General features: G+C 39.4%; 3 protein-coding genes across 5 annotated transcripts in view; 2 read left to right on the top strand and 1 right to left on the bottom strand.

Annotated features, from left to right (window-relative positions):
* Positions 1-41,717: 41,717 nt before the first annotated feature.
* Positions 41,718-92,010, bottom strand: LOC127074813 (sodium/hydrogen exchanger 2). Its single transcript, XM_051016192.1, has 2 exons — positions 91,900-92,010; positions 41,718-42,385 (listed from the first exon to the last, which is right to left on the bottom strand). The coding sequence occupies exons 1-2, from the start codon at positions 91,915-91,917 to the stop codon at positions 41,795-41,797; spliced, it is 609 nt and encodes a 202-aa protein (XP_050872149.1). The 5' UTR covers positions 91,918-92,010; the 3' UTR covers positions 41,718-41,794.
* Positions 92,011-128,069: 36,059 nt separating this feature from the next.
* LOC127074812 (probable apyrase 7) lies at positions 128,070-133,627 on the top strand. Of its 2 annotated transcripts, XM_051016191.1 has the most exons (3): positions 128,070-130,395; positions 132,326-132,657; positions 132,980-133,627. In XM_051016191.1, exons 1-2 carry the CDS (start codon positions 128,532-128,534, stop codon positions 132,634-132,636), a joined length of 2,175 nt encoding a protein of 724 aa, XP_050872148.1. In that variant the 5' UTR covers positions 128,070-128,531; the 3' UTR covers positions 132,637-132,657; positions 132,980-133,627. The 2 variants fall into 2 exon arrangements, with proteins under 2 accessions (XP_050872148.1, XP_050872147.1); XM_051016190.1 differs by lacking the exon at positions 132,980-133,627 and having other exon boundaries at positions 132,326-132,901.
* Positions 133,628-142,948: 9,321 nt separating this feature from the next.
* Positions 142,949-144,179, top strand: part of LOC127074811 (N-acylphosphatidylethanolamine synthase) — a 6,336-nt gene continuing 5,105 nt past the window's right edge. The window contains exons 1-2 of one of the 2 annotated variants that reach the window (XM_051016187.1): positions 142,949-143,238; positions 143,327-143,454. In XM_051016187.1, coding sequence (XP_050872144.1) covers positions 143,042-143,238; positions 143,327-143,454 — 325 coding nt within the window. In that variant the 5' untranslated portion in view covers positions 142,949-143,041. The remainder of the gene's footprint in view (positions 143,239-143,326; positions 143,455-144,179) is intronic. The other variant, XM_051016189.1, reaches the window with a different exon arrangement.

Raw genomic sequence — 144,179 nt, 5'->3', positions numbered from 1 at the left:
TGATGATTATGAACACGATGAATTTGGATGAACATGTTAGGGTTTAGTTTTCCAGAAACGTTTTGATCTGCCTGGCCGTGTTTTGCATGCTTTTGGTTGTTTGTCTCCCATGTACCAATCACAGCGCGCCACCTCACTTAATGAAACGGAGCGTTTCATTAAGTGAGCGCTCAATTCAAATTGCTCGCCGGTTCGAGCCTGGACCAAAGCACTCTCACATTTTGCTTTTGCATCTTTTCAATTATGCTTTACATGTTCATGTCCATTTCATTCATCATTTTTATTTTTTTTATCCACATTAAAAAAATCATAACTCTACAAATAATTGTCCAACTCACATGAGATTTTTTGTGCAATGTTCCTTGTAATGTCTACTTTTTAATGGATATTTTTCCAAGATGTGTGCTCGGTTGGATTTTTAAATTGCCTAGGGTTTGTTCATGCTTATACATTCATGCACCTTGCTTTCCATTTCTTTTATGAAATCATGATGCTTGATCCAATGAAGCTGAAAGTTTACATGCTTAATCTAGACACTTTGAGGAGCATTTTGGCTTTGAGTTGGATTTTTTTGCATTTCTGGTTTGTGAGATATGATATGATCATTGGAGGTGTGACAATGTGTGTCACATCATTTCTTGTCCAATTTTCTGATTTTATTTACCATGCCATATGAACTTCAATTAATCTGATTTTTTGCATGTTGATTCTTTTGGATGTTAAGTTTGATCATGAATTTTTATAGAATTTTTAGGTTCATTTCCAATTTGTTTGAGATTTTCTTTGCTGGTTGGTCATAATTGGACTTTTGTTGAGTGTTGAACTTAGATGATTTGTGAAATTCTTATGCCTTATCATATGAGCTTGAAATTTTACACATGTATTCTAGACACATTGAAGTTCATTTTGGCTTTGGTTTGGTTCATTTATCTTATGTCATTTCTGTTTTAGGATTTCCTTAAGTTGATGCACCATTTGTGGTCTTGTTTGAGCTTGTTTATGCTTACCTTGACTTAGTGAATTTAATTGACATGCTTATGCTTATCCAAATGCATTGATTTTTGGCGTGATGATCCTTTGATGTGTGCTGTTTAGCCATGATTTGTATTGGAGTTTATTGAGCCATTTTTGATTTGATTTGGATTGGTTCATTCTGTTTGCTTCATTGAGCTTTCAACTTGCATGCCTTGACATGATTTGTTTATGAAATGAAATTGTTTGATGCTTTTGATATGGGACCACTTGGATATTGTTCTTGATTGATAAATCTTGATTCTTGTCAATTTTCATGTTCTGTTTTGGAATATTTCTCCTTCTTTGACCCTAGGCCTTGTCCTAGTGGTTTGCTTCTCATGTTTGAGTTTGTTTTCAGGTTAAGAAGCATATGGCTTTAAGGAGATTAATTCACATGGCTTGAGTTGGTTTGATTGATTGTTATGGACTAACTTTGACTTATTTTATAGGTTACTCTTAGCTCATTTGAGTTGAGCTTGTGCCTTGCACAATGTAGCCTTGACTGTTGATTGTGTATTATCTGTTGACTGTTGGATTATCTGTTTGACTCTTTAGAATTGCATACTGATTATGTTGGATTGTTTTCAGGTACCTTAGTTGCTATAGTTCATTGTGAACTTGCTTTTGCTTTGCTTGATAGCTTAAGCATTGAGGTATAATTTCTCTTCTTCATGTAGTCTGGAAGACCTGGCTTGTTACTTGGCCAGGCACCTGTCTGAAGTCCTCCTTAAGAGGCAATGCTTGTGATTGTTTATCTTTGTCCCCAAGCAGGAAAAGTCCTTTTGATAAGGCAATTGGTAGATAAAAGAGATGTGTAGTCCATCTCCTACTATTCTGTGTGGCTTCCCTTTGCTCACATTACATGTTGTAGCATTGTGGATCTTAACCCAAGATCTATAGAGTCATTAACTTGTGGAGAGAGTTCCAACTTTCTGAACTCCCACACCTTCTGATATTCAATGCTCTCCCTGACCAGGGATAAGAGCAATGAGGCACACCCCTCATATCCTTTCATCTGCTTCACCTTAACTCTCAATGTTAAGGTTAAGAGCACCACTTACCCCATTCCAGTTGACTTTAAAGTCTAACCCTTGCTTGAGCCTAATTGCTTGTATATAGAGTGTGCTAAATGACCTTGTTTGATTGATTGCTTGATCCAGCTGTACATGCTTGCTTGTTTGCCTTTGTGCATTTATCATCATTAATTATTCATTATTGCATGATCATCATTTCATATCTTTGTGACTTGTTTGAGTTTGCCCATTGAGGAATCAACCGTAAGTCCATTCATTGGCCATTGTTCCTATGATTTGGAAGGGATTAAGTGTAAGACCATTTCATTGGCCACTTATGTCCTCTTTGCTTAGTGCTTCTGTTTGTTTGTTGTATGTGAGGATGCAATTGTAAGTCCATGTTGTTGGCATTTGTATTCCTATGATCATCCTGTGGAGATTGGAATAAGTCCAGATAGATTGGCATCTGACATCCATGTTTTGTTTTGTGTGTGAGATTGGAATAAGTCCATTTATTGGCATCTGGTATCATTGTTTTGTTTTAGGAGATTGGTGTAAACCCATTGACTGGTATCCGATATCCGTTTTTGTTTTGTGAGATTGGTATAAGTCCATTTATTGGCATCCGGTATCATTGTTTTATTTTAGGAGATTGGTGTAAATCCATTGATTGGTATCCGGTATCCGCTTTTGTTTGTGAGATTGGTATAAGTCCATTGATTGGCATCAGGTATCACCTGGCTTTTTATTTGCTTACTTGCATTATTGCCTCATTGTAGCGGTGTATTCGTCGCTATATGATTTATTGATTAAACCATAAGCAAAGCATACAATGAATCGAGTCGCCACCGCACTTTTATTTATCCTAAGGACTGGTTAAAAAGCGAACAAAAACCTAAGAAGTTTTACACGTAGAAAACCAATAAAAAGATCAGAGAATCTGGGTAAGGGGTAAATTACACAATGGGAAGGTGTTAGGCACCCATCACGTCCTAGGTACTCCTAGGGAACCCTTTTCACACTTGTTGTATAAAAAATGTTTATTTGTTTTTTGACATATTGTGCAAACATGAATGGGATGAGGAGAAAAGAATGTACAAGTTAGTTATTTTTGTGTTCGAACGGATGAACCCGTTGCCTACGTACCTTCCATCAAAGGTAAGGATCAAAACGCCGTAGTTCGGCTAAAAGATTTCCAAAAATTAGTGAGTTCATTTTAAAACACAAGCACTAAGGCTTTTCATTACCAACGGGAGAAAACTCAACCCGAATCAACAATCCACCATGCGAGGACAACTTCAACATACTAGTGAGGGGTTAACCCTATGATAAGTATGGAAGACTTACAATCAACTCACTAAGGATAAGGTAAGATTTACATCAACCACTATGGTAATTAAAACCTAAGGCTAATGCACGAAAACATATTAACAATGGACAAAGCCAAAACAATTGAATGGGTGAAGTTAATTGATTATGATTATTCACAAAGTATGGTCAAGGTAAGATTAAGATTGATTCAAAGAAGTGTTATGAAAAGTGAAGTTTGAAAAATCAAGGACTTATGGTCCAGGTTTCTAATTTGAAAAGACATGAAGATGTTTGCACAACAAGTCAAAGTTTTTGAAAGCAAAGTGTGAAAAGGTTTAGGACAAAGAGGGTATGGATGATGGAATGTAAAACTTCTTAGAAAGGTTCACCTCTTGAAATCATATAGAAGATGATTCAAGTGTGTCCTTAGGAATAGGCAACAAAGCAATCAAATAGAAGCAAGGTGATACCGGATGCCATCAATGGTCTTATACCAATCTCATAAAGCAAAAGCGGATATCGGATACCAATAAATGGATTTACACCAATCTCCTAAGGGAAAACAAAACTTGGATGTCAGACGCCAATCTATCTGGACTTATACCAACCTCCAAATGATGATCATAGGAATACAAATGCCAACAACATGGACTTATAATTTCATCCTCACATACAACAAACAAATAATGCACTAAGCAATGGACATGAGTGACCAAGTGAAATGGTCTTACACTCTGCCCCTTCCAAATCCTAGGAACAATGGCCAAAGAACATGGTCTTACAATTGTCCTCAATGGGTAAACTCAAACATGGATCACAAAGATATGCAATGATGATCATGCAATAATGAACAATCAATGATGATAAGTGCACAAAGGCAAGCAAGCATGTACAAATGCAACAAGCAATCAAACAAACTAAGTCATTTAGCACCCACTATAACCAAACAATTAGGCTCAATCAAAGGGTTAGACTTAAAAATCAACTGGAATATGGTCAATGGTTCTCTTAACCTTGACATTGAGAGCCAAGGTGAAGCAGATGAAAGGATATGAGGGGTGTGCCTCATCACTCTTATCCCTGGTCAGGGAGAGCATTGAATATCAGAAGGTGTGGGAGTTCAGAAAGATGGAACTCTCTCCACAAGTTAGACTCGATAGATCTTGGGTTTTTACTCACTATGCATCAACACATGTGGTGTGAGCAAGGTGAGTGACTCACAGAATAGTAGGAGATAGGCTACATATCTCTTTTGTCTACCAATTGCCTCATATGAGGTCTTTACCTGCTTGGGGACAAAGTTAAACAATCACAAACATTGCCTCTTAAGGAGGACTTCAGACAGTTGCCTGGCTAAATAACAAGCCAGGTCTTCCAGACTACATGGAGACAAGAGAGTCTACCTCAATGCTTAAGCAAAGCAAAGCAATAGCAAGTTCTCAAAGGAACTAAAGCGACTATGGTACCTGAAATCAATCAAATATAATCAGTATTCAAATCACAAAGTCAAAACAGACAAGTTATGAACCAACAGACAACACAATCAATCACATGTGCAAAGCACAAACTCAAACCAAATGAGTTAGCATCCTACAAAACAAACCAAGTTAGTTCATCACAATCAAATAAACCAAACTCAATCAACTTGAATTAAACTCCTTAAAGCAATTGCTTCTTTAACCTGAAAAAACAACTCAAATGTGAGAAGTAAGACCACTAGGACAAGCCTAGGGTCAAAAGGAGGTGAAAAATTCAAAACAGCAAGTAAAAATTGATCAAAATCAGGGTTTATCAAACAAGAACAAAGTCTAATTGGTCTCATGTCAAAACTATGTACCAAATCCAATTCATAAGCTAAACATGTCAAACTATGCATTTTGAGAACTCAATGGTGTAAACAGAATGATCACAATCAAACCAATACCAAAATAGCTCAATAAATTCCAGAAAAATTCCAGCTTAAACAGAACATATTCAATGAGCCACATATCAAATTTCATGCTATTTGGACCAGAGGAAGTATAGAAATTAAAATCAACAAGTCAAAGAATATAGAAACAAGCTCATACATGGTATCAAATTGAGCATCAACTTCAATCAAGTGTAAAACAGTGGAAACAAATGATAAATTAATGGGACCAAGGCCAAAATGAAGTTGAACATGTTAAGAACCACTCCCCCAAATTTCATCATATGATAAGGAATGAGAATTTTACAAGTCATGTAAGTTGATCACTCAAGAAAAGTTCACAAAATGGTAAACAGCAAACAAAAATACCAATCAAATAGGAAATTGATCAACAAATCCTACAAAAAGATCATGGTTAAACTAGACATATAGATGTAATCACATGCAAAAATCCAGAGCAAATGGCATTCAATAAGCATGGAAACAAAATTCAAGAAGTTGACATAACATAGTGTGACACACATTGTCACACTCAACTTGATCAAATCATATCTCTCTAACCAGAAACTCAAAAAAAGCAAACTATACATCAAAATCACCAGGAAAGAGTCTAGATCATGCATATAAAATTTCAAGCATTCTGGATAAGGCATCATTATTTTATGAATGAAATGGCAAAACATATACACAAAACATACATGATCAAAGTCTCTAGGCAAAATTAAAAATCAATCAGGCACAACTTGAGTTATCGTACCTAAAAAAAACTAGAGAGAAATTGGAGATGAATGCAAAAATCCTCACTCAATTTGGATCAAAAATGAATTAATTATGAATTTTGGAGATTTGATGCAAAAATGAAATAATTATTTCACAATTAAAATGAATTAACATGGCGCAATGGCATTTTTGTAAATCAGCGAAGCCAGGGGCAAAACGCCCCGTTTTATTAAATGAAGTGGCATCGCGTGAGTGGCTCGTGACCGCGGGAAACACGAATTCGAACTCAAAGCATGGCAAATAAGATCTACGCGTGTTCTGGGAAAGGAATTGAACATGTTCATCATGTTCTTGAACAGAAATCTTCACCATGACCAAATCTCCATGGAAACGTACAAACTATATATGGTTGGAATCAGCGTGCAACGTACATCAACAATATCAACTCAATTTTATCCAGAACTCAACACAAAAAAAAGATTCGATCAAGAAATGTTTTGACATCCAAACTTTAGATCCAGATTTCTCCATGAATATTCAATGAAAACGCACGATTCAAATTGCATTCTACTCTATGTTGCACGCTCTACCTAAGCCACATGTTGATTTCATGAATTAGAGGAGTTGAATTTTTACCTCTTGATGAAGTTGCTGTTGAATCCGTGTGTTTCAGGTCCTAATTGTGCGAAACAGATAGCCTATAGTGATTATGAAGATGAAAGGAAGGTGCAACTCAGCTCAGAAATGATTGGATGATGAGGAATTCTCAAACTGCCATTGATGAGCAAGGTTGCAACAGTGCCAATTCTGCACGATTTCTTCCACCAATTGCCACAAACAGTTCTTCTCTTGTATCTGCAAATGAAGATCAAAGCAACCGATAACACAAAAGATGAAGGATTCTTGATGAATGAGTGAAAAAAGTGTGAAGAAAAATTGAGAAAAATGAGAGAATTTGTGAATTTTGGAGTTTGATCTGAAATTGTGATTGTTGATCCTGAACTTTCTGTTATGATTAGGCTTAAATACCACCTCTTAATCCAAAGCCTTAATCATGTTTAGCATATTTGGAATGGATTAGTGAATGAAGCTTATTATGCATTTTGGCCAAATTGACCTTTTGAACTTAGAACCAATGGAACAGTGATTTTCTGCTTGCAGCATATCACAAATCATGTTTAGAAGTGAATAGCATTGGCTTGGAGTGAAACTCCCTTGTATTTTTGAATTTGACCTTTTTTCCCACCAAATATTAAATGGTTCACTTGAAAAATGACCTTTTCATGTGAAGGTTTTTGATGAAATGTGATGATGGATTTGGATAGTACACATCAAATGTGGTTTGCTCAAAAAAGAATCAACCAATTTGGCCTTTCCATTCAAAAGTTATGGCACTTTGAATTTCAACTTTTTCTGAAAATGATTTGATCATAACTTGCCAACCATAAATGGGAAATGAGTGTTCTTGGACTTTTTGGAAAGGCAAGAGCAAGATCTTCAACTTTCATGTTGGACAAATTTTGATTTGAAGCTTGCTTGGACATGTAATTTTGAGGAGAATGACTTTCCATTTTTGGCAGGTGAAAATTACAGGTCCTTACTATTTTGGGAAACTTTTTGTCTGACCTCAAATCCTTCACTGTGGATGTTTGAAATGTTATATGAGGCTTATATGGACATGAATGAGACCTTTCCAACCATCTCACACCTTCAAATCCCTGATCAAATGTATAGTTGACCACAATTGACTTTGCTAGGGTTTTGGTTGACTGAGCCATGCTTTGATGAATTTCAAGCCTTTTCTCTTGAGATCTTGATACCAAATGATGTCACAACTCATATGAACCTATTATGAATGATCATGGTGCCCAAATTCTTCAAGAATGGCCACCATCCATTGCTCAACGAATGACTTGACTGTTTTGACCTAGTTTGCTTCATCTGCAAGAAACAAGGTTAGATGACAATATTTTTGTACTTTTGGGTTAGTAAACAAATGAAAAGCAATGATATACAAATGCTAAACATGCTTGGTGATCAGGAATCACACTCAAAAGATAGCCCACCCACTAGGAGGCAAACAAAGGTGCACAATGATCCTTGAGGCAAATGGATGATGTGACATGATGCCATTAGGGATCTTAGGGACAAAATTGGGGTCTTACAGATGCCCCTATTTAAGGTCATTCTAGCCGGCGAAGTGAAGTTTAGAAATCTTCATCTCGACGCGGTAGAATGGGCTTAAATAACAGTAATGAGACAAATTTTAGTCCCTAAGAGACCTCATGATGCAGATGTATGCGTGCAAAAAGACACAAACTCTGTGGGGATATGATTCACACAAAAGAAAATACGATCCGTCAGAGTAATACACTCACCAGGAACAGAGACTCTAACAGGACTCTCATGGGAATTCTTATTGGGGGATAGTAAAGAAAAAGAATGCGTGAGCAGGACACGACTCCGAGTTGGGGAAAACAAAACTGACATAACATGTGCAAGACACGACTCTGATTAGGGGATACCAGAAATCAGACTAGAGACCTCACTGGGGAAGTAAAGGACTCAAACTGGGGATAAGAATCGATTCCAAAGGGAACACATCCATTGGAATGACAACAAGCTGACTCGCAAAAGGCATGTACTGGGGCGAACGCCAATACAGCAACACAAACAGAAACACAACTCCGCTGGGGAAATCTAGAAAAGACTTTCCAGGGGAAGCCAAGGATGAGATGTTACCGGTATAAGGGCAACAAACTCAGGAAGAATGAATATCTAAGACCGGTATAAGGGTGAGAGATATCACTCAATCCAAACATCTGAGAAAGACCTGAAAAAGGTACCTCAACTCAGGCAAATCTGACTCCACAGGGGACCAAGGTCATAATAGGGAGCAGAAAGGAAGGAACACCAGGGATACCAAGGTATATAATAGGTGACCGACCGAAACGTGAATTGGTATATATGCCAAGACACTCATCATCCTGAAGAAAAGCTAGAAAAGCAGACTTGTTTATAGGACGGATATTCAATTCCACAAGGAATATGAATCTTACTCTGCGGAGAAAACAATCAAAAGACTGACCCAAGAGTGCATGAGACATATTATTCATTACCGGCAAACCGTGAATAATATACTCGAAAAGGAAGAGACACCAGAGATACCGAAGTATATAATAGGTGACTTACCAAAACGTGAATTGGTATATATGCCAAGACACTCATCATCCGGAAGGAGGGCTTGAAAAAGCAAATCGACTTACAGGATGGACGTTCGAATCCACAACAGGAAAACGAATCTTACTCAACTTGGGACACAAACCCAAAGAGTGCATGAGATATAATATACATTACCGTCAGAACGTGGATAGAATACTCGCATGAGATATATTATCTATTACCGTCAGAACGTAGATAATACACTCGCATGGTAAGAAACACCAGGGATACCGAAGTATATAATAGGTGATCTACCGAAAACGTGGATTGGTATATCTGCCAAAACACTCATCATCCAAAACACAAACCGGTTAAAGGATGGATATTCGATTCTTCAAAGAATACGAATCTTGCTCAGCTGGGGAAGATCAACAAAGGATTCCAACCAAAGAGCGCAGGAGACATATTATTCATTACCGGCAGACCGTGAATAATATACTCAAAAGGAAAAGACACCAGAGATACCGAAGTATATAATAGGTGACTAACCAAAAAAGAGAGACAATCGATACCAAGCATCTGGGTAAACGAAAGACAACTCAAAGGGGATAAATTGCAAGCATCCGACAATTATCCGACAAAGAAAATATTCAACTCCACAAAGGGAAACAACGAATCTTACTCGACCAGGGAAACACAAAAGGCTTCGACTGAAGAGTGCATGAGATATATTATCCATTACCGTCAGAACATGGATAACATACTCGCATGGAAGATTATCCACAACCGGTTACTGGGTTAACAAAGGATAAATCGACCGAAAAGAAAGGCATCGGGATACCAAAACTAGGTATATAATGATGACCAATCAAAGGGAGCAACAATCATTACCAAGCAAACGGGTAAATGAAAGGCGATCCGCTGGGAATGAATTGCAAGCATCAGGCAATTATTCACAGGGACTGGCTGGGGGATACATTGATAAACAAATCAATGACCCGGGGAATAAATCACTAGCAAACGGTGAAAAGACCCATTGGCAACTTCAAAAGGGATAACATTGTGAGCATACGGCAATGATCCAGAAGACAACTTGCTGGGGATAAACTGCTAGCATCCGGCAATTATCCACAAGATAAAGGAGTACCAACATCGAATATTGAATGAAGATAACCACGAAGAGTAACCATCATCGGTTAGGATGAACAACAAGGTTAACTCTGCAAGAGGAGAGAAATTAGGGTTTACAACTACCAAACACGGGGTAGAATACCAAAAATCTGGCTGAGGAAACAAGAGGTTAACACTACCGACTACTGGGCAGAAACCAACAACTCAGCTGGGATAAAATTGCAAGCAACCGGCAATTATCCACTCGTACCATAAGGCACAAACTCCGATGGGGAGAACAAAACAACATGGGATTTATAACTACCGAATACGGGGTAGAAGACCACAAACTCCACTGGGGATAGGGTGAATGAAGGCCAAATACTGAGCACTTATTCAACTTATACCACAGGGAAACGCAAACTCTGTGTGGGGATAAAAACCACAACAACAGAAAATCCGCCATCAACCAGAACGAACGACAAAGGTTACCTCTGCTAGGGGAAAAAAGATAGGACTTACAACTACCGAATACGGGGTAGTAGCCATACTCTGGTGGGAGAACCACAAATTAGGGTTTACATCTACCGAATACTGGGTAGAAAACCGACAACTCCGTGTGGGGATAAGAAACAATCACAAATCCGCACGGGAAACAAAAATAGGGTTTATAACAAACCACAAACTGCTGGAGAGCAGGCAAATAGGATTTACGACTACCGACTACTGGGTAGAAAACCAACAACTCTTGCTTGGGGGATAAAAGGTACATAACCACAAATTCCGCAAAGAAGCAAGGAACATAGGACTTACAACTACCGGTTAATGGGTAGAGGCCCAACAAAACTCCGCTGGGGATAAATGAATTGATGCCGGTTACTGGGCAAATCATTCATTTCTTCCACAGGGAAGCACAAGAAACAGCTGACACAATGCCGATTCGGGATTGATCCGAAAAGACAGACTGAATCAAAACACGTCCTATGAGGATATAGCTCATTAGGAAAATCCATCCCAATATATTTGTTGGGAGGAAACGGAAGAAACCGTCGTCCACGAGGAGATATCTCAGTGGGGAACTGCAGAAGGAAAATACAGACACTTTCTGCTTGTGGGCTGACTCTATATGGAGAGATTTAAACACCCGACATCTGCTTGGGAAGATCTATAGAGAGATCTATATTACCCAAAGCAGGAGACAACAAACAAAAGATATATGGCAAACAATGCAACATGAATATCCGAATGTTTATGAATATGCATGAATATGCGTGATTTATGTTTGATGACTGCTGACAAAACAGACATATCTAACACAACCAGGCACTACGCCAAATAAGGGAAAAGAGGGCGCTTATTTTGGCCTATAACAGCGCTTTTAAGCGCCCTCTAAAGTGGCACTGGCATAGGTAAAGACAGCGCTTTATTTTCCTGGAGAAAGCGCTGTCTAAAGTGGCCACATTATAGTGCGCTTTCAGAAAAAAGCGCCCTCTGGAGTGGTCCATAAAGGGACACCTTAGAGGGCGCTTTCTGGAATAAGCGCCCTCTAAAGTTGTCAATGTAAAGTGTTTAGAGGGCGCTTTCAGGAAAAAGCGCCCTCTAAAGTTGTCAATGTAAAGTGTTTAGAGGGCGCTTTCAGGAAAAAGCGCCCTCTAAAGTTGTCAATGTAAAGTGTTTAGAGGGCGCTTTCAGGAAGAAGCGCCCTCTAAAGTTGTCAATGTAAAGTGTTTAGAGGGCGCTTTCTGGACAAAGCGCCCTCTAAAGTGTTAGTTATTTTAAAAAAATTTGTTTGAAAAACAGTGGATATTTAATTGGTAACCTGTTCGCATGCTGCAAAAGTGTAAAATTCATATTGATTTCATCCTTTAATCCAATGTTATACACCATTAATCCATTGATATATACAACATGAATCCATTTATATACAACATTAATCCTCCATATATACAACATTAATATATGATTCTTTGATCAACAATATACAACAACATATTCATGATTTAGTAAAAGTACAACAACAATATACAACAACAACATACAACAACAACATTCCATACATATATGTACAACAATATACAACCTAGCTATATGATTCTTTGATCAACAATGAATTGACACAATTCATCCTTCATTTCATCCAAATGAGCTCTTGAGTAAGATTTGTATTCCTCAAAGTACTACAATTAAGAGAATAAAACATATTCATGATTTAGTAACAAATTAGATGAAATATCTGACAGACATAATTAAATATACAAATACACACGAATATTTAGGGGAATTTCACTTACGCGTCAACCGTCTTCTTCATACTCGGATATTTACTCCAATCACCCGATAACGAATCGAGATAATACACTATTAGTCTCGAAAGATCCATAGCAACCAACACCCAGTGACCACTGTATCCAAAAGCTGTCTAGTAGTTCTAACCAATACTAAACAAAATAACGCCCATCCACCCATGGTGAATAATAGCAAGTGTGCATAATAGGCAGGAGGAACTGCATACAAGATAACATTTTTGTTAAACTAAAGTTTTGTATAGCCTAAAACAAAAACAAGCAAAGGGAATCGAGTAACAAACCTATTGAGACAGATCGAGTACACCTCGCATAACTGAATGGAAAAAAATAGTATCAGAAGGCTTCTAAAATTAAATGAAAATAGTACAAGTTTAGAAAACATTAATTAAGATTAAAAAAGCAAATCATATCATTACGTGTAGCACAAGTTATTGGTCAAACTCTGTAGCTGGTCTGCAGTGAATTTATTTTCATCATACAGCACATGATAATGCGTTGGTCGACTAGTCCCCTGCAAAAAGAACACGTCCAAATGCAAATAACACAGAACCTCTTTTGGACCACTACAAAAGTAACTTTAGGTAGATACCCATCCTCTATTGAGACACAAGCCTGATGAAAAAAAATTAGTTGGTCTTCAGCACTCCAATGTACTTCAAATTTTACACCCTTGTCTCTTGCACGAATGATTGACTTCATAATAGCCATTTTACCTGTAATAAAGAAAACAATTAAAATCAGATGACAAATGTAAAAACAATTAAAATCATAAAAGTCATTTTACCTGTAATAAAGAAAACAATTAAAATCATTTGACATGTACCTTTTTCACTAAGTTCTCTTTCTTTTCTTGGTTGGAATATGTTCTACATGTCTCTTAACAACACGGACGGTTGGATTGATCCAAATACCCTCATTATGATCATTTCTAATATATGAATCATTTGATATAATATTCTCATCTTGATCATTTCTGGTAAACGATTCAATCTCAACATCAATATCACCTTGATCTCCAGTGTTTTCATCAATTACTTTGTTGGAAAAAAGAACTATAGACCATTTCGTACTTTTCGGATCATTGACATAGAACACTTGTCTAGCTTGAGAGGCTAGAATAAAAGACTCATCTTTGTATCCCACCCTATTAAGATCCACTTGCAAAAATCCTGACTTATCCATTCGAATGCCGTTATTATTTTCAACCCACTTGCAACCAAATATAGGAATCTGAAACTTCTCATAATCAAACACCCAAATGCGCTCGATAACACCAAAATACGACAGATTTGCAAATTTGGGGTTTAAGTCCTTCACACTTGATATGTGCATTGCTTCAGCTACCACGGTGACACCACTATTCTGCATAGTACTTTTATCATCTTGTTCTTTGGTATAAAATGTGTATCCATTAATCGCGTATGCGCTATAAGAAAAAACATGGAAACTTGGACCATATGCTAAGCATCTCAACCTTTCTGTTATTGAAGCGGGATCTGAATAATACTTTGAATAAATATGATCCTTAAACCAAGGTATAAAACATCGATTGTGCTTTCGTACTATCCAATTTTCATTTCTATTGGGATTTAAACCTCGGAGAACATCCTTGTGAATTTCAACATACGGCTCAACCTCATTCTCATTGTGCAGAACATACAAATGCACTTGATCCCGTTCGACCCTTGATACTGCCACGATTTTATTTCCAATTAGATTTTTTCCTTCTTTCTTTTCGACAAGCTGAGACTTGGGGAGTCCGATTGACTGAACATTAGACAAATATTCAGTACAAAACTCAATCGCTTCTTCAACAATGTATCTTTCAACCATACAACCTTTTGGTCGACTTCGGTTCTTCACGTACCCTTTTAATATTTTCATATAACGTTCAACAGGGTACATCCATCTCATATAAGATGGTCCACACAATTGTGTCTCTTTCACAAGATGAACAACTAGATGTACCATTATGTCAAAAAATGATGGAGGAAAAAACATTTCAAGCTCACACAAAGTAATAACGATTTCTTTTTGCAACATTGGTAAGATCGCAGGATTGATCACCTTACTTCAAATTGACTTGAAGAAAGAACACAACTTAGTTATAGAGCTTCTTACTTTTTCTGGAAGAATAGAACGTATACCTATTGGGAGAAAATGTTCCATTATAACATGGCAATCATGAGTCTTTAAACTCTTTAACTTGAGGTCTTTCATAGACACAAGTCTTCTAATATCTGAAGAGTACCCTTCTGGAACTTTAACTTCACTTAGAAACTTACACAATGTTTTTTCTCCTTTCTAGATAGAGTATAAGCAGCAGGAGGTAGATATGTTCGTTTTCCTTTCTTCAAGGGTCCTAATTCAGTTCTTATTCCCATCGCTATCAAGTCCTTTCTTGCCTTAAGGCCATCCTTAGACTTTCCTTGTATATTGAGTAACGTGCCAATAACACTTTCAAATACATTTTTTTCAATATGCATAACATCAAGAAAATGTCTCACATACAAGGACTTCCAATACGGCAATTCAAAAAAAACTGACCTCTTCTTCCACCCACTTTTGACAAGTGTGTGGGCAAAAGGCTTGCCAAACTGAGTATCCAAATCTTTCACCTTTTCAAAAGTTTGATCACCCGTCAATATAGGTGGAGCTCTGCCTTATTCTGTCTCTCCATTGAACGCCTTTCTCCATCCACGGTAGTGATGATTTGAATTTAAGAATCTCTGATGACCGAGAAAGACATTCTTCTGACCAAACTCCAAGCGCTTCCAATCTGTTTTATCTTCACAAATAGGACACGCACATTGACCTTTTATGCTATACCCTGATAGATTTCCGTATGCTGGAAAATCATTAATTGTGCCAAACAACATCGCCCTCAAGTTGAAACTTTCTTTCCTATATCCATCATAAACCTCCACACCGGTCTCCCACAAAATCTTTAAATCTTCGATTAAGGGCTTCAAGTACACGTCTATGTCATTCCCTGGTTGTTTAGGTCCAGAAATCAACATAGACAACATCATGTACTTACGCTTCATACATAGCCATGGAGGTAGGTTATAAATCATAATAATCACAGGCCATGTACTGTGTGAGATACTCTGGATACCGTGTGGGTTCATTCCATCAGTAGATAATGCCAAGCGAAGGTTTCTTGATTCTTCTCCAAATTCAGGATAATCATTATCAATTTTCAACCACTGTGGTGAATCTGCCGGATGTCGATACTTTCCATCTATAATTCTTTCATCTGCATGCCAGGCCAAGTGTCTTGAATCGGTTTCACTACGAAACATGCGTCTAAATCTCGGAATAACAGGAAAATACCACAAGACTTTTGCTGGAGACAACTTGTTCTTATATCGCGAGACACCGCATTTAGGACACTCATTTAACGATGCATACTCATTTCGAAACAAAACGCAATCGTTTGGACATGCATGTATCTTATCATAGCTCATGCCAATAGAGCACAACATCTTTTTGGTCTCATATGTTCGATTGGGAAGAACATTATCCTCAGGAAGCATATCTTTCAAAAGGGCTAATAACTCTGTGAAACTTTTATCCGACCATCCATTGCCCGCCTTTAAGTTGTACAACTTTAATACCGCAGACAATCTTGTGAATTTAGTGCAACCATCATACAAAGGTTTCTCTGCATCACTTACCAACCTCTCAAACATTTCGGGACAATCCTTAAGATCTCCTTCAAGTGCTTCTGCAATCTCTTCAACTCGATCACAATCGTATGTATCTGCGCCACTATAGTTTGAGGCATAGGTCGTACTATCCCCCGGTTCAACATTCTCGTTACTTTTCTCACCATGCAAATTCCAACATGTATAACTTCGATCAATTCCATGCCTCATTAGATGCGATGTCAACTGAACTGCGTCAACCCGTTTCCCATAACAACAACCCAAGCAAGGACATATCATTCTACTGGGGTCTTCGGCGTGCGCAACGGCAAACTTAACGAATTCTGATACCCCATTCTCGTACTCTCTCGACAATCGATTGGAAGACATCCATGTATTATCCATTACTATTTAGAATAAACAAAAAACAATTTCAGAAGAGTTCAAACACATTCGGACCTAGGTTTCTAATGATACTGGTATTGACACAAAATCATATGTTCATAGGTCGTATAACCCTAACTACTGGGTAATGTAGTCCCATTGCATGCGCTATCATGGTCACTAAAAACCAACCGTCAATTTCCTATTGCATGCGCTATCATGGTCGAAACAAACGTAGAAGGAGGAAACGCGCAGTAATAATGTAAAACAGAAATTGGGCAAAGCGTAAAACAAAGCAATAACATAAAACAGAAATTGGGAAAAGCGTGTACCTTTGATTGGTAGAAGGAGGAAACGCGCAGTAATAATGTAGATCTAACAGAGGTGGAAGGAAAACGCCTTAGAACCCTAACGTGAAAAAGAACGAAAATAACAAAACGCGCAGTATGTTATAATTTTAATGTTTACTAAAGGGGACATTAGAGGGCGCTTGTGGAAAAAAGCGCCCTCTAAAGGGGGCCTAAGAGGGCGCTTTTGAAAGCGCTCTCTAAGGCTTTCCAGAAGCGCTTTATAAGCTGGAAATGCACATGGACTTATAACAGCGCTTTATTAAAAGCGCCCTCTAAGGGTAACCTTAGAGGGCGCTTTCTAAAAAGCGCCATGTATTGTTGTCCCTCTATCTCCTCCTTATTTTTTCGTTTCACCTTAGAGGGCGCTTGTGGAAACAAAGCGCCCTCTAAAGGGGGCCTAAGAGGGCGCTTATGAAAGCGCTCTCTAAGGCTTTCCAGAAGCGCTTTATAAGCTGGAAATGCACATGGACTTATAACAGCGCTTTATTAAAAGCGCCCTCTAAGGGTAACCTTAGAGGGCGCTTTCTAAAAAGCGCCATGTATTGTTGTCCCTCTATCTCCTCCTTATTTTTTCTCTTCACCTTAGAGGGCGCTTTGTTACAAAAGCGCCCTCTAAAGTGCGCTGTCTATTGCTCCTTATTTTTCGCTTCACTTTAGAGAGCGCTTTTGTAATAAAGCGCCCTCTAAGGTGCGCTGTCTATTCCAGTTTTTGGCGTAGTGAGGCCCAGGAATCAAACGCCCGGTACTATACTTCCAGGGGAACAACCAACTGGAAAGCCAATCTGCTAGAGATCCACATGCTGTAAAGCAAAGATCTGCGGGTACTACAAGGGATCAGGAGAATCCTGAGGATATCTGCAAGGGATCCCAGCATCCACTGAGAAACAAGAGTTCATGGCTCAACCAAGAACTGCTGCAAAAACAACTCCAAACAACTCCGGGGAACAACCCACTGCAGGAGAATCATCCGAGTAGAATCTAACTGCACAAGCAACTCTACTGGGAAACACTATCAGCTACTCTCTTGGGGAACAACCCACCGAGGGAGAAAGCACCACACAAGTAGATTCTGCAACAAGCCACTCTACTCGGGGAGAACATACATCTGACGGATCACACAAGTAGATTCTACAATAAGCCACTATACTGAGGATCAAAAGTAATCAGGAAATCAATCCAACCCTTGGGATGCTAGAGCCATCAACCGACCTTACTGGGGATTGAGATAGCTTTCAACAGGCTGAAACTGCCACAACAACCATTCTGCAGACTAAGCTGGAAAAACGTAAAGCAACCAGGATGAGGAGAGACGCAACAACTCCGTTGGCGACTGCACTGGGGAGAGATTACTGCTGGAGAAGAACGTGAAGTCTTCAACAACACCTCTGCTTGCGACTATATTGGGGAACAACCCCACCAACAGCTCTGCTTGCGACAATGTTGGGGAAAGCGGTAAAGTACTGGGATATCAATCCACCAACCACTGAATCTACCACAATGAGAACAACCATACTGAGGAGATTACTGCTGGAGAAGAAACTGAGTCTTCAACAACCACCTCTGCTTGGGTAACAACCCCAACAACAACGCTGCTTATGGAACAAACCCCAACAGCAAAGCGGGAGAAAGAGGATACAATCAAAATCCAGGAATATGAACAACTGTCTTACCTGTTGGGAATCATACCACCCTCGGGAGAGCACTGAGACATTCCTGAGTATCCTTTCATCATTGACATTTCATCAATGACATTTCATTTGTTTAAAACAATGACATTTCATCAATTAAAACATGCAAAACATTTGTTGAATTGAAACAAATAAGAATGCAAACAATTGGATAAAGCTCAAATTTATTTAATGGAATGGTAGCCTGCAAATGGCAAGACTCCATAGATCCGTACAAATTTGAAATCAGTGATATATATTGGAAGAGGGCTACATTGAACATAATGATCCTTTCTCTACCAATTTGAATCTCGATGTATGCGAAGCTTCAGTTGACGATGAATCGAGAGTCTCTGACGAAAAGACGGCTGCGGAGCAGAAAGTCTTGTCAGGATGCAGTTACTTGCCAAATCCCTAATTTTTGCCTAGATTGCCCCAAGGTGAGGTACTCAATCTAGCGGGATGCAAATATACTTTTTTCAAGTCTCTAATTTTTGCCTGGATTACCCTTGCGGGTTCTCCACCGAGATGCTCATTTTTGCCTAAGCCGCCCTTTCGGGTTTTCAACTTAGCGAGCTATTCTGTTTTTCATTTGCATATACTTTTTTTTAGGCAAAGTATTTCTTGACTGCATCTGAATTCACAGGACGAGTGAAATCCTCCCTATCCATTGTTGTAAGCATCAAAGCACCGCCTGAAAAGGCTCTCTTAACAACATACGGACCCTCGTAGTTTGGAGTCCACTTGCCCCTGGAATCGGGCACGAAAGACAAGACTTTCTTGAGCACGAGGTCACCTTCTCGGAACACACGAGGCTTGACCTTCTTATCGAATGCTTTCTTCATTCTCTGCTGATATAATTGACCATGGCACATGGCAGTCAATCGCTTCTCTTCAATCAGATTCAACTGGTCATAACAACTCTGAATCCATTCAGCATCAGTCAACTTGGCTTTCATCAAGACTCTCATTGATGGGATCTCCACCTCTACTGGGAGCACAGCTTCCATGCCGTAAACAAGAGAAAAAGGGGTGGCCCCTGTTGAAGTGCGTACAAATGTACGATATCCATGCAAAGCAAATGGCAGCATCTCATGCCAATCTTTATACGTGACAGTCATCTTCTGGATGATCTTCTTGATATTCTTATTAGCAGCTTCAACAGCCCCATTCATCTTGGGTCTATAAGGAGAGGAATTATGGTGTGCAATCTTGAATTCAGCGCACAACTCATCCATCATCTTATTATTCAGATTAGATCCATTATCAGTAATGATCTTATCTGGCACACCATAACGGCAAATCAGCTGGTTCTTGATAAACTTCACAACCACCTGCCTGGTCACATTCGCGTACGAAGCGGCCTCAACCCATTTGGTGAAGTAGTCAATTGCTACGAGAATAAACCTGTGTCCGTTGGACGCTTTCGGCTCAATCATGCCGATCATGTCGATTCCCCACATAGAGAAAGGCCATGGTGATGAAATCACATTCAGAAGTGTCGGAGGAATATGAATCTTATCCGCATAAATTTGACACTTGTGGCATTTCTTCACATATTTGCAGCAGTCAGACTCCATTGTCAGCCAATAGTAGCCTGCTCTCAGCATCTTTCTAGCCATGGCATGTCCATTGGAATGAGTACCAAATGAACCCTCATGGACCTCAGTCATCAACAGGTTTGCTTCGTGTCTATCCACGCATCTGAGCAAAACCATGTCAAAATTTCTTTTATACAGCACTTCACCACTGAGGTAGAAACTGCCTGACAACCTTCTCAAAGTTTTCCTATCTTTCACAGATGCCCCAGGCGGGTAGACCTGGTTCTGAAGGAAATTCTTGATATCAAAATACCAAGGCTTGTCATCTTTCACTTCTTCAATTGCAAATATGTGAGGTGGTCTATCCAAGCGCATCACGGCAATATTAGGGACTTCGTTCCAATACTTGACAACAATCATGGAAGCAAGCGTAGCAAGAGCGTCTGCCATCCGATTATCCTCTCGAGGGATATGATGAAAGTCAACTTCTGTGAAGAACGTTGAAATCCTTCTTGCATAATCTCTGTACGGAATGAGACTTGGTTGATTCGTCTCTCATTCACCCTTGATCTGATTGACAACCAGGGCCGAATCACCATACACATCAAGATGTTTGATCCTCAAATCAATACATTCTTCAAGTCCCATAATACAGGCCTCATACTCAGCCATATTATTCGTGCATTTGAAAGTTAGCCTTGCTGTAAGCGGAATATGTGTGCCATGAGGAGTAACAATTACTGCCCCAATTCCATTTCCGTACTGATTTACAGCGCCATCAAACACCATCGTCCATCTGGAACCAGGTTCCGGACCTTCATCAAGTGTAGGCTCATCACAATCTTTCATTTTCAAATACAGAATCTCCTCATCAGGGAAGTCATACTGAACTGACTGATGATCTTCAATCGGCTGGTGCGCTAGATGGTCGGCCAAGATACTACCTTTGATAGCTTTCTGAGCTCGATACTCGATATCATACTCAGACAACAACATCTGCCAACGGGCAATCCTCCCAGTTAACGTAGGCTTCTCGAAAATATACTTGATCGGATCCATTCTGGATATCAACCAAGTGGTATGATTTATCATGTACTGGCGCAAACGCTTAGCGGCCCAAGCCAAAGCACAACACGTCTTCTCAAGCATAGAGTACCGAGACTCACAATCAGTAAACTTCTTACTGAGGTAGTATATAGCAGATTCTTTCTTCCCTGATTCATCTTGTTGACCGAGGACACAACCCATCGAGTCTTCAAGTACAGTCAAATACATGATCAAAGGTCTTCCTTCTACAGGAGGAGACAAAATCGGAGGTTCGGACAGATATTCCTTGATACTGTCGAAAGCTTTCTGGAAATCCTCGGTCCAATCATGAGACTGATCTTTCCGAAGGAGCTTGAATATCGGCGCACATGTGGCAGTCATGTGGGATATAAATCTGGAAATGTAATTCAAGCGGCCAAGAAAACCTCGGACTTGCTTCTCAGTTTTGGGTGCAGGCATCTCTTGTATTGCTTTGACCTTTGCAGGATCAACTTCAATACCTCTCTCGCTGACTATAAAACCCAACAACTTGCCGGAACGGACTCCAAATGTACATTTGTTCGGATTCAGACGAAGTCTAAACTTCCTCAGACGCTGAAAAAGCTTCAACAAATGCTCAACATGTTCAACTTCCGTTCGGGACTTAGCAATCATATCATCAACGTAGACCTCTATCTCCTTGTGCATCATATCATGGAACAAGGTAGTCATAGCTCGTTGATACGTGGCTCCGGCGTTCTTCAGACCGAAGGGCATCACTCGATAACAGAATGTTCCCCAAGGTGTGATGAATGTTGTCTTCTCCATATCTTCGGGTGCCATTTTGATTTGATTATATCCGGAAAATCCGTCCATAAACGAAAAGACTTTGAATTTAGCTGTATTGTCTACCAACATATCAATGTGTGGTAGAGGAAAATCATCTTTCGGATTAGCCTTATTCAAATCTCTGTAATCAACGCACATACAGAATTTTCCGTCCTTCTTAGGAACAGGCACTATATTGGTCACCCATTGAGGATATGTAGAAGTCACCAGAAACCCCGCATCAATTTGCTTCTGAACTTCCTCTTTGATCTTTACTGCCATATCTGGATGAGTTCTTCTGAGCTTCTGCTTCACTGGCACGCACTCAGGCTTCAAAGGCAGGAAATGTTGCACAATATCTGTATCTAAACCCGACATGTCTTCATATGACCAAGCGAAGATATCGGAATATTCTCGTAGCAATTCAATCAGATCCTTCTTGACAGACTCTTCAAGAAGTGCCCCAATCTTCACCAGACGAACACAATCTTCAGACCCCAAGTTGACTGTTTCCACATCCTCAAGGTGCGGCTGAATGATCTTCTTCTCGTGCTCAAGGAGACGGGAAATCTCATCAGGAATTCCTTCAACATCATCTTCCTCTGCCTCGAATATAAGGGATTCAAAATTGGGAGATGGTGTTGGATCATTATGTTCAATGGGTTTTAGGATCAACCTGCATAATGATTTTGGTTAATGAAAAACTTTAGAATTTAAACAAGCAAATCATTATGCAGATGAAAAATGTTTGCTTTTATTCTTGTTTTTATTTATGGGTTTTCTGTGATCACTGATTTCATGCAAAAAAGCAAAAAGTGAAAACCAATGGAAAGACAAATGTTTAACAATGCATTAATTGAATGAAAACATCATTGTATATATGCTGCCAACAATGTCATCACTTCTCCTTTTGGCATGGGAGAAGGGTTTTAAACAAAGTGAACAATTACTCTGATCTATGGATGACCGTAGGAACGTCTACAGCGACCCAATTGTGGCAGACACCACCAGGTATGATGAAATTGTTCAAGTCTTCTGCATCCTCTTCCAAGATAGCAGCAGCTTCTTCCTCAGGTTAATCGTCGTGGATGAATCCTCCACTTGTGAACAGACCTTGCTCATTATATGCCCCAGACGAATAGCCAATGCCAGCCCGGGATCTGTTGTCTTCCAGCTTAATCACCTTCCCTAAACCAGCAACTGCACCACATTCAATGGCCAGCTTTGCATCACGGTAGGAAGCAAATGATGGAGACTTCTTCTCAATCGGTTCATCAATAGATAAAGCTTGGAACGGAGTTCCAACTTCATCCTCTGCGTCAATGTATGAGAAAGAAGACAAGTGGCTAACCAGGAGAGCCTTTTCTCCCCCTACCACGACCAGTTTCTTGCTCTTGACAAATTTCAGCTTCTGGTGTAGGGTGGATGTTACGGCGCCAGCCTCGTGAATCCATGGTCTGCCTAAGAGACAACTATATGATGGGTGGATATCCATTACCTGGAAGGTAACTTGGAAATCACTTGGTCCGATCTTGATTGGGAGATCAACTTCCCCAATCACAGTTTTGCGCGACCCATCGAATGCCTTCACAACAACACCACTCTGCCTCATAGGAGGACCCAGATATGACAATCTAGAGAGTGTGGATTTTGGCAATACATTTAGGGATGACCCAGTGTCCACCAGCACGTTGGACATAACGTCAGATTTGCAATTTAGAGATATGTGTAAAGCCATGTTGTGGTCTCTTCCCTCCTAAGGGAGATCAGCGTCACTAAAACTCAAAGTGTTGCAAGCAGTAATGTTTGCAACAATACCATCAAATTTCTCAATCGTGACGTCGTGATCAATATACGCCAGATCCAAGACTTTTTGCAGAGCCTCCCTATGGGGTTCTGAATGCAACAACAAGGATAGTATGGAGATTTTGGATGGCGTTTGTAGAAGCTGGTCTACAACGTTATACTCGCTCTTTTTGATGAGCCTCAGCATCTCATCAGATTCTTCATTCATAATGCCGCTAGGGCCAACTGAAGAAGTAGGAGTCTTTTGTATGGAGGAGGGTCTGGCAACATCAAGTGCCGGATTCTGAATATTAACAGCGGTCCCAACAGGACGCTCAGCGGTATCAGAAGCAACAGGAGCCTTGGCAGGTGCAGAGAAAACACGACCACTCCGGGTCAGCCCGCTTACATCAGCGATGTTGGTTACAGCAGTTGAGGGCAAAGGCACTTCCTTCCCATCTTGCACAACAACAGGGTTATATATGAACGGCACAGCTCGGTCAGACGAATAGGGCGCGGGGCCTGCAGGCTTAATGACCAAGGAGGGAGAAGCCTTCGGCTTGCTGCTATCATAGCGAATAATAACAGGCTCGGGTAACTTGAACACGGGGGATATAACATTAACCTCCGGTTCGTCCTCATCGACATTGCGATTCTGCAGAATCTCAATGGTCCCTTCGTCTAATAACTCTTGCAATTCCCTGCGGACCTGGTTGCAACCCAAGCGGTTCACCGAACAGATGCGGCACTTGTCGTGGTCATGCTCCATGTGGCTGTATTGACACAGCAAACGATGTAATTCCACCAACGACTGTCGAATATGACTTACATATTTGACCTTGTATTTTCCAGGGCATCCCTGGACCATATTCACAGATTTCCCGTGCGAAGGCAATGGGTTCTTAGTGACATTTGGGCCTGAATCTTCAAAGCTCAAAATTCCACACCTCATAAGGTCTTGAACCTTAGTCTTGAGTGGATAACAATTTTCAATATTATGGCCCGGAGCTCCGGAGTGATACACACAATGCTGATCTGGTTTATACCACCATTGTGGATTTGCAGGAATAGCAGGAGGATCCTTGGGAGTAACCAATTTCCTTTCGAATAAGGAAGGATAAAGCTCTGCATATGTCATCGGAATCGGATCGAAGCTGATCTTCTTCCTATCATAGTTCAAGTTGGCTTGATTGGTTGTGCTCCCACGAGGCTGGTAAGCCTGTTGCTGTGGGCGTTGCTGTTGCTGATATTGAGGCTGTTGATATTGTTGCTGATGTTGAGCCTGCTGATTATCTCTGAATACAGGTGCTATATGAGCCACCTGGTGCTGATGACCGGCACGGCGTGCGGGTTTCCTCTGAACAGGAGGTTTCCTTGGTTTGCCATGGGATTACACAACATGTGCTTCCCCATCCTTCTTCTTAGCAAATGCTCCATACTGCTTGCTAGAAGAGCCTTCATCTTTCGCCAAACGTCCTTCACGGACACCTTCTTCCAACCTCATCCCCATATTCACCATCTCGGTGAAATCAGAGGGAGCACTAGCGACCATCCACTCATAATAAAAAGAACTAAGAGTCTTCAAGAAGATCTTAGTCATCTCTTTCTCTTCCAGCGGAGGAGTAATCTGAGCAGCCAGCTCTCGCCACCTCTGGGCGTACTCCTTGAAGGTTTCCTTGTCCTTCTGCGACATGGACCTGAGTTGATCTCGGTCAGGCGCCATATCGACGTTATATTTGTATTGTTTGACGAAGGCTTCGCCAAGGTCGTTGAAGGATCTGATATTAGCACTGTCCAAGCTCATGTACCATCTGAGCGCAGCGCCAGACAGACTGTCTTGAAAATAATGAATCAACAGCTGATCATTATCGGTCTGGGTTGACATCTTCCTGGCGTACATGACCAGGTGAGCTAGTGGACAAGTGTTTCCCTTGTATTTTTCAAAGTCAGGTACTTTGAATTTAATCGGTATTTTGACCCCGGGAACTAAGCACAACTCGGCAGCAGACTTGCCGAACAAATCTTTACCTCGAAGAGTCTTCAATTCCTTCCTCAGCTCAAGGAATTGGTCATTCATAGCGTCCATCTTTTCATTAACATCCGGGCCCTCAGACGGCTCGGAATGATAGATGGTGTCGTCTACCCTGGTCATGGTATGCACGACAGGAGGAGCAGCAACAGGGACCGGGCTAGATGCCGGCATGTGAGCAAAGGTTGGAGCAGGGATATCCGGCATGAAACCCGGAGGCATACCCCAAGGGAACCCGGCTGGCATGGCGTGAGACGCAAAATGAGCACTGGCGGCTGGCACGGCCGGAGCTACAATCTCAGATATAACCGTCCTCTGAACAGGAGTTGCAGGCGGTTGAGCAGGTTGATTCTGAGCAGCAAGAAGTTGCTCCATCAAAGCGCCAAGTCTGGCGACCTCTTCCTTCAGTTCTCTGTTCTCTTGCTCTAGCTGATCCATAACTCTGGCAGAATTTGCTCGAGTATAGTACCGGTGAGTCAGCTTGTCTTCAAAATAAATGAAGAACACAGAGTCAGCACAAGAAGACCAGAAACAAGGTACCTGCTTATGCAAAATGATGCATGAAGTGCTTGTGCATATGCTTTATTTTATTTTCAAGGAACCCTTAGGGTATTATTTGCAATTTTTGAATTTTTAAGCATTTATTATCATTATGGAAAATATCTCATTCAATATATCGAGACAAAGAAGTACAACATTTTTGATTCAATTACAAGGAGAAAAGGAAAATAACATCCTATGGATCCCTATTAGCTCGGGATGCTGGAAGACGAGAAGTACACAGCTTCTTGATCTCTCTCTCATAGGCTGCTTCCATATCTGCTTTCTCCTTAGCAAGCTGATCATACCTCCTCTTCCAGAACTTGGAAGACTGAGGAAGCAAAGAAGTCCAAGTGTCGTTCGGATCGTCGATCACTCGATGCTCGAGAAACTCAATCAGAGCATCCTTCTCCTTAAGTTGCTGAAGCAATTCCTCTCTTTCACGGATCCAAGCACGTGAAAGGTCTTCTTCTCTTAACTCCTTTACACGTTGGATAGGGAGGGTTGAAGGCCCAACCACATCCAACGGTGTAGGTCTCGGATGATCGTATGGCATCAAGTAAGTGGCAGCTCTCTGTCTGACCCAGGAGGTATAAGGTTCCAAAGCAATGCAATTCTTCGGACCCAATTCATTCCTACTCTTCTTGCAGATCTTGCGCCAAGCGCGGACAAATCTGGCTTTCAGGCCTTGGGGATCTTTACCCTCCTGAAAGAATACACCTTCTAACAGAATGTTATGAGGTTTATCCTTCAGGGGGAACCCAAGCTGACGTCGTGCTAGAATGGGATTGTAGCTGATCCCACCACATGTACCAAGAAGAGGCACATTAGGGAATTCACCACAATAGTCAATGATCTGGACGGTATCATACACGCGATCATACCAGGAGATATCATCATTGGTGAGAGACATAAGTCTCTGAGACCACCGTAGACATCCCTTGTTCTCCTTGAAGGCAAGAGTCTGCGGCAAGTGCGAAATAAACCACTTGTATAGCAAAGGTAGACAGCATACGATAACTCCTCCACCCTTTGCATTCCTCAGATGCAAAGAGACATATGCATCACCCAACAAAGTCGGAACGGGATTAAGAACTGAGAAGATCCTAATGGCGTTCATGTCCACAAATTTGTCGAAGTTGGGGAATAAGACCAATCCATAGATGAGCAGCACAAATAAAGCCTCAAAGGCATCCTCACTCATGGCCTTCCCATATATGGTAGCTTGAGCGACGAGGAACTCGGACGGAAGACCCTGAATTCCACCTTTGGTAGTCAGATTAGCTTTAATCAACGCTTCATCTATGTGCAACAAATCCGCAATCTCTCGAGCGGTCGGAATACTCTCTAAGCCACTGAACGGCACCTGATCCAGAATCGGGATCCCAATAAGGTGATAATACTCCTCCAAAGTAGGCAACAGCTGGAAGTCTGGGAATGAGAAGCAGTGATACAGAGGATCATAAAACTGAGCTAGCGTACTCATCAACCCTTCGTCAACCTGAGTAGTCAACAGAGGCAGAAGCTTCCCATAGCGAGCTTTGAAACCCAAGGGATCTAATACATAAGATGTCAGATTCCTTAACTCCTTCACATCAAGCTGTCTAAAGCTGTACTTCTTTGTATGCCTTTTTGGTCTTTCCATGTCTGAAAATTTTGCAAATAAACCCTTTTAAGTTCCTTGAAAATTTTCTCTTTTTTTCTGATGACATGAGATGCGGATGAATGTATGAATGCATGAATGCAACAATCACACTCAAGGATCAAGCAAGTCACACCAAACAAAGGTCGTGGGAAAGCTCATTGCATCCCTAATATCAATCATCCATTTTGGTGGATTTAGGTTTTCACCTTATCGACACCCAAGTTCCATTGATATTAACGATACATGAACCGGCTCTAACATCCTTAATATCAATCATCCATTTTGGCGGATTATGGTTTGCACCTTATCAACGCCCAAGTTGCATTGCTATTAACGATATTTGAACGACTCAACCACGAATCACGGGTTTGCTGAGAGTCACGAGCATGGAGTCTCGGTTAAGAACCACCCAAAGGGAGTGTACTAGGGTTTAAACCTGCCAAACATGTTCTACCAGAGGTTCCCATAATCATCGTCCCATATCTCGGATATTATCGGAGGAACGAATACTCGTATTCCAAAAATATTCTCAAGAGAGACTCTTATGAGTGTAGTATCGCGTAACAATCGCATCAGATCTTACATCTGAACGACCTCCGCACTACGTCCTAAAAATAGGCCGAGATGGGTTTGGTAAACTAAGGTCCTTGGCTTCTAAGGCACATGATTGAACGAATAATGCCTAACCACAAATGACTTGTGTGACATTATTAATCCAACATGACCTCCACCAAGTGAATGGACTCGCAAGTCAACTCGCTAAGGAATACTCCACACCAGTCAACAAGGCTATGTCATTCTCCTATCCTAGAGTGCACTCGAGTTCGGGTATAGAACTCATCTCACAGAGATCACCCAAGCAAACAGCAATTGTATATCAAGCAATTCAAACATTACAATCAATACAGTTATCCCAAATTGTACAAAAATATGTCAAATAACACATAAACAGATATCATACAACAAGGGTGAAAAGTAGGCAATACCACCAGGGAAGGTCTAATTCTATCCCCAGCAGAGTCGCCACTTTTCTGTAGCGGTGTATTCGTCGCTATATGATTTATTGATTAAACCATAAGCAAAGCATACAATGAATCGAGTCGCCACCGCACTTTTATTTATCCTAAGGACTGGTTAAAAAGCGAACAAAAACCTAAGAAGTTTTACACGTAGAAAACCAATAAAAAGATCAGAGAATCTGGGTAAGGGGTAAATTACGCAATGGGAAGGTGTTAGGCACCCATCACGTCCTAGGTACTCTTAGGGAACCCTTTTCACACTTGTTGTATAAAAAATGTTTATTTGTTTTTTGACATATTGTGCAAACATGAATGGGATGAGGAGAAAAGAATGTACAAGTTAGTTATTTTTGTGTTCGAACGGATGAACTCGTTGCCTACGTACCTTCCATCAAAGGTAAGGATCAAAACACCGTAGTTCGGCTAAAAGATTTCCAAAAATTAGTGAGTTCATTTTAAAACACAAGCACTAAGGCTTTTCATTACCAACGGGAGAAAACTCAACCCGAATCAACAATCCACCATGCGACAACAGCTTCAACATACTAGTGAGGGGTTAACCCTATAATAAGTATGGAAGACTTACAATCAACTCACTAAGGATAAGGTAAGATTTACATCAACCACTATGGTAATTAAAACCTAAGGCTAATGCACGAAAACATATTAACAATGGACAAAGCCAAAACAATTGAATGGGTGAAGTTAATTGATTATGATTATTCACAAAGTATGGTCAAGGTAAGATTAAGATTGATTCAAAGAAGTGTTATGAAAAGTGAAGTTTGAAAAATCAAGGACTTATGGTCCAGGTTTCTAATTTGAAAAGACATGAAGATGTTTGCACAACAAGTCAAAGTTTTTGAAAGCAAAGTGTGAAAAGGTTTAGGACAAAGAGGGTATGGATGATGGAATGTAAAACTTCTTAGAAAGGTTCACCTCTTGAAATCATATAGAAGATGATTCAAGTGTGTCCTTAGGAATAGGAAACAAAGCAATCAAATAGAAGCAAGGTGATACCGGATGCCATCAATGGTCTTATACCAATCTCATAAAGCAAAAGCGGATATCGGATACCAATAAATGGATTTACACCAATCTCCTAAGGGAAAACAAAACTTGGATGTCGGACGCCAATCTATCTGGACTTATACCAACCTCCAAAGGATGATCATAGGAATACAAATGCCAACAACATGGACTTATAATTGCATCCTCACATACAACAAACAAATAATGCACTAAGCAATGGACATGAGTGACCAAGTGAAATGGTCTTACACTCTGTCCCTTCCAAATCCTAGGAACAATGGCCAAAGAACATGGTCTTACAATTGTCCTCAATGGGTAAACTCAAACATGCATCACAAAGATATGCAATGATGATCATGCAATAATGAACAATCAATGATGATAAGTGCACAAAGGCAAGCAAGCATGTACAAATGCAACAAGCAATCAAACAAACTAAGTCATTTAGCACCCACTATAACCAAACAATTAGGCTCAATCAAAGGGTTAGACTTAAAATCAACTGGAATATGGTCAATGGTGCTCTTAACCTTGACATTGAGAGCCAAGGTGAAGCAGATGAAAGGATATGAGGGGTGTGCCTCATCACTCTTATCCCTGGTCAGGGAGAGCATTGAATATCAGAAGGTGTGGGAGTTCAGAAAGATGGAACTCTCTCCACAAGTTAGACTCGATAGATCTTGGGTTTTTACTCACTATGCATCAACACATGTGGTGTGAGCAAGGTGAGTGACTCACAGAATAGTAGGAGATAGGCTACATATCTCTTTTGTCTACCAATTGCCTCATATGAGGTCTTTACCTGCTTGGGGACAAAGTTAAACAATCACAAACATTGCCTCTTAAGGAGGACTTCAGACAGTTGCCTGGCTAAATAACAAGCCAGGTCTTCCAGACTACATGGAGACAAGAGAGTCTACCTCAATGCTTAAGCAAATCAAAGCAATAGCAAGTTCTCAAAGGAACTAAAGCGACTATGGTACCTGAAATCAATCAAATATAATCAGTATTCAAATCACAAAGTCAAAACAGACAAGTTATGAACCAACAGACAACACAATCAATCACATGTGCAAAGCACAAACTCAAACCAAATGAGTTAGAATCCTACAAAACAAACCAAGTTAGTTCATCACAATCAAATAAACCAAACTCAATCAACTTGAATTAAACTCCTTAAAGCAATTGCTTCTTTAACCTGAAAAAACAACTCAAATGTGAGAAGTAAGACCACTAGGACAAGCCTAGGGTCAAAAGGAGGTGAAAAATTCAAAACAGCAAGTAAAAATTGATCAAAATCAGGGTTTATCAAACAAGAACAAAGTCTAATTGGTCTCATGTCAAAACTATGTACCAAATCCAATTCATAAGCTAAACATGTCAAACTATGCATTTTGAGAACTCAATGGTGTAAACAGAATGATCACAATCAAACCAATACCAAAAGAGCTCAATAAATTCCAGAAAAATTCCAGCTTAAACAGAACACATTCAATGTGCCACATATCAAATTTCATGCTATTTGGACCAGAGGAAGTATAGAAATTAAAATCAACAAGTCAAAGCATATAGAAACAAGCTCATACATGGTATCAAATTGAGCATCAACTTCAATCAAGTGTAAAACAGTGGAAACAAATGATAAATGAATGGGACCAAGGCCAAAATGAAGTTGAACATGTTAAGAACCACTCCCTCAAATTTCATCTTCATATGATAAGGAATGAGAATTTTACAAGTCATGTAAGTTGATCACTCAAGAAAAGTTCACAAAATGGTAAACAGCAAACAAAAATACCAATCAAATAGGAAATTGATCAACAAATCCTACAAAAATATCATGGTTAAACTAGACATATAGATGTAATCACATGTAAAAATCCAGAGCAAATGGCATTCAATAAGCATGGAAACAAAATTCAAGAAGTTGACATAACATAGTGTGACACACATTGTCACACTCAACTTGATCACATCATATCTCTCTAACCAGAAACTCAAAAAAAGCAAACTATACATCAAAATCACCAGGAAAGAGTCTAGATCATGCATATAAAATTTCAAGCATTCTGGATAAGGCATCATTATTTTATGAATGAAATGGCAAAACATATACACAAAACATACATGATCAAAGTCTCTAGGAAAAATTAAAAATCAATCAGGCACAACTTGAGTTATCATACCTAAAAAAATCTAGAGAGAAATTGGAGATGAATGCAAAAATCCTCACTCAATTTGGATCAAAAATGAATTAATTATGAATTTTGGAGATTTGATGCAAAAATGAAATAATTATTTCACAATTAAAATGAATTAACATGGCGCAATGGCATTTTTGTAAATCAGCGAAGCCAGGGGCAAAACGCCCCGTTTTATTAAATGAAGTGGCATCGCGTGAGTGGCTCGTGACCGCGGGAAACACGAATTCGAACTCAAAGCATGGCAAATAAGATCTACGCGTGTTCTGGGAAAGGAATTGAACATGTTCATCATGTTCTTGAACAGAAATCTTCACCATGACCAAATCTCCATGGAAACGTACAAACTATATATGGTTGGAATCAGCGTGCAACGTACATCAACAATATCAACTCAATTTTATCCAGAACTCAACACAAAAAAAAGATTCGATCAAGAAATGTTTTGACATCCAAACTTTAGATCCAGATTTCTCCATGAATATTCAATGAAAACGCACGATTCAAATTGCATTCTACTCTATGTTGCACGCTCTACCTAAGCCACATGTTGATTTCATGAATTAGAGGAGTTGAATTTTTACCTCTTGATGAAGTTGATGTTGAATCCGTGTGTTTCAGGTCCTAATTGTGCGAAACAGATAGCCTATAGTGATTATGGAGATGAAAGGAAGGTGCAGCTCAGCTCAGAAATGATTGGATGATGAGGAATTCTCAAACTGCCATTGATGAGCAAGGTTGCAACAGTGCCAATTCTGCACGATTTCTTCCACCAATTGCCACAAACAGTTCTTCTCTTGTATCTGCAAATGAAGATCAAAGCAACCGATAACACAAAAGATGAAGGATTCTTGATGAATGAGTGAAAAAAGTGTGAAGAAAAATTGAGAAAAATGAGAGAATTTGTGAATTTTGGAGTTTGATCTGAAATTGTGATTGTTGATCCTGAACTTTCTGTTATGATTAGGCTTAAATACCACCTCTTAATCTAAAGCCTTAATCATGTTTAGCATATTTGGAATGGATTAGTGAATGAAGCTTATTATGCATTTTGGCCAAATTTCCCTTTTGAACTTAGAACCAATGGAACAGTGAATTTCTGCTTGCAGCACATCACAAATCATGTTTAGAAGTGAATAGCATTGGCTTGGAGTGAAACTCCCTTGTATTTTTGAATTTGACCTTTTTTCCCACCAAATATTAAATGGTTCACTTGAAAAATGACCTTGTTATGTGAAGGTTTTTGATGAAATGTGATGATGGATTTGGATAGTACACATCAAATGTGGTTTGCTCAAAAAAGAATCAACCAATTTGGCCTTTCCATTCAAAAGTTATGGCACTTTGAATTTCAACTTTTTCTGAAAATGATTTGATCATAACTTGCCAAAGGACAAAATTGGGGTCTTACACTCATTCCAAAGGACACACTTGAATCATATTCTATATGATTTCAAGAGGTGAACTTCTAGGAAGTTTTACACTCCTTCATCCACACCCTTTTTGTTTCAAAACCCTTTTCACTTGTTAACTTTTGAAACTTGTAAATACATAGTGTGCAAACATTCTCATGTCTTTTCAAATTAGAAACCTGGACCTTAAGTCCTTGACTTTTCAAACTACATTTTGATGACACTTCTTTGAATTAAATCTTAATCATACCTTGACCATCCTTTTGTAAATACTCATAATCAATTAACTTCACCCACTCAATTATTTTGTGGCTTTGTCTATTGTTGATATGTTCCCATACATTAGCCATAGATTTCAATTCTCATAGTGGTTGATGTAAATCTCACCACATCCTTAGTGAGTTGATTGTAAGTCTTCCATACTTATTATAGGGTTAACCCCTCACTAGTATGTTGAAGCTATCCTCGCATGGTGGATTGTTGGTATTGGTTGAGTTTTCTCCCGTTGAGAATGAAAAGCCTTAGTGCTCTTGTTTTAAAATGAACCCACTGATATTTTGGAAATCTTTTAGCCGAACTACGGGGTTTTGATCCTTTACCTTTTTATGGAAAGGTACGTAGGCAACGGGTTCATCCGTTCAAACACAAAAATAATAAATTGTACATTCTTTTCTCATCTTCCCAATCATGTTTGCACAATATGTCATAAACAAATAAACTTTTTTATACAACAAGTGTGAAAAGGGCTCCCTAGGAGTACCTAGGACGTTTTGGGTGCCTAACACCTTCCCATTGCGTAATTTACCCCTTACCCAGATTCTCTGATCTTTTCATTAGTTTTCTATGTGTAAAACTTCTTAGGCTTTTGTTCGCTTTTTAGCCAATCCTTTGGATAAATAAAAGTGCGGTGGCGACTCGATTTCTTTGTATGCTTTGCTTATGGTTTAATCAATAAATCATATAGCGACGAATACACCGCTACAGTTGTCTACCATACAACTTACAATAATACAAGGGAATGGAGGAGACAAAATTAATGCACAGGTAATCATGTTTGACCAAATATTGAGACATATTACCTGACATTATGCATTCTATTTACTGAATATGAGTAATTCACCTTTCATTTAAATTTGATGGTTCACTAGTATGTATAACCTATTCCATGTCTTTGAAGGTCACAACATTGCTTGCTTGATTAGATTCACCTTCTTCATCATTAGTGACATTATAGATTCTTCTTTGTTTCCTTGGAAAACTTGAGCATTCAACTTGAAGATGTCATAAATATTTGCATTTAAGACATTGGATCCAGTTGAGATCTTTAACTTTCACCATCTCTTCTTTTATGCTGAAAATTACACCTCTTGGAATTTTGTTGCTGGTTGTCTTAAACATTAGAAGAAACATTATTCCCTGATCTCATATATAGTTTTCTCATGATTTTACTAAGATCTTAACAAGCCTGAGATTTCCTTCAGAATCACATTCTACTTGGTCTTCACAATCTTCATAATTGCCATTGGCTATATTCGTTGGAGGATTTTTAATACCATAAATAATCCTTGGTCTATAAACTTCTCCTCCTTCTTTGAAATTTTCCATCTTGAACAGAATAAGAACACCCAAACAGAACAGGGTTCCTGCTCTAATACCAATTGAAATTTTGTTTTTAGGAGGACAAATATTAGACCAGATGCCTGGGATAACATGTACTACTGGTTTTTGACATATGACAGATTCTTGGGACAGATGTCAGACACAATGTCTAAGACATTGTATAATAGAAAAACAAGTTTATACTACCAAGTTATAACGGTTTAGCTTCTACAAAATGATGGTGCAGCAAAATAAAGAACACAATAATTGTTAACCCATTTCAGTGCAAACAACACCTACATATGGGGAGCACTCTACCCAAGAAAGGAAATTCATTGTCTTTAATTAGTACAATTAGTCTTATATGAACAACAAGCCGATGTTGTCCAATGCCTCTTCCTAATCCTAGTGAGTTTCTATTTAGGACTCCATATAGAACTATTTCACTCTCAATAGTCAAAAGGACAAATGAGCGTACTTAAAACTCTCCTAGTTCAAGGTCATTTTCCTAATACTATTCGTGAAGCTTCGTTCTACACCCCCCCTAAATATGAGAACCCTCTCACTTTCACTCAAACACTCTCCCAAGTGTTTAGAAAATTACAATATGATGAAACAATCGCACCACACAACTACTATGTTCTTAAACTTAAAGAATTAGTATCTAGGAACAAAGTATTAGAAGTCAGATAGAAAACCAAACTCTATGCCTTAATATATGAATGAAGAAATAAAGTGATGCACAATAAATACTCAAACAACAACTCAATAATAGAAATCCTAACATAAAGAGTCTTCAATACATGCACACCTCAAACTTGATGTTTGAGTCTCCTTAAATAGCAATGCTTCTTTTGGGCTTTTTCCGATGGGCATTAGCAGCTTTTGATCTCGTCCAGAAATATAGAACCTTGTATTTTGATTTCTTTCTTAATAGTATTCAAAATATATGATTTGTTTTGATTCAAATTCAAATTTAAATCTCCATTTAAATTGAATTGATTTCATCAAATCTTTAACAAACAAACTCACATAAATATATTTCTAAAATATAGCAATAAATCTGATTGAAATCAATCAGAAATTCTGCACCTAACAACATCCATCATTGCCCTGTTGACAAGGGTCGGATTTTATATTGTGGAACATTGTGTTTCGCATGTTGCACCAAAACATCCAAATTATCTCTCTTATGGAATATGAAACTTTTCTGTAGAGTAAATCTTTGATAAAATAAGTCTGAAACCAAATCCTCCTTCAAAGCAAATCCAATCAAGTATTCTTTGATTAAATCAAATCCAAGTCTTTTAATTAAATCATATCATCCATACTCATTATTTAATAATGTCTTATATAAATTGATTTTGATTAACAAACTTCTTCCAAAAACAACCTTCTACGTCTTCTAAAGAAGCTAACACCAAAATAAATATGAAGGACCTCTAAAGATAATCAGAACCCAATCCTTATGCAGGATGTGACATAACATATGTTGAATATCTTGCTCAACAAGTTGCTTACAGCCAAATATTTCTGTCAAACACTTTAGCAGAAATTTGAACAGAACAAATCTTCTTAGAAATAAACACAATCACGCTCAGATTTCTTCATGAAATCTAGCTAACAGACCGAGGCCAGATGCTGGAATACATTGTTCCATATGTTGCCTCTACACCAAAATATGTCTTGTACATATGTTATTTTACTTAATGCAACCAATCAATAGAACAAAAATATGGTCTTTTTTAAGTTAAGGGACCAAAATAAACACTAAGTACAAGATACAAAATGAAAAAAGGTATTAAACCAATTATTTATATGGATGTGTTCAAATGAGTATATGAGAAAGAGAAGCGTAGCCCTTTGCTCCTCTATCTTTTTCCATCTTCGCGTCTCTTATTATCCTCATTCTTCCTTAAATTCGTTGTTTTATTTTCTAAATTTCTTTTGTTAGTAGATTTTCTTCATAGTTGATTTGTGGTTGAGTCCAAACGAGTAGTTTGCTCATGATCTACGACTATTTTAGGCCAAGTTTCTCCTGAACATAAAATCCATCCTCAAGCCTAAGCCTTTCTTGAAGATCCAACATTTTAACTTGTCCAACACGTTAAGTTGTATGGTTTCTCCAATGAACATGTTGATGTACTCCTTTAAAGTCTCCTTATTTTTTAAAGAATGACACTGGGCACAACCATTATCTTTTATTCATGCTTTTAGAAGGTGAAATGGAAAGTGAAATTTTCTAAAATTGTTCTTCAAAAGGTGATGAAGTTGTCCTCCAGACCTTTTAACCAAGTCATGGTGGCCGATTTCAGTGTGAGGGCAAATAGTTTGCATTTGACCACGTCTCTAACTTGGTGGTAATCTAAATCAGTATCCACGTGTTTGATGTGATTTTTAGGGTCCCTGATGCTATCGTATATCCCTAGCATTGAGAGATTCTCCAAATACTTAGGGATGATGCAATTTATACCTTTTTGGTCAACAGGTTCCGGTGACGGTGGGTGACCACCTATTCAATAGGACTTTACTTGTGTCTTCTTTATGGAAAACATGGAGAAAAATACCTTATTTACTAATAGTTAGTGAGTGACAAGTGGCTGCTACATCCACCATCAAAGCCATGTAGTAGAGAAGAATTGCAGCGGCACAAAGATTGAGGGCTCATTGGTTGTTCTTAAGGCTTGACATTTAGGTAGAGGTGGCAATTGGATCCATTAAGACAAAATCCATCCAATCCATCCATCAAAAAATTCATCCACTACATAAAAATTAAGTTAATGCATTGATCCAATCCATCCATTTATAAGCATGGATCGATCCAATCCATCCAACACATTTTAATGATCCAATGGATTTTTTTATCTAATTTTAAAAAAATAATTTTTTTCAAATATTAAATTTTTTTTTTTGAAAAATAAAAAATATTTTTTTTTGAAAATACAAAAAATCGATTTTTTCCAAAAATTTAAAAATCATTTTTTTTGAAAAATATCAAAATTTGATTTTATTTTCGAAAAAATTATTTTTTTACGAATATAAAAAAATTAATCTTTTTCGAAAAAAAAAACGATTTTTAAATTATTTTTTTCAAAAATGCAAAAATAATTTTTTTTTTGAAAAAAAAATGATTTTTCTCGAAGAAAAAAAACTGATATTGTTTTATTAAAAATAAAATAAAAAACTTTTTGAAAAAAATAAATTTTTCAAAAAAATAAGTGATTTTTTTCAAAGAAAAAAAAATGGATGGATGGATATCCATCCACTAAAAATATGATAATGGATGGATTGGATGGATTTTATTCTGAGTGGATGGATTGGATTGGATATTTTTAAAAAACTTTTAGTGGATTGTTAATGGACTAATGGATTGTTTTGATCCATCCATTAACGATCCAATCCATATCCATCCAATCCATCCATTTTGCCACCCCTACATTTAGGAATTAATGTCGTTAGGTGTATTCTCTGAAACTACTCTGGGTCGTATGCATTGCAAGACTTCAATATGTGTGATATTTTCTACAAGGGTATTTTCCTGGATTCTTCTACGCAAATAATCCGAGATATTGATTGTTATAGTAAATAGAAGATATTGAGAAAAGGATATCGTTTGTGTCGAGAGGATAGAATGGGGTCTGAGAGTGTTGGAAAAAATTTCTTATAGGGGGAATTGAAACCTGAAGTGGATGAGATGAGGCACGTGGCAGAGGGAACTAAACATGTGGTCAAGGAAGCTATGTTTGCCCTTAGTTGAAGCTGAACTTATGATGGAGAAAGGTGAGTTTCTTGGAAGTAGTGATTATTAGCAACAATTCTAGTATGGACCGAAGGTTGAGGAATTGGTGAATAGTGCAAATAATTTTCTGCCGGAGATTGTGTATCTTGTTGGATAGGAAAACCATTACTCACTCGATAAATAACTATTGCAATGTTATCTTGGACAATTTGAACTAACGATTGGAGAATGCTAGTATTAATAACTTTTTAGCCACAAATTAAATTTGAACTGACCATTGGTTAAATAGCATAAAGCAATTACAATTTCTTGAAGTTGTAAAGGAACACGGTTGCGGTGGTGAAATAGAGGAAATTCGACAGAATCAAAAGAAAATTCTCACAAACGACACAAATATTTCATACTAGAACAGAGAATGGTTTATACATTAATGGAGACCACTGTGAGGATGTGTGGGTGTCGCACCTCGAAAAATGGGGATACGACTTTAAGTGAAGCGCAATCGCATGCTCGCAATGATGGACTGAACAGAGTCACCACCGAACTTTATTTATTCCTAAAAAGGAAAGGGAAAATATCGATAAAACCCAAGATAAAACGACAATGATTATGGTCGTCACAACCAATATCAGGGTTCGGGAGTCGGTTACGCAAGGGGAAGGCATTAGCACCCCTCACGTCCGTTGTATTCAACGGGAACCGTTTAGTTAGTTTCGTTTTGAATGTTAGCTTATGTTAGTCTTCTCAAGTTATAACGAGGGAGAGAAAGAAAAGAAGAGAGAAGAAATGTTTTTGGATTTTTGACGAAGGACTAAACCTAAGTTTTTTATTAGTGGGCCTGACAAGATTTACAAATCCTGCTCCTACGTATCTCAAAAGAGAAATCAAGGCTTACGTAGTTCTGGATAGAAAATGTTTGTTTGTTGGTCGATTTTAGCGAAAGCTATATTGTGTTAATCGACGAGAACATTGTTTTACCCAAAATAGATGAGGAGTGGACGTACACCACACATCGAACGGATTTATAAATCTATATTCGGAAAAACGTCACTTATCTCGACTCAACAATCGTGGCCGAAACATTGTTTGCATCACCTTAAGACAATATGTATTTCGTTTATGAAAAAGGTTTTTTAATTAATCGCACGACGGCGAGAAAAGAGTTTGATTGGTTGGATGTATGGCGAGAACTTGGATGAGCGAGATATTCATCTCGAATCCTAGTCTCAGGAGTGCACGGTATACACCATGTTCCATTTCCATCTTTATTGAAAAAGTGTTAAGGTAGGAATTAAGTATATATTTTTTGGGTTTGGAAAGACGGATATTTAAGAACAAGACATAAGCCTTGAGATCGATAGTTCAGGGTTCCACCGGAATGCTAGATTCCAATGGTCCTTTTTCAATCGAATCATTTAAGAAAATTAATTAATAGACAACGAACACTTGATGAGAATCAAATATTCAAAGGGGTACGCCAGAATGCTTGATCCCAACGGCCTTTTTCTTTCGAGTTTATTTAAAAAAAAGTTTGGATATTGTATTTGATTTTAAGAAATATCTCTCAATATGTGATCGAGGATGGATTCACATAAATGATCTGAGACAGTTTGACTTGGTTACAAAAATTATTTGAAGTCGAAATTGAAATGGTTTAGTGGAAAATGAAAACTCAATAAGAACAAGACATGTGCTTTGGACTTAATTGTTCAAGGGTTACACTGGAATGCTAGATTCCAACGGTCCTTTTCTTTCGAGTTTGTTTAAGAAAAGATTTTTAACATCGTTAATTGGAAAAATATAACTAGATGTTGATAGAGGGTTTACACATTAGTAAAAATTATTTGTGAAATAGTTTAATTTGATTCAATATTATTTTTAATGAGATGCTTGATCCAAATTATATATCATAAATATCATGTGCTAATTAAGTATGGAATCTCTTACTTTAAGGCTTTATATTATCACTTTGATTATATCTTTTACTTCTCTAAAATTAATCATAAAAGATGAAAATAAAAGAAATAATCAAATACAAATTTTGACATAAAACTAACTTTTAATTACTAAACAAATCATATGAGCTTATGATATCAATCTAAATCTAAATACTTTGTTGGTAAAAAAAGGAAATTAGAAACTCAAGACCAAATAGCAACACGTAACCCGTAAAGGTAAGATATGAATTTAACACCTATCATATTTTAACACTTATTAATTATCAACACTTAAAAAAGATTTATAATGAACAAACCACATATATTAATAATAATAAAAAATACAATAGCAATACTTTGGAAATTAACTGAATGTACTTCCCTCTTCCTTCTTCTACTGCCGAGAAAGAAAAGAGAAACCAGAGTGTTTTATTAGGAGTGAGTTGGTGTTCCATGGAATCACTTTATGAGTTTGTTGTGCGGATGCATAGAAGCAAGCTTGTTGGGTTGTCTGTGTCGGATTGCGCCACCGACATCAAACAGTGTATAAACTTCACCACTTTTCTTGTTTTCTCCTATTTCTCTGTTTTAAAGCCAACAAAACTCAAAACAAAAGCTTCAAACTCATTAGATCAACATACAACGGAAAAAAATTAAGAAGAAGATGGAGTTACCGAATCGGAAAGTTGACGATGTGTTGTTGTTACGGTAGTTCGAAGCCCACGCATGAACGTCGGTGTTGCTGCTACACGGTTATGGTTAGTGGTGAGTTTTCGACGGTTTGAATTTCATGGCCTTCAAGATCAGCTTCAGAATCTCGGGAGTTTCCTAGAAGTGGGACAATGAATGATTTTGGAGTAGATGTTTATGTGGTTGTCATGCTGGTTGTGACTTTAGAATGAGGTAGTAGAAGTCTTATGAGTGGCTTCGTCAACAGACCAAACACCACTATGCTGAAAAGGACGACCGTGATCGTGCTGGTAATCATGATTGCATTACTGTGCAGCTGAGTATGCCCCGACATCATGAACTGATTGTACGCGAGTGCCATTGAAACAACACCTCTCATAAGACCAGCCCACCAAATGATCACTTGCTGTCTGAAGGAGATCTTCTGATACTGTGATTTTTTAGTCAAGTTGGATAAATAGGATAACGGGAAAATAAACGTTGCTCTTCCAAGGAGTACTAAACCCAACAATACTGAACTTGTTGCTATAGATGTTCCAGGACTATCACTAACAAACTTCCATTTTTCAATGTCCAAAGCATCCATACCAACGTAAAGGAAGATGAAGATCTCAACAACAAACGACAGGGTAGCAAAAGAATGCTTGGTAGTGACTCTTGAGCTCTCAGTCACATTATGCCAAGTATAATGAGACATGACAATACCGCAAAAGAATACGGTGAGAATGCCACTCAGATAGAATAACTCAGCCACCATATAGGAGAGGTATGTCATTAGCATCATAAGAGCAAACTCGCGATCTGTAGAGTGCCTGCCAATGTAGAGCTTTTTAATAACGTAAGCACTGAGTAGACCTGTCAAAACACCGAGGAGAGTGCTTGCTATAAACAAATAGAAGAAGTTGCCCAAAAAGTGCAAAATGCAATTGAAGGATTAAGTTGGTTGAGATCAAAGCTTTGGATTGCATTGAAAAGCACCACTGAGGTAACATCATTCACAACACCTTCCCTAAATACAAGACTATACAACAAAGGTGCTCATCTTGATTTAGCACCTGCAACGTACAAACAGAATCTGTCGCGGCAAATATTGCTCCAATAGCTAGGTAATCGCCCACTTCCAGTGGCTTTCCGACGATGAAAGGATAAGGTTAGGAGCTGTGAGGACAATTTCCAGCGAGATTGTTGAAAGGTGATCTTTGCAGTTGACGGGTCGCAACTCCTTCATTATCATAAGATCCAGCAACAGATCTCGAAATGTAGCCCGGACAAATCGCAATCAAAACCGCCGCAACAATTCCAGCACCGGAATCCCACACCTCTTTGCCAAAGAAATAAGCAACGACGGTTGTATTCGAAGCGAAGAACGGGGCCGTCAGGACACATACTTCACGGATGTGTACAGCAAATCTGAGAAAATGGAGGTTTTATAAAGTGCGGCGGCGGTGAGCATAAGACCGGGATAAAGCGTACCGCCGATGATACGACCGAGTGGATACCACGAATCTGAGTCAAAACCAGTTCCAAAACTCGGAGAAACCGTGTTCCGTTAGGTAAACAGTTGTGCGGTAGTTGAAATACGGATCGAAGTTGTTGGTTGTTGGATGGAATGAACGGCGGAGAGGTCGACGGAGGTGAATCGATTGTGGTGTTTTTTCAGGTTCGTCGAAGATGGTGGTTTGAAGACGCGATGGTGAAGGGTGGTTCACATATGACCTGAATAAAGCTCAACAACAGGTTCATATATGACCTGACAATGCTCAACAACAGGTTCATATATGACCTGACAATGGAATAAAGCTCAACAACAGGTTCATATATGACCTAAATAAAGCTCAACAACAGGTTCATATATGACCTAAATAAAGCTCAACAACAGGTTCATATATGACCTGACAATGGAATAAAGCTCAACAACAGGTTCATATATGACCTGACAATGCTCAACAACAGGTTCATATATGACCTGACGATGGAATAAAGCTCAACAACAGGTTCACATATGGCCTGAATAAAGCTCAACAACAGGTTCATATATGACCTGATAATGGAATAAAGCTCAACAATAGGTTCATATATGACCTGATAACACTGAAACAAACATATAGAAAGATTCTTCAAAACAGGTTCATGCATGACCTGTCAATACTGGAATAAAGCTCAACAACAGGTTCATATATGACCTGACAATGCTGGGGAATATCAAGAATCTGGTAATACTGGAATAAAGCTCAACAACAGGTTCATATATGACTTGACAATGGAATAAAGCTCAACAACAGGTTCATATATGACCTGAATAAAGCTCAACAACAGGTTCATCTATGACCTGACAATGCTAAACAATAGGTTCATATATGACCTGACAATGGAATAAAGCTCAACAACGGGTTCATATATGACTTGACAAGGCTCAACAACAGGTTCATATATGACCTGACAATGGAATAAAGCTCAACAACAGGTTCATATATGACCTGAATAAAGCTCAACAACAGGTTCATATATGACCTACGGATATTGGAAAACATAGAAAGCAACATCATTGGAGTTTTCTAACACAAAAAACCTCCAAGCTTCTGGGAATTCCTCAAGATGATGAGTCATACATGACTCTCACAGAACCATCAGGAAAGACAGGGTAATTAAACTCTCTGTACGTGCCAACAACAATTGGACTTTTAACCGCAAGTAATGGATTACAACCAACTTTTAACGGATTTTGCCAACAACAATTGGACTTGACTGTAAGCAATGGATTACAACTAGCTTTTAATAGATTTTGCCAACAACAATTGGACTTGAAAATGACTGCGAAAATCGGATGTTGGTTTAAGGGCACCAAAGACAAACTGGAATTAGAGGTCAAAGGATATAGGATCAACAACAAGACCTAGGTCAATGCAAAATGAGCACGAAGTACATTTCAGCTATGCATGATTTGGATTTTTTTATGCATGATATATGAATGACCATGATATGAGAATGCTGATACTTGAGTTAGGACTGGGAGTTTGTAAAGACTATTTATGGAGATCATGATTCCTCAACACCGAGAACTCAACCAAATATTTTATGATAGATGTTATCAAAGGAGAATTCTATCAAGCTTGACAACCACAACTTAGCCAATGGGATCCTTTTGGAGATTTAATGAATCATGCTAGCATAATTTTCGGGCACTCATCTTAAACTCAATAGTTGTTGACGTATGACAGAATTTATTTGAGCAGTTTGAAAGCATGAAGGGGGTCTTCCCCTTTGTGGCTCATCTTGCCCCAGTTTGTTGGGTCTTTGGAAATGTTCACCTTGAAAGTGAGTTTGGAAACAACTTGCCATGAGACTACCTCGAGATGGCTTGCCCCAAGCGTTTGAGACTTGCAACGGTCTGAACTTGACTAACCAAATGTTGGAATGGTACACTCTTGATTGACTGTCCTTTGGATAGTTGGACTCATTGAGCTCTGAGGTGACTTGCCCCAGTCTAAGTCTTGAAGCAAATTACTCTTGGCTAGACGATCCTTAGGGTAATTAGCTCGAATTAACTTATGCTCAAAGTGATTTTCCCTTGACTAGACTTCTTTCACTTTATCAAGTTCTTCCACTGTATTTGGAATTTCTTTGATGTTAAGTATTGACTCGCAAATAAGATTGTTCATTCAAAAATGGTAATTTTAATTCAATGCCTATGCAAAAATTTGAAATCAAAGTTTATTGATATAAATGGGTGAAATACAGTGAACGAGTCGTTGATAAGAACACAATGGTGATCAAGTCATTCACATTATGCAATTTGGTGCCATCAAATGATTAACAAAAATCGTTTGGAGTCAGGTTAACACAACCTTGTTGTAGTATGCTTTCAGAATAAACTCTGCCTCAATTAGGTCTTTTAAGGATTGTAACGTGGCCTGGTTCATAGTTTTTTAAATAAAAGGATATAAGGCTCAAAATTTATTTTTACCCACCCCTTCTTCTTGATGATCTCCCGTTCCTATGTTCAGTTAATTCAATACACGCATTCGGCTTCGAAGGTGCGAAAGTGAAAACGAGGATTCAAGGTGAGATTTTCTTGAAATGGCAGTCACCTTATTTTGTTTTTGTTGAGGATTTAATTACCTCTTTTGATTGATTTTCTTCATCCCTGATTTTGCCTAGACCGCTTCTTTGAAGCTTTCGGTCCATCGGGATGCCCTAACTTTTGCCTAAGTCATTTTGTGGTATTTGACTTAGCGAGCTTTTTTCAATCTTTTTTTTAAAGGTGTTGACTGCCATATTATTGGTGGATAAGGATCAACCAACACTAATTTCTCAACTTTTTCGATACCTCAACATGTGCGCGAAGGATAACATGTGGTTGAACCTAATTGGAGGATGTACATATGGGCGATTTTTTGAAAGATCGAATGCACGATCAAACTATCTGAACATAACTACCCTGCCCCAGGTTAAGATTAAGGGTTTTAGATCCGAAATAAACACAAACTTCTAGCCTCAAAGTGGTTGACTAGGGATTAACTCCTTATCTCTTCAGTGTTTGGGGATTTGAAACAATTCCTTACATCATCGACAAGGTTTTACTCAAAAGCATACCACAATAATTTCAGGTGTTTAGCTTTCATCATCCTCCATCCAATCTTTGTTAGCACAACGATTTGATAAACAAAAGTGAATGAGAGGAGTATTTTTGTTTTTAACATAAATGAGAAACGAGTGAATACGAATGTGTAGTACCCCAAAATTTACCCTTCATTTTTCCTGAAAAAAAAAAAAGGTTAAAAATAAATAAATAAATAAAATTAATTAAATAAATAAATAAAATATAACAAATTTTTTTGGACTTGGGTCTCTCTCATTTGAGCCCACAAAGCCATGGAATTCAGTCTATAAATACCAAGGCTTCACTTGAGAAGAGGAGAGAAGCAAAATACTCTGAGGTTTCCTTGGAACAAAACCCTGAGGAAAAAGATAGTGAGAGAAGAGCTAACAGAGTTCAGAGCAGCCTCCAAACCCTGAAGGGAACTCAACTGCACAGAATTACCTTTGCCTCACGGGTGCAACTCAATTTCAATCAAACTCTCCAATCAGGTTTGCGCTATATCCATCATCTTTATGCCTTTAATTTGAATGCTCTAAATGTATGAGGTATTATGGGTGAATTTGATACCCTTTTGATGCATGTGTTTGACAAGAGGTTTAGGCCTCCTACCCTTGGTTGCTTTTTGTGAGCTTTTTATGAATTGAAAGAGCATGATTCATGTGGTTACATTTTAATTTGGGGGCAACTTTTGGTTACCCTATCTTGTTTCACTAACCCTTTTGTTGAGTTTTTGTGAAGGCACATGACTTTTGCAGGGATAACTTGCATGGTTTCCCACTTTATTTGTGGGATAACCCCTGGAGGTTTCATTCCGATTACCTGTACTGACTCACTTTCTTTGATGGTGTTTAGCTTGGGAGATCCCTGGGTTTCTTACTCCTTTAATTGCTGTTACTTCGGATCTTTATCCGTGTGGTACTTTTACCTCTTTTCCGCATTTTATCGCTTTCTTAGCTGGAAGACCTCGATAGGAGGCATTTGTTTTCTTTTGTTTATTTACTTCTTAGCCCCTTGTTGGCATGTTTACTTTATACATGTTTGTTTTGTATGTGTTCGTATCCCCACAGGTAGCGCGGTTCCTTCGTCGAGGACTGCCTTTTTGCCCTCGAGCATCCCAAACCCTAAAACCCAAAGCAACATGTTAACTCCTTCTACTACAGGCGAGTAAGTCTCCAAAGGTCGAGCATCCGGTAGATTGTGTAGTAACGTTGTTCGCCCAAAACCCAATCCATAACCCCGTAGTTAGCCGAACTACGGCTTGCTCGGATTCTCATTCCAGATGAGATACGTAGGCATAAGACGCGATGTCTTAGCGAGCACACATCCCCCAACCCATAGGTCAGCCGAGCTACGAAGACTCTGATTCTCATATTCAGATGAGATACGTATGCAGTGGATGTGACATCCGCGCGAGTCATTTCTCTTAACCTTTTTAGTAAATAAACACATTAGGTAAACCCACACCCTTTAGACAAAAACCACAAAAGTGGATCCCGTAGAGTACTATGGATGCGTAGTGGTGCTAATACCTTCCCTTCGCATAACCGACTCCCGAACCCAAGATTTGGTTGCGAGACCCCATCTTGTCCTTTCCTTTTTCAGGTTTACTTTGAGCGTTTCCTTTCCCTCCTTTGGGATGAATAACGCACGGTGGCGACTCTTCTGTCATTTTCTTTCGCCGGTTGTTTTTTTTCGCATACTGTATTTTTCAGGTTGCGACAGCTGGCGACTCTGCTGGGGAACATGAGAAATTGACCTCTTGCTGGTCCATCTTCCCTAAGCGAGTCCCTCCTAGCTTTTGTGATTTCTTGTTCATTGGGTGTTCATGCTTTTGTACATTTATTTACTTACTTGCTTGCATTCATCTGTTGTATCTGTTGGAGCTGTTGTTTGTTTGTTGGGATGGGATGTTCTACGAGAGATAAGCCCATTACCCAGGCTTGAGTGTACACACAGGTTTTAGAGTGGATGATCATGAGGCTTGCGTGGCATGTTGCTACGTTAAGTCGTTCGTGAAGAACCACACCCAGACGAGGTTTCTCTTGGATATATTATGTCCTACGGATGTTCCGTAACGACATGATGTTCCTTTAGAAGTCGTCGACTCTGGTGACCATTTCCCGAGAACTCAGTCGAGGCCTCTCCTCCGAGATGTGATTATGTTAGCTCTGGTGGGCGCATTCTCGTTGATCAATCCGAGGACCCCGAGACTGGGAACTTGCTTTAGGATGTCCTGTTGAGGGGAGTCAGTGGAGGTCTTTTATCCCGTAATAATGTCAAACCTTCAGTGGTAAACGTATTATTCGCGACTGAAGGGCTGAAGTTGACGAACTTCTGTTCTTAGAACCTACCAGTGAGGGGCGGGCTAAATTCAGGAAACCTTAACCTCCAACCAACCCGGTTTTCTGGAGCAGAGCTTTGATCTTGTATTATATTCCTCAGTGGTTTTCTCTTCAGACAGTGTAACCCGACAGATGTTCAAGCAGATACAGCAATCCTGATTGACATACCACTGCACTGCATTCACATCATCACATCATTTGCATTCATATCATTTAACACATGTTTATCCATTTCAAGGGGGTTTACATCTTCTTCTTGATTCTAGTCGGGGTTTCTTCTTACATTGTTTATCAAATGTGAGACTGGAATCAAGGGGGTAGAATGCCTTTTGGAATTGATAAATATGTCATTGCATTTGCATAGTCATCCGCATGTCTTGCATAACAGGTACCGCCACAGTGTTCTCAATTGTTTGGTGTCCCACTAGCAGGATAGCTGACTCAGGCATTCACCGATACGGTACCCGAAGGAATCAACAGAGAGCGATGGAGAGCCTACAAGCAGAGCTCGCCGAGATGAAGATTCGCATGAATCAATTCATGGATTTGGTTCAAGGGGTGGCTCAAGGACAGCAGGAGCTTAGATTGTTGGTACAGAGGAATCCCCCTATTACTCAACCGGAGACGTTGGCTGATCCTCCAGCTGGAGAGGCTAATGGTCCCAATGGACCGGGGCCTATCCCGATCCCGCATGTCAACCTAGATCAACAACCCATTCAGGATGGTCAGGATGATCAGTTCCCCTTGATTCAGGAAGACTTTGGCATGGACCCCATGTTTAGAAGATTGGAAGAGAGGTTGAAAGCAGTGGAAGGACAGAATCTTCTGGGAGTAGATGTTGCTGACTTGGGGCTGGTCCCAGGTGTGAGAGTGCCACCGAAATTCAAGGTCCCGATATTTGACAAATACCATGGCAGCTCTTGCCCCAAAACTCACGTGCAAGCCTATTTCCGTAAAATGGTTGCATACTCTGATGACGAGAAGCTACTTATGTACTTCTTCCAGGATAGCCTAGCTGGGGCATCCTTGGAATGGTATATGAGGCTGGACAGAGCCCACATCCATTGCTGGAGGGATTTGGCAGAGGCTTTCGTGAAGCAGTATCAGTATAATGCAGACATGGCTCCGGACAGAACTCAACTTCAGAATCTGTCTCTTAAAAGCAATGAGTGCTTCAGGGAATACGCTCAACGCTGAAGGGATACAGCTTCCCGTGTTCAGCCTCCTATGTTGGAAAAGGAAATGGCCAACATGTTCATGAATACGCTGCCTGGACCTTATCTGGAGCGTCTGGTGGGGTGCAATGCTTCCAACTTTGCTGATGTGGTCTCTACTGGAGAAAGGGTGGAGAATTACCTAAAGACCTATAAGAGCCAGAGTGGAGGTGGATCCTCATCAGGGGTGAAGAAGTCGTTCATTCAGGGACAGAAGAGGAGAGAAGGGGATGCAAATGCCATATCTTCTTATCAGAACAGGGATAACCGGAGGAATAATTTTCAGAATTATCATCAGCAACCGTATGTTGCGGCTGTGACCATTCCAGCTGCAGTGCCACTACAATAACAACAATCACAACGTCAACTAGCTCAGTACCAACAGCAGCAGCAACCGGGTAACAGACCCGCTTATCAACAGAGGCAAAGGATGATGGATCGGCGTTTCGACACCCTTCCAATGTCGTACGCTCAGTTGCTTTCTAGTCTTCAACAACTACAACTTGTGCAACTGCGCACTCTGGCTCCTCCTATTGGTAGACTTCCGGTGGGTTACGACGCCAACGCTAGGTGTAGCTTCCACTCTGGGGCACCTGGCCATAATATTGAGAACTGCAAAGCTTTTAAGCACGTAGTTCAAGACCTCATAGATTCAAGGGCATCGACCTTGCACCGGCTCCGAATGTCGTTAACAATCCCATGCCCCAGCATGGTGGTGCGAACGTTAACATGATAGAGGGAAAAGCCAAGTCCATTAAGGATGTGTTGAAGTTGAAGACTCCATTGTTGGATATCAAAGGATGCTTGCTGAAGCCCGATGTTTTCCCCGGTTGTGGGAAGGGTTGTTTGGATTGTGCCACTCAGAGTGGAGGTTGTTTGAAGCTACAGCAGGGTATCCAGGCCTTGCTCGACAAAGGTATCCTCCAGGTTGAAGATTTGTCTGTCCAAGAGTTTGTGGAAGGGGTTGAGGAAGAAGGGTTTGAAGATGCTACTGATGAATTCGCAGATGTTGTTCCTACTAATTCTGTAATCCATGATGATGTATTTATTCCCGATGTTTCGGATGCTTGCACTTCACTGAATGAGATTTCCGAGTACGATTGTGATATTGCTACTATCACTATTTTCTACCCAACTAATCAGATCAGTGTGCCAGAAGCGCAACCCGTGCCACCAGTGCGACGATCTACTATGACCATCACAACCCCTGGTCCTTTACCTTTCACCAGTGAAAGGGCCATTCCGTGGCATTATGGGGGGAGTGTGCATACGCACGATCATAAGGTGGAACAGCCACTGAAAGTAGAAGAGGGTCAGAAGCCTGAACTTGACGGTCCCGCAGTGGATAATGTCGGTGGAATCGGCCGATTCACCAGGAGTGGTAGATTGTTCTCACCACCGGTTACCGAAGCTGATAATGCTGATGCTGTGGCGAAAACCAAAGGCAAGCAAGTCGTGAATGAGGGTACCTCTGCACCCCAAGATGGTTTTGAGCCCACTTTTACAAAGGATGTGGACGAGCTTCTGAGAATCATAAAGAAAAGCGACTACAAGGTAGTCGATCAGTTGATTCAGACTCCGTCCAAGATATCCATTCTCTCACTCCTGTTGTGTTCGGAGGCACACAGGGAGGCACTTCTGAAGGTTCTTAATGCTGCATATGTACCTCAAGAAATCTCGGTAAACCAACTAGAAAGGATCGTCGCCAATGTGCATGCAAGCAATGGGTTGGGTTTCACCGATTCTGACTTGACACCAGCCGGACGCAATCATAACAAGGCTCTGCACATCTCGATGGAATGCAGAGACACCGTGCTATCGCATGTTCTGGTGGATACAGGCTCCTCTCTCAATGTGCTACCCAAGAGAGCCCTGTCGAAGTTAGAAGTAGAGGGTTTGGTCTTGAAACCTTCAGATCTTATTGTGAGAGCCTTCGATGGTTCTAAGAGATCGGTGTTTGGAGAGGTAGAATTGCCAATTCTGATTGGATCACAAACCTTCAACACTGTCTTCTACGTGATGGATATCAGTCCTTCCTACAGTTGCCTGCTGGGTCGTCCTTGGATCCATAATGTTGGGGCAGTCTCTTCAACTCTACATCAGAAGATTAAGTTTCCGGTCAATGGACGAATTATCACCGTCTGTGGTGAGGAGGACATCCTGGTCAGTAACCTGTCTACATTCAAGTATGTAGAAGTAGAAGGTGAAATTCATGAGACTCTGTGTCAGGCTTTTGAGTCAGTTCAAATCAAGGATGCAACTCCGGTGGAAGAGGTTAAAGCGGGTGCCTCTATCTCATCCTTTAAGCAGGCACGGGCCGTGGTGGATTCAGGTGTTGCTCCCGGTTGGGGGCGTCTGTTGGAATTACCAGTGAAAGAAGATAAGTTCGGGATTGGGTATCAGCCAGTTTTGACTTCTACAACACTTCAGGGGCCGATCACTTTCTCCAGTGCTGGCATCATTCAGTATGGTCAAGTCTATGCAGTCAACGAAGAAGATGGGGATAGTGATTGTGACATTGACAACTGGGTGCGTCCGAGGATCCCGGGTGAAGTCATCAACAATTGGTCTTCTGAGGAGATTGTCCAAGTCACTTTTCTGAAGGAGTAATTTTCTTTGTTTATTCATGCATGTCCAAGTCTTACGTTCCGCCCAGGGCGTAATGACTCATTGTAGGGCCCGTCTATGTGACACTTGCATTTTTATCATAAATAAAGGACGTATTTTTGCATTCAAATATTTCGTTCCCTGTCTTTCTATTTTTGCAGTTTTTCAAAATAAAAAAATGGCAATGTTTTGTTTAGTTTTCACTTCTTGTTCACACTCATAAGCACATACCATCACTCATGCAGATGCACATCACCGGATCCTATTGATAACGTTTCTGCTACGGCTCGTTTCGACTTTGAAAATCCAATCTTTCAAGCTGAAGAAGAGGGTGATGAAGACTGTGAACTCCCTGAAGAGCTTACCAGGTTATTAAAACAAGAGGAAAGGGTTATTCAACCGCATCAAGAGTCTGTTGAAGTGATTAATCTCGGCACCGAGGACGCCAAGAGAGAAATCAAGATAGAGGCTGCTTTGGGAGACAATGTGAAGAAGGGGTTGATTGAATTGCTGCAAGACATCTTCGCCTGGTCTTATCAGGACATGCCTGGGCTGGACACAGACATCGTGGTACATCGCTTGCCTCTCAAAGAAGGTTGTCCTCCGGTCAAGCAGAAGCTCAGAAGAACAAGACCAGAGATGGCTGTCAAGATAAAGGAAGAAGTGCAAAAGCAGTTGGATGCAGGGTTTCTAGCAGTCACCAATTATCCGCCATGGGTTGCAAACATCGTCCCAGTACCTAAGAAGGATGGAAAGGTACGGATGTGTGTCGACTACCGGGATCTGAACAGAGCTAGCCCTAAAGATGATTTCCCATTACCTCACATCGACGTTTTGGTGGATAACACGGCTCAGTTCTCGATATTCTCTTTCATGGATGGCTTTTCTGGCTATAACCAAATCAAGATGGCACCAGAAGACATGGAAAAAACAACTTTCATAACCCCATGGGGCACCTTCTGATACAAGGTGATGCCGTTTGGTCTGAAAAATGCCGGAGCAACATATCAACGAGCTATGGTGACTCTGTTCCATGATATGATTCATCATGAAATCGAGGTTTATGTGGACGATATGATTGCCAAATCTCAGGCAGAAGAAGAACATTTGGTGAATCTGCAGAAATTGTTTGAACGTTTGAGGAAATTCAAACTAAGACTTAATCCGAACAAGTGCACTTTCGGGGTGAGATCGGGAAAATTGCTGGGTTTTATTATTAGCGGAAAAGGGATTGAGGTGGATCCCGACAAAGTAAAAGCGATACAGGAAATGCCAGAGCCAAGAACAGAGAAGCAAGTTCGTAGTTTCTTAGGGAGGTTGAACTACATTGCAAGGTTTATCTCTCACCTAACAACCACGTGTGAGCCAATTTTCAAATTGCTGAGGAAAGATCAGGCTATCAGGTGGAATGAAGATTGTCAAAGGGCTTTCGAGAAGATAAAAGAGTATCTACAGAAACCTCCAATCCTTATACCTCCAGTTCCTGGGAGACCTCTGATAATGTACCTGTCAGTGACTGAGAACTCGATGGGGTGTGTATTGGGACAGCATGACGAGTTTGGTCGAAAAGAGCATGCCATATACTACCTTAGCAAAAAGTTTACCGACTGTGAAGTCAAATATTCGCAGCTTGAGAAAACTTGCTGTGCTTTGGCCTGGGCTGCTCGCCGACTGAGGCAGTATATGTTGAACCATACTACCTTGTTGATTTCTAAGATGGATCCAGTGAAATACATATTCGAGAAGCCAGCTCTCACCGGAAGGGTCGCTCGTTGGCAAATGATTTTAACAGAGTACGATATCCAGTATACATCCCAGAAAGCCATCAAAGGGAGTATTCTGTCAGACTATCTTGCTCAGCAGCCGATTGATGATTATGAGCCGATGAAGTTTGAATTCCCTGATGAAGACATCATGTTCCTCAAGATGAAAGACTGTGAAGAGCCAGTTGTTGAGGAGGGACCTGATCCAAACGAAAAGTGGACTTTGTTGTTTGATGGGGCTGTCAATGCTAGAGGAAGTGGAATTGTTGTTGTCATTACAACTCCGAAAGGTGCCCACATACCTTTCACCGCTCGTTTGACTTTTGAGTGCACAAATAATGAAGCTGAGTACGAGGCCTGTATCTTGGGTATTGAGCAAGCCATTGATTTGAGAATCAAGACTTTGGACATCTTCGGAGATTCAGCTCTGGTGATCAATCAAGTGAATGGTGATTGGAATACTCTCCAGCCCACTCTGGTCCCCTACAGAGACTACACGAGAAGACTGTTGACTTTCTTCACAACAGTAAAATTGTATCATATACCTCGTGATGAGAACCAGATGGCAGACGCACTTGCTACTCTATCCTCCATGATCAATGTAATTCGCTGGAACCATGCTCCCAGGATCGATGTGATGCGCCTTGACAGGGCCGCATATGTGTTTGCTGCTGAACTGGTAGTCGATGACAAGCCCTGGTATCACGATATCAAGTGCTTTCTGAAGAATCAAGAGTACCCTGCAGGGACATCCAACAATGACAGAAAGACTTTGAGAAGATTGGCAGGCAGTTTCTTCTTGAACAAAGACGATGTGATGTATAAGAGGAACTTCGACATGGTTTTGCTCAGATGCGTGGACAGACACGAGGCAGACATGTTAATGCAGGAAGTTCATGAAGGTTCCTTCGGTACTCATGCCGGCGGACATGCAATGGCTAAGAAATTGTTGAGAGCGGGTTATTATTGGATGACCATGGAGTCAGATTGCTTCAAATATGCTCGGAAGTGTCATAAATGCCAGATTTATGCTGATAAGGTGCATGTACCGCCAAATCCTATGAATGTGATGACTTCGCCGTGGCCGTTTTCTATGTGGGGCATTGACATGATTGGAAAGATTGAGCCGACTGCTTCCAATGGGCATCGCTTCATCCTTGTTGCCATCGACTATTTCACCAAGTGGGTCGAGGCAGCGTCGTTCGCGAATGTCACCAGACATGTGGTTGCCCGTTTCATCAAGAAAGAAATCATTTGTTGCTATGGGATTCCCGAAAGAATCGTTACTTATAATGGTTCTAATCTCAACAACAAAATGATGAAGGAGTTGTGTCAGAACTTCAACATTCAGCATCACAATTCTTCCCCTTACCGCCTTAAGATGAACGACGCTGTTGAGGCGGCAAATAAGAACATAAAGAAGATTGTGCAGAAGATGGTCGTCACGTATAGAGATTGGCATGAGATGCTACCCTTCGCCTTGCATGGGTACCGCACTTCAGTACGTACATCGACCGGGGCCACCCCTTACTCCCTGGTGTATGGTATGGAAGCAGTCCTACCTATTGAAGTGGAGATTCCTTCTCTAAGAGTCTTGTTGGATGTCAAGTTAGACGAAGCCGAATGGATTCGGACAAGGTTCAATGAGTTGACTCTTATCGAAGAGAAGCGAATGGCAGCCATTTGTCATGGGCAGTTGTATCAGAGTCGGATGAAGAGAGCATTTGATCAGAAAGTGCGTCCTCGTTGTTTCCAAGTCGGAGATTTAGTGTTGAAAAGGATCCTTCCTCCTCAGACAGATCACAGGGGCAAGTGGACTCCTAACTATGATGGACCGTATATTGTCACCAAGGTTTTTGACGGTGGGGCCTTAATGCTTGCAACTATGGATGGTGAAAACTTCACTTCCCCTGTGAACTCAGACGCAGTTAAAAAATACTTCGCATAAAATAGACCCGCTGGACAGTAAAAAGAATAGTCCAGGAAAAAATGGGCATCCCGACGAACCAAGAAAATGAAAAGGTTCGGGCAAAAATTAGGGATTAAAAATGAAAAGATCGTACACCCGGTAAGTTGAAAACCTGAAAAGGCAACTTAGGCAAAAATGGGTATCCCGGTGGATTGAAAACCCGAAAAGGGCGATCCAGGCAAAAGTTAGGGATTAAGCGAATGACTGCGTTCTGAGTTAGTTCTGAATCTCATCTCATGTCGATGACTAGAAATTTTCGAAAGGTAGGAAACAGTCCAATCACCTTTTCAGAAGGCTGATCATCTGGAGGATCTTGAAGACGAGCAAGTCATAGCAGAATTGGAACCCAATAGAAATCCATTTCACATTGCCATTAGATTAATTTCTGTTTTTATCTTTTGTGCGATTACCTCTTTCCAGGGATTGCTTCCTGATGTAAATGCCTATTCATAGGCCATTCAATCAATAAAATCATGTTATTCAGTATATCTCTGTTTTCATTTTCATTTTACTGTTTTGTTTGCAAAAATGACGTCCGAATTTTTGATAAACATTGCATCATGACACATAAGGGCTTTACAGGTACATGCTCAATAAACATTTAAAATTGCTGTAAATTTTAAGTGCTTTGGATCGTCTATTCAGAACAGATACCCTCGGGGCATTTCCTTAAAATCCCCTGCAGATGACCGTGAATATCTTCCCCAGTGAAGTCACCAACAGACGAATTCGGTGTCTTATCCCTGCAGAGCTGATCAGAGCGTTGGATTCTTCAATCCCCAGCAGTTTCTCACCACCGTACTTCCCCAAGCGGTTGTTTCAGATTATACACTCCCCAGTAGAGTTGACAGTGCCAGACTATATATCCCCAGCGGAGTTGACAGTGTCAGACTGTATCTTCCCAACAGAAGCGGTTGCTCCTCAGAGTTCGAGGCCAGATCGATAATCCCAATGCCAGATCCATGGTTTCTTTCCTTGAAGCAGAACCTCGGTACCGTATCAGTGTTTGCTTCCCCTGCTGAGTCATCTCCCGCAGATCGTGGTTTCCAGAACCACTATCGCTTTCCCCAACAGCAGGTTTTCAGTGACGTTCTCTCCCCGGTCAGAATCTCGGCATTTCATCATTGCTAGAAGACCGTGTGGCGGGTCATTTCCTCACATATTTCTTTGCGATGTGCATCTCCAGCAGCCTTGCTAGAGCCCAAAGGATGGTGATCATTTCCCCAGCAGATCCCCTGCCTCAGCTTGGCATTCTACCCAGCATTTCGCATCCCTGCATGTAGAATCATATTGCATTGCATCCTCCCAAATCGCGTAGCATTTCCATTTTCATGGAGCATTACGCCATTGAAAAATTCAAACATACGCATGTAAGCATAAAACATTCTCGGTATCCCAAGTGATAAGCTAGAAGTTGTTTCCAGTACTCATACTGAAGATTGTTCATGACCCACCTTGGTTATCCCTAGCAAGTGTCATCGGCCCATGCGTCGCCTTTATTATCATTCCCTATTTCTGCCAATGCTGACAGGCATGAAGTTTTCCGGTATCCAGACCGAAGTGGCATTCAGGCCAGTTTTCCGGTATCCAGACCGAAGTGGCATTCAGGCCAGTTTTCCGGTATCCAGACCGAAGTGGCATTCAGGCCAGTTTTCCGGTATCCAGACCGAAGTGGCGTCCACGCCAGTTTTTCGATATTCAGATCGAAGTGGCGTTCAGGCCAATTTCCGATATTCAGATCGAAGTGGCGTTCAGGCCAATTTTCGATATTCAGATCGAAGTGGCGTTCAGGCCAGTGTTCCGATATTCAGATCGAAGTGGCATTCAGGCCAGTGTTCCGATATTCAGATCGAAGTGGCATTCAGGCCAGTTTTCCGGTATTCAGATCGAAGTGGCATTCAGGCCAAGTCTTTCCGATGTTCAGATCGAAGAAGTTTCCGACGTTCAGGTCGATGCGACTTGTGGCATTCAGGCCAATTTTCCGATGTTCAGATCGAAGTCCTTTCCAGTATTCAGACTGATGAGCGGCATTCAGGCCATGGTTATTTCTGTGTTACCATTTATTTTGGTATCCAAGTTAACATTCTTTTTCGGTATTCAGACTGACTCTCACCGTACCAGACGGATTCTTCTTTCAAGACCACCTCTTTGCCGATTCTGACAGACATTGTTACTTCACTTCACTTCACTTCAGTGCAAATTTTTGGGCTTTTATTGTATTCAATCCCTTGATACCTCGAAAGTACGAAAGCAGTTGTCATCTTCTTTCCGGGTCTCCAGTTGATTGAATAGGGGCAGCTGTAGTACCCCAAAATTTACCCTTCATTTTTCCTGAAAAAAAAACGAAAAAAAAAAGAAAAAAAAAACGAAAAAAAAAAAGGTTAAAAATAAATAAATAAATAAAATTAATTAAATAAATAAATAAAATATAACAAATTTTTTTGGACTTGGGTCTCTCTCATTTGAGCCCACAAAGCCATGGAATTCAGTCTATAAATACCAAGGCTTCACTTGAGAAGAGGAGAGAAGCAAAATACTCTGAGGTTTCCTTGGAACAAAACCCTGAGGAAAAAGATAGTGAGAGAAGAGCTAACAGAGTTCAGAGCAGCCTCCAAACCCTGAAGGGAACTCAACTGCACAGAATCACCTTTGCCTCACGGGTGCAACTCAATTTCAATCAAGCTCTCCAATCAGGTTTGCGCTATATCCATCATCTTTATGCCTTTAATTTGAATGCTCTAAATGTATGAGGTATTATGGGTGAATTTGATACCCTTTTGATGCATGTGTTTGACAAGAGGTTTAGGCCTCCTACCCTTGGTTGCTTTTTGTGAGCTTTTTGTGAATTGAAAGAGCATGATTCATGTGGTTACATTTTGATTTGGGGGCAACTTTTGGTTACCCTATCTTGTTTCACTAACCCTTTTGTTGAGTTTTTGTGAAGGCACATGACTTTTGCAGGGATAACTTGCGTGGTTTCCCACTTTATTTGTGGGATAACCCCTGGAGGTTTCATTCCGATTACCTGTACTGACTCACTTTCTTTGATGGTGTTTAGCTTGGGAGATCCCTGGGTTTCTTACTCCTTTAATTGCTGTTACTTCGGATCTTTATCCGTGTGGTACTTTTACCTCTTTTCCGCATTTTATCGCTTTCTTAGCTGGAAGACCTCGATAGGAGGCATTTGTTTTCTTTTGTTTATTTACTTCTTAGCCCCTTGTTGGCATGTTTACTTTATACATGTTTGTTTTGTATGTGTTCGTATCCCCACAGGTAGCGCGGTTCCTTCGTCGAGGACTGCCTTTTTGCCCTCGAGCATCCCAAACCCTAAAACCCAAAGCAACATGTTAACTCCTTCTACTACAGGCGAGTAAGTCTCCAAAGGTCGAGCATCCGGTAGATTGCGTAGTAACGTTGTTCGCCCAAAACCCAATCCATAACCCCGTAGTTAGCCGAACTACGGCTTGCTCTGATTCTCATTCCAGATGAGATACGTAGGCATAAGACGCGATGTCTTAGCGAGCACACATCCCCCAACCCATAGGTCAGCCGAGCTACGTAGACTCTGATTCTCATATTCAGATGAGATACGTATGCAGTGGATGCGACATCCGCGCGAGTCATTTCTCTTAACCTTTTTAGTAAATAAACACATTAGGTAAACCCACACCCTTTAGACAAAAACCACAAAAGTGGATCCCGTAGAGTACTATGGATGCGTAGGGGTGCTAATACATTCCCTTCGCATAACCGACTCCCGAACCCAAGATTTGGTTGCGAGACCCCGTCTTGTCCTTTCCTTTTTCAGGTTTACTTCGAGCATTTCCTTTCCCTCCTTTAGGATGAATAACGCACGGTGGCGACTCTTCTGTCATTTTCTTTCGCCGGTTGTTTTTTTTCGCACACTGTATTTTTCAGGTTGCGACAGAATGGATCAATTCAAAAGATGCATAAACACTTCATTAATCTTACCAATTCAAAGAAAACAACAATGCTTAAAAGCAATTAACAATCAACATGCAAGGAAACTACAAAAGAAATGCCGATACAGCTAAATGATTGCCAGCTTTAGGGAATTGACTTCTTCAAACTTGAAGGTTAGGATCAACAAGCTTTTTGACATTGGCATGATGATCTTCAAATTCTTTTCCTTCAATCTCATCGTTGAACGCAACCTTCTTGGATCCACTACTCACTTCTCCTTTTCTTTCATTGGTATGGGTCGTGACATTGGAAATCCAAGGTGGTATCTCAATGCTCTTACTAGGAAACAATGATAGCTCATTAGCCACATCCCTGACATCTTCCTTGTGGAACAAAGCCTTGAGGGGTTTCAAGGGTCATTTCCCTTTCTCATTACCTGGCCCAGAAATCAAGTATATGTACCTGAGCCTTCCTCCTTCAGTGTTGGTGACCTTATGTCAATCAATCTTTGCATCTTGAGCTTAAAACTCTTGCATTCCTCGATGGAGTGCTCCATTGCTCCAGTATGGTATCCGCACTTGATCTTCGGGTGATCTTCTTCAAAGACTAAGCTCTTTTTGTTAATCAGTTCTCGTACCAAGGCTTTTAGCACTAAGCAAGAATCCAGGTCATGTCCCACTGCCCCTTTATGGAATTCACATGTTGCATTTGGATTGTACCACGGCAGGTATGGTGACGTAGGTGTGAGAGCTCGAGGGGTCACCAAAGCATTCTGGATCAGCTGTGGGTAGAGCTTGCTATATGGCACTATGTAGCGGGGTATTCGTTACCATTAGAGATATTGACTAAATCCAAGGTAAATCATACAAGTCGAGTCACCACCGCACTTCTATTTATCCAAAGGAATGGTTAGAAAGCGAACAAAAACCTAAAAGTTTTATCGAATTAAAAACTAGTAAAAATGTCAGAGATCTGGGTAACGGGGTTGGTTATGCAATGGGAAGGTATTAGGCACCCAAAGCATCCTAGGTACTCCTAGGGAGCCCTTTTCACATTTGTTGCAAAGGTTGTTGTTTTTTTTTTAAATTTATTTGTGCAAACATGATTCAAGGGATGAGAAAAGCGTGTATGTTTATCTAATGTACTACTTACTAAAAGAAGGGTCAAAAGAAAATGACTCGCACGGACGTCGCATCCACTGCATACGTATCTCATCTGAATCTGAGAATCAGAATCTTCGTAGCTCGGCTACCTATGGGTTAAAGAGGAGTGTGCTCGCTAAGACATCGCGTCTTATGCCTACGTATCTCATCTGGGGTGAAAATCAGAGCAAAACGTAGTTCGACCACCTATGGGGTAAGGGTTGTGTTTTGGGGTGAACGACGACGTTACTACGCAATCTACCGGATGCTCGACCTTTGGAGACTTACTCGCCTGTAGTAGAAGGAGATAATGTGTTCTTAGGAGAAGAAAAATCAATGAGTTTGGGGTGTTTAGGGATGCTCATGCAAAAAGGCAGTCCTAGATGAAGGAACCGCGCTACCTTAACTGACATGCCACGAGGGGCTATACGAAACCTAAGAAAAGCGGTAAAATGCGGGAAAAATAAAGTATCACGCGGATAAAGATCCGAAGTAACAGCAATTTAAGAGGTAAGAAACCCAGAGATCTCTCAAGCTAGCACCATCAAAGAAAGTGAGTCAGTACAGGTAATCGGAATGAACCTCCAGGTGGTATCCCACAAATAAAGTGTAACACCAGGCAAGCCATCTCTGCAAGAGTCATATGAGCCCTCACTAAACGAAACTCAACAAACAGGTTAGAGAAACAAGATAGGGTAATCAAGAGTTGCCCCCAAATCAAAATGTAACCACATGAATCATGCCATTCAAATTCACAAAAAGCTCACAAAAAGCAACCAAGGGTAGGAGGCCTAAACCTCTTGTCAAACATATGCATCAAAAGGGTATCAAATTCACCCATAATACCTCATACATTCAGAGCATTCAAATTAAGAGCATAAAGTAATGGGAATAAGGCAAACCTGACTGGAGAGATCGAATGAAATTGAATTGCCCGGTTGGGTTTGCAAAGCAATCTGAGGGTTTATATGAGAGAGAATTGGTTCTTTGCCGATGAGTTCCCTTCAGTCTCTGGAGGTTGCTCTGAACTCTGTTAGCTCTTCTCTCACTATCTTTTTCCCTGCCAGGGTAATAGGAATAGAATTCTTTTGTTTCACTGAAACTCTGAATTTATAACCTGATTTTTGTGGACCTGTGGGCTCAAATGAGAGAGGCCCAAGTCCAAAATTTTTCTATTATATATATATATATATATATATATATATATATATATATATATATATTATATTTATATATATATATATATATTTTTATATATATATATATATATTTATATATATATATATATATATATATATATATATATATATATATATTTTCGTTTTTCGTTTTTTTTCTTATACATGTGGGCTTCGCCTAGCGAGCATGACAGTTCAAGAAATTCCTCTGAGCGTAGGTGATTCTGGTGGCTTTTCTTGGGACTCGCTAGGCGACCCATTCTGCTCGCCTAACGAGCATGACAGCTCATGAAAAAACTTTTGCTCCTTCAAGATTAACGTTTTGACTGACGAATAGACCCCATTTGAACCTGTTGGAAGTATCTCAAGCCATTCCCTTGTGTTGACTGATCATCTAAATAGAACCCACAAAGTGTCTTGGATGATACTCAAGCTTCAAACAAAAGATGTTAGTGACACATTTTTGTGCTTTTGGTTAGTAAACAAAAGTAAGAGAAACAATGATGTATAATCCAAGCATGCTTGGTGATCTCAAACCAATCACAAGGAGTCCCACCCAAAGGCAAAGGGAACCAAGATGCTAAAGATCCTTGAGGCAATGCAAATGCAATGTTATGATGCCATGAGGGATCTTATGGTCAAAATTGGGGTCTTACAAATGCCCCTATTTAAGGTCATTCTAGCCGGAGAAGTGAAGGTTAAAATCTTCATCTCGACGGGGTAGAATGGGCTTAAATAATAACAAAGAGACGAATTTTGGTCCCTAAGAGACCTCATGATGCAAATGTAGGTATGAAAAATGGTAGCACTCTGTGGAGATATGTGTCCACAAAAGCAAAGAAATCAGAAGCCACTGATAATCCATATGAGCAATTCACTCCATGGGACCAAGACCCTGGGGACTCTCTTGGGGATAGAAAAGGGATAAAAATGCGCGAGCAGGTCACGACTGAAAGCGTGGGGAACAGAATTCCAAAGGGAAAAGATCCAATGGAAAGACTCGAGCTGACTCGAAGATGCATGTATTGGGGAATATGCCAATACAGTAAAAAACTATCCACAGCGGATACTTCGGATAAAATCTGGATGAAAACAATCCACTAAGGGACTTCGCCGGGGATGTCCACAAGGACACTCCTGGGGAAGCAGCGGGACGAGGTATTATCGGTTACTGGGTAATAAGCTCAAGGAGACATGTGATCTGAACGCCGGGTATGAGGGTGAGAGATACAACATGCTCAGGAAGAGATGAATATCCAAGACTAGTATAAGGGTGAGAGATATCAAAACTTCAAAACGTATGAGGAAAACCTAAAAGGTATACTTCAACTCAGGGATTCTGACTCCACATGGGACAAAAAGTCATAATAGGGAGCAGAGAGGAAGGAACACCAGGGATACCAGTTACTGGGCATATAATAGGTGACCAACCAAGGCGTGAATCGGAGAATATTCCCAAAACACTCATCATCCAAAAGAGGGCTAAAAGCAAACTCGATTACAGGATGGATATTCGACTCCACAAAGGGGATACAAATCTTACTCAACTGGGGAAGAACAAAAGGCTTCAGACCCGAGAGTGCATGAGATATACTATTTATTACCGTCAGAACGTAGATAATATACTCGCATGGACGATTATCCACAACCGGTTACTGGGTTAATAAAGGATAAATCGACCGAAAAGAAAAGGCATCGGGATACCGAAACTAGGTATATAATGATGACCAATTCAGGGAGAAACAATCGTTACCAACAACAACAAGGTAGACGAGAGATGACCCGCTGGGGATAAATTGCGTAATCAGGGCAATTATCCAAGCAGATGAGGGGATATCATCACTGAATATTGGATGAAGATAACTGTCACCAATTAAAGATGAGCAAAAATAGTTACCCTGCAAAAAGGGAAGAAATAGGGTTTACAACTACCGGTATGAGGGTAGAGAACCACAGACTCCACGGGGGATAATAATTACTAATTATTGAGCAATTATTCATTTACCACGGGGAAACAGGAAAAGAATCTCAAGAGACCGATCTAGGATCAAACTAGATAGGCACACCAAATCAAGACTTGTCCCGGTGAGGATATAACTCAATGGGGAAAACCATCCCAGTATATGTGTTGGGAAGGAACAAAAACAATCAACATCCACGAGGATATAACCCAGTGGGGAATATGGAAGAAAGGATAGACGCTTTCTGATTATGGAGCTGACTCTATATGGAGAGATCAGACACACACATCTGCTCGGGGAAGTATATCACCAAATAGCAGGAGACAGCAAACAACGATATATGGCAAAGAATGTAACATGAATATCTGAATGTTATAATTATGCATGAATATGCGTGGTTTATGTATGATGTATGCTGACAGACAGACATATCTAACACAACCAGGTCCAGGAATCAACCACCCGGTACTACATCTCAAGAGAGAAAGCCAAGTTCACCGGGGAGTATCCAATCTGCTGGGGATCAGAGATACCAGGAAGCAAAGTACTCTGCAGGGGATGAATCATCAATCATTCTAAGCTGGGGACGAGAGTTATCACAGACAAGGTCCACCACACCAACAACTCTACTAGGAAATTTATCCAAGGAGATAAAGGATTTATCGGGATCAACCACCAAATACCGCTCTTGCCCAAAGAGATCCAAGCTGCTGAGGAAGAAAGATTGCTACTCTGCTGAAGGGAAGAGAGGTGACTCTCAACAAGCAATCCACTTGGTAGGATAAACCACAAGGGGTTCCGGAGGGAAGAGATACAGTCATGCCAGGAATATGGACAAAAATCTTACCCTGTTGGGGATCGTACCACCCTTGGGAGAGCACTGAGGATCTCCTAAGTATCCTTTCGTCATTGTGAATGTTCACTTTGTTTAAAAATAAATTATAAAAAATTTGATTGTTTAAAACAATGATATTTTCTTAATCAAAACATGCAAAACATTTGTTGAATAGAAACAGATAAGAGTGCCAATAATTGGATAAAAGGCTCAAATTTATTTGATAGAATGGTAGTCTACGAATGGCAAGACTCCATAGATCTTTACAAATTTGAAATTGGTGATATATATTGGAAAAGGGCTACATTGAACATAATGACCATTTCTCCACCAATTCTGAATCCGATGTATTTGAAGCTTTGGCTGATAATGAGCAAGGATCTCTGACGGACAACAGTTGTAAAACAAAGTCTTGTCAGGATGCAGTTACTTGCCAAATCCCTAATTTTTGCCTAGATTGCCCCAGGATGAGGTACTCAATCTAGCGGGATACCTATATTCATTTTTCATGTCTCTAACTTTTGTCTGGACCGCCCTTTCGGGTTTTCAATCCACCGAGACGCTCATTTTTGCCTAAGTCGCCCTTTCGGGTTTTCAACTTAGCGAGCTATTCTGTTTTTTATTTTTAGGCGAAGTATTTCTTGACTGCATCTGAATTCACAGGACGAGTGAAATCCTCCCCATCCATAGTTGTAAGTATCAAAGCACCGCCTGAAAAGGCTCTCTTAACAACATACGGACCCTCATAGTTTGGAGTCTTCTTGCCCTTGGAATCGGGCGCGAAAGACAAAACTTTTTTGAGCACAAGGTCACCTTCTCGAAACACATGAGGCTTGACCTTCTTATCAAAAGATTTCTTCATCCTCTGCTGATATAACTGACCGTGGCACATGGCAGTCAATCTCTTTTCTTCTATCAAGTTTAACTGGTCATAACGACTCTGAACCCATTCAGCATCAATCAACTTGGCTTCCATCAAGACCCTCATTGATGGGATCTCCACCTCTACAGGGAGTACAGCCTCCAATCTTGACTTAGTGATCATATCGTCGACATATACCTCAATCTCCTTGTGCATCATATCATGAAACAAGGTAGCCATAGCTCGTTGATACGTGGCTCCAGCGTTCTTCAAACCGAAGGGCATCACTCGATAACAGAATGTTCCCCAAGGTGTGATGAATGTTGTCTTCTCCATATCCTCGGGTGCCATTTTAATCTGATTATATCCGGAAAATCCATCCATAAACGAGAAGACTTTGAATTTAGCTGTACTGTCTACCAACATATCAATATGTGGTAGAGGGAAATCATCTTTCGGACTAGCTTTATTCAAGTCTCTATAGTCCACACACATCCGGACTTTTCCATCTTTCTTAGGCACGGGCACAATATTGGCCACCCATTGAGGATATATAGAAGTCACCAGGAACCCCGCATCAATTTGCTTCTGAACTTCCTCTTTGATCTTCACTGCCATATCAGGATGAGTTCTTCTGAGTTTCTGCTTCACAGGCATGCACTCAGGCTTTAGAGGTAGGAAATGTTGCACAATGTCAGTATCTAGACCAGGCATGTCTTCATATGACCAGGCAAAGACGTCAACATATTCTCGTAGCAACTTAATCAACCCCTTCTTAACAGATTCTTCCAGAAGTGCCCCAATCTTTACCTCTCGCACACAATCTTCAGACCCCAAGTTGATTGTTTCCAGATTCTCAAGATGCGGCTGAATGATCTTCTCTTCATGCTTAAGTAGCCGGGTGATCTCATCAGGAATCTCTTTAACATCATCTTCCTCTGCCTCAAATACAGGGAATTCAAAATTGGGAGATGGTGTTGGGTCATTATGTTCAATGGGTTTAGAAATCAACCTGCATAATGATTTTTGGATATGAAAAGCTTTAGAATTCAAACAAGGCAAATCATTATGCATATGAAAAGATTGATTTTATTCTTATTTTTAGGGTTTTATGTGATCACCAATTTCATGCAAAAATCAAAAAGGGAAAATAATTGGAAAAACAAACATTTAACATGAATTTATTGAATGAAAATATCATTGCATTTATGCGCCCACAATGTCATCACTCCTCCTTTTGGCATGGGAGAAGGGTTTTCAAACAAAGTGATTATTATGTTGACTTGTGGACAACTGTTGGAATATCCACAGCGACCCAATTGTTGCAGACCCCACCAGGGATGATGAAGTTTCCAGAATCCTCTGCATCCTCTTTCAGCTCACGGTTCTCTTGCTCTAAGTGATCCATCAGTCTTGAAATGTTGGCTCTAGTGTAGTACCGGTGAGTCAGCTTGTCTTCAAAATAAATGAAGGACACAGAGTTAGACCACAGGGCAAGGGACCGGAAACAAAACCTGCTTATGCATATGATGCATGCAATGTTTGTGCATATGATTTGTTTTTTATTTCAAAGGAACTTTAGAGTTTTATTTGCAAATTCTGGAAATATTAAGCATTTTATCACATATGGAAATATCTCATCAAATAATATCAGGGAAAAGAAGTGCAGCATCGTCAATCATATACAAGAGAAAAGGAAAATAATCGTCTTATGGATCTCTAGAAACAATCATCTAAAGCTCGGGACACAAGAAGATAAGATGCGCGAAGCCTCTTCACCTCCCTCTCGTAGGCTGCCTCCATATCGCCCTTCTCTTTGGCGAGTCGATCATACTTCCTCTTCCAGAACTTAGAAGACTGAGGAAGTAGAGAAGTCCATACATCATCAGGGTCATCAATAACCTGATGCTCAAGAAACTCAATCAACGCATCCTTCTCCTTAATCTGCTAAAGCAACTCTTCACGTTCACGGATTCAGGCACGTGAACGGTCTTCGTCTCTCAACTCCTCAACTCCTTGATTAGGGAGGGTTGAAGGCCCAGCCATAATCATAGGTGTAGGTCTCGGATACTCGTAAGGCATGAGATACTCAGACACCCTCTTCCTAACCCAAACAATGTAAGGCTCCAAAGCGATGCAATTCTTAGGACCCAACTCTTTCCTTCCTTTCTTATGAACCTTGCGCCAAGCGCGAACCATTCTAGTTTTCAAGCCTTGGGGATCTTTACCATCCTGAAAGAATACACCCTCTAACAGAATGTTATTGGGTTTATCCTTTAAGGGGAACCTAAGCTGCCGACGTGCCAAAACAGGATTGTAGTTAATCCCATCATATGTACCAAGAAGTGGTACATTGGAGAATTTGCCACAAGAGTCAATAATCCGCACACCATCATACACACGGTTATACCAAGAGATATCATCATTAGTGAGAGACATAAGTCTCGTGGACCACCGTAGGCATTCCTTGTTCTCCTTGAAAGCGACCGTCTAAGGTAAGTGAGAAATAAACCACTTATACAACAGAGGCAAACAACACACAATGGCGCCACCACCCTTTGCATTCCTCATATGCAAAGAGAAGTAGGTATCGCCCAACAGAGTCGGAATGGGATTAAGAGTAGAGAAGATCCTAATAGCGTTCACATCCACAAACTTGTCGATGTTGGGGAACAATACCAATCCATAGATGAGAAGTACAAATATGGCCTCAAAGGCGTCCTCACTCATGGCCTTCCCATACATAGTAGCTTGAGCAATGAGGAACTCAGAAGGGAGACCTTGAATTCCTCCTTTGGTAGTTATATGAGCATCAACCAGAGATTCATCTATGTGTAACATGTCTGCTATCTCTTGAGAAGTAGGAATACTCTCCAAGCCACTGAACGACAACTGATCCAGGATAGGTATACCCACAAGATAAGCATACTCCTCAAGTGTAGGCAAAAGCTAAAAATCCGGAAACGTGAAGCAACGGTACAAGGGATCATAAAACTGCACCAATACACTCACCAATCCTTCATCCACCTGAGTAGTCAGAAGAGGAAGAAGCTTCCCGAAACGAGCCTTGAAACCCAAGGGATCTAATACATAAGATGTCAAATTCCTTAACTCTTTCAAGTCTGGTTGTCTGAAACCATACTTCTTTGTATTCCTTCTTTGTTTTTCCATGTCTGAAAATTTTGCAAATAGACCTCTTAAGTTCCTTGAAAAATTTCTTATTATTTTGATGATATGAATGCAAATGGGTGCATGAATGCATGAATGCAAAAATCATACTCAAGGATCAAGCAAAGCACACCAAACAAAGGTCACGGGATGGATCGTGTTATCCTTAATATCAACCATCCATTTTGGTGGATTATGGTTTACACCTTATCAACACCCAAGTTCCATTGATATTAAGGATTCATGAACGAATCAACCATGAATCAAGGGTTTGTTATAAGTCACGAGCATGGAGTTAGGTTAAGAACCACCCAAAGGGAGTGTACTAAGGTTTAACCTGCCAAACATGTTCTACAAAAGGTTCCCATAGTCATCATCCCATCTTTTGGATATTATCGGAGAAACGACTACTCGTATTCCAAAAATATTCTCAAGAGAGACTCTTATGAGTGTAGTATCGCGTAACAATCGTATCAAATCTTACACTTGAACGACTTTCGCACTACATCCTATGAATAGGCCAAGATGGGTTTGGTAAACTAAGGTCCTTGGCTTCTAAGGTATATATTGGAAAGAGTAATGTCTAACCACAACTTACTTGTGTGACATTATTGATCCCAACATAACCTCCACCAAGTGAATGGACTTGCAAGTCAACTTGTAAGGAATAACTCCACACAAGTCAACAAGACTATGCCATTCTCCTATCCTAAGTGCACTTGAGTCCGGGTATAGAACTCATCTCACAAAGATCACCAAGCATACAAGGAATTAATATTCAAGCAATTCAATCATTACATACAATACAGTAATCCCAAATTGCACAAAAATATGTCACAAAATAATATACACAGCAATACAACAAATATGAAAAGTAGACAAAACCCACTAGGCAAATACATTTCCCCAGCAGAGTCGCCACTTTTCTGTAGCGGGGTATTTGTTACCATTAGAGATATTGACTAAATCCAAGGTAAATCATACAAGTCGAGTCGTCACCGCACTTCTATTTATCCAAAGGAATGGTTAGAAAGCGAACAAAAACCTAAAAGTTTTATCGAATCAAAAACTAGTAAAACTGTCAGAGATCTGGGTAAGGGGGTTGGTTATGCAATGGGAAGGTATTAGGCACCCAAAGCATCCTAGGTACTCCTAGGGAGCCCTTTTCACATTTGTTGCAAAGGTTGTTGTTTTTTTTTTAAAATTTATTTGTGCAAACATGATTGAAGGGATGAGAAAATCGTGTATGTTTATCTAATGTACTACTTACTAAAAGAAGGGTCAAAAGAAAATGACTCGCACGGACGTCGCATCCACTGCATACGTATCTCATCTGAATCTGAGAATCAGAGTCTTCGTAGCTCGGCTACCTATGGGTTAAAGAGGAGTGTACTCGCTAAGACATCGCGTCTTATGCCTACGTATCTCATCTGGGATAAAAATCAGAGCAAAACGTAGTTCGACCACCTATGGGGTAAGGGTTGTGTTTTGGGGTGAACGACGTTACTACGCAATCTACCGGATGCTCGACCTTTGGAGACTTACTCGCCTGTAGTAGAAGGAGATAACGTGTTCTTAGGAGAAGAAAAATTAATGAGTTTGGGGTGTTTAGGGATGGTCATGCAAAAAGGCAGTCCTAGATGAAGGAACCGCGCTACCTTAAATGACATGCCACGAGGGGCTATACGAAACCTAAGAAAAGCGGTAAAATACGGGAAAAATAAAGTACCACGCGGATAAAGATCCGAAGTAACAGCAATTTAAGAGGTAAGAAACCCAGAGATCTCTCAAGCTAGCACCATCAAAGAAAGTGAGTCAGTACAGGTAATCGGAATGAACCTCCAGGTGGTATCCCACAAATAAAGTGGAACACCAGGCAAGCCATCTCTGCAAGAGTCATATGAGCCCTCACAAAACAAAACTCAACAAACAGGTTAGAGAAACAAGATAGGGTAATCAAGAGTTGCCCCTAAATCAAAATGTAACCACATGAATCATGCCATTAAAATTCACAAAAAGCTCACAAAAAGCAACCAAGGGTAGGAGGCCTAAACCTCTTGTCAAACACATGCATCAAAAGGGTATCAAATTCACCCATAATACCTCATACATTCAGAGCATTCAAATTAAAAGCATAAAGTAATGGGAATAAGGCAAACCTGACTGGAGAGATCGAATGAAATTTAATTGCCCGGTTGGGTTTGCAAAGCAATCTGAGGGTTTATATGAGAGGGAATTGGTTCTTTGCCGATGAGTTCCCTTCAGTCTCTGGAGGTTGCTCTGAACTCTGTTAGCTCTTCTCTCACTATCTTTTTCCCTGCCAGGGTAATAGGAATAGAATTCTTTTGTTTCACTGAAACTCTGAATTTATAACCTGATTTTTGTGGACCTGTGGGCTCAAATGAGAGAGGCCCAAGTCCAAAAAAAATTTGTTATATTTTATTTATTTATTTATTTTCGTTTTTCGTTTTTTTTCTTTTCGTTTTTCGTTTTTTTTTCTTTTTTCGTTTTTCGTTTTTTTATACACGTGGGCTTCGCCTAGCGAGCATGACAGTTCAAGAAATTCCTCTGAGCGTAGGTGATTCTGGTGGCTTTTCTTGGGACTCGCTAGGCGACCCATTCTGCTCGCCTAGCGAGCATGACAGCTCATGAAAAAACTTTTGCTCCTTCAAGATTAATGTTTTGACTGACGAATAGACCCCATTTGAACCTGTTGGAAGTATCTCAAGCCATTCCCTTGTGTTGACTGATCATCTAAATAGAACCCACAAAGTGTCTTGGATGATACTCAAGCTTCAAACAAAAGATGTTAGTGACACATTTTTGTGCTTTTGGTTAGTAAACAAAAGTAAGAGAAACAATTATGTATAATCCAAGCATGCTTGGTGATCTCAAACCAATCACAAGGAGTCCCACCCAAAGGCAAAGGGAACCAAGATGCTAAAGATCCTTGAGGCAATGCAAATGCAATGTTATGATGCCATGAGGGATCTTAGGGTCAAAATTGGGGTCTTACACACTGGAATTGGGTCATTGTGATTTTTGTTCCTCTTGTTCTGATTTTGATTTTTGTTCTGAACCTGACTTCGGTGATTTTGAGGAGGAATAGCCAGAGGATGTTGATGATGACGTCTTGAGGGAGGGCCATATGCCGGTAGACGAGGAGTTACCATATAGAATTTCCCTTGACTTGGGGTAACACCAGATGGATGTGGGGTAGTAGCTCCCTCTGTTATAGCAATGGGTATAGGATGGCCCTCTTTCCTCAATAAGGCTTGCAGGGTTTCCACGACCCATCCCATTTGGCTCTTCAAAAGATTGAGTTCCTCCTTCAACACTTCTTGACTTTTCCTTAGCTCGTCCATCATCTCTTGAGACATGGTTCTTTGTTCTAAACGTGTTTCAGGAATCACTTTGCTGATCATGGACAAAGGATAAATGAGTTTTTTTGGTATTTTTCGAGAAATGATATGAAATGCATGATGACGAATGCATATGCAACGGTATATGAGTGGATGCAATGCATTGTTTTTTATGTTTTGGTATGCAAATAAAATGCAATGCAGGTAGTTAGAGTCTGGGATAACATGAGTAACTCAGAACATCTTACTAGGTAGGCTCCTTAACAGATAGTTCTAAGATTTCTACCCATAAACCCACTCATGGGATAGTTTCTAAATTTTTGATAAGGTTCCCAGAGTCATGGACCATAATCGTATTAACATCATAAAACAGGCTAGCCGCTTTACGACAAGAGTGACGAAAGGTCTCTTCTGAGCGGGGATTTCATATTGGGTGCAAAAAGGAGAGGCCCTTGGAGTCCATCATTACGCAACCACCAAAGCAGGAACTGGTTCTAAGAGGGGCTCCTAGAGTCATGGACCCTTAATGAATCAACGTCATGCAACAGGCTAGTTGTCTTATAACGAGATCTACAAACAGGTATACTCTAGGGGAGTCTTCATGCTAGACACGCAAGGAGTGGCCCTTGGGGACTAACACTACACAACTTCCAATTCTAACTTATGTGTTCTCTCTTCTTTTTCCAAAGCTCGGGTGTAGAGCTTTATTCATGATATCAAAATCCCAACACCCACACACACACACACACATATATATATATATATATATATATATATATATATATATATATATATATATATAATATATATATATATATATATATATATATATATATATATAAATGCGATAAAACAGAGATAAAGAAAGCATATAACAAAGGAAGAAAAATAAACAAACAAAGCTAACACACATACGAAAACTTAACTGAACTAGGGTTGACTCACTTAGGGATGTTCCTGTCCCTAGTAGAGTCGCCATCTGTCGCACCTCGAAAAATGGGGATACAACTTTAAGCGAAGCGCAATCGCACGCTCGCAATGATGGACTGAACAGAGTCGCCACCAAACTTTATTTATTCCTAAAAAGGAAAGGGAAAATATCGATAAAACCCAAGACAAAACAACAATGATTATGGTCGTCGCAACCAATATCAGGGTTCGAGAGTCGGTTACGCAAGGGGAAGGTATTAGCACCCCTCACGTCCATTGTATTCAACGGGAATCGTTTAGTTAGTTTCGTTTTGAATGTTAGCTTATGTTAGTCTTCTCAAGTTATAACGAGGGAGAGAAAGAATAGAAGAGAGAAAAAATGTTTTTGGATTTTTGACGAAGGACTAAACCTAAGTTTTTTATTAGTGGGTCTGACAAGATTTACAAATCCTGCTCCTACGTATCTCAAAAGAGAAATCAAGGCTTACGTAGTTCTGGGTAGAAAATGTTTGTTTATTGGTCGATTTTAGCGAAAGCTATATTGTGTTAATCGACGAGAACATTGTTTTACCCAAAATAGATGAGGAGTGGACGTACACCACACATCGAACGGATTTGTAAATCTACATTCGGAAAAACGTCACTTATCTCGACTCAACAATCGTGGCCGAAACTTTGTTTGCATCACCTTAAGACAATATGTCTTTCGTTTATGAAAAAGGTTTTTTAATTAATCGCACGGCAGCGAGAAAAGAGTTTGATTGGTTGGATGTATGGCGAGAACTTAGATGAGCGAGATATCCATCTCGAATCCTAGTCTCAGGAGTGCACGGTATACACCATGTTCCATTTCCATCTTTATTGAAAAAGTGTTAAGGTAGGAATTAAGTATATATTTTTTGGGTTTGGAAAGACGGATATTTAAGAACAAGACATAAGCCTTGAGATCGATAGTTTAGGGTTCCACCGGAATGCTAGATTCCAATGGTCCTTTTTCAATCGAATCATTTAAAAAAATTAATTAATGGACAACGAACACTTGATGAGAATCAAATATTCAAAGGGGTACGCCAGAATGCTTGATCCAAACGGCCTTTTTCTTTCGAGTTTATTTTAATAAAAAAGTTTGGATATTGTATTTGATTTTAAGAAATATCTCTCAATATGTGATCGAGGATGGATTCACATAAATGATCTGAGACAGTTTGACTTGGTTACAAAAATTATTTGAAGTCGAAATTGAAATGGTTTAGTGGAAAATGAAAACTCAATAAGAACAAGACATGTGCTTTGGACTTAATTGTTCAAGGGTTACACTGGAATGCTAGATTCCAACGGTCCTTTTCTTTCGAGTTTGTTTAAGAAAAGATTTTTAACATCGTTAATTGGAAAAATATAACTAGATGTTGATAGAGGGTTTACACATTAGTAAAAATTATTTGTGAAATAGTTTAATTTGATTCAATATTATTTTTAATGAGATGCTTGATCCAAATTATATATCATAAATATCATGTGCTAATTAAGTATGGAATCTCTTACTTTAAGGCTTTATATTATCACTTTGATTATATCTTTTACTTCTCTAAAATTAATCATAAAAGATGAAAATAAAAGAAATAATCAAATACAAATTTTGACATAAAACTAACTTTTAATTACTAAACAAATCATATGAGCTTATGATATCAATCTAAATCTAAATACTTTGTTGGTAAAAAAAAAGGAAATTAGAAACTCAAGACCAAATAGCAACACGTAACCCGTAAAGGTAAGATATGAATTTAACACCTATCATATTTTAACACTTATTAATTATCAACACTTAAAAAAGATTTATAATGAACAAACCACATATATTAATAATAATAATAAACACAATAGCAATACTTTGGAAATTAACTGAATGTACTTCCCTCTTCCTTCTTCTACTGCCGAGAAAGAAAAGAGAAACCAGAGTGTTTTATTAGGAGTGAGTTGGTGTTCCATGGAATCACTTTATGAGTTTGTTGTGCGGATGCATAGAAGCAAGCTTGTTGGGTTGTCTGTGTCGGATTGCGCCACCGACATCAAACAGTCTATAGACTTCACCACTTTTCTTGTTTTCTCCTATTTCTCTGTTTTAAAGCCAACAAAACTCAAAACAAAAGCTTCAAACTCATTAGATCAACATACAACGGAAAAAAATTAAGAAGAAGATGGAGTTACCGAATCGTAAAGTTGACGATGTGTTGTTGTTACGGTAGTTCGAAGCCCATGCATGAACATCGGTGTTGCTGCTACACGGTTATGGTTAGTGATGAGTTTTCGACGGTTTGAATTTCATGGCCTTCAAGATCAGCTTCGGAATCTCGGGAGTTTCCTAGAAGTGGGACAATGAATGATTTTGGAGTAGATGTTTCTGTGGTTGTCATGCTGGTTGTGACTTTAAAATAAGGTAGTAGAAGTCTTATGAGTGGCTTCGTCAACAGACCAAACACCACTGTTGTCATACCCCAAAATTTGCCCATTAATATTTCAAGACATTTTTCAAGGCATTCCGAATCATTTTTATGACACTGATCTCAAAGGAACGAAGGCCCAGCTCACGAATGGCCCAATCCAGAAAATGGCCCAAAATGGCCTGTTCGCTACACGCTCGCCTAGCGAACGTTACGTTCGCTACACGCTCGCCTAGCGAACGTTCGCTACACGCTCGCCTAGCGAAGCAAACGTTCGCTACCAGCTCGCCTAGCGAAGCTGACAGACAACAAAAAATTTCGGGCTTCGGTCTGAGCCCATTAGGTCATGAAAAAGGGCATTATAAATACCAGCACTTCAGTAATGAAAAGAAGACGAAAAAGGGAGAGAGGAGAACTCTAGCAAGCAAACCCTAGCGCTCACAGACGGAAAACCCTAAAGGAAGCCCTGAAGGAAAAGCCGGCGGCGGTAAGGTCACTTCCGCTCAATTCGATCCGATCAGCCAATTCAAGGTTACAATTCGATTACAAACAGGTTGGCATTGCTATTACTACCCTATGTTCTTAATTTGCACATGGTATCATGATTGAATTTATGAAACTATCTTAAGTTTTACATATGAATTTAAGTATGCATGAATCGTTGAATGTCTAACCACATAATCTCTGTAATGAATGCTATAAAGTGTGAAGCTTGCTGCCATTATATCGTTATTAAAACCGGAATCCGCAGCCGCTCGCTAGCACATCGCTAAGCGAGCATGCAGCGAGTATTCGCTAGGCCTTCGCTAGGCGAGGCAGGCGCGAACCTGACAGTAGCCGACTTTTCTATTCTGATTTTTCATTCATGTTTTATCATAGCCAGGCATTGTTTATCTGATCATATTACTGTTGCTTTTGCGGTGTAATCCTCGATTGCACCCTGATTTGGTATGCTAACCCGTTTGTTGAATTTTGCAAAGGTTCATATGTCCCAGAAAAAAAGACCGCCGTTAGGTCTTCCACTTTATTTGTGGGATACCCTTGTGGAGGCTCACCCTAAGTTGCTTAATTAATTTTAATGTGTTATCTTTAATAATTAATTTTAATGTATTAATTTTAATGTATTATTTTTAATGTATTGACTTTAATGTGGAGATTCATCATAATCACCTAATTAACTTTAAAATATGGCCTTTAAATATGTGATCTTGGACCTCTCTTGTGCCTTACGATATTACGGTATTACGGTCATGTCCCGCGAACGTGGGGATACACTTAGCAATGGCCCTTCGATTAAATCATCATAAAATAAATCATAGTCCCTCGGATGTTGCCTTCGAAAATACGATTTTGTCCCTCGATGACCCTTCGGTGTAGCCTACGGTTAAATGATGATCGTCCCTTCGAATGCTAAGGTATCCTTACAACTGTTGCCTTCAATGACCTATCGAATGACTCTACGATGACCCTTAAACATCCAAAGGATAAAACTACTTACTTCTCAATAGTAAGGACAGTTTTACCCTCATAAGGATAGGAAATGCCCATAACGACCTTAGGAAGGTATAACTCTCAATTACTGGATCATAACCTAAAATATTTTCAACACCTCACACCTTTCAAAACCTCTTTTGGAAAATCACCACTTGGTATACATTCATACTAGAATCATTACCAAGTTATATTTTTCCAAACCATTTTCAAAACTAAACGAGATAACCACTTTGTATACATTCATACGAGGATCATTACAAAGTTAAATTCTCTTTTTCAAAACATTTTCTAAACAATTCACCGGCACTTTCCAGACAAAAATATAAGTGATCCAGCAATTAAGAGCCCATGGATAACCATGGATACAAAGGGTGCTAATACCTTCCCTTTGTATAATGTACCTCCCGAACCCAAAATCTATTGAGGTCTTTCCTGTTCTTTTCCACCTTTCCTTATTGGATAAAAGAAAAGTCGGTGGCGACTCTTGCTATCCGCGACATTGCGATAAAAAGCAAAATACCCCAAGTCAGTTCACCGTATGATAGAACTGGCGACTCTGCTGGGGACTTTAAAAAGAGAGGTTACCTTAAAAAACAAGATCACCTATTCCAAATTGTCTGATTTACTTTTAAGGGATTGCTTGGGTATTTTTGAGTGAAAGATCCTACACCCGGATCTAGTGTACCTTAGGTAAGTAGCAATAGATCATCACGACTATCCGGCGTATACTGGAATGGTTAAAATGATGGCTACGGTTAATGTGACACTTTGGTTGTCCTGATGTTCCTCATGTTACTTGAGGAAAAATTTGGCTTCCGCGTGGTGTCATCAAAGCATTAACCAGACTTTTAGAACCCTAATTGACTCATCCTGGCCATTAGAAAGTAGTGAGATAACTGACTTCGGTTCCGACTGGGGTTGGTTGAGACTCGATACTACACTCTTTGAGATTGGACTTTAGGGAAGCTTCGGTCAACCACTTGGTGTTGCACTGAAGTGGACTTAAGGAAAGGTCGATGATTTGAGATCCTTTTAGAACCCGGTTACTATTCTAGGACAGGTTGAACCAACTAAACTTCAGTGGGGAGGGTACTTACCTATGGAACTCATGCAAGCCTTAAGACCTAGGAATGATGGTTGTGTGACTTGCTTGTGCTTGTTATTTATTTAACCTCATAACATCATAACATCATAGCATCATAACATATGCCATTTCAAGGACTTAGGGATTTAACTTTGCTCTGTTTTGTAAGGCTATGGCTCCCAGGAAGACCATCCGGATTAATCTTGTAGCGATCTCTCCTCAACTCAAGGATTTGGTGTCAGAACTCCCCGATCATGCTCAGTTCAACAAGAAACATGGTCATCTTCTCAACTTGGTTACCACTGGTTTCAAAGAAGATATGATGAGAGTTTTATTCCAGTTCTTCGACCCTAAACATCATTGCTTCACATTCCCAGATTATCAGTTGGTACCTACACTGGAAGAATTCTCCAGACTGCTTGGGATACCTATCCTTGATCAAATACCTTTCAGTGGTTTAGAAAAGGTTCCGAAGTCTGAAGAAGTTGCCGCAACTCTACACATGACGAAGTCCGACATTGAAGCTAATTGGGTAACAAGGAGTGGAGTTAAGGGTTTACTTGCCAAATTCCTGACAAATAAGGCCCGAGAACTCTTAAAAGTTATGAATGTCCGTGCTTTCGAAGACATCCTGGCATTGCTAATCTATGGCTTGGTGTTATTCCCTAATCCAGACCAATTCATAGACATGAATGCTATTAAGATATTTCTCACTCATAACCCTGTACCTACCTTGCTGGGAGACATTTTGCATTCCCTCCACACTCGTACTATGAAAAGGCAGGGGACTCTCATGTGCTGCATACCTCTATTGTCTAGGTGGTTTATTTCACACCTTCCTCAATCAGTCTTGAAGAATGAGCAAAATCTGAAATGGTCTCAAAGGATAATGTCACTCTCCCATTCAGACATCTGTTGGTGTCCTCAGTTCAAGGAAAATGTTACCATCATTGACCGTTGTGGCGAGTTCCCTAATGTACCACTCCTAGGAATAAGAGGAGGTATTACTTATAATCCTGCTTTAGCTCTGCGACAGTTTGGTTGTGCTCGAAGAGATGGTCCACATGAAATGATCATCGAAGGCATTGTGTTCGACTATGACAACGATTCCCAAGGCCTCTGTCAAAGATTTGTACGAGCTTGGGGCATGGTGAAGAGAGGTACGTTAGGACAGAAAAATTCTATTCCTATGGAACCTTATCTCAGATGGGTACGCGCCAGAGCTCGTGAACTTGTCATGCCATATCTTGCAATCGGACCTCAGATTGTCGAACCTGAAGCTGAAGGAGGTACTCCTCAGATCATTCCTTATCCAGATATGCCTACCAACGTTGAGGAACTAAAGAGATCCTGGATCCAGTTGAGAGAAGAAAGGGATACTTTCGAGACTCAGTTCGTCGCAGAAAGGAAGAAAGTGTTAGAACTTACCAGTCAGCTTAATGAGGAACGAAGACTCAATGCGTATCTTCGCCCAAAAAGAAGTCGCCCCTGGGAGACTTGAGCTTTCATTGTATTTTTTATTATTATTCCTTTTGTAATGAACATTGATCAAAGAAATTAGCAATAAACATTTCTCTCTTGTTGGTGATTTACGCAAAGTTAAATTCCAAAAGTCCTTGAAAACATTTCATACATTGCATAGCATAACATAACACTGCATAACAGGTATTCTACAAGTTCAATGTTCTCACGGTCTTCATTACAAACAGAAAAATGGATCTCGAACAAACTGTCAAAGATCTCCAGACTCAGAATGCTCAATTCAAGGAGATGATGCTAAGCTTATCCAAGGGGCAAGAGGAACTGAAGGCTTTTTTGGTCGAAAAGAAGAAAGATAAGAAAGCTGTGAGTTTCATTAACCCGGGAAGAAGGCGTAAAGGACAGGCTACGGGAATCAAATTTGGAATCCCGAATGGTCCAGAAGAGGGGGCGGAGAATGACTCAGAGGAAGAGAATGCTGATTTCTCCAACCCTGAGGATGACGATGAGAACTATGAAAATGAACAGTACTCTCCAAGAGACGATAAGTACAGATTGCTGGAAGAACGCATGCTAGCCATGGAGGGTCAGAAGGCGCCTGGTCTGGATTTCGAAAGTTTGGGTCTGGTCTCCGATGTGACCATTCCACGCAAATTCAAAATCCCCACTTTCACTAAGTACGATGGTGCATCCTGTCCTCAGATGCATTTAAGGGCTTATGTGAGAAAGATTCAGCCGCATACCACTGATAAGAAACTATGGATCCATTTCTTCCAAGAAAGTCTGTCTGGCACTCAGTTGGAATGGTATTATCAGCTCGAGAGCTCTGACATCCGCACCTGGACTGATTTAGCAACAGCTTTCTATAAGCAGTACCAGTACAATTCTGAATTAGCACCTACTCGGCTACAGTTGCAGAATATGGCCATGGGATCTAAAGAAAGCTTCAAAGAGTATGCTCAGAAATGGAGAGATTTGGCCGGCAGGGTCAAACCCCCTATGACTGACCGAGAATTAGTAGACCTGTTCATGGGTACCCTGACTGGTCCATTCTACAGCCACCTACTGGGGAGTTCTTCATCAGGTTTCACTGAACTTATACTGACAGGTGAACGGGTGGAGAGCGGCCTTCGAAGTGGAAAGATACAGGTAGCTACCTCTACGAGCAGCAAGAAGTCCTACCATGGGAAGAATGAATCAAATGCTGTGTACGGTCAAAAGAATCATAATAAGAAAAATGGTGACCACGCCGTTGGAGCAGTGACGATCGCAGCCCCACCAGCTCAAAACTTCCATCAAAGACAAGACAGACCAAGAAGGCAGTTTACCAAGCTCAATATGACTTTAGCACAAGCACTGCAAAGTATGCTAAAGGTAAACTTAATCACTCTCAGAGGTCCTCCTGCAAATGTCAACACTGCTTCGCCTCGTTATAATCCCAATGCCAGGTGTGCATATCACTCCGATAGCCCCGGGCACGATACAAACGATTGTTGGTTGTTGAAGAACAAAATTCAGGATATGATCGACGCTGGGGAAATTGAGTTCGAGCCTCCGGAGACTCCTAATGTCATCACTGCTCCTATGCCTAATCATGACAAGGCTGTTAATGCTCTCGATGGCGATTCTCTCATCACTACTGTAGCGGACTTAACATCTCCTCTCCCGATCATAAAGAGGAATTTATTGCAAGCTAATTTATTTCCAGGTTGTACTGAAGATTGCAATCTCTGCATACTCTGGCCCGAGGACTGTTTGAAATTGAAGAATGGTATTCAACGGCTGGTGGACGATCGTACAATTCTCTTTGAAAGGGTTTCTAAGGCGGAAAACCCTATTGAAGAAGTATCTGTGATTGCAAGGTCCAAAGTTCCAGTGAAGATTACTGCTCCCAGAATACCTGTGAAGATTATTGCTGAGCCCAAGATAGCCCCCCTGATCATTACTGCACCTGGCCCAGTACCGTATTCTTCAAGCAAAGCCATTCCGTGGAATTATGGAGGTGATGTTTACATCCATGGCGTAAAGCAAGTTGGTGATTCTGCTAATCCTAATGACATTGTTGGGACTAGTAAAGTTACTCGAAGCGGAAGGATCTTCTCTCCAGAGATCTCACCCCCAGTTCCCGAAAACCGAGGAAAGGAACCGGTCAACCCTTCCCCGTTAGAGGCACCGATCGAAGCTACTCCTGAAGACGTTGCCAAACGAGAAATGGAAGAAGTGCTGAAAATCATCCGCAAGAGTGATTTTGATGTGGTAGAACAGTTGGGGCATACCCCGTCTAAGATCTCGATGTTGTCCTTGCTATTATCTTCTGAATCTCATGCCAATGCCTTGATAAAATTCTTGAAGACTGCCCATGTACCTCAGGAAACGTCCGTTGATCAGTTTGAAAACTATGTTGCTAATCTGACTGTCGACGGTGGCCTAGGTTTTTCCAATGCTGACCTGACGCCAGCGGGAAAGAACCACAATAAAGCCCTGCATATCTCTATTGAGTGTAAAGGGATCACCCTGTCTCATGTGTTGATCGATAATGGCTCTTCTTTGAATGTGCTACCGAAAGCCGTGCTCGATAAACTTGACTGTAAAAGCCTTGAACTGAAACCTAGTGACATCGTGGTACGTGCTTACGATGGTGCGAAGAGTGTTGTCCATGGTGAAGTTGTTCTCCCTATCAAGATAGGACCTCAAGTCTTCAACACTACCTTTCATGTAATGAACATTCGCCCCGCCTATTCCTGCTTGCTGGGACGCCCTTGGATTCACGGGGCAGGTGTTGTAGCTTCGTCTCTCCATCAAAAGCTGAGATATCCAATAGAGGGAAAGATTGTCACTGTGTGTGGGGAAGAAGAGTATATCGTCAGTAGTGTGCATACCTTCAGATACATCGAGATGGATGGTGAATTCTTCGAGACTCCGTCTCAGTCATTTGAAGTGGTTCCTCCGCCCAGTCCTGTCCTTAAGCCAACTCCCCTTGTGCCCGAGGTTATTCGAGCTCCTCCTGCCATGGTCTCCCTGAAGGACGCTCAAGCTGTGGTTGAAGATGGTGGCTATACTGGCTGGGGTCAACTGATCAGCATACCCTACAAGTCTGATAAATCTGGTCTGGGATTTAGCTCTGAAAAGATGGTCAAAGATCAAATCAACGTTGTAGAAGATGCTGACAGTGATTGCGACCTGGATAGCTGGATCTACCCAACAATTGGCGACGGACTCAATAATTGGAAGGCTGAAGACACTATCCCAATCTCCTTTAGTCAGGAGTAATTGTTATTGTCCATTTAGTATTGCAAATCTTTAATTTTTCAATTGAACTTCTTAAAGCATTGTGTCTACGCCCGGGGCACAATAGCTAATTTGTTAAGGGTTTTGTCATTTCATAAGCATATTCATATTCAATAAATCAATGGACTTTTTCGCATTCAAATATTGCGCTCTTTATTTTTCCTGTCGTCTTTCAAACAAGCTATGCTTTCTTACACACACTCACGTCACAAATTGCAGATCCGTATCCACTCTGGATCCTATTGATAATAATTCCGCTACTGTTCATTATGACTTTGAAAATCCAATCTACCAAGCCGAAGATGGAAGTGAGGAAGATTGTGAAGTCCCTGGAGAGCTTGCCAGACTATTACTGCAAGAGGAAAGGACTATACAGCCGCATGAAGAGTCACTCGAAATCGTAAATCTGGGTACTGAAGTAGACAGAAAAGAAGTCAAAATAGGAGCAGGCTTGGAAAACAGTGTCAAAGAAAGATTGATCCAGATGTTGCGTGACTATGTGGAGATCTTTGCCTGGTCTTATGAAGACATGCCCGGGTTGGATACTGATATAGTGGTGCATCGGCTGCCTACGAAGGAAGACTGCCGTCCTGTCAAGCAAAAGGTTCGCCGCATGCGTCCTGAAATGTCTGAGAAAATCAAAGCCGAGGTTATAAAACAATTCAATGCCGGTTTCCTAGCCGTTACTTCTTATCCTCAATGGGTTTCTAATGTGGTGCCAGTGCCAAAGAAGGATGGTAAGGTGCGAATGTGCGTAGATTACAGAGATTTGAATAAAGCGAGTCCCAAAGATGACTTTCCACTCCCGCACATTGATGTTCTGGTAGATAACACCGCTCAACACAAAGTGTTCTCATTCATGGATGGATTCTCAGGTTACAACCAAATTAAGATGGCGCCTGAGGACATGGAGAAAACTACGTTTGTGACGCAATGGGGCACGTTCTGTTATAAAGTAATGCCATTCGGTTTAAAGAACGCCGGGGCAACGTACCAGCGTGCTATGGTAGTTTTGTTCCATGATATGATTCATCATGAAATAGAAGTATACGTGGATGACATGATAGCCAGATCTCATACTGAAAAAGAACATCTCGATCATTTATACAAACTGTTCGAGAGGTTGAAGAAGTACAAGTTGAGATTGAATCCGAACAAATGCACTTTTGGAGTAAGATCCGGTAAACTCTTGGGCTTTATTGTCAGTGGTAAAGGAATTGAGGTTGACCCGGCTAAAGTGAGAGCTATTCAAGAAATGCCAGTTCCCCGTACGGAGAAAGAAGTCAGAGGTTTCTTGGGACGCTTGAACTACATTGCTCGATTTATCTCCCACTTGACCGCTACCTGCAAACCCATCTTCAAATTACTGAGGAAAAATCAAGAAATGATATGGAATGACGAGTGCCAAGAAGCTTTTGACAAAATCAAGAACTACCTCCAGGAACCTCCGATTCTGATACCACCAGTTGAAGGAAGACCTCTAATCATGTATTTGACCGTGTTAGAAAATTCAATGGGGTGCGTATTGGGGCAACATGACGAGTCTGGTCGAAAAGAGCATGCCATATACTACCTGAGCAAAAAGTTTACCGACTGTGAAACAAGATACTCACTGCTCGAGAGAACTTGCTGTGCTTTGGTCTGGGCTGCTCGCCGACTAAGACAGTATATGTTGAATCATACCACTTTGTTGATTTCTAGGATGGATCCCATCAAATACATGTTCGAGAAGCCTGCCCTCTCCGGAAGAATAGCGAGATGGCAGATGATCTTAACAGAGTACGATATCCAGTATACTACCCAGAAAGCAATCAGAGGAAGCGTGCTCGCTGATCATTTGGCTCATCAAGCGGTGGACGATTATCAATCTATGAATTTTGAGTTCCCGGATGAGGATGTCATGCTTGTTACTGATGATGAAAAACCTGAACCGGATGAAGGACCCGAACTGGGATCCCGATGGACTATGGTCTTTGATGGATCTTCTAATGCATTGGGCCATGGTGTTGGTGTTGTAATCATTTCTCCCGGAGGTTACCATACGCCTTTCACTGCTAGACTATGTTTTCATTGTACTAATAATATGGCTGAGTATGAAGCATGTATTTTGGGACTCAAGGCTGCCATAGACCGGCGAATCAAGTTTTTGAGCGTGTACGGAGACTCAACATTAGTAATCAGTCAGATCAAAGGAGAATGGGACACTAAGCATCCGAATCTCATCCCTTATCGAGAGCGGGTGATGACATTAATCCCATACTTTGAAGAGATTACATTTGAACATATTCCCCGAGAGGAGAATCAGTTGGCAGACGCATTAGCTACCATGTCATCTATGTTCAGAGTCAGATGGGATAATGAAGCTCCCAGGATCACCATTGAGCGACTAGATGAACCGGCATACTGTTATAAACTTAACACTGACAAAGTACAGGAGAAACCATGGTTCCACGACGTAAAAAGATACTTAGAAGATCAGGAATACCCTGAAGGGGCATCCGTCAATGACAAAAAATTCCTGAGGAAGTTCTCCGCTAAATTCTTTCTGAGTAATTGAGTGTTATACAAACGTAATCATGACTCGACTCTGCTTCGCTGTGTGGATAAAAAGGAAGCATAAAGGATTATGGAAGACATGCATGACGGTATTTTTGGGACTCATTCTAGTGGACATACAATGGCCAAGAAGATTCTGAGATCAGGGTATTATTGGTCTACCATGGAAACTGATTGCCACCATCACTCCAGAACCTGTCACAAGTGCCAGATATATGCGGACAAAGTACATGTGCCTCCTGCTCCATTGAACGTGTTGACAGCACCTTGGCCCTTTGCAATGTGGGGCATCGATATGATTGGAGAGATTAAACCTACGGCTTCTAATGGACATCGCTTCATTCTCGTCGCTATTGATTACTTTACGAAGTGGGTAGAGGCAGCCTCATTCGCTTCTGTCACCAAGAATGTGGTGGCACGGTTCATCAAGAATAGTCTTATTTGTCGGTATGGCATCCCTGAAAGAATTATCACTGACAATGGTACTAATTTGAACAACAAGATGATTACTGAACTCTGCACGCAGTTCAAAATTAAACACCATAACTCCTCTCCGTACCGGCCAAAGATGAATGGCGCCGTAGAGGCTGCTAATAAGAACATCAAGAAGATCATACAAAAGATGACAGTAACGTACAAAGACTGGCATGAGATGTTGCCGTTTGCTCTCCACGGTTATCGCACTTCAGTACGCACTTCGACAGGGGCAACTCCTTTCTCTTTAGTCTACGGAACGGAAGCCGTCTTACCAGTGGAAGTTCAGATTCCCTCTCTAAGGATCATGAAAGAGGCGGGTTTAAGCGAGGACGAATGGATTCAGACTCGACTCGATCAGATAAACTTGATTGATGAGAAGAGACTTGCGGCTGTTTGTCACGGGCAGATATATCAGAAGCGCATGACCCAAGCATTTAACAAAAGAGTCAAGAGACAGGTGTATCAAATTGGCAACTTGGTGATCAAGCGTATCATTCTACCACAAGGGGATCCCAGAGGCAAGTGGACTCCCACATACGAAGGGCCATTTGTGGTTAAGAAGGTATTCTCCGGTGGAGCCATGATACTTGCTACAATGGATGGCGAAGACTTCCCGCATCCTGTGAACGCGGACATAGTTAAAAAATACTACGCATAACAGAGACCCGCTAGGTCGATGTACCTAGGCAAAAGTAAGGGCATCCCGGCGAACCAAAAGGGTTCGGGCAAAAATTAGGGATGAATATATAAAGACGTATACCCGGCAAGTCGAAAACCTGAAAAGGCGGCTTGGGCAAAAAGGGGTATCCCGGTGGACTGAAAACCTGAAAAGGCGGTCCAGGCAAAAATTAGGGATTAAAGCGTATGACTGTGTCCCGTTTTCTGCCAGCTTCAACCAAGTTCAAGGGACTGAACAAGCCAACCACCTCTATCCGACAGCAGGAGATGAGATGCTTGAAGACATGATGACAGTAGTGGAATTAAAATAAATAGGACTTTCTCTGCATAGCTTTCTCTTTGTGTTCTTGACAATTTCCTCTTACTAGGATTTTTGTCTCCTTGTACACAAATTGCCTGTTTATAGGCCCTCTTTCAAAATCAATACAATTTTATCTCCAAAAAAGATGCTTTTGTTTTCACTTTTTCTGTTTTGATTGCATAAACGTCCATTGATTTAATTTGAATTGATATATGCATTTGAATATGATTAATGTTTATCAAGAATACATGCCTAAAATGGAAATAGCAATTACTGCGAGACTCCAGGACCAAGGAGAAGGTCTAACCACGCTTTCCGAGGAGTCCGTTGCTAATTCGATTCCCCGGCAACGCCAATTATTCCCCAGAAGAGGTCGGCACCGCCATACCGAAAGGTCATCTCTTCCATCCCCAGCCAGGCTCTGTTGAGTGTTTCCATCGTCAGACAAAAAATCAAGTATCCCCCAGCCGAGACAGGGTCATCAATACCAATGTCTCCGACCAGCAGACTGAGATTTATCTCCCCAGTAGAGTTCCCTGGAAGAACGTTTCAGACGCATAGTGCACTCATTACATCATTCCAAATTACATACCTGCATACAATGCTCACATTTACTTCATTCCGCATCATATACTTTACATCATTTCATAGCATGTATATGCATACCATGTTCACAAGCATAAAGCATCTCATGCATCATGACATTGCATGAAACTAACGTTATTTTTCAGGTTAGTTATCCTCCGGATCACATCCAAGATTCGGACCATTTTTCAGATAGAACCCAGATGAGTATCTATTCTGACAAACGTTCTGACATCCTCCTAACGGTGGCATCTCCAAGCCCATCTCAGATATTCACTGCAAATACAACAAATATTATCAGATACAGCCTAACGTACGATTCATTCTGATTCAGCCCGACACATGACTCTTTCAGCTCAGATACGGTCTAACGTACGATCCATTCTGACTCTCAACAACTCCAACACGGTCTAACGTACGACCCATTTGGATCTTCAGCTCAGATACGATCTAACGTACGATCCATTCTGATCTTCAACAACTCAAGTATGGTTTAATGTACGACCAAGTTAAACCTTCATCTCCTCAGATGCTACCTTCGGACAGGTACATTTCTGAATGGTAGTCTAGTATACGGCTACTCCCTTACTCAGATGCTACCTTCGGACAGGTACATTTCTGAATGGTAGTCTAGTATACGGCTACTCCCTTACTCAGATGCTACCTTCGGACAGGTACATTTCTGAATGGTAGTCTAGTATACGGCTACTCCCTTTCTCAGATGCTACCTTCGGACAGGTACATTTCTGAATGGTAGTCTAGTATACGGCTACTCCCTTACTCAGATGCTACCTTCGGACAGGTACATTTCTGAATGGTAGTCTAGTATACGGCTACTCCCTTACTCAGATGCTACCTTCGGACAGGTACATTTCTGAATGGTAGTCTATTATACGGCTACTCCCTTACTCAGATGCTACCTTCGGACAGGTACATTTCTGAATGGTGGTCTAGTATACGACTACTCCCTTTTAAGCAGATTCAGCCTAACGAACGGCTCATTCTGTTACTCAGATGCTACCTTCGGACAGGTACATTTCTGAATGGTAGTCTAGTATACGACTACTCCCTTTTCAGCAGATTCAGCCTAACGGACGGCTCATTCTCAACTCAGAGACGATCTAGCGTACGATCCATTCTGATCTTTCATCCCCATCAAAGTCATCCGCCTAACGAACAGCTCACTCTGGTACTCAGATATGATCTAGCGTATGATCCATTCTGATCCCTTATCCCCAGCAGTATATAGCATACTCTGACTCCCCAGCGAAGTCAACAGCATGATGGATGATTCACTATACGGTCTAGGGTATGACCCGGTATGACATCCATGTCTTCAGACATCGTCTAACGTACGACGCAATCGGAAGCTCGTCATCGAACTACCTGGATGGCATCTTTAAGCCCATCCCCATCGAGACTAAGGGACAAGCGCAAATTTTCGGGGCATTCTAGTGTTCAATAATCTTTCACCTCCAGACCGCGAACGGCACATACCATTCTACTCTCTCGGTTCAAGAATATTGAACAGGGGCAGCTGTCATACCCCAAAATTTGCCCATTAATATTTCAAGACATTTTTCAAGGCATTCCGAATCATTTTTATGACACTGATCTCAAAGGAACGAAGGCCCAGCTCACGAATGGCCCAATCCAGAAAATGGCCCAAAATGGCCTGTTCGCTACACGCTCGCCTAGCGAACGTTACGTTCGCTACACGCTCGCCTAGCGAACGTTCGCTACACGCTCGCCTAGCGAAGCAAACGTTCGCTACCAGCTCGCCTAGCGAAGCTGACAGACAACAAAAAATTTCGGGCTTCGGTCTGAGCCCATTAGGTCATGAAAAAGGGCATTATAAATACCAGCACTTCAGTAATGAAAAGAAGACGAAAAAGGGAGAGAGGAGAACTCTAGCAAGCAAACCCTAGCGCTCACAGACGGAAAACCCTAAAGGAAGCCCTGAAGGAAAAGCCGGCGGCGGTAAGGTCACTTCCGCTCAATTCGATCCGATCAGCCAATTCAAGGTTACAATTCGATTACAAACAGGTTGGCATTGCTATTACTACCCTATGTTCTTAATTTGCACATGGTATCATGATTGAATTTTTGAAACTATCTTAAGTTTTACATATGAATTTAAGTATGCATGAATCGTTGAATGTCTAACCACATAATCTCTGTAATGAATGCTATAAAGTGTGAAGCTTGCTGCCATTATATCGTTATTAAAACCGGAATCCGCAGCCGCTCGTTAGCACATCGCTAAGCGAGCATGCAGCGAGTATTCGCTAGGCCTTCGCTAGGCGAGGCAGGCGCGAACCTGACAGTAGCCGACTTTTCTATTCTGATTTTTCATTCATGTTTTATCATAGCCAGGCATTGTTTATCTGATCATATTACTGTTGCTTTTGCGGTGTAATCCTCGATTGCACCCTGATTTGGTATGCTAACCCGTTTGTTGAATTTTGCAAAGGTTCATATGTCCCAGAAAAAAAGACCGCCGTTAGGTCTTCCACTTTATTTGTGGGATACCCTTGTGGAGGCTCACCCTAAGTTGCTTAATTAATTTTAATGTGTTAATTTTAATAATTAATTTTAATGTATTAATTTTAATGTATTATTTTTAATGTATTGACTTTAATGTGGAGATTCATCATAATCACCTAATTAACTTTAAAATATGGCCTTTAAATATGTGATCTTGGACCTCTCTTGTGCCTTACGATATTACGGTATTACGGTCATGTCCCGCGAACGTGGGGATACACTTAGCAATGGCCCTTCGATTAAATCATCATAAAATAAATCATAGTCCCTCGGATGTTGCCTTCGAAAATACGATTTTGTCCCTCGATGACCCTTCGGTGTAGCCTACGGTTAAATGATGATCGTCCCTTCGAATGCTAAGGTATCCTTACAACTGTTGCCTTCAATGACCTATCGAATGACTCTACGATGACCCTTAAACATCCAAAGGATAAAACTACTTACTTCTCAATAGTAAGGACAGTTTTACCCTCATAAGGATAGGAAATGCCCATAACGACCTTAGGAAGGTATAACTCTCAATTACTGGATCATAACCTAAAATATTTTCAACACCTCACACCTTTCAAAACCTCTTTTGGAAAATCACCACTTGGTATACATTCATACTAGAATCATTACCAAGTTATATTTTTCCAAACCATTTTCAAAACTAAACGAGATAACCACTTTGTATACATTCATACGAGGATCATTACAAAGTTAAATTGTCTTTTTCAAAACATTTTCTAAACAATTCACCGGCACTTTCCAGACAAAAATATAAGTGATCCAGCAATTAAGAGCCCATGGATAACCATGGATACAAAGGGTGCTAATACCTTCCCTTTGTATAATGTACCTCCCGAACCCAAAATCTATTGAGGTCTTTCCTGTTCTTTTCCACCTTTCCTTATTGGATAAAAGAAAAGTCGGTGGCGACTCTTGCTATCCGCGACATTGCGATAAAAAGCAAAATACCCCAAGTCAGTTCACCGTATGACAATTGTGCTGAAAAGGACGACCGTGATCGTGCTGGTAATCATGATTGCATTACTGTGCAGCTGAGTATGCCCCAACATCGTGAACTGATTGTACGCGAGTGCCATTGAAACAGCACCTCTCATAAGACCAGCCCGCCAAATGATCACTTGCTGTCTGAAGGAGATCTTCTGATACTGTGATTTTTTAGTCAAGTTGGATAAATAGGATAACGGGAAAACAAACGTTGCTCTTCCAAGGAGTACTAAACCCAACAATACTGAACTTGTTGCTATAGATGTTCCAGGACTATCACTAACAAACTTCCATTTTTCAATGTCCAAAGCATCCATACCAACGTAAAGGAAGATGAAGATCTCAACAACAAACGACAGGGTAGCAAAAGAATGCTTGGTAGTGACTCTTGAGCTCTCAGTCACATTATGCCAAGTATAATGAGACATGACAATACCTCAAAAGAATACGGTGAGAATGCCACTCAGATAGAATAACTCAGCCAGCATATAGGAGAGGTATGCCATTAGCATCATAAGAGCAAACTCGCGATCTGTAGAGTGCCTGCCAATGTAGAGCTTTTTAATAACGTAAGCACTGAGTAGACCTGTCAAAACACCGAGGAGAGTGCTTGCTATAAACAAATAGAAGAAGTTGCCCAAAAAGTGCAATGCAATTGAAGGATTAAGTTGGTTGAGATCAAAGCTTTGGATTGCATTGAAAAGCACCACTGAGGTAACATCATTCACAACACCTTCCCTAAATACAAGACTATACAACAAAGGTGTCTCGTCTAGATTTAGCACCTGCAACGTGCAAACAGAATCTATCGCGACAAATATTGCTCCAATAGCTAGGTAATCGCCCACTTCCAGTGGCTTTCCGACGATGAAAGGATAAGGTTAGGAGCTGCAAGGACAATTTCCAGATAGATTGTTGAGAGGTGATCTTTGCAGTTGACGAGTCGCAACTCCTTCATTATCATAAGATCCAACAACAGATCTCGAAATGTAGCCCGGACAAATCGCAATCAAAACCGTCGCAACAATTCCAGCACCGGAATCCCACACCTCTTTGCCAAAGAAATAAGCAACGATGGTTGTATTCGAAGCAAAGAACAGGGCCGTCAAGACACATACTTCACGGATGTGTACAACAAATCTGAGAAAATGGATGTTTTATAAAGTGCGGCGGCGGTGAGCATAAGACCGGGATAAAGCGTACCGTCGATGATACGACCGAGTGGAGACCACGAATCTGAGTCAAAACCAGTTCCAAAACTCGGAGAAACCGTGTTCCGTTAGGTAAACAGTTGTGCGGTAGTTGAAATACGGATCGAAGTTGTTGGTTGTTGGGCGGAATGAACGGCGGAGAGGTCGACGGAGGTGAATCAATTGTGGTGTTTTTTCAGGTTCGTCGAAGATGGTGGTTTGAAGACGCGATGGTGAAGGGTGGTTATGGTGGGTAAAGGTATCGTGGAAGATGAAGGGGGTGTGGCTATGGTGGCGGAGGGTATGTGAGTTGGAATGGTGGCGTGAAGGAAGAAGAAGAGATTTTTGTTTTATCTTTTCAGAGAAGTAAAAGAGAGGAGAGAGGGTAAAGAGAGACGTTGAGAGAGGCGTTTAGTTGTCCCCCTAGGCATCTGTTGGTTCATTGTTGTTTAATGCCACACATACATATATCCATGTTAGGGTTTCCTTTTTTAGGAAAATCTTAAGAAAGAAAATAAAGACCCGTTAGCTTCTAGCTGGTTGTTGACTATCCCCAAAATGGGAGAATCCCATGTGCCACTTGTACTCTCATGATAAGCTTCCTTTAACCTTATTATTTCTCAACTTCTTATTTTCTGATTGGATGAACAAAATGCAAATGGATTGCAAACTTGGACCATTGATCAATTGAAAGCGACGTCCAAGATGAAAACCAAAGAAACACAATTCGTTAAATAATAATAAAAAATGTAAAAAATTAATTGATATAAACCAAATTTAATTAATTAACACAAACAAAATTCACAATTCTTAAAATAACCACAATAAAAATAAAATGATGACATGAACAATTCTATTTAATTTTTCTGAATTTCCTGATACAATAATGAAAATAAACGGATTTAAAATGAATAAAAATCAGGTGCGAAATCGCTCGAAAAATTAAATTGAGTGCACCAAAATGATCAGTGTGAAATAAACTTATTGGAAAAATACAGCGTTTCTTTTAATTTTGAAATAAATTTTGACTGGTTAAGCAGGCTTGAGCTGATCAGAAAGTGGCCGAAAAAATTAGCTGAAAAATAAATCGAGCATACCAGATTAAACTACGCAAAACGTAGATTAATAAAATTGATGTCTAGAAGCTTGATTTTAAAAAATTTCGTCTACTGATTTGACGCACATCTGGTGATTAACTCAACCGGTTTGTCTGTAGATCCGGAAAAAAAATCGACTGATATTTTAGGCACTATGCGGTATGGAATGCATGATATGCTATGTAGATATGCAATAGCTATGATGAATGTGTTGAATCGGCGATTCAGGGTCAAAATTGGGGTATGACAGTGGGGATATTTTCAGTGTGATGGAGATGGTTCTTTGGTGAACAAATAGGGTACTTGCAAAAAATGAACACTCAAACGCTAGAGTTAGTATCGGATTCAAGTGAAATTTTATAAGTATGAGTTGAATTGTACTCTAGTGTGACTCAAGATCACATTTATATGATAAACCATTGAAACCATATTCGAACTATCTAGCGTGTTAAAAGGGTGTTTCAAGTAAAAACTCACATTTTTTAAATTGAACATTTATCAATAATGAAGAAGCTTTTAACTTGCCACCCCCATAATTGTACTTGACACCCCCAAATCCCTATGAATAAACAATATTAACCTTATAACATTTTTCACTTTTTTTTTCAAAATTTACCAACATACGCGCGAGCTTCAAATTGTTTGAGCGATACTGGAAATTTCGTTTTTACTCCCAGAAATTTTGAAATAAGTATGTTTTTTACCATAAATTGCAAAATGTCTGTGAATTTGTACTGTGAATTTCATAATTTCCGGTATTTTTGAAAATATTTTTCCCAGAAATTTCATAATTTGCGGTACAATTGATATGCGTTTCTCTAGAAATTTCATAATTTCTGGTACTTTTTTTCTTCGGGGTTGTGCAGTGAAATACAGAGGAAGGAACGACACTGTTGCAGGAAGAGCGATAGACCATGTTAGGGTTGTTGAGGCCGAGTCTTCCCTGATACAGGTTAGACGGGTGGTTTCAACCGGTTCAGACTGCAAAGGTTGGCTGAGCAAGGGCAGTTCTGTGCACCCTATAGCACCTGACGCCAAGATCAGTAAAGCAGCCCAAAGATGATGTTGAGGTTGTTCATGCTCAGGATGTGCAGGTTCAGGATGTTCATGACCCAACGATCGAGACAAATGTGACACATGTTGTTGTTACGATTGTTGATGAGGTGGTAGCTGAAGAGGTGGTCTAGCCAGATGCCCATATTGAAGATGACATGGTCCATCCAGATGTCGTTGTTACTGGTGAGGTGGCTGCCACAAATCCGGTCCCATTTGCTACTACTAACACAAAGGTTATGGCTCTATCAACGGAGCCGTCTGTGCACACTGATGAAGTGTCCTCTGGAGGACCCATTGATCGGTCAATGCTTACAGAGTATGTTGATCATGTGGTATACCGACTATTGCAAGAAGAGGTATATATATTTTATGTTTTTAAATTTGTTTAATGTTGTTCCATGAAAGCTAACTGTTATTTCTTTTAAAATTTGTTTGTCACAGGACCGTCCCGCGTTGAAGGTGACCTCTCACGGGTCGAAGATGAAGAACTTCTCGAAGACCCTGATGCCTGAGCAAGTCAGACGAATTGTACATGATTTTGATCTCCTCGTATTGTCCGACTGCTCACTTACCATATTCGACACTTCACTTCTTACTGCTTTTGTTGAACAGTGACACAAAGAGACATCTTCCTTCCATCTTCCATTTGGGGAGATAAATGTCACTCTAGATGATGTCTCCTCATTGTTTCATCTCCACATGGCCGACAAATTTTTCAAGACTCTTGTTATTAGCCTGCCACTTGCATGCTTGACTGTTGTATGGGATTTAGGAGTTTCTGAGGAGGTCGAGCTAGAGGATTTTTACTTTAACAAGGGCTTTCACCTTCATATTTCTTGGCTTCAGAATCAGTACAAGGATTTTTTTATGGCACGGATGTGTGAGGTTTCTGAAGGAGAAGAGCGATCCAAAACGCATCGGAATTAAAAAAATTCTCCTTTAGTGATCCTTACGAATGGGCGTGATCAGTGATAGAATCGTTATCTCTTGTGGCGATTGAAACCTTTGATGTAGATCTACGGAGCGATCACAAACATTGAATGGTGACAACGCCTCTACTCAGTCCATACAAACTAATTCCTTCAATCTCAGTGCTAGCTGCTACGAATGAAGGCTTTGAGAGAGAGAGAGAGAGAGAGAGAGAGAGAGAGAGAGAGGGAGAGAGAGAAACGAAATTACAACTCCACAAATGCTTCTGCACAAGGGTTCTATTTATAGAACCACTTGTGTGGGTTGTAAGCTAAAAAGCCCACTTAAGTGCATGTGGCCCATATCTTATGATATGCCAAAATCACTTAAGCGTGTGGTACCTTACCATATTTTATATTCTAATTAAGTATACCGTACCTTACGATGTTCTACAATTACCTTAAGTGCACTGTACCTTAAGGTGTTTCTTAGTTACTCTATCTCTCATCAATCCGTCCTTTTATGTGTGACCCTGTAGGTTTTCGCGACATTAGCAATTATATTAAATTATGTATTTAACATAATAAACAGTGAGCGGTATCTAGCAACACATCACTGCTACCCAAGACACGAAAATGTCATGTGATCTGACAACTCCTTTTGTGATAATACTTATGTGTACAATTACCTTTTTGCCCCTATGTCTATATTGAACACAAGGTATAGACCGTGTCATCCTTGTCCAATTCAATATTGGGCCCGTAGACATTTATCCTATTATGCAGGATGGGAAAATTCCATCTAGGTCACTCATGTCCCTCATCATGCTTCGTGGAGTACCCATAAACTGTCTTTATGGTCATCCAGTTATGGACAATGTTTGATCAACAATAAAGCACTTGACTCTACATCTAGGATCCATAGTGGTTTCAGGTCAAAGGGTGGTATACACCACTATCACCATGAGAATAACTTATGACACTTTGCATAACATTCTATATGGTATTCTGATAGCAGGTCAATCCAGTATAAATGTTACTCATAATATTCATACCTATGTTTAAGACTTGATAACTCCTTATCCATGATCCATGAGATGTGATCATCAGTCTATATACATAACAGTCTTAATGCTTTAATGTTATCCCACTTCACAACAAAGTTCGACTGCGGATACTTTAAGAATAGTGTCCTTATGTTTAATAGGATCTCATGATTAAGTCACACGTGATACATTAAACGGACTATCTATTCTAGAGACTTTATTAAACAAACATAATAAAGAAAAAGCCTTTTATTATTAATAAATAATTCGATACAAGTACCAAAAGCATTGGCCTTTAGGACTTACACCAATAATCTCCCACTAGCACTAGAGCCAATCAGGCATACCCCTAATGCCCATAGATCTAGTATAGCCATCATGCTTCAGCTCTGCAAGAGGCTTTGTTAGTGGGTCAGCAATATTGTCAAGTGTAGGTACTCAGCATATTTTAACATCTCCTTTATCTATTATCTCTCGAATGAGGTGATAACGCCTAAGTATGTGTTTGGATCGTCGGTGAGATCTAGGCTCCTTAGCTTGTACGATAGCACCATTGTAGAATCAATAACTGTATCTTGCTTTAAATTTTTCCAGCTCACAGCGCCACTGTTTAAGCAAAACACATAACCAGATTGCGATCTAAAGTCATCCTTATCTGTCTGGAAGCTAGCATCGGTGTATCCAATTACAACAAGCTCTTCCTGACCTCCATATATCAAGAATGAGTCCTTAATCCTTCTCAAATACTTAAGCATATTCTTGACAGCTACCCAATGAGCATCATCGGGATCAGAATGGTACATACTCGTTGCACTTAAAGCATACGAGACATCCGTTCGAGTACATAACATGGCATACATGATAGATCCTATTGCAGATGCATATGGAATCTTATTCATGCGATCCCTTTCTTCCTTACTTGAAGGGGATTGTGTTTTTGATAGACACAAGCCATGTTGCATAGGTATGAATCCTTTCTTGGAATCATGCATTTTAAAGCGTCTCAGCATTTTGTCTATGTATGTACTCTGACTTAGGCCAAGCAGTTTTTGTGATCTATCTCTATAGATCCCGATTCCTAATATATAGGTTGCTTCACCTAGATCCTTCATAAAAAAGAACTTCCCCAACCAAGGCTTTACTTGTTGTAGGGTAGGGACATCGTTTCCAATGAGTAATATGTCATTTACATATAATACCAGGAAGACGATCATGCTCCCACTAACCTTCTTGTAGACACAAGGCTCATCTTCATTCTTGATGAATCCATATTGTTTTACTATTTCATCAAAACAAAGATTCCAACTTCTGGAAGCTTGTTTCAATCCATAGATTGATCTTTGTAACTTACATATCTTTTGGGCTTCTTCTGGTATGTCAAATCCTTCAGGTTGTGTCATGTACACATCCTCAAAAAGATTCCCATTAAGGAAATCAATTTTGACATCCATATACCATATATTCATAATCATGATATGCAACGATAGCAAGTAAAATCCGAACAGATTTAAGCATTGCAACTGGTGAAAAGGTTTCATCATAGTCAACCCCATGAATTTGTTTGTATCCTTTTGCAACTAGTCTTGCCTTATAGGTATGTACCTTACCATCCATGTCAGTCTTCTTTTTGAAGACCCACTTGCATCCTATAGGGTTAACTCCTACAGGAGGCTCTACCAAGTGCCAAACCCCAATCTTTTTGTTTCAAAGGCCCATTTGCATAAGTGTGTTCATAATCTAAAATGTGGTTTGAATCTTTTTACATTACTAATCCAAAACCTATTTTCTTATTAGTAAGTATTAAGAGCCATGTTATTATTTCTATGATCGCTATTTATTAGTCCATTTACACACCCCAAATATTTATGCCAAGTTCTAAGTCTCTCATAGGTTCCTAAATTAAATTTGCTTTTTTTTTAAGTTAGAATTGTGTTGTTTTTAAATTAAATCACTATATTTGGTTTCTTTGTACCTAAGTTAAAAGTGTGTGGTTTTTAAATTAAGTCACTATATTTGGTTTCTCTGTACCTAAGTTAAAAGTGTGTTGTTTTTAAAAGTTGAAATTGCATTGACATGCCTCATTTTAAATTTCTGGTCATAGTTGGATTTTGATTAAATGATAACATGCTAGAAGCATTTTTTTTTTGGTTGGATAGTGGCCCAAATAAGTTGTCAAGTGAAATAAGAAGACAAAGTTCAAAATGATTTAAATTAATTAGCATAACTAAAAGTTTTGAAAGGTAATTACATGGTTAAAATTTAATCCAATAATCCAAAATATACATTTAACCTAAAAAATATATAATAATTAATTACATCTTAATTTAATAAAAATGTCATTGCAACTTCAACAGACAAGAAAGAATTCCCAAGGATCATTCTAAGGACCAAAATCAATGGACTGTTGAACCCTCCTTTGGACTTAGGCACGTTTCAAAACATGTTGTCTTGAAGCTTCACGCAGCCCCCATTCTGTTCCATCAAGGTCACTTCACCTGTAACCTACAAAGAGAAAAAATAGCTTAAATAAAAAGCACTTTTCAGAAGCGCTTAAGGAACTGAAAAATAACTAAATAAACTACTTGGTTCAAAACTTTACCCAGCAGGTTAACCTGAACATCCAAAAAAGCATTTCAACAAAGGCTTAAAACGGTAACAAATCAACAAAAGTAGAATCCCATATAATCTGGAGAAAAAAGCGTACAACAGGAAGGAGTTTTTAAGACTTAAGAATTTCTTCATAAAAAGATTATTAGAAGTGAACAAAAAAAATACAGAGCAATATTTTCTAAAAGGCCTAAAAGGTTAACAGTAAGAATTTTTCTAAAACCCTAAAGAAAAAACACGAGATTACAGAGCAATATTTTTTCCAAACCCAGAACACAACAGCAAGAACAACACAATATTATTTCTCAAAACCCTAAAAACGAAAACAGAGGAAGGAAGTTACGAAGGAGAGTTCGTCTACCTGATTTCGTTGGAAGCGCATCCGTCGGACTAAGTTCCAGGTTGGTTTCTCTTCCTCGCGTTTCGCATTGCCTTCGTGACCGAATCCTTAATGCATGCGAAGCCCTCATTCTTTGTTTGCTTCGAACTGTGGTTGTTGTTGTTTTGATTAAAAGTTAGGGTTACGTTTGAGATTCAAGATCTGGACGAGTGGGGGTGTTTTTTCGGGAATCTGAGCCTGGATTCAAACTCAGAGGTTGTGTTTTAGGTGGGGGTAGAGTTTTGGGCGGTTGAACCACCGCGAGATGGAGGCTGCGCCGTCGCAGACGGCCGCCCGCCGCTCTCTTCTCCGACGAAAAGGTCAGAGAGAGAGAGAGACGCTCTGTACAAAGCATTTTTTAGGTTGGAAATCAAAGAGAGAGAAAAACATTCGAAAAGTGATGTTTCTTTTTCCTTTTTTCATTTTAAAGCTGACCCAGGTGGATTTGTCTTCGGGCCTTTCTGTTTTGGCCCATAAATCCCCAATAATGTGCACCCCACCTTATAATTTTTTATCATAACTTTACTTAATTATTATCATTCTAATAATCAATTTACTATATATTTCATTTTAATTAGCGGGTCAGGTCATTTAGTTATGAACTAATTTAATGATGGGATTATTTTCTTTTATTAATTAACAAAAATCAAATTTAAACAGACCTAGGAAATTGAGTAAAATACTTTTATTGCATATCACAAACCATGCCTTCCATTATCACATATTTTCTTTCATTTAATTAAGTTAATTAATCAATTGAGATTTTGCTTAATTAATTAATTACTATTAACTAATTTTAATTAACATGATTATTTGGCTTAAATAAATAATTTTTGATAATTAGTTTTAATTAAGTTAATTAATCAATTGAGATTTTGCTTAATCAATTAATTATTATTAACTAATTTTAATTAACATGATTATTTGGCTTAAATAAATAATTTTTGATAATTAGTTTTAATTAATTTAATTAATCAATTCAATCAAACTTTAATTAATTAATTTGGTTAATTAAATATTGATTTATTTATTTCACTCCAATTCATCATTGATTCAAAATATCCAAACCAATTTCAAAAAAAACAAAAGTCAAACAATTCTAGATTCAAAGTCGAGTCCATTTTCAAAACACATTTGTAAGTCGATCGCTTGTAAAAGCATCGCCATCAATCTCACATGGCTTACTCTTGGGCCTTCTTACAATGAGACCTATTCGATTTTAATTAATCGATTAGATGAATCATTCACTAAAATAAAATTCACTCCACTCGTAAACACAAAATTAAAACCTCGATCCAACATCGAGTATTTTCATTGAAAGTTAAAATACTTAATCACATCTAAACAACACTTCATTTGAAAATGAAAAGGGGGATGGTTTTGAGTTTTCAACTCCTCTCCTCGATTATTTGAATACGAGTTTTCTTACTCGGTTAGTCAAATAGTCGTCATTTCTAATCCATTTAAGCACAAACAAATCAAATCCTTTTATAACAAGAAACCAAAAGGGAGATAACTTTGAGTCTTCAATTTTTCTCCTCGCCTATTTGAATACAAGTTCTCTTACTTGGTTAGTCAAATAATTGTCGTTCCTATACCAACTTCCGAACTCCGATTAAATCGAAATATTTTCACAATAAGCTAAATGAAAAGGGAGTTGACTTTGAGTTTTCAATTTCACTCCTCAATTGTTTGAATACGAGTTCTCTTACTCGGTCAGTCGAACAATTGTCATTTTTTACAAACCTACGACTTAATTAAATCATTTTCATAACAAACTGTACCAAAAGGGAGATGGTCTTGAGTTTTCAATTTCTCTTCTCAAATGCTTGGATATGAGTTTTCTTACTCAGTCATTCAAGTACTTGTCGTTCATTCTAAAAATACACCAACCATACGCAAACTTATTTTCGTGATCACTCAGATGAAAAAGAAAGCGGTCTAGAGTCTTCTACTCCCTTTCCCGATTATTAGGATACGAGTTGTCTTACTCGATTATCCGAGTATTCGTCATCCATTTAAAACACCTTAATTATTACCAAATCCTTCCTATAATTAAGGATGAAAAAGAAAGTGGTCTAGAGTCTTCTATTCCCTTTCCCGACTGTTAGGATACGAGTTATCTTACTCGACTATCCGAGTAATTGTCATCCAACCAAAAATATCTCAACACATCAAACCTATCTTTTCTCGCCCATGTGCGATCGAAACCAATCAAACAAAACATTCAACATATTAATCCAACTTGTCGCCCCCGTGTGACCAAAACTCTTTTCAGAAAGAACATTGTTAATCCTTTCTAGTGCGCACAACAAACCAATGCTTAAGCCTCCGCCGAGAGTAGACAAGCCAACGTTTAGCCTTTAGGATGCGATCTAAACAGTCGTTCATTAAAAAAACACCAACCAACCGTAGTTCCCCGAACTACGGATGCTCTGATTTCCTTATTGCACCATAAGGATACGTGGGCAGGAGATTGCTATATCTTCGCGAGCACACTAATAAAAAACCTCTCATTTCTCCTTTTTGAGGTTCTCATTCATTTCTATTTTTAACATTTTATAACCCAAAGATAACAAACAAACAAACATAAATTAACACTCGAAACACAAATTAGAACTAAAAGGTTCCCGTTGAGTACAACGGACGTAAGGGGTGCTAATACCTTCCCCTTACGTAATCCACTCCCGAACTCGAATATGGTTGCGACGACCATTATTCTATTTCCTAAAGGTTTTATCGATATTTTCCTATCCCTTCATTGGGATAAATAAAGTTCGGCGGCGACTCTGTTCGAACATAATTTTTCCACAACCATCACGAGGAATCGTATTTTTCAAGATGCGACAAATGGCGACTCTGCTGGGGACTAGCTCCAAGCAAAAGAGAGTGAAGCCTAATTTAGTTCAGTTGATGTATTGTGTGTTAATTTTATCTGTCTATTATTTACTCTGTTATTACTATGCTGTCATGATGATTGTATTGTGATTTATTGAAAATGTCTTATTTGGGGTTCTCTGGTCGGTGATACTTTGTGAGATAGGCTCTCTACCCGAGTCTGAGAAAAAACATAAGATTAAGTTGGTGGTTGCGTAGTGGGCGCCCACAAGGAGTCTTCCTTGTTGGGAAGAAACGAAGACCCCGCCTAGAGGAGATTCTCTTGAAATATTATTGCCCAACGAGTTTTCGTCACGACGATAGTATTCTCAAGTTGGATCAATGACTCTAGGGACCTTTTAACCCATTATATCCGGTGGTTATGTAGTATTTACCTGAAAAGTATCAGACTTATTAGGTTAATACGAAAGCCCCAATCAGATGAGATCCCTTGGGCGTATTACTACCTTACAATGGTATTCCCAACCTCGATTTATGACTCTGAGAACCTTATTAGAACCTTGGACTCGAGAGTTGTGTAGTATGGGCCCACTAGGAGTTTTCCTCTTTGGGACCATACGAAGGCCTCACCCAGATGAAACTTTGTTTGGGGATGTTATTTGCAGATGAGTTTTCATCATGACAATAACTTTCCTAGATATTGATTGATGATTTTGGGAACTTCTTACCTTTAGCATTCTACCAAAAGGGTTTTGTTTAGTAACCAAGAGTACCCACTCGCATGACCTGTATATCAACCTACATGTGACACGCATAATATCATTCATAGCATAACATTCATATTATTTTATTTCGAAGGAATCTGAGTATCATGAGTTGCAGGAATTCAAGAAACATGGAATCAAGCAAAAGAAACATTTACTCCTTCAATTTCAAGGATCCCGATATGAAGAATTTACGTAACTTGGTCTCTCAGATGCACCCTGTATACAGAATCAATTTTGGAAAGAATTATGGCAATTTGCTCAGCATCCTCAATCAACAAGTGGACCATACAACCTTGATCACTTTAGCCCAATTTTATGACTTACCTTTAAGATGCTTCACATTCCAAGACTTCCAGCTAGCACCAACATTGGAAGAATTCGAGCGTCTTGTTAGGATTCCTATGAAGGACAAGTCACTATTTGAAGGGACAGATGAATCTTTTCCCCTCGAGGTCATTGCTAGTGCGCTTCACATGGATGAAAAGGAAGCAAAAGACAACTTAGAGACCAAAGGGAATACCAAAGGTTTTTCACTAAGTTTTCTTTTGGAAAGAGCTCATACCCTGTTGAAGGCAGAAAGTTGGGAGGCTTGTTACTCTGCTATTGCATTGGCTATCTATGGCATCGTCCTGTTCCCAAATATGGATGGTTTCGTAGACATGACTGCCATTTGTGTTTTCCTTACTGGGAACCCAGTACCCACTTTGTTAGCCGATGTCTATTATCACATAAGTTATAGGTATACTAAGAAGAAGGGATTGATTGCTTGTTGTGCTCCTTTATTGTATCAGTGGTTTCTAGAACATCTTCCGAAGACAGGTGCTTGGGTTGAACAAATAGATATTAGTTGGCCTCAGAGATTGGGATCACTCCGATCTGAAGATCTCTCTTGGTACTCCAAAGAATATATCAATGTAGACATCATATTCAGTTGTGGGGATTTCCCAAATCTACCGCTTATTGGAACTCAAGGATGTGTGAATGCTAATCCAGTTCTATCACTCAGACAACTCGGTTACCCAATGGAAGGCCCTCCAAAGGAAAATTCTTTGGAAGCTTTCTTGTTACATGACTTTGGGGATGAGAATCCCAGCTTATTCCAGCGAATCAAAGAATCTTGGAAAAATCTCAATCGAAAAGGGAAAGCTGAGTTAGGAAGAGTAAATGGGATTACAAAAGAACCATATTTTCAGTGGGTAAAGGAAAGGGTGCAGATGATTAAAATGTCATTCGTCATTCGGACACCTATACCTCTTCCTGAACCTAAGCTCACCCATATCCCTATTGAAGAAATGGAGGAACTCAAGACCACCATGGCAAAGCTAGAAAAAGAGAATGAAGAGCTGCAGATAAAACTCCAACAAACCATCAATGAGAAAAATAATATGAAGTGGGAGCTTGAGAGAAAAGAGGCACAACTTCAAGCCCACGTGGAAAAGTTCAACAAGGAGGATCATAAGAGAAAGAAGATCAAAGTGGGATTAGAACAGGCTGATCATTGTTTGGAAACTCTTAAGGGTCAACTACGACAAGCTCCGAAAGAATGTCAAGACAATGAGCGTTGGTGGCATCTAGCCACAAAGGAGAACAAGACCATAAGGGATACACTTGGGGCTCAGATAAAAGAACTCACTGATTCTGTTCGTCATGCAAAAGCTGAAGTAGATCAGGAGCGCCGACTCAAGAAAATAGCCACTGAAGCTTCTAGGGTGTCACCCATGGTATGGGAGGAGAAGTGTCGAGAAGTAAGAGATGCCAGGGAGTCTGTAAGCTATTGGAAGAACCAGCTAGAGTCATTACGCCAAGACAGCTCCATATGGTTGAAAGAGGGAGACTATGTGATTGAAGATTATGAATCCTTTAAGAAGACCATAGACTTATTACAAGGGGACAAGGATAAGTTTCGTGCAAAACTCGATGGGCTAGTAGGATTCTGTAATTGGGAAGCTAAAGAATTGCCACGGAGGTTGAGAGACGCATTCGAAGAGTTGAAAGAAGATAGCACTCCTCCAGCCATAATCAATTTCGTTCTGCTCTGCAAAGGGTTGTTGAAGAGATTCAATGAGGAACTAGAAGAGCTTCAAGCTAGAAAGCCAACTGTTTAATTTGCTTATGTCTTGTATTTTGTTCCTTTAACAAATGTACTTTTGAACTATGATTTTTTTGGACCTCTATGTTATGTATTGGAATGAATGACGTTTAAAAATTACTCAATTATTGCTATCCTAAGTATTTTTTGTTTCTTCGAATTACTGACAACTAATGAAACTCGAATGACTCCCTGGAAATAAAATATGCATAACATTTGCATCTTCATTATGCATCACACTTCATGAAAATCAAAAAAAACTTACCCAACCTTTTTTTTACCCTCTATCCAGCCACACTGACTAATCAACACCGGTACGAGACACGAAGCAAATACAAGATGACATTAGAGCAGGTGGAGACCAACCAGGTTACCATGAGGACATACATCAATACGATCCAGGAGAAGATGGATCAACTATTGGAGATAATGCTTGCAATCGCTCAGAGAGAGAGGAGCTAGGAGGAAGAAGCTAAGGCAAGAAGGAATGATGGTGCACCAAGTCCGAATCCCCAAGACGAAAGTTACGTCCCCACCAAGAAGAGATTGGTTTAGATACCAGTAGGAGGCAAACGAGATGGAGACCGTGCAGAACCTTCTGATACGTCTACTCATCATGGATCCGAAATTGGAGATGACCAGTATGATGCATTCTATATGCCTGATCAACCAAAGCCTAAGATACTTTCAGATCCTGCTGCAGATAGGCTCCGTGCCCTGGAAAAGAAAATCAAAGTCATAGAAGGAAACAACATCTTCGGTGCTTCTGCCATGAACATGCGTTTGGTATCGAATTTAGTCATCCCGGCTAAATTTAAAACCCCTGATTTTGAGAAATACAAAGGACAGACTTGTCCAAGAAGTCACCTGGTGATGTACTTCAGAAAAATGGCTGCTCATACCGAAAATGACAAACTACTTATACACTGTTTCCAAGACAGTTTGAGTGGAGCATCTCTGAGATGGTATATGGGCTTAAAACAGGGGCAAATTCAAAGTTGGGAGGATTTGGCTGACGCATTTCTCCGTCAGTACAAATACAACTTCAATATGGCACCCGACCGAATGCAGTTGTAGGGGATGGCCATGAAGGAGAGTGAGTCATTCAAAGAATGCGCCCAGCGGTGGAGAGAGTTGGCTGCTCAAGTAGAGCCACCATTGTCTGAGAAGGAAATGACCGGGATATTTGTGGACACCTTGAAGGACCCATTCTTTGATCGATTAGTGAGCAGTGCCGCATCTGACTTCGCACATCTAGCTACAATTGGAGACCGTATAGAGAAGGGGTTGAGGGATGGAAAGATTCCAGGAGCAGTGACAGCACCTAGCGCACCAAAGAAATATTCTGGAGGTTTCCCAAAGAAAAGAGAAGGCGAAACAAACGCCATATCCAGAAACTATAAAGGGAAGCAACAGGCTTCATATGGCCAAGTCGCCACAGTGGTACCCATACCCTATCAACAGCCAATGCAGCAACAACAGATGTATCAGCCACAACATCAACAACATCATCATCAGCAAAATACCGCACCACCAAGACAGTTCAAGCCAAGACCTCCAAGAAGGCAACTTGATCCTCTACCAGTACCTTATAGTCAGATATTCCCATATCTGCAGAAGGAGGGCCTTCTAACATTGAGGGAGTTAAAACACCCTATTTTTCCATATCCACCTGGATACAACGCTAACGCCCATTGCGAATTCCACATGGGAACACCTGGTCATACCTTGGAAAACTGTTTCACATTTCAGAATCGGGTACAAGACTTGATCGAAGCCAAGGTCGTTTCTTTCACTCCAAGACGCCCGAACGTGAACACCAACCCTATGTCGATGCATAAGGATGCTTTCGTCAGTACCATTGAAGAGAGTGATCAAGGAAAAGTGCTCAGTAAGGTTGAAGAGATTCAAATCCCTATCACCATGATAGGAGCACAATTGCTGAAGAGTGGTTTGATCTCGGAAGAGCTGGTTGAGGAAGAGAATAATGAAGAGTTGAGGAGTTTTATACAACAAATGTTGGATCGAAGCGAGTTACAGATAACTTACCGTGTCAAGAGCAAGCGTCAGGAAGAGATAGTCGTGGTAGATATCCTCTATGATAAGGTCAAAGTAGAAATACCTATAAGCCCGTTGGTGATAGAGTTCCCAGCACCATTCGAATATAAAGATGAGAAGGCAGTCCCATGGATATATCATCCCAGAGCTTTTAAGCAGGGGCAGGAAGATAAACCTTTAATGATTAACGAACCAAATGTCACTTCAATTGTGGGGCCAGCAGGAATGACGCGTAGTGGCCGGGTATTCGCACCAAGAATTGTTGATACTTCTGAGAGAGCCAAAGGGAATGAGGGTTCTATCCGGATCCCCATCCCTAATCAGGGGATGCAAGACATGCACCTATCTCTTAAAGCTGTTGTCACTCGTGAGGAGGCTGAGGAGTTTTTGAGAATAATCAAGAAGAGCGATTATAAGGTGGTGGACCAGCTAAACCAAACACCTTCCAAAATTTCCATGTTATCTCTCCTACTTAACTCAGAAGCACACAGAAATTTATTGTTGAAGGTATTGAGCGTCGCTCATATCACCAAGGACATAACAATAGAACAGTTTGATGACGTGATAGCTTGTGTGACTACTGGAAATTTCTTGGGTTTTAATGATGACGAACTACCGATGGAGGGAAAGAACCATAACAAGGCTCTCCATATTTCCTTGAAGTGCATGGATATTATCCTGTCAAGGGTGTTGGTAGACACAGGTTCCTCATTGAATGTCATGCCGAAGACAACTTTGATAAAACTGCCAATAGAAGGGATAAGTATGAAGCCCAACACCTTAATCGTAAAAGCATTTGATGGTTCAAGGCGAGCAGTGATAGGAGAGGTTGACTTACCAACCAAGATAGGTCCAACTATTTTCAATATCACGTTCCAGGTCATGGATATACATCCTGGTTATAGTTGCTTACTCGGGAGACCCTAGATTCACTCCGCAGGCGGTGTCACTTCCACTCTGCATCAAAAACTAAAATTCATCACAAATGACAAGATGATTGTGGTTGGAGGAGAAGAAGATATCTTGGTCAATCACTTAACATCTTTTTGATATATCGAGGTGGATGGTGAAATCACTGAGACACCATTCCAATCCTTGGAAGTGGTAAACATGATGGCCATCCAACAGACCTTGGAGGTCCCGAAATCTGGACCATCCATGGCCTTGTGGCAAGGAGCTAAAGCCGTTATGGAAAGTGAAGATGCTCAAGACTGGGGCAAAGTGGTAGAATTGAAAGAGAAACGAGACAAGTTTGGTTTGGGGTATGACCCGTCATCACACAGAGCTGGTAACCAATCTGACAAAGGGAAGATTCCTTTTGTGAAGAAAACGTTCACCGGCGCTGGCCACATCTTTGGCAAGCAGGTGGCAATGATCAGTGAAGAAGACCGCAAGGAGGGGTGTCCAGCTGGATGCGTCAAGCCGCACCTAATGAAGAACTAACCAACTGGAAGGCTGTGGAAGTTCCCCAAATATTTCAAAAGTAATTTTATCATTTTTAGACAAAACCATGTGCTCTGCCCAAGGCACAGTGGCATGTTATAGGGCCTTCTTTATCTTTTTCAAGAGTTTTTATCATTAATGAAATGACGTTTTGCTTTCAAATTTTTGTTCCTTTTCTTTCATTTTGATCTATTTACGAAAATGGCAACCAATTTTTATGCACACACTTTCTAAATAAACTGCATAAATCATAACATGCAGAAACACCACCGAGGTCATTGATAACGACACTGCTATGGTCCAATATGACTTTGATTGTCCAATCTACCAAGCCGAAGATGAAGTGGGGGAAGATTGCGAACTCCCTAAAGAGTTGGCCAGATTACTCAGACAAGAAGAAAAGGTTATTCAACCACACCAGGAAGACGTTGAAGCTATCAATCTAGGAACAGAAGAAGATAAGAGAGAAGTAAGGGTAGGCGCAACGCTTCAAGATACAGTGAAGACAAGACTGATAGAGCTCCTCCACGAATATGACGACGTGTTTGCTTGGTCATACCAAGACATGCCCGGATTAGACACTGACATTGTGACCCACAAGCTTCCCCTTAAAAAAGAATGCCCTGCTGTCAAACAAAAGCTAAGGAGAACTCGACCAGATATGGCTCTCAAGATCAGAGAAGAGGTGAGAAAGCAGTTTGACGCTGGTTTCCTGGAAGTCGCTAAATACCCATAATGGGTTGCCAACATTGTACCGGTGCCGAAGAAAGATGGAAAAGTCCGCATGTGCGTAGACTACCGAGACTTAAAAGAGCTAGTCCCAAAGACGATTTCCCATTATCTCACATTGATGTACTAGTGGATAACACAACTCAGTTCTCCGTGTTTTCCTTCATGGATGGTTTCTCAAGATACAACCAAATTAAGATGGATCCCGAAGACATGGAGAAGACCACGTTCATTACTCATTGGGGCACCTTTTGTTACAAAGTAATGCATTTGGTTTAAAAAACGCTGGGGCAACATATCAACGTGCCATGGTGACTCTCTTTCACGACATGATTCATGAAGAGATTGAGGTGTATGTCGATGACATGATTGCCAAATCCCAGACAGAAGAAGAGCATATCACCAACCTGGAGAAACTATTCACACATTTGAGGAAGTTTAGGTTGAGACTTAATCCTAATAAATGCACATTTGAGGTTCGATCTGGAAAGCTTTTAGGCTTTATTGTAAACCAAAAGGGAATTGAAGTAGATCCTGACAAGGTTCGAGCCATTCAGAACATGCCTGCACCAAAGTCTGAGAAAGAGGTTCGTGGTTTCTTGGGGAGACTAAATTACATCGCCAGGTTTATCTCTCACCTTACTGCAACATGCAAACCAATATTCAAGCTTCTGAGGAAGAATCAAGGTGTGGAGTGGAATGAGGACTGTCAGATAGCCTTTGATAAAATCAAGGAATACTTGTAAGAGCCACCGATTCTAATGCCCCCTGCCGAAGGAAGACCTCTCATCATGTATTTAACCATGCTCGATGAATCCATGGGTTGTGTATTGGGACAACAACATGAGACTGGTAGAAAAGAGCATGCCATCTATTATCTGAGCAAGAAATTTAATGATTGTGAGACCAGATATTCATTACTCGAGAAGACTTGTTGTGCACTCGCATGGGCTGCTAAGCGTCTTAGGCAGTACATGCTAACTCACACAACTTGGCTGGTATCTAAAATGGATCCTATCAAGTACATATTCGAGAAACCAGCTCTTACTGGTAGGATTGCTCGATGGCAGATGTTGTTGTCAGAATATGATATCCAGTATGTTGCATAAAAAGCTATCAAGGGAAGCGTACTAGCAGACCATCTTGCTCACCAACCACTGGAGGATTACCAATCTTTGAAATTTGACTTTCCAGATGAGGACATCATGGTTGTTAAGGATGTTGAAGACTCCGAACTAGAGGAAAGCCTCGAGCCAAGAGCTGGCTGGACGCTCATGTTTGATGGTGCCTCAAATGTGATAGGCCATAGAGTTGGGGCAGTGCTGATGTCTCCCAAGAATTTCCATATACCATTCACCGCAAAGCTTTGTTTTACCTGCACAAACAACATGGCCGAGTATGAAGCTTGCATACTAGGGTTGGAAGAATCTATTGAGTTGAAGATCAAGATACTAGAAGTATTCGGGGACTCCGCTCTAGTCATACATCAGATCAGAGGCGATTGGGAAACAAGACATGCTAACCTAATTCCATACGGGGATTATGTGCTGAAGTTACTCCCAAAGTTTGACAAAATCACTTTCTCTCATATTCCTCGAGAAGAGAATCAGATGGCAGATGCCTTAGCAACTCTGGTCTCCATGTACAAATTGATAGGGCCCAACCATCAGCCTCATATTGAGATTAGGCGTTTTGACGAACCTGCTCATTGCCTGACGACAGCAGAAGAGCCAGATGGTAAACTCTGGTTCTTTGATATCAAATAGTATCTGGAGAAGAGGGAGTATCCGGCAGGGGCTTCTAGCCTTGACAAAAGGACCCTTCGGAGGTTGGCATCAAAGTTCCTCTTGAATGGAGAGGTATTGTACAAGCAAAACTACGACATGGTTTTGTTAAGGTGTGTGGACAAACATGAAGCAGATCAACTTATGAGGGACATACACGAAGGTTCTTTCGGTACGCACGCCAATGGGCATGCCATGGCCAAGAAAATTCGAAGGGCAGGTTACTGCTGGTTGACGATGGAAACCGAATGTTATCATTACACCAGAACATGCCACAAGTGCCAAATCTATGCTGACAAAATACATGTACCACCTACTCCGTTAAATGTCATAGCATCACATTGGCCTTTCTCTATGTGGGGCATCGACATGATTGGAATGATAGAACCTAAAGCGTCAAATGGACACAGATTTATCTTGGTGGCCATAGATTATTTTACCAAATGGGTGGAAGTCGCGTCTTACGCGAATGTCACAAAGCACGTAGTCGCCCGTTTCTTGAAAAATAATATCATATGTCGATATGGTATTCCCAACAAATCATCACTGATAATGGGTCCAATCTCAATAACAAGACCATGGATGAGTTATGCGCAACATTCAAGATCGAGCACCACAACTCATCACCCTATCGACCTAAGATGAATGGGATTGTTGAGGCTGCAAATAAAAATATCAAGAAAATCATCCAAAAGATGGTTGTTACGTACAAGGATTGGCACGAGATGTTACCTTTTGCGCTACATGGATATCGCACATCGATACGAACTTCAACAGGGGCAACTCTTTATTCCTTGGTATACGGTATGGAAGCAGTTCTCCCTATAGAAGTAGAGATCCCCTCGATGAGAGTCCTGATAGAGGCTAAGCTAGACGAGGCGGAATGGGTTCAATCAAGGTGTGACGAGCTCAACCTTATTGAGGAGAAACACTTGAAAGCGTTAGGTCACGGTCAACTCTATCAAAGGCGTCTTAAAAAGGCATTCGACAAGAAAGTTCGTCCCAGGGTGTTTCAAGAAGGAGATTTAGTACTGAAGAAAATCTTGCCTATTCACAAAGACTCCAGAGGGAAATGGACACCAAGTTATGAGGGTCCATTTGTGGTGGTTAGAGCCTTTTCCGGAGGCGCTCTAATTCTAGCAACTATGGACGGTGATGAGTTGCCGCTTCCCGCCAATACTGATGTTGTTAAAAAGTACTTCGCCTAAAAAAAGTGGAATAATAAAAGCCGCTAAATCGAAAACCTGAAAGGGCGATTTAGGTAAAAATGGCTATCCCGGTGGATCGAAAACTCGAAAGGGCGATCCAAGAAAAATTAGGGATAAAAATAAAAGAATTCGACCCGCTGAGTTGAAAACCCGAAAGGGCGACTCAGGCAAAAATGGGTATCCCGGTGGATCGAAAACCCGAAAGGGTGGTCCAAGCAAAAGTTAGGGATTAATTCCAAGGCAAAAAGTTGTACTTACAGACATCCGACATACCCTCGAAGACAAATCATCGATCTACCTCACTTTTCAAAAGCAAAGTGCTCGGGCTATCAAAGACATAAGGATCATAGCAGTGTGGAAACTCAATAAGAACTCAATTCTCATTGCCATTTTGTTTCTATGCACAACAATTACCTCATTAAGGAATTGCGTCTTTATGTACAATCACCCATTTAAGGGTCAAATCAATAAAAGAGAATTTTTCTCAACAAAGTGTGCCCAAATCATTTTTTTTTATTTTATCTGTTTGTTTGCAAAGAACCTTTTATTTTTTATAAACATCACTTTTAAAAAAACTATTGGAAAAAATAAAATGCATGTTTGAATAAAGTGGTAAAATTGCTTTTGAAACAGTAAGCGGACGAATCTTTTAGTCCCCAAGATTCACTCTTGTCTTTCATAAAGGTGTAGGACTGATTGCAGACGGTTATGTTCCTTTCAACTACTGATTCATACCTCTCATAAATGTACTCATGGTATAGCCAGACTGGGGCAAGGCTCCCTCACATTTCCAACAGAAACATTGATAAATCATGGACGGAGTATCACATGTTGAAAAGTATGAACCTTTCAATGACTCGGAACAACCCAAATATATTCCCCAAAACCACCTAGCAGGGGCATTAAAATTCGATCTCCATTGATCGCCCCAATGATAAAAAATCCATGTTGTTGGCATCATACCTCAAAGCGAAATGTCCTAACCGGGGCATATCCAATTACCCAGTTGCATTCCTACATGCATCACAGGCATCATTTCATGCATAATTTCCTGCCAAACAAGGGAATTCAAAAAAACACAGTCATATCAATCATCAGCATACTCATGCATAACACTCCAACAAAATGGGAATTTCAGCAAAATAAAAATCATTCGCATTCCTACATGCACAGCCAAATATCCCCAGCGAAATTCCATACATCCCATGCATCATCCCATGCATGGAATTCCCACCCAAAGTGGGACATTATGCAAAAATCAAATGTAAAATAACAGGATCCAAGGTCATTCGTATATGTCTCGGACATTCCTCATTTCCAAATGAAGTCATTACCCTACATAGGCTCGTAGGGTTATTTCTCAGCAAATCACTTTTCAACTTTTTTAATAATGATATTCCCAGCACTTTTCTTTACAGTCATTGCTCCCCAAGCAGAGGTTACCCTAAAAAGTCTCTTATGAGCTTTTTCCCCTGCAGAGCATTTCTAGTAAGTCTCCCTCAAAAGGAGTCCTTTCAAAAATTCCCCCAACGGACGAATATTCGAGATTGTGCTTCATTTATCTGGAGAATCTCATCTCTCTGTTCGAGATACTGCTTCATCAATATGAAGACTCTCATTTCAGATTTTTTTCAGGGATACTGCTCTAATATCCTCGGAGAGTCTTAGATTCAATTAAAGTATTTTTCCCTTGCTGGAATATTTTAATTCTATCACATAAGATGTTGTTTCGACTCGATACAGAGAATCTCATTTTTACTGTTCGAGATACTGCTTCATCAATATGAAGAGTCTCATTTCAGATTTTTTTAGGGATACTGCTCTAATATCCTCGGAGAGTCTTAGATTCAATTAAAGTATTTTTCCCTTGCTGGAATATTTTAATTCTATCACATAAGATGCTGTTTCGACTCGATACAGAGAATCTCATTTTTACTGTTCGAGATACTGCTTCATCAATATGAAGAGTCTCATTTCATATTTTTTTTAGAGATACTGCTCTAAGTATCCTCGGAGAGTCTATGATTCAATTAAAGTACTTTTACCTTGCTGGAATATTTTAATTCTATCACATAAGATGTTGTTTTGACTCGATACAGAGAATCTCATTTTTACTATTCGAGATACTACTTCATCAATATGAAGAGTCTCATTTCAAAATTTTTTTAGGGATACTTCTCTAATATCCTCGGAGAGTCTTAGATTCAATTAAAGTATTTTTCCCTTGCTGGAATATTTTAATTCTATCACATAAGATGCTGTTTCGACTCGATATAGAGAATCTCATTTTTACTGTTCGAGATACTGCTTCATCAATATGAAGAGTCTCATTTCAGATTTTTTTTAGAGATACTACTCTAAGTATCCTTGGAGAGTCTTAGATTCAATTAAAGTATTTTTCCCTTGCTGGAATATTTTAATTCTATCATATAAGATGTTGTTTCGACTCGATACAAAGAATCTCATTTTTACTGTTCGAGATACTGCTTCATCAATATGAAGTGTCTCATTTCAGATTTTTTTAGAGATACTGCTCTAAGTATCCTCGGAGAGTCTTAGATTCAATTAAAGTATTTTTCCCTTGCTGGAATATTTTAATTCTATCATAAAAGATGTTGTTTCGACTCGATACAAAGAATCTCATTTTTACTGTTCGAGATACTGCTTCATCAATATGAAGAGTCTCATTTCAGATTTTTTTTAGAGATACTGCTCTAATATCCTCGGAGAGTCTTAGATTCAATTAAGGTATCTTTCCCTTGCTGGAACATCTTAATTCTATCATATAAGATGCTGCTTCGACTCGATACAGAGAATCTCACTTTTACTGTTGAGATGCTGCTTCATCGATATGAAGAGTTTCATGCCAGATTTTCTTTATACTACTCTAGCATCCTGAAAAATCTTGAGATTTAGCTAGGGATGTCATTCCATTGCTAACATATCTCGACTATGATGTCCAAGATACTGTTCTGACGACTCCTAGAAAGTCTTGACTGTTCCATTTTATTGTGGGATAATGTCTTTTGCCATTTCTCACCGCATTTTCTTCCTGCATTTTCTTCCTTTCATTTCCTAGGACAAAATCTGGGTCTTCTTGTATTTAATTATCTCCCACCGTGAATGCATAAAGACTACTGTCATTATCACTTACCAGTTTGAGGTAATTAAATAGGGGCAGTTGTCATACCCCAATTTTGTCCGGCCATTTGTGGTTTACCCATGAGATCTTTTTGTTTCAAAGGCCCATTTGCATAAGTGTGTTCATAATCTAAAATGTGGTTTGAATCTTTTTACATTACTAATCCAAAACCTATTTTCTTATTAGTAAGTATTAAGAGTCATGTTATTATTTCTATGATCACTATTTATTAGTCCATTTACACACCCCAAATATTTATGCCAAGTTCTAAGTCTTTCATAGGTTCCTAAATTAAATTTGCTTTTTTTTTAAGTTAAAAGTGTGTGGTTTTTAAATTAAGTCACTATATTTGGTTTCTTTGTACCTAAGTTAAAAGTGTGTGGTTTTTAAATTAAGTCACTATATTTGGTTTCTCTGTGCCTAAGTTAAAAGTGTGTTGTTTTTAAAAGTTGAAATTGCATCGACATGCCTCATTTTAAATTTCTGGTCATAGTTGGATTTTGATTAAATGATAACATGCTAGAAACATTTTTTTTTGGTTGGATAGTGGCCCAAATAGGTTGTCAAGTGAAATACGAAGACAAAGTTCAAAATGATTTAAATTAATTAGCATAACTAAAAGTTTTGAAAGGTAATTACATGGTTAAAATTTAATTTAATAATCCAAAATATACATTTATCCTAAAAAATATATAATAATTAATTACATCTTAATTTAATAAAAATGTCATTGCAACTTCAACAGACAAGAAAGAATTCCCAAGGATCATTCTAAGGACAAAAATCAATGGACTGTTGAACCCTCCTTTGGACTTAGGCACGTTTCAAAACATGTTGTCTTGAAGCTTCACGCAGCCCCCATTCCATTCCATCAAGGTCACTTCACCTGTAACCTACAAAGAGAAAAAATAGCTTAAATAAAAAGCACTTTTCAGAAGCGCTTAAGGAACTGAAAAATAACTAAATAAACTACTTTGTTCAAAACTTTACCCAGCAGGTTAACCTGAACATTCAAAAAAGCATTTCAACAAAGGCTTAAAACGGTAACAAATCAACAAAAGTAGAATCCCATATAATCTGGAGAAAAAAGCGTACAACAGGAAGGAGTTTTTAAGACTTAAGAATTTCTTCATAAAAAGATTATTAGAAGTGAACAAAAAAATCAGAGCAATGTTTTCTAAAAGGCCTAAAAGGTTAACAGCAAGAATATTTCTAAAACCCTAAAGAAAAAACACGAGATTACAGAGCAAGATTTTTTCCAAACCAAGAACACAACAGCAAGAACAACACAGTATTATTTCTCAAGACCCTAAAAACGAAAACAGAGGAAGGAAGTTACGAAGGAGAGTTCGTCTACCTGATTTCGTTGGAAGCGCATCCGTCAGACTAAGTTCCATGTTGGTTTCTCTTCCTCGCGTTTCGCGTTGCCTTCGTGCCCGAATCCTTAATGCATGCGAAGCCCTCATTCTTTGTTTGCTTCGAACTGTGGTTGTTGTTGTTTTTATTAAAAGTTAGGGTTACGTTTGAGATTCAAGGTCTGGACGAGTGGGGGTGTTTTTTCGGGAATCTGAGCCTGGATTCAAACTCAGAGGTTGTGTTTTAGATGGGGTAAAGTTTTGTGTTTTGAAGGTTTCATTGATTTATTTCACTCCAATTCATCATTGATTCAAAATATCCAAACCAATTTTTAAAAAAACAAAAGTCAAACAATTCTCGATTCAAAGTCGAGCCCATTTTCAAAACACCTCTGTAAGTCGATCGCTTGTAAAAGCATCGCCATCAACCTCACATGGCTTACTCTTGGGCCTTCTTACAATGAGACCTATTCGGTTTTAATTAATCGATTAGATGAATCATTCACAAAAATAAAATTCACTCCACTCGTAAACACAAAATTAAAACCTCGATCCAACATCGAGTATTTTCATTGAAAGTTAAAATACTAAATCACATCTAAATAACACTTCATTTGAAAATGAAAAGGGGGATGGTTTTGAGTTTTCAACTCCTCTCCTCGATTATTTGAATACGAGTTTTCTTACTCGGTTAGTCAAATAGTCGTCATTTCTAATCCATTTAAGCACAAACAAATCAAATCCTTTTATAACAAGAAACCAAAAGGGAGATAACTTTGAGTCTTCAATTTTTCTCCTCGACTATTTGAATACAAGTTCTCTTACTTGGTTAGTCAAATAATTGTCGTTCCTATACCAACTTCCAAACTCTGATTAAATCGAAATATTTTCACAATAAGCTTAATGAAAAGGGAGTTGACTTTGAGTTTTCAATTTCACTCCTCAATTGTTTGAATACGAGTTCTCTTACTCGGTGAGTCGAACAATTGTCATTTTTTACAAACCTACAACTTAATTAAATCATTTTCATAACAAACTGTACGAAAAGGGAGATGGTCTTGAGTTTTCAATTCCTCTTCTCAAATGCTTGGATATGAGTTTTCTTACTCAGTCATTCAAGTACTTGTCGTTCATTGTAAAAATACATCAACCATACGCAAACTTATTTCCGTAATCACTCAGATGAAAAAGAAAGCGGTCTAGAGTCTTCTACTCCCTTTCCCGATTATTAGGATACGAGTTGTCTTACTCGATTATCCGAGTATTCGTCATCCATTTAAAACACCTTAATTATTACCAAATCCTTCCTATAATTAAGGATGAAAAAGAAAGTGGTCTAGAGTCTTCTATTCCCTTTCCCGACTGTTAGGATACAAGTTGTCTTACTCGACTATCCGAGTAATTGTCATCCAACCAAAAATATCTCAACACATCAAACCTATCTTTTCTCGCCCATGTGCGATCGAAACCAATCAAACAAAACATTCAACATATTAATCCAACTTGTCGCCCCCGTGTGACCAAAACTCTTTTCAGAAAGAACATTATTAATCCTTTCTAGTGCGCACAACAAACCAATGCTTAAGTCTCCGCCGAGAGTAGACAAGCTAACGTTTAGCCTTTAGGATGCGATCCAAACAGTCGTTCATTAAAAAAACACCAACCAACCCTAGTTCCCCGAACTACGAATGCTCTGATTTCCTTATTGCACCATAAGGATACGTAGGCAGGAGATTGCTATATCTTCGCGAGCACACTAATAAAAAACCTCCAATTTCTCCTTTCTGAGGTTCTCATCCATTTCTATTTTCAACATTTTATAACCCAAAGATAACAAAGAAACATAAATTAACACTCGAAACACAAATTAGAACTAAAAGGTTCCCGTTGAGTACAACGGACGTAAGGGGTGCTAATACCTTCCCCTTACGTAATCCACTCCCGAACCCGAATATGGTTACGACGACCATTATTCTATTTCCTAAAGGTTTTATCGATATTTTCCTATCCCTTCATTGGGATAAATAAAGTTCGGTGGCGACACTGTTCGAGCATAATTTTTCCGCGACCATCGCGAGGAATCGTATTTTTCGAGATGCGACACCAAGTTCCAAGCCTGGTTTGTGTACATGGAATCCATTTCAGATTTCATGGCATCTAGCCACTTCTCAGACTCGGGACCAATTATGGCATCTTGGTAGGTCACAGGCTCATCTTGATCCATGAGTAATACATCACCTTGATCAGTTATGATCCATATCTCTCAGGTAGGTGATGTATCCTACTTCACCTACATTGGTCTTGTTCTACTTGAGCAGGTTGCTCTTCCACAACTACTTGTATTTCCTGCTCTAATTCCTCCATAGGTGTATCAATGCTTTGTGATTCTTGAATTTCTTCAAGCTCTACTTTCCTCCCACTGATTCCTTTGGAAATAAAATCTTTTTCTAGGAAAACTCCAGTTTGAGCGACAAACACTTTGCCCTCAGAAGGATTGTAGAAGTAAGACCCTCTTGTTTCTTTATGATACCCTACAAATAAGTATTTGTCAGATTTGGGCTCAAGCTTAGTTGAAATTTGTCGTTTCACATAAACTTTGCAACCCTAAATCTTCATGTAAGACATATGTGGTTTCTTACCACTCCATATCTCATATCGTGTCTTCTCAACCTTTTTGGATGGAACTCGGTTAAGTGTGTAAGCTGCTGTCAATAATGTATGTCCCCAAAAGGAGTTTGGAAGATCGGCGTGACTCATCATGGATCAGACCATGTCTAACAAGGTTCGATTCTTCTCTCAGATACACCGTTCTATTGGGGTGTTCCAGGAGGAGTAAGTTGGAATAGGATCCCACACTCTTTCAAATGGTCATCAAACTCTAGGCTTAAATACTCACCACCTCGATTTGATCGAAGAGTTTTAATATTCTTACCTAGTTGGTTTTATACTTCATTCTTGAATTCCTTGAACTTTTCAAAGGACTCTGATTTATGTTCCATTAAATACACATAACCATATCTACTGAAATCATCAGTAAATGTGATGAAGTACTGAAAACCTCCTTTGGATGGTATGTTCAGTGGTCCACATACATCAGTATGTATGAGGGCCAAAAGATCATTAGCTCTTTCACCTTTTCCTGTGAATGGAGACTTTTACATCTTTCCAATTAAACAAGATTTGCATGTCTCATATGATTCATAATCAAAAGAGTCCAAGAGTCCATCTTTATGGAGTTTGGAAATGCGTTTCTCATTTATGTGGCCTAATCGACAATGCCAAAGGTAAGTTGGATTTAACTCATTAGGTTTCATCCTTTTAGTATTAATGTTATAAATAGGCATTTCAAGATCAATGACATATATTCCATTGTTCATTTGTGCAGTAGCATATAATATATCATTCAAATAAATTGAGCAACAATTGTTCTTTATTATAAGTGAAAAACCAAACTTGTCTAAACAAGAAACGGAAATAATATTCCTGCTAATTGCAGGTACATAATAACAGTTCTCTAACTGAATTATTAAACCACTAGGTAAAGTCAATACATAAGTTCCTACGGCTAAAGCAACACCCTTTGCTCCATTGCCAACTCGTAGGTCAACTCTACCTTTTGCCAAATCTCTACTCCTTTTTAGCCCCTGCACATTTGTACAAATGTGAGAACCGCATCCAGTATCCAATACCCATTATACAGAAGTAGATAAATTAACTTCAATAACAAAAATACATGAAGTTGAAGTCTCTACTCCATTCTTCTTATCTTCCAGGTACTTTGGGCAGTTTCTCTTCCGGTCTCCGGTCTTACCGCAATGGAAGCAAGTGCCTTCCTTTGCTATGCCTCCACTAGGCTTCAAAGCAGCAGCAGTGGGTTTGGGTTTGGCAACTTCCTTGCCTTTCCCTTTATCACCCTGTTTGATGGGTCTTTTGTTCTGTCTCTTTCCATTTCCGATCATCAGAATGGACTTCCCTTTTGACTTCAAATTCTGCTTAGCAGTTCTTAACATGGCTAGCAGTTCAGGAAGAGACTTGTGCATATCATTCATATTGAAATTAAGGACAAATTGACTGAATCTATCTGGAAACAATTGCAAGATCAAATCATTCGGAAGTTCCTTTCTGAGGGGAAAACCCAACCTCTCAAGGTTCTCCATGTAACAACCCAATTTTTAGGAATTAATTATTATATTATTTTTATTATATTATATTTAATTATTTGGAGTGTTAAGTAATTAAGCGGTTGTGAGGTAGTATAATAATGGATTAGTTAACTTAATTAGTGTGGGAATTAATTATTTAGTTGATATGAGAAATAATTAAATAATTGAATTAATTAATTAACTTGGTTGCATAGTGAGTGGTTAATTATTTAAATTTAAATAGAGGTATTTAAATATTAGGTATTATTGGGCCTAGTGATTAAATTAGATGATTTAAACCCAACTAGAATACTATTATAAATAGTAAGAGTGAAGGAAGTGAGAATTAGAATTCACTTGAGCACTGAAGGCAATAGAGAAAGAGGAGAGGAAAAGTGAGAGGAGTCAAGGTTTCCATCAAATTGACAAGGTAAGGGGGGAAATCCTTATTATTATGGGTTAGTATGATTGGGTCAATGGGTAGGAACATGTTTTAGGTTGAAATCCTTAATTGGCATGGTTTGGAATTATTAGGTCTTGATAAATACTCTTGAATTGTGATGATTAAATTATGCTAAAACTGTGAATGAATATATAATTGGATGAGTCATAATTTTCTGAATGTATAGCTTTTTACGGAATCGAAATCAGAGGTCCGGAAGTCCTCCAACGATGAAAAATGCGGGGAAATCTGCATTCTGTTTCGTGTTAGCGCAGGAACAGCATTCTGTTTTGCGTTAACCGGTTAACCCAGGGCGTTAACCGGTTAACACTGTTGCGATATTGAAAAAATTACATTCTGTCTTGCGTTAACCGGTTAACCCAGGGCGTTAACCGGTTAACACTGTTAAAAATTGCCAAGAAGCGCATTCTGTTTTGCGTTAACCGATTAACCCAGGGCGTTAACCGGTTAACACTGTTTGAAAAGTGGAAAATTGATATTTAAATGTTGTGTGCGTTTTGGAATGAAATCTATGTGTACATATTTGATGATTGGCCTATATTGGTGAATAATATATTGTATGAATGTGTATGTATACCATTATTGAATTGTGAATGATTTATGGTAATGGATGTGTATATGTAATCATGAATGATGTGTGGTGATGGATGTGTATATGTGCCAATTGTGAGTTATGGTGATATGTGGGATGTTAAGACGGTATATAGATGGTCTTAATTGCATATGTGTTGGTATGTGTACATTCATTCATAGCATGGTTGACTTCATGGTGGAAGTGGTTAAGCGGTGATCCTTCATTGGAAACAGACGTAGCAGACGTTAATCCTTAATTGGGATTAGGCGTAGTATTTAAGCGGTGATCCTTCATTGGAAACAGACGTAGTAGACGTTAATCCTTAATTGGGATTAGGCGTAGTATTTAAGCGGTGATCCTTCATTGGAAACAGACGTAGCAGACGTTAATCCTTAATTGGGATTAGGCGTAGTATTAAGCGGTGATCCTTCGTTGGAAACAGACGTAGGGCTTTGGTCTTGTCCGGATCGGAAGCATGGCTTGGATTCTAGATATTAAATCGGAAAGCGGTGAAACTTTGAGTTCACATTGAGGTACCGCATGCATGGAGTCACATTGTCTTGCATCGAGTCGTTTATAGTTATGTGATCATTGAATGCATGTATTGATGTGGGTGTGACGCATGTTTGAAGCATGTGAGATGATTGTTTGTTAATATCAGTGATATAATAATACAAAGTGTGATGAATTCTTGAATTGTTGTTTTAATTCATTGTGCCTTATTATGCTATTTCATAATGATTTGAATTCTCACCCTTTCTGTTTGAATGTTACCTTTACATGGGTATCGTGCAGATACTACAGAGTAGTATTGCTGGAGTAGGTGGACGGTAGCTCGCTCAAGAATAGCTGGAGAGTTTCCGTATTTAGTTTGCAATTAGGTACTGAGTCAATGCTCTGGTCATGTAACACTGGGTAGATTAGTGGTATTGAACTCATATCTTATTTTGATATGCTTTATGTCATTAATTGTTTTATTTTATTTGAAGTGATTATTGAGAGATGATCATGGTATGGGACATGGATCATATTATGAAATACATGAGTATTCTTTATTTTCCGCTGCGAACGCATATTGCTTGAATATTCATGTTATTTCATAATGATTTGAATGACCAGGTGTATTGTTGGTTTTTGAAAGTTTTAAGTTTCGAAAACGTCGATGTGACGCCCTTTTCTTTATATGCGTGCTTATTTACTCTGATTATATGCTAAATAATTTGGGGTAGAAAAAGGGGTGTTACACTCCACATACTCAATCATCTTGAGCACATAGGGACCTACAGGGGCTCCCTCAGCTAACTTGCCTTGAAAAGGGGCTTTTGAAACTTCAAACCTTGCATGCCTTGCCTGCTCTTGATAGAGCATCTTCAGGTGATCGATCATATCGAACGCTGCCATGTTCTCATGTTGCTTTTGCAACTCTGATTTCATAGTAGCTAGTATGAGGTAAGCAGTTTCATTGACATCATCGACATGCTTCTTATAAGCATCTCTTTCTGCCTTAGGTGCAGAACTAGGAGGTTCCTCTTCAGGAACAGGTTTCTTCAAGACATAAAACTTTCTATCATGTTTGAGGATAATCCTTAGATTTCAGTGCCAATCCAGAAAATTTGTCCCAGACAATTTTTCCTTATCAAGGATTGGTCGTAAAATATTGTTAGAGGTGTTTGTTGTCATGGTAATCTACATGAAAATAATGAAAATATAAGTATCAATAACATATTTAATTAAGCCTTTAATTAAATATGCTCCCACTATTTTACTCAAAACAAACGACCCTCACCATTTGATTCGGAAAATCCCGTTGGAAGATTTTCTAGTGGGTCGAGATCCATATTTCACTTTGTTTTAAGCTCGCGTAAGCGGATTACACAAAACTAGGTTATTTAGGTAGGAATTCCTTCCAATTGTATCTAGTACAACTCTCGAATATTTTAGTTGGGTGAATAATTCCTTATTCTAATCCATCACATGGATCATTTCCAACTCTTGCTTCTAAACATATATAATCTTATTATAATTTGTTTAGTTAAGTTTGACCCATTGTTTTAGCAATTGGTATTACAATTATCCCATCACACCTTACTAATATAGAACATGCACCTTACGTAGGCGAAACCTACATTATTCGATATTAGTCTTGATGAGTGCCAAAACTTGGTAAACATAAACTTAATATTTATTTTGAGGGAATTTACAATAATTTTGATCTCACCGACTTATTTATCATATAAATCGTCTCTCACATGCATCAACATACATACAAAATGAAACAGTTATGGCCCCTAGCGCAATTGTTCTCCCAAGCCAATGAGAGAACCTAAGCTATCCTAATAACGATCTAAGCTTCTCCAAGCAAGATCTTCAAGGGTGTCCTCCTTTGATATTGTATTCTTCTCTTTCTTCATAACATTACATTACATAAAAGAAACTCGTTTTACATATGGACAGTGGTTCTGCTGACCGTTCAATGGACGGGTGTCAAGGGGGGAGCGCCCCCTACGGGGTTGTTAGGTGCAGCGTCCCGACGCAAAAATTTAATGAACAATTCATTTAAAATCGACGTCAATTTTCGCATCAACATTTGATACTTTAAAGCACAACTCCTGCGTAGTCACAACCCTAATTGCATAACTCTTTGACAGCACAACCCTTGTACCGTTATTAACCCTAATGCACCAATTTCAGACCGTCAAACACACCTCGATTGTTAATTCAGTATGATTGATCAACATGTCATTGCTTCATCATACTAATGTCGGATCTAGAAACAAATGACCATTGATCGCTCAAAGGAAAACAACCATTAAGTGTTTGAATGAACGAAACAAAAACAGTATATCATATATACCGTATTTTGCATCAGGATTACTTATATCATATATATAACTTGATCGATCTCAATTGTGTAACCTATGGACGTCCGATGTATCGCTGCTTCACCATACTAACGTCGGATTCCGAAGCATAGTCAACATCAATCATCCAAATCGTACACACATGAAGCCAAATTTAATTACTCGTTTATTCTTTGATTCATTCTGTCTTTTAATCGTATTAATACAGAAAATACAAAAAATAAACAACTATCAGATGCATGCTTTCGTAAGTAGCTCTTATACCACTGAAGGAGAAGAGCGATAAAAAACGCAACAGAATTTAAAAAATTTCTCCTTTAGTGATCCTTACGAATGGGCATGGTCAGTGATAGAATCGTTATCTCTTGTGGCGATTGAAACCTTTGATGCAGATCTACAGAGTGATCACGAACGTTGAATGGTGACAACGCCTCTACTCAGTCCACACAAACGGATTCCTTCAATCTCAGTGCTAGCTGCTACGAATGAAGACTTTGAGTGAGAGTGAGAGAGAGAAACGAAATTACAACTGCACAAATGCTTCTGCACAAGGGTTCTATTTATAGAACCATTTGTGTTGGCTGCAAGCTAAAAAGCCCACTTAAGTGTATGTGGCCCATATCTTATTATATGCCAAAATCACTTAAGCGTGTGGTACCTTACCATATTTCGTATTCTACTTAATTACATCGTACCTTACGATGTTCTACAATTCACTTCAGTGCGCCGTACCTTACGGTGTTCCTTAGTTATTTTATCTCTCATCAATCCGTCCTTTTGTGTGTGATCCTGTAGGTTTTCGCGACATTAGCAATTATATTAAATCATGTATTTAACATAATAAACAGTGAGCAGTATCTAGCAACACATCACTGCTACCCAAGACACGAAAATGTCATGTGATATGACAAATCCTTTTGTGATAATACTTATGTGTACAATTACCCTTTTGCCCATATGTCTATATTGGACACAAGGCATAAAATGTGTCATCCTTGTCCAGTTCAATATTGGGCCAGTATGCATTTATCCTGTTATGCATGATGGGTAAATTCCGTCTAGGTCACTCATGTCCTTCAGCATGCTTCGTGGAGTACCCATTAACTGTCTTTATGGTCATCCAGTTACAGACAATATTTGATCAACAATAAAGCACTTGACTCTACATCTAGGATCCATAGTGGTTTCAGGTCGAAGGGTGGTATACACCACTATCACCATGAGAATAACTTATGACACTTTGCATAACATTCTATATGGTATTCTCATAGCGGGTCAATCCAGTATAAATATTACTCCTAATATTCATACCTATGTTTAAGACTTGATAACTCCTTATCCATGATCCATGAGATGTAATCATCAGTCTATATACATAACAGTCTTAATGCTTTAATATTATCTCACTTCACAACAAAACTCGACTGAGGATACTTTAAGAATAGTGTCCTTATGTTTAATGGGATCTCATGATTAAGTGACACTTGATACATTAAATGGACTATCTATTATAGGGACTTTATTAAACAAACATAATAAAGAAAAATCCTTTTATTATTAATAAATAATTTGATACAAATACCAAAAGTATTGACCTCTAGGGCTTACACCAACAGTTTCCGCTAGGGTGTACATGTTGCATCTAGTAGCATGTATTCTCTTTGCGGACAAGTAAATTGTTTATATAGACGTTCGATACATGTGTCTGTTCAATAGCCTTGACGATACTAGTTGGGCTTAGGGTGCACTGCTTTAACCATCCTATATTCAACACTTGGAGTTGCGACACCCTTTGAGACCAGACAACTGATGCCGATGACCAGTAGTGCCTCCATATGATTGCAGTTAATATTGTTAACCTCATGGATTTGGTAAACTCAGATGGTGAAGTTTTTATGTATTTATCTCGTGCTACACATATAGCTCGTGGATGATTTATTTAGACATTATTGTTATTTTTATGTATTATATGTATATTATATATATTACGTGTAACATTACTCAAACATCTACACATAACTTTTTATTAGATAATGTTTTTGATCTTCCATTAATGCATGATGAACATAATTTAACATGTGTCAAAGGATTACATAACTTATATCGTTGGAAGATGATTTTGGATGTTTCATCATCTTAATTATGTCGTTGGCAGATGATTTTGGATGTTTCATCATCTTAATTATGTCGTTGGCAGATGATTTTGGATGTTTCATCATCTTAATTATGTCGTTGGCAGATCTTGAAATCTTCACATCTAACTCGATCAACTCCTTTGTTAACCTACGACAAAATGATATCCACATAGCCTTTACATCTTCATCGGTCTTCAACTCAATAAGGTTGTATTCCACCCTTTCATTAGTATCAATCCAATCTTTCTGAAGCTCGATCTTTCTCACCTTTATGTTATCGGTATCAGACAATAATTCATTCAACTTGGATGTCAAAGCGGCGAGAGATATGGTGCCATCCGAAAGCCATAACTCTATGGGAGGTGAATCTCCATCGAAGTACACTTTTTCCTTAATCATAAATTTTAGGAATATGCATTTTGAGATGTTTTTCTCAAACATCAGGTGATTCGTATTTATACAACTTTACATTTATTCTGGACCACACAAAACGGACAATGCAATCATAGCCGTCCAAATTTGTCGACAAAATCCTGAACATTTAAAATTTTAAACAAATTAAACTACCGAAAATTTCACTTTGATTAAAATTTCCTATATAACATAGTACTTTTTAACATTTGTGGTAATGCTGTAAACTCACGAAAATTTTAGAAATTCCGATATACGAGAAATTTTGGTGGTACCAAATTTTTTGAATTGTCTACTAAAAATTTTATAAGCAAATATGTTTTAAATTTTTTATCAAAGACAATTATGAAATTATAAAATTTCAGAGGTGGTGTCAAATACAAGTGTGAGGGTAATTTAAAACTTCATAATGAATGTGGCGTAACACAACCCATTAGCATGACAAAATATGGGCCAAACATGTTCTTTTCTTCAATCTAGCCCAATAATAAACCACAATAGCAAAAGAAAAAAAATTTAAAATAAAAATAAAAATTAAAAAATAAAGTGGTCTTCTTCTTTGTTTTCACCTAAGCTCTGTTCTACAGAGAGATCTGCACCAACTCCATTTCTCTCTCTCTCACACACATCACTGCACATCTCTCTTCAAACTCCCAGCACTCCACATCCATCTCTCCACCTCAGATCTCATCTTCCCCCCACCAACAACAACTCCAATTCCTTTCCCTTCACTCCTCACCTCTAAATCTCACTGAAACCAATCCACCTTCTCACTCTCCACATTCACAACCCTAAATGCCACAAACAACCACCGCAATCACAATCTCTCTCTTCACAACAAACACAAATGGTCTTCGGCAAAACCTCCGGCGGCAAAGGCAACCTCCGTGTCTCATCTTCTCTCCAAGATCTCACCTCCTACCGCCACCTAGATCCCAAATATTCAATCCCAACCATCAATTCAATCCATCAACAACAACAGCAACAGCTTCCGAATTTATCTTTCTCAAAAACCAAACCAACTCAAACACTAAGCCCGGCCCGTAAAAAATGGGCCAGGCCCATTACACTCACCTTATGCTTCTTCATCTTCCTCATTCTCATCATCTACGCAATTTCATCACTTTACTCTCACTACCACGCTTCAGGTAAATACTACGTCGTTTTGGATTGTGGTAGCACCGGAACTCGTGTTTACGTTTACAAAGCTGAAGCTCAAATTCAACAAACTAAACAAGATACTTCTTTTCCGATTTCTGTAACTTCGTTAAGAAACGGTTTGCAGAAAAAACGCGGTTCGCAGAGTGGTCGTGCTTATGACCGAATGGAAACTGAACCGGGTCTTGATAAACTGGTTCATAATGTAACTGGTTTGAAAACTGCTTTGAAACCGCTTCTTAAATGGGCTATGAAACAGATTCCGGAAGGTTCTCATAAAAGCACTTCGCTTTTTCTTTATGCTACTGCTGGTGTTAGGAGACTTCCATTTGAGGATTCCAAATGGTTGCTTGAGAATGCTTGGAATGTTCTTAAAGCTTCTTCTTTTGTTTGTAGGAAAGAGTGGGTTAAGATTATTACTGGGACTGAAGAAGCTTATTTTGGGTGGATTGCTTTGAATTATGATAATGGCGTTTTGGGTGTTAAACCTAGGAAACCTACTTTTGGTGCACTTGATTTAGGTGGTTCTTCTTTGCAGGTTACTTTTGAAAGTGATAAAAGTTTGAATAGTGAAACTAGTTTGTATGTTAAGATTGGTTCGGTTAATCATCATTTAACGGCTTATTCTTTGGCGGGGTATGGGCTTAATGAAGCTTTTGATAAATCGGTTGCTTATGTTTTTAAGAAAGAGAAAGTCGGTTTAGGTGGAACGGTGAAACATCCGTGTTTGCAAACTGGGTATAAGAATCAATATACGTGTTCTCGTTGTTCGTCTGGTGAGAGAGAAAGGGAAGGGGAGAGTCCTAAAGTTAATGGGAGTGAGAGTGTTGTTGGTGGTGGAAAAGGTGAGTTCAAAACTTCGGTGACACTTGTTGGTGCGCCAAATTGGCAAGAATGTAGTGCGATTGGTAAGGTTGCTGTTAATTTCTCTGAATGGTCTGATGTTGGTCAGGGTCTTGATTGCGAAGTCAGTCCGTGTGCTTTGCGTGAGAATCTCCCTCGCCCGTTAGGTCATTTTTACGTGATTTCTGGATTTTTCGTGGTGTATAGGTTTTTTAATTTGACTTCTGAGGCTACTATTGATGATGTGTTGGAAAAGGGTAGGGAGTTTTGTGGTAAAAAATGGGATGTTGCAAAGAAAAGTGTTGCTCCACAGCCGTTTATTGAACAATATTGTTTCAGGGCCCCTTATGTTGCTTCTTTGCTGAGAGAGGGCTTGCATATTACTGATAGACATATAACTGTTGGTTCTGGAGGTATCACTTGGACACTTGGGGTGGCTTTGTTGGCAGCTGGGAAATCTTATTCGACCAGATTCGGGCTTCGTGGATTTGACTTGGTTAAGATGAAGACGAATCCTCTGATTCTGATTCCTATTTTGTTACTTTCTCTCATTCTTTTATGTTGCGCTTTATCATGTGTCCTCAAATGGGTTCCGAGATTTTTCCGGAGGCAATATCTTCCCCTTTTCAGGCATAACAATGGGTCCAGTGCATCTGTTCTTAATATCCCGTCTCCTTTATGGTTCAAGAGCTGGAGTCCAATTATTTCTGGTAAGCTACTTACAAAACTTATTTCTGACATTATCGTAACTTAAACCACAAACAAATTTGTAGTATTCTTAGTCTTGTTAGTGTTATCCATTCCATTTTACAACCGATAACCCCATAAGTTTAATGCCATGAGATTCCTGGACACAACAGAAGTTAGTAACCTTTATGTAGTTATTTGTTGTAGTTCTCATATGTTCTTTTGGAAACCAACTGTGAATTATAATTCTATAAATGCACTGGAACTAGGATGAAAGGGAAAATTATCTCTGGTTTTCTCCATCAGATTCTTGATTTGTATGTATTATAGATGAAATTTTTGGGAAGCCTGAACTATAAAAAAGATCTATTGCTACTGAAGAATAGATGCTTGTGTAAAGTTATCTTTATTTTCATGTGAGCTAGCGTGATGTAAATCCATTTATGCATCTCAGTGCAGCATTTGAAACTTAATTATCTTCTTCATTAGTATCTTGGTCCCTTGTTTGGAGAGAACCATGTCCCAGTCGTCCTTGATTGATTGACTAATCTATAATGTTTCCTTTTATTTCCTCTCTAAATTTGTAAATTTCGTCTCTAAATTTGAAACTTAATTATCTTCTTCATTAGTATCTTGGTCCCTTACTCACGATTTAAGAAATAACTCTTCTCCCTCTAGAAATTGCACCAGTCTCCTCTTCATGTTAGTATGTTTCTTCATTTTGTTTTTGTACCCTAGAAAGATTATGTTTTAAGCAATAGTGGTGCTATAGTGGCCATGCTAGCTATAGCATTTTTTAGGATGACACCGCAACACTATTTGGGATTGATAACTATGATCTCTATGTAATACTTTCTCCACTGCCTCAACTACTTGGGATTGATAACTATTGATCTCGATTTGAGATATTTCAGCCCAAAACCCCTAATAGCAGATGCGAAAGCGTTTTTGGGCTGCAATTTTGCCACAATTAATGGCTGCAAAAACCGCTGTTGATGGAGGCTCGCAGACAAAAAGCGTCTCGCCAAATCCTACCACCGCAAATTTGATCTTTATATGCTCATTTCATCTTATAAAAGATCCTTTTATGGCTAAGATAGTGGGCCACTCTATCTTGCCCATATAGGGCTTTTTTATAAGATGAAACGAGCATATTTAACAATTGGTTTGCTATCGCATAAACAGTTCCATCTCCTTTGGATGTAGTAAAATTTTGAATTATATATGTTCTCATATTAGATCCAGTATAGGCAATGGCTGAAGTAGTCCCCTATGGGGCTGTGGCTGCATGTATGCTATGCCTTTGACACATCATAGTACTTTACCAAATCCTCAGCTTTTTGCTTCAGACAGGTCCAATAGAGATCTGCCACCAATCTTCTATAGTACGTCTTCAAAAAACCTAAATCTCCATCCAATGGAGCACAAATTGAAATTCCTTTAGGATTCCGGATTCAATATATTTGATGTAAAGTTGGAGCATTTAGCTTACAGGTTCCGGTTTTATGGGTGACTGTTGGAAAAAGTAACAAGGTTGTCGGGAATAACAGTATGCAAGATGATGAAGTCTATATAAGAGGATATCAGATTCAAAATATTTGATGTAAACTAGGAATATTTAATTTATATGTTACCATTTGATGGGCAAGTGATGGAAAAAGCAAATGGTTGTAGAGAATAGCAGAGCATTTAAAGCCCTACATGTTCATGTAATTTTTACTTTCATGATTTAGTCCACGCACTTGGGAAGTTGAACTTAAATTTATCATACGCGTAACATAACATTCAAATTTGCTGAGTGCTAATTACACACTCAAGCATTTCACAAATCCCTCTGTTTTAACTCTTATAATCTCAGGCGATAAATGGAATGTCTTTATACAATCTGTGTAGAATGTTGGGGATTATTCTTAATGATTGAGCTATGAAGATAATGTGCCTATGTTACTGTAGGAGAGTCAAGAATAAAGACACCACTCAGCCCAACAATTGCAGGTTCACAAGATAGACCATTTGGCCTGGGACACGGTCCTGGTGATAACAGTGGAGGCATCCAGATGATAGAATCTTCCTTTTACCCAGCAGCTAGTAGTGTCTCACACAGTTATTCCTCTTCCAATTTAGGGCAGATGCCATTTGATAGTAGTAATATAGGGACATTCTGGTCGCCCCACAGAAGTCAGATGCGACTGCAGAGCAGAAGATCACAATCTCGAGAAGACTTGAATTCGTCAGTGGCTGATCCGCACATGGTGAAGGTTTAGGGCATCATCATCTGGACTTCGGTATGATTACATTAATATCTTCTCAAATGCTGCATTTTTAAATAGAGAAACCTTTTTTTTTTGGGTTAGTTTTGCTTCATCTATTCTTCCTAGGTATTCTTTTCTGTAACATAAGAATAGTTATAGCCATATAGGATTATACTAGTAAAGCAGATTCATTTTTTGTGTGGATTGTTCTTTCTATATTTATATTGAAGTTATAAGTGCAAGAGCACTCCCCATGCATAATAATATTTCCACCCAATCCTTCGATGTTTGTAATTTTGAACTACACTTACACCTGAGCAAAACAAATTTTATGGCTGGCTTTGACTTGTTGTAGGCCAATCAATTGAGACTGCCGAAGATGAAAATTTTCTGGGCATTGCCTGAACATCTTGTCATTGTAATGTCATCAATAATGATTCTTTTTCATCGAAGAATATTTTGGGGTCCATACTATGTGTTATTTTTTCTCTGAAGATTCACTGCAAATTGTAAAGGATTTCTACATGTCCAGCATTTCGGTTAATGTCATGGAGATGACCGCGGAGGCTAAAGAAGAGCCAGCAAAAATGTTTAATAACAAACTAATTTGCTTCTCTGGATCTCGCTTCCTTGCACGAACGTGCGAGCACTCTTGGCCCATCGTTCATTACCACACTCCTGTAGTGGCTAGCTACTGATGTCTCCATGTTCTGCCTCGACTGTACAGTTTTCTGCTGGTGACGACTGTAAGCCTTCACAGCATCCAAGATCATCGAGCATGAGAAGCTCATCAAACTGCAATGAAAAGATCAATTAATCTGTGACTTTGTTTCTATACTATTTTTTTGACTAATTAAACCACCATTACTTACTATATAGAATATCCCATTGTTTCAAAAGTGAATGATGACTGGGAAAAATACTTGGAAAACATAAACAACTTGGGAGAATTTGTAATTGTTACATAGTATAATACTACAATGCTCGCATCTTATACATCAAATATTTGAATTAAGTTGAATTAAAGATGCATGTGAGCTTCTACTCTAATGAGAAAGCCAAAATAAATCATGCCTCATATGTCCAGAGAAAACCAACACACGCCAAAAGAGTCAAATAGCTTAAGCATTTCCTAAGGAGGTTTAATGCACGAGCATAAAAACCAAAACATAGTTATATTTTTTCATGCAACAAAATATATTAGTTAGTCTAATGGAAGGACAAGATGTGCAAGAAAATAACAATAGTAGAGAGATAGATCACACCATCCCAATACAAAACCAACACCGAACAACAAAAAGGAGCAGAACTTGTTGCTAAAAATAGAGCAGACTAGGGATGACAAATAATTCGGCCTCGAAATTAATGGGGAAAGTTCGATTTAATTGGGTGCAGGGGCGGAGAAAACTCGGGTTTTATTTTAGGGGGCGGGGATGCTAGTATCTGCCCCTCACTCACCCCGCCCAACCCCCACCGATTAAATTTAATTTATTATTTTTATTTTAAATAATTTTGTTACTCATTTACACTTCTTAATATTACAATATCATATTTATTAAAAATTATTATTTTAAAAAATAAATATTAAATAAAAATGATGAAGCATTATGATTATTCTTAAAATAATCAATTACTTAGTTAAATTATTGATTTTTATTATTGAAAAAAATATACATTTATAAGAGAACCAATTTATGCGGATGGGGGCGGACGAGGGGAAATCAGTTCTTTGATGGAGGCGGGGGATCAATTATTAGTCTCGACCGGGTTTATGGGCGAGTCTGGGTCTGGGAGGTGGGGGCGGGTCTGAGTCTGCTTAAACATACCCCCGCCCCGCCATTGCCATGTCTAGACCAGACTTTCCCCCTTACTAACCAAAACAAAAACATCAACTGACAGACAAAGTCCTCAGACACCAAAATTAACAAGGATATTGGTGAATATGGGATATCATAAGAGAGTATCATGATGAGGACTCGTGTTGCTCTTGTTGTTCCCACAAATGACACGACAATGAAGGTATGTCTTCGTCATCTTGGTGAACCGACTACTCTCTTTGGCGAGAGGGAGATGGAGAAATTGGACAGGTTGTGGATGATCATGACAAAGCTTGATGTTAATGGTCAGTTAAAAAAGATATTAAAAGCTCTTGAGAATGAAGAGGCCACAACTTCTGCTCAAAAGATGAGGTTGAGGATGATCTTCATATCAGGGTCAAAGTTTCCCCACGATGCAAGGATTAACATTGCTAAATATTCTTTAGTAAGGGTTGCATTATGTATTCAACGTGCCCAGAGAAGAAGATGATTCAGATCAAGATGTGGATGCAAATATAGATTAGACATTGAAGTAGGTAACGAAGTTGAATCTTGAATTCAATGAAACCATAGATGATTGACCAATTACGGGTTGCTCGTTCTCTCGGGATGGAAAATGGCTTATTATCTAGCAACTTATAAGGTTTAGTTCTCTATCTTATTTATATCGTGAAACTATTATAGTCTTGTCTTCTAATGTCATTTTCTTTACTAATTTCCTAACTTGAGCTTCAAAGTTGCGGAGCATGTCTAATGTTAAAAAATGAAAACTAATCGAGATCAGTTGTAGTGCTTGCATCATGACAGAGAAGTTCATTAATATCATCAAGTTAAACGATACCGATATATGGTGAAATAGATTCACATGTGATATGAAGACGGAATTTAAAATTAGGGTGAAGTATGAACTTGATCAAACTGCATAGTTGAGCATCTATATGTTCCAATTTTGGTATTTCAGCTACAACGATAGTTTCAGACATCGACGTGTTTCTTGTAACCTTGACCAAGAACTCGCAATTTGATGTTAGTTGTTAACTATCATAATTGGAACCATTCAATTTCTCTTTAGAGAGAGAATAAGTGACGAAGTTGGTAAAAAGTATTTTATTTTTCGATAACAATCATGGGTATCACAATAGAGAAACAATACGCGAATGAATGAAAATATGGTTATTTGAACATGAATACATATTTCGTGGATGGAAAATAAATATTGAGGATAGTATAGAACCAGGCAAAGAGGCGAAACAACGACCATGCATGTTGTCAGGCTTGACATATATGAGGGCTCATGAATCACACTCACGGGGGAGAGGCGTGTCGATGACGATGAATTTTTAGCGATTGTCTAGATTATAGGATCACTTTTGATAGTGTGGGTGACTCGTCGGAATCGAAAGTAGTGGCAGTAGTGGTGGAGGCCAAAATTGACAAAAATAGAATATTTGAGTCAAAATTAGATATAATATTGGATTGTAGAATTGATTTTTTTTATAGAAAATATAACATAAACATGACTAATAATGACAAATATGGAAAAAAAATTCAAACAACCATGATTTTCAAATTAAATACCTAAATAACCAACATTTCAAATTATTCACCAAAATACTCATGTTTAAAAAAAAAGTCGCACATAAAAGGATGCATTCAAATTTGCACACTAGTGCATTTTGAGTGACACATGTATTATCAACATGTCAATACCATTGGCACATGCTTCGGGGGATTAAGAGCATGCGCCACTTTCCTTGGCGCCATGAAGCATTATTTTTCTTTATAAATATGTTTTCATTCTCCGTCAGTTTCACACATCTTTTCATTTCATTTTCTAAATTTCAAACATGATTATTAAAAGAGACGTTCATGTTGATTTTTTGATTCTCAAGTCTCCGATGAAGATCCGATTTTATAACACTCACATTCGAGCATCTGGAAATGAGCTTGATCTGTTTGTTAGACGGAGAAATTCAAGAGGGTGAAAAAATTAAAAGAATTGATAGGTTTGCATCGACGTTTAACTATCTGAATGAGAATAGCGAACCAACCCAGTTTTTGGAGTCAGTTAAAATTGACAGTGATGTCCGTGATATGATGCTTGGATCCGATGATATTGTTTTGATGGCTGTAATCTCTTAGATATGTTATAATGTTAAGTCATTTTTTTGTTCTTCGTGTTGTTCTTTTATGCTTTGCTTGTTTTCGTTTTGTTGTAACTGAAAGTTGTATTCATCATGAAAATTCATGGTTACAAAAAATAAATTACATATCAAGAGTGCATATAATAATTATGTTGTGGAGCTTGCTCCAATATTGAGACAATTTTTATGATTGTGTCCGGGTTGACGACATATACTACACAATCTTACCATTTTATCAGCCATATCCATTTCGATTCGAATATGTGTATTGTTAGGGCAATCTTTTTTCTTCCTTCGCATATTTTTGTTGTGCCAAATTATGTCTCATTGATATGTAGGCCAATAATCATCATTTTTTACTACCAAAAAGTTATTGTTGTACACATTAAATATGTTTATGACTTTATAAACAACAGATAGTTGGTTGGAATGATCCTGACGAGCATATGAACATGCTGATATGTCATGGGTGCAAGACATACAGAAGACTTGAAACTTTATGCAATAGCACCAACCTCTATCTTGTTGGACCCGATAGTGACTCATTGGCCTCCCCTCATTATGGTCTATTATCTCCTGTACACTAAACCAACCTCTATGACAGTCAAACATTGTAACCACATATTGATAGGCTCTAAAAAGGGTAGTTTAGGAATTATGTAAAGAGTGTGAGTGTCTTCTAGAAACTTATTTAGTTAAATAGTGAAGAATGATTTAATATATGCATGGAATGATGATGTAATATATGCCTGCAATAATGATGTAATAAATTAGAGATATTTTAGACCTTCTAAAAATATTGATTTTTGTTTTATGATGCATGAAAATGATTAATAAAATTCAAATAGATATTTTAATAATAAATCAAATGATCATGAATTTATTTTTCAAAATGCATAATGAAAAAAAATGCAATTTTAGTCAATTTCTTCAACATATAAAATATTGACTTTATTTTGACTTTTTTACTTTAATACATATATGCATGATTATAGTGACTTTTTTTTATGATAAAAATATATATGGCTAAAAATGAAAAACTTGACAAATGAACATGTATGAGATGAATTTAAAATACCCGGACAAAATTGGGGTATGACAACAACAACCAAATGTAATGACAAATAACTTATAATGTACTGAGCCGCGAATTACTAGAGACCATCATCAGAAAAGCCTAAAGGTTCCTCACACCCCAAAACAAACAACACTTTTCAGGTGCTATGGCGCATACTCGAAGCTCACTTATGAACACCAACAATGCCTCTGCAAACAAACCTTGCATTGCATGGACAAAAAGCAAACCATGGCACTATAATAACTCACAAACAACCAAAATACTTTTATAAATATTGATTGTTACATCCAAGGCAGAATGGTCTGAAAAGTATTACAAGAAGAAAGAAAAACAATAAAGAGAAGGAGTGGAGTGGTCAAGCCGAAGCGCCCGAAGCCAAGGTACCAAGATCACCATCTAGAGTCTCTTCGAGAGCAATCCGAAAGGGGTTTAACTCGTCAACATGAATCAGGGAAGTAAGGCAGAGCCTCTTCACCTATTCCACGACCTGATCGTGAACCCCATACACAGTTTTCATAGCTTGTTAAAGGGAATCATGGAGTGTCACCTTCAAGCTAGCAAGCTCGTCTTTAAGAGTCTTTAGAGCCTTGACATGTGCCTTGACCTCCCGTTGAATCATTTTTTGTTCTTCCTATGCATGGTGGGTCATCTCAATAACAACATCGAAAGCATCCTAATGCCGCTTCTCCTCCACCGCGAGAGTGGTTTCTAGCTCAATTACTCGGACAACAAGGGTAAAAAGAGAGTCGTAAGTCTTCGCATCCTCTTGTAACGAGTCGACATGCCTGATCTTCTTCTGCATTTCAATCACCTCCTTCTGGAGAGTTAGGCAACTATGCTCCATGGCTACACATTTCCTTTTCCAAGTGTCCCTTTTCTTGGAAGGGTTGCCAACAGTTAGGACGTCTCTTATGATATTAGATACAAGAGAAAAAAACTAAGAAACTCGATACATGATGTGGGTGACCTCAGAGACAAGCTCTATCTTCTTTGCCTCAGAAATATTTTGAACGAAGGACGGGATCAATGTTCATACAATAGTGGCAACCTTCTCAAGAGTTCGAGCAAGCTGAGACGAGAAAACATCAAGCATTTATGAGAAATGAGTTACCTCCCTTGAATATTCATCTCAGTCCCTCTTCGTTGAAATAGGGGGAAAGGGAACCTCCTCCTCTATAGTTAAAATGGTTGTATCAGAAATAAGTTGTTCGACCTCTGTGGCAACAGTATCAATGTTGGTGAGCATGAACAATGGTTTGGGGGGACATCATCACAACCCGACCAAAAGAGCCAACCTTGATACCTTGACCACTGGCGAGGTCATAGAACATTCACAACTTGTCCATGTTATTTTCAAAACATAATCACAATGTCACAAAAAAGGATAATAAGGGTTGAGAATTTGGGGATGTCCCCGTTCCCCGCAGCGGAAGAAGCATCGCTCTCAGAATTACTCACTAGGTTAACGATACTATCTCTCATCCTGACTAATAAACAAGAAACACTGAAGGTAAAATCTTGGGTTGAGGAGGATACCTGTGTAACAACCCAATTTTTTAGTATTGAATTATTATACTATTATTATTATAATTTTAATTTAATTATGTGGAGTGTTAATTAATTAATTGGTGTATTAATTCATTATCTAGTGGATATGAGAAATAATTAAATAATAAAATTAATTAATTAACTTGGTTGCATAGTGAGTGGTTAATTATTTGAATTTAAATAAAGGTATTTAAATATTAGGTATTATTGGGCCTAGTGATTAAATTAGATGATTTAAGCCCAACTAGAATACTATTATAAATAGTAAGAGTGAAGGAAGTGAGAATTAGAATTCACTTGAGCACTGAAGGCAATAGAGAAAGAGGAGAGGAAAAGCGAGAGGAGTCAAGGTTTCCATCAAATTGACAAGGTAAGGGGGGAATCCTTATTATTAGGGGTTAGTATGATTGGATCAACGGGTAGGAACATGTTTTAGGTTGAAATCCTTAATTGGCATGGTTTTGGAATTATTAGGTCTTGATAAATACTCTGGATTGTGATGATTAAATGATGTTAAAACTGTGAATGAATATATATTTGGATGAGTCATAATTTTCTGAACGTGTAGCTTTTTACGGAATCGAAATCGGAGGTCCGAAGGTCCTCCAACGATGAAAAATGCGGAGAACTCTGCATTCTGTTCATTGTTAGCGCAGGAACAGCATTCTGTTTTGCGTTAACCGTTTAACCCAGGGCGTTAACCGGTTAACACTGTTATGATATTGAAAAATTGCATTCTGTCTTGCGTTAACCGGTTAACCCAGGGCGTTAACCGGTTAACACTGTTAAAAATTGCCAAGAAGCGCATTCTGTTTTGCGTTAACCGGTTAACACTGTTTGAAAAGTGAAAAACTGATATTTAAATGTTGTGTGCGTTTTGGAATGAAATCTATGTGTACATATTTGATTATTGGTCTATATTGGTGAATAATATATTGTATGAATGTGTATGTATACCATTTATGAATTGTGAATGATTTATGGTTATGGATGTGTATATGTAATCATGAATGATGTGTGGTGATGGATGTGTATATGTGCCAATTGTGAGTTATGGTGATATGTGGAATGTTAAGATGGTATAGATCTTAATTGCATATGTGTTGGTATGTGTGCATTCATTCATAGCATGGTTGACTTCATTGTGGAAGTGGTGAAATTGTGGGTTCACATGAGCAGACGTTGATTCTTAATTGGAATCAGGCGTAGTATTAAGCGGTGATCCTTCATTGGAAACAGACGTAGCAGACGTTAATCCTTAATTGGGATTAGGCGTAGTATTAAGCGGTGATCCTTTATTGGAAACAGACGTAGGGCTTTGGTCTTGTCCGGATCGGAAGCGTGGCTTGGATTCTAGATATTGAATCGGAAAGCGGTGAAACTTTGAGTTCACATTGAGGTACCACATGTATAGAGTCACATTGTCTTGCATTGAGTCGTCTATAGTTATGTGATCATTGAATGCATGTATTGATGTGGATGCGATGTACGTTTGAAATATGTGAGATGATTGTTGGTTAATATTATTGACGTGATTATACCAAGTGTGATGAATTCTTAAATTGTGTTTTAATTCATTGTGCCTTATTATGCTATTTCATAATGATTTGAATTCTCACCCTTTCTGTTTGAATGTTACCTTTACATGGGTATCGTGCAGATACTACAGAGTAGTATTGCTGGAGTAGGTGGACGGTAGCTCGCTCAAGAATAGCTGGAGAGTTTCCGTATTTAGTTTGAAATTAGGTAATGAGTCAATGCTCTGGTCATGTAACACTGGGTAGATTAGTGGTATTGAACTCGTGTCTTATTTGGATATGTTTTATGTCTTTACATGTTTATTTTAATTGGAAGTGATTACTGAGGGATGATCATGGTATGGGACATGAATCAATTTATGAAATACATGAGTATTCATTATTTTCTGCTGCGAACGCATATTGCTTGAATATTCATGATGAGTAAAATGTGTTATTTTGAATGACCAGGTGTATTGTTGGTTTTTGAAAGTTTTAAATTTTAAAAACGTCGATGTGACGCCCTTTTCTTTATATGCGTGCTTATTTACTCTGATTATATGCTAAATAATTTTGGGGTAGAAAAAGGGGTGTTACAACCTGAGTATGTGAGATTGACGATACGAAGCGAATGAAGAAGGCAGAAACTTCGATCAAGGAACTACTAGCAGTCTAATAAACACTCCCAGGGATGAAGGTACGAATGCACATGTTAATAAAACGTATATGAATGAACCTGAATGTTGAGGATTGCGGAAAAAAATTCAACGCCCAACTCCTCATATTTGTAGGCATTGACAATTGAATGATCCAGATTCGTGAAGGATAGAAGTTATGAGATCAATGACTAGATTTCTCCTTCTGGCACATGCAAACTCGAGTGCACTATAAACTAAGTTATGCCCTACCTTGTCACGTCAACCCACGTGTTAGAAGCAAATCATGAAACATTCTAATGATGGAAATGCATTAAATATGTTTGTTCTCCACTAGTTTTTCAACTTACTATAAGCAATTCAATTCTAGCTCCCATCAGACCACATCCTTTTAGGCCGACCAAAATCATCAAATGCCTCTCTCTCTCTCTCTCTCTCTCTCTCTCTCTCTCTCTCTCTCTCTCTCTCTCTCTCTCTCTCTCTCTCTCTCTCTCTCTCTCTCTCTCTCTCTCTCTCTCTCTCTCTCTCTCTCTCTCTCTCTCTCTCTGCGCGCCAGACAAAGCTTTGGGGGGTAATTATTTTAAGCTATCCAAAGGCCCAAATATCCAATACCCAAATCATCTTAAGTTCGCTCCACTTGACCTAAGGCATAAAAACAAGTCACACGGAAAAGTAAGGTACACACTCGTTGATCTCTAATTTTCATGACGATCATCTTAAGTCTTGAATTGACTTGGGTGTTGGAGTGTTAACCATGAAAGTCCATCTTGCGCCGCCGTAACATAGATCATCATCATCGATTCAAGATCCACGGTTCACCACGTACGTCCAAATATCTAGATCCTGAAACACTGTTCTTTTTAAATAGACATATTAGTCACCAAGTCTCTTAATTTAATTTAATGTTTCGTTTTAGTCCCTTAACTAAAAAACGCTACAAGTTGGTCCCTTAACTTCACTTTTGTTATTCTATTTGGTCAATTCTATCAATTTTTGACAAAAAAACGTGAAGTTCTGGTGAAGTGACGTGAAAGTAAGGTCATTGGTACATATCTGAGTCATCATATGTAATTAAAAATTGATACATTGTTTAAACTATGAGTTTAATTTTCGGGAGAACCCTCATAGTTTAAACGATGTATCCGTTTTTAATTACATATGTTGACTCATATTTGTACCAATGACTTTGTTGTCACGCCACATCACTAGAACTTAACATTTTATTTAGTCATAAGTTAATGGAAGAGACTAAATAGGATAACAGAAATGAAGTTAAAGACTAACTTGTAACGTTTTTTTAATTAAAAGACTATAACAGAACATTAAATTAAGTTAACCGACTAAAACATATACTAAATTTTTAAAACATTATTTTTTTAAAATTAATAATATTTTAAAAATAATAATTTATTTTTTATAGTCAGCATCATCCCATTTATTTATCTTAAAATGTTAGATTTAAAAAGAATTATTCAATAGTTAGTTAATCGGATATTGGTGGTAAAAAAAAAAATTACATTATAAATTACTTATATAGTCAAATTGAGAGTTGAACCAAACTTTCATATTCATAATTGATACAATAACAATTGACTTACTGCAAGTTAAAACTTAAAATCAGTTCCGACTCTTGCTTGCTGTGTGATCGTCGCGGACGATGGAGTGGGCGGCGAGAGCAGACCACCTCAGAGGCATCCCAAGAAAACTCGTAATAGCCACAATTGGTTCCTTCGCCAAAACGGTGGCATCTCTCATCAACACAACCTCCGTTCACAACGCCGACACTCTCCTCCGCCTCGTCCGCTCCAGACCCCAAGGCATTCCCCTCATTACGGTTAGCAATCACATGTCCACGTCAGCTCTCTTTCCCTATCTTTTTCTCTTTTACTCTTCTTGTTCAGATTTTGTTTAGTTTTAGTGATAATTGGAACTGTTGTTGCAGTTTGGACGATCCTGTAATGTGGGGATTCAAGGGTTTCCCAATCTTTGATACTAACATAGCTCGATGGGTTCTCGCCGCCCAAGATATCTGTTTCAAAAATCCCCTTTATTCCTATGTTTTTCGCACTGGTAAGTCTTTTCTTTGTAGCATTTGTTATGGTAATTCTGCAATGTTGCTGATCGCACATTGTGGAAAATAGTGGTTTGTTCTAATTCTGTAATGTTGCGGTGCTATAGCAATTAAATAGCTGTTTGTTCGAATTCTGCTATGTTGCGGTGCTATAGCAATTAAATAGCTGTTTGTTCGAATTCTGCTATGTTGCGGTGCTATAGCGATTAAATAGCCTATATTTTACACCATTTTGTACTAGTAAATAACTTAGTGCAAAACAATAGCGAGTGATTTGTTCAAATTCTGCTACACTAGAGCCGCTATTTGACTAAATTGTTTGTTTTATTTGCTGAGAGAAAAGGATGTATGTTGGATGTGTGGTAAGACTATACAAGATAGAATTAGAAATGAAATATTAAAGAGTGTTGGGGTAGCACATAGAGTAGAGAAGATGGTGGAAATAGACTTAGGTGGTTTGAGCATGTAGAGAGAAGACCTCTAGATTCTCTGGTAAGGAGAGTAGATCAGATGGAGAGAAGTCAAACAACTAGAGGAAGACCTAGAAAGACTATAAGAGATGTTATTAAGAAAGATTTCAAGATTAAAGATTTGGATAGAAGCATGGTCCTGAATAGAATTAGAACATTATGACGAAAGTTGATCCATATAGATCCCACTTAATGGGATAAGACTTGATTGTTGTTGTTGTTGATGTTGTTATTTGCTGGCAATTAGATATACT

This window comes from Lathyrus oleraceus, chromosome 4, assembly GCF_024323335.1.
Source record: "Lathyrus oleraceus cultivar Zhongwan6 chromosome 4, CAAS_Psat_ZW6_1.0, whole genome shotgun sequence".
NCBI lineage: Eukaryota > Viridiplantae > Streptophyta > Magnoliopsida > Fabales > Fabaceae > Lathyrus > Lathyrus oleraceus.
The sequence above is the reverse complement of the archived record's forward strand: the minus strand, read 5'-3'. Positions and strand labels throughout refer to the sequence as shown.

What these genes read in the sequence shown, in the direction of transcription:
- LOC127074812 (XM_051016191.1), top strand. Translation starts at nt 128,532, where the DNA reads ATGGTCTTCGGCAAAACCTCCGGCGGCAAAGGCAACCTCCGTGTCTCA. An exon ending in CTGGAGTCCAATTATTTCTG is followed by an intron (nt 130,396 to 132,325) that starts GTAAGCTACTTA and finishes ATGTTACTGTAG; the next exon opens with GAGAGTCAAGAATAAAGACA.